The 133900-nt window shown below is 33.1% G+C and overlaps 4 protein-coding genes, 1 long non-coding RNA gene and 3 pseudogenes across 5 annotated transcripts in view; 3 read left to right on the top strand and 5 right to left on the bottom strand.

Moving 5' to 3' along the window:
* The first annotated feature begins 22107 nt into the window (after positions 1-22107).
* Positions 22108-69433, top strand: LOC114751209 (receptor-like protein EIX2). The gene is made up of 4 exons (XM_028939873.1): positions 22108-22490; positions 46714-47656; positions 67874-69383; positions 69416-69433. Exons 1-4 carry the CDS (start codon positions 22202-22204, stop codon positions 69431-69433), a joined length of 2760 nt encoding a protein of 919 aa, XP_028795706.1. The 5' UTR covers positions 22108-22201.
* Positions 69434-71389: 1956 nt separating this feature from the next.
* Positions 71390-76665, bottom strand: LOC114751218 (benzyl alcohol O-benzoyltransferase-like; annotated as a pseudogene).
* Positions 76666-89971: 13306 nt separating this feature from the next.
* LOC114751207 (pentatricopeptide repeat-containing protein At1g09220, mitochondrial-like) lies at positions 89972-91289 on the bottom strand (annotated as a pseudogene).
* Positions 91290-91418: 129 nt separating this feature from the next.
* LOC114751206 (receptor-like protein EIX2) lies at positions 91419-98809 on the top strand. Its single transcript, XM_028939872.1, has 3 exons — positions 91419-91479; positions 97340-98280; positions 98771-98809. Exons 1-3 carry the CDS (start codon positions 91419-91421, stop codon positions 98807-98809), a joined length of 1041 nt encoding a protein of 346 aa, XP_028795705.1.
* Positions 98810-99852: 1043 nt separating this feature from the next.
* LOC114751220 (uncharacterized) lies at positions 99853-100937 on the top strand. Its single transcript, XR_003740722.1, has 2 exons — positions 99853-100280; positions 100633-100937. It is a non-coding gene; the product is annotated as an uncharacterized LOC114751220 (long non-coding RNA).
* Positions 100938-101505: 568 nt separating this feature from the next.
* On the bottom strand, positions 101506-102302 carry LOC114751205 (benzyl alcohol O-benzoyltransferase-like). Its single transcript, XM_028939871.1, has 2 exons — positions 101835-102302; positions 101506-101766 (listed from the first exon to the last, which is right to left on the bottom strand). Exons 1-2 carry the CDS (start codon positions 102300-102302, stop codon positions 101506-101508), a joined length of 729 nt encoding a protein of 242 aa, XP_028795704.1.
* Positions 102303-116528: 14226 nt separating this feature from the next.
* LOC114751204 (nuclear intron maturase 2, mitochondrial-like) lies at positions 116529-118738 on the bottom strand (annotated as a pseudogene).
* Positions 118739-133495: 14757 nt separating this feature from the next.
* LOC114751203 (nuclear intron maturase 2, mitochondrial-like) overlaps positions 133496-133900 on the bottom strand; it is a 1807-nt gene continuing 1402 nt past the window's right edge. Inside the window, exon 4 of the mRNA XM_028939870.1 lies at positions 133496-133900. This exon is cut by the window's right edge and continues 11 nt beyond it. Coding sequence (XP_028795703.1) covers positions 133496-133900 — 405 coding nt within the window.

Raw genomic sequence — 133900 nt, 5'->3', positions numbered from 1 at the left:
GTCGCTTTGGGGTTACTCTAAAAATTAACTGAATTAATGCAATATAGTGCAAAACTCGGGTCGTTTCACTTTGAGGAGCCGAAAACGAAATTAAATCCTAGTAAATGAATGCAAGTAACCTAAACTATAAAAAGAGAATTTTGATTTTGAAAAGCTGTTAATTAAATACTACGAATCAAATTGAAATTAAAATACTTTTTTTTGTTTTTATATAAAAGTGATTAAAATGAATGGAGATTAAAGAAATGAAAATGAGACACACAAATAACACTGATAAAAATCAATCCTCCAATTCAACAATGCAGGCAATCATCACTCTAAAAGATGTGGGAGTTAAAAACAATGAATTAAGAATTATAATTAAGCTTTTGATCCAACAACCGAGCCACCTCGAGTTGCCACAAAATATTTTCCTAAAATCCCAACTTACTAACTGCAACCAGAATAGTAAAATGGGATTAAGGATGCTAAAAACCAATGCTTAATTAGAACTCTTAAATCCAAAATAACATAATTAAAGCTAGCAAGAGACTATATGATCCAAAATTCTAAGCCACCTTAGAAAATCACAATATATTAATTTCAAAATCAATACAAATGTCATAACCACAACATTATAATTGAGATCAAAACTATAAACAGCCCAATGTCAAATACTAAGCAATAATTCAGTCACAATAATCCCCAAATATAATCAGATTAAGCAATACAATTATCCCAACAATCAGAAAAACTATCCTAAGACCTAGGAATTGTTAAACAATTATTGAGTAAGAAATTAAAATAACTAGAACTCCCCCTTGAAATCCAAGCTCCTGCCATTATTGTTGAATTGGAGAATCAGAGGATCTCAGCCACGGTTTGCCATCAAGTTTGCTGCCACCAGCAATTCACCGTATCCAGCCATGAAGAATATCGAAGGAAGAGTGGAGAAAACCGTCAGCTCCCCTGGTCTGCTCGCTTGCGTCTCCCTTCTCCTCTGTTCGGCGTGCTCTGCTCTTCCGTTTCGCGTCTTGCTCTGCGGCGTGTTCTCTGGTCCTTTCTCCGGCTACGCCCAGGAGAAGAAGAAGATGAAGCCGCCGGTGATGATGGACTGGACCGATGGGAGGACCTCTCTGTTCGTTCCAGGTCCGTGTGCGCCGTCCAGCTCCTCCTCTGTTTTCTTTTCTTCGCGCAGCTCCAGCCTCCCTTTCGTTCGCGTCGCGTGTGTGTGTGTTCCACTTCGGCGTCTTCGGCCAGCTGATGATGATTATTAGGTTGGGGCAAAACGTTGCGTTTTGCCCCCAACTTAATATTATATATATTTTTTTCTTTTAATTTTTTTTTCTTCTTTTATTTTTATTTTTATTTTTATTTTTGAATCTTCCAAGAACCTGCAAGCAAAATTCAAGGATAAGGTAGCATTAATTGTCCTTAAAAATCAATTAATCATAATTAAATCAAAACATGACAATTTTGCCCCTATAAAATAATAATTCAAAATAAAACAAAATAAATCAATTAAGGCAAAAAGGAACCAATTAAGCTGACAAAACTCATATAAAAGATACCAAAACATATAAAAATAATTGAGTTTGTCAACTCCCCCACACTTAGCCTTTTGCACTCCTGGGCAAAACTTCATTAAAGAAGAATTCAATAAAGAGACTCAATGCAAGCAAACATAAAACTAACTAAGCATGAATGTGCAATTAACTCAAGCAACCTTTATTCTTCATTAATCAACAATCATAGAATACTTCAATGCAAAGAAATTAACACAAGAAATATAGCTGGATAAAAGAAGAGAAAGATAATAGAGCTCACATAGGGTACAAGTGTTTCACTCATCTCTCAAATGGGAAAAATTTCACTCAATCCACCTAGATTAGCACCTACCATAAGCTTGTAGAAATTCTAATATCTCCACCACTAACATACCTTAGACTTATGATCAAGGGGACTTGAAGGGTTGTAATGTCGAAAAACAAGGCCAAATGAATAAATGGACTAACAAGTGAAATGCATGAGTAACAAAGTATCAACTCAAAGTGAGCTAAAGTACAATCATGAAACAACACCAATGTGCAGATTTTAACCTTTTGAGATAGAAATCCTTGCTCTTCAAACCACCATGGAATGTCTTATTTCAAATTTATTCTTTTGTTGCAACTTATTTTCTCTCCTTTTTTTTTTATAACTTTCTTTCTTTGGCTTTTTCTAAACATTTTCTTCTCTTTCTTGCCTTTTTTCTATTTCTATTTCTTTTCTTCTTTTTTTTTTTGGCATCCAAACCCAAGAAGGCAAAGATATAGACATTAATGATGTACTTTTCAAAATGAAAAACCAAATGTAACTCTTGCAAAACACTTGCTAAAAAAAAAGTTAATGGAATGAAAGTGAAGGCTCAAAGGGGTGAACAAAGGTTAAATGAAGTGGTTTGTGTTTGGGTAAAGGTTTAGAAATGAATGCCCCTATCATCTTCACAAATCTAGGTATTAATACAGCTTTGAAAAAGAATCTAGACAAGTTCTAGAGGCTAACCAAAACTAGGTGAAAATCACACAAGATGAGAAAGAATATATGTCTCAACAATCCTTCCATCAAGGCTTTCTCCAAGATGTTTCCTCCTTAAGAATCAAGCTATGAAACAAGGTTAATAACACTGCACCAAGAGTATTCTACTATGCTAATCAACTAAGAACAGAAATCACTCAAATCAAATGCAATCAAACTCAGCCGTGCAATATTCACAAGCATTGTGCAAAAGGATTTTAAAAGAGATGCCCAAGGATTACAAAAGTCAAGAGTCAACAACAGAGAGAACAACAACTCGCCCATACAGCAGTGCAAAACACTGAGGCGAATGAAAACAGGAGGACAGAGAAACTAGGAGCAAAATTCCCAAGCAAGAATCACTCTCAAATCATGCAATGTAATTCAGAAATCAACCAATAAGGCAAAGAAGAGAGCAATTATAGCAGCAATACTTAGGAAATAGGTGCAAATCCAAAGGCAGAATTTTTTTTTTTTCAAGAGAAAGCTCAACAACTCAACAACAATCCCTCCCCCACACTTGATCAATACATTGTCCTCAATGTTAATATAATGTGAAATGAAAATAGACAAGTATAAATCAAGTGATCAGAAGAGATGGCAGAATCAAGAGGAAACAAAACAAACAACTACTAAACAGAAATAAACAGCTACAACTACAACTACTGGAAAAGTTCCCTCTCCCACACTTACTCCTAACTATCTCAGCAAATAGATATCACCAGCAATACAACAGAAAGTAAAAGAGTAGGGTGGAAGGGAACAACCGGGTGATCAGGGGGGTCTTTGACTGAAGTTGAACTGCCTTAATTGTCGCTTTGGGGTTACTCCAAAAATTAACCGAATTAATGCAATATAGTGCAAAACTCGGGTCGTTTCACTTTGAGGAGCCGAAAACGAAATTAAACCCTAGTAAATAAATGCAAGTAACCTAAACTATAAAAAGAGATTTTTGATTTTGAAAAGCTGTTAATTAAATACTACGAATCAAATTGAAATTAAAATACTTTTTTTTTTGTTATTTTCTTTTATATAAAAGATGATTGAAATAACTGAAGATGAAAGAAATGAAAATGAGACACACAAATAACACTGATAAAAGTCAATCCTCCAATTCAACAACGCAGGCAATCATCACTCTAAAAGATGTGGGAGTTAAAAACAATGAATTAAGAATTATGATTAAACTTTTGATCCAACAACCGAGCCACCTCGAGTTGCCACAAAATATTTTCCTAAAATCCCAACTTACTAACTGCAACCAGAATAGTAAAATGGGATTAAGGATGCTAAAAACCAATGCTTAATTAGAACTCTTAAACCCAAAATAACAGAATTAAAGCTAGCAAGAGACTATATGATCCAAAATTCTAAGCCACCTTAGAAAATCACAATATATTAACTCCAAAATCAACATAAATGTCATAACCACAACATCATAATTGAAATCAAAGCTCTAAACAGCCCAATGTCAAATGCTAAACAATAATCCAGTCACAATAATCCCCAAATATAATCAGATTAAGCAATACAATTATCCCAACAATTAGAAAAACTATCCTAAGACCTAGGAATTGTTAAACAATTATTGAGTAGGAAATTAAAGTAACTTAAACTCCCTTTGATGATCCAAGCTCCTGCCATTATTGTTGAATTAGAGGATCTCAGAGCTCTAGCCACGCATAGCCATGAAAAATGCCACAATCAATCCTCTTTTGCGGTCAGCCATGGAAAAATACTGTTCACGCCGTCAGCTCCCTGCTTCGTCGCCGTCGAGCTCGTGTGCGTGTTTTTATTTCAGCGACGCTTGCGTCCTCTGCTCCTCCGTTCGGCCTCGCTCTGTTTCGTATTTGCCGGCGTTCAGCTCCTCGGTTTCGTTCTCTCCCGTTCGGCTTCGGTTCGCTCTCAGCCGCCGTCTGCGTGTGTGTGTTCCGTTCTCAGCCGCGCCCCGCTCTGTTCCTTTCGGCGTGTTTGTTCGGCGCTCTCTCCCGCTGCGTGCTGATGATGATTAATATTAGGAATATTAGGTTGGGGCAAAACGTTGCGTTTTGCCCCCAACTTATTATATTTTTTTTTTTCTTTTAATTTATTTTATTTTTCTTTTTTTTCTTTTTTTCTTTTTATTTTTTTATTTTTGAATCTTCCAAGAACCTGCAAGCAAAATTTAAGGATAAGGTAGCATTAATTGTCTTTAAAAATCAATTAATCATAATTAAATCAAAACATGACAATTTTGCCCCTATAAAATAATAATTCAAAATAAAACAAAATAAATCAATTAAGGCAAAAAGGGACCAATTAAGCTGACAAAACTCATATAAAAGATACCAAAATATATAAAAATAATTGAGTTTGTCAACTCCCCCACACTTAGCCTTTTGCACTCCTGGGCAAAACATCATTAAAGAAGAATCCAATAGAGACACTCAATGCAAGCAAACATAAAACTAACTAAGCATGAATGTGCAATTAACTCAAGCAACCTATATTCTTAGTTAATCAACAATCATAGAATACTTTAGTGCAAAGAAATTAACACAAGAAACATAGCAAGATAAAGGAAAAGAAACATAATAGAGCTCACATAGGGTACAAGTATTTCACTCATCTCTCAAATGGGAAAAATTTCACTCAATCCACCTAGATTAGCACCTACCATAAGCTTGTAGAAATTCTAATATCTCCACCGCTAACATACCTTAGACTCATGATCAAGGGGACTTGAAGGGTTGTAATGTTGGAAAGCAAGGTCAAATGAATGAAATGAACTAGCAACTGAAATGCATGAGTAATAAAGTATCAACTCAAAGTGAGCTTAAGTACAATCATAAAAGAACACCAAAGTGCAGATTTGAAACTTTTGAGACAGAAATCCTTGCTCTTCAAACCACCATGGAATGCCTTATTTCAAATTTATTCTTTTGTTGCAACTTATTTTCTCTCCTTTTTTTTTTTATAACTTTCTTTTTTTGGCTTTTTCTAAACATTTTCTTCTCTTTTTTGCCTTTTTCTATTTCTATTTCTTTTTTTTTTCTTTTGGCATCCAAACCCACGAAGGCAAAGATATAGACATTATGACGTACTTTTCAAAATGAAAAATAAGATAACTCATGCAAAACACCTGTTGAAAAGCAATGAATAGAATGAAAGTGAAGGCTCAAAGGGGTGAACAAAGGTTACATGAAGTGGTTTGTGTTTGGGTAAAGGTTTAGAAATGAATGCCCCTATCATCTTCACAAATTTAGGTATTAATGCAGCTTTGAAAAAGAATCTAGACAAGTTCTAGAGGTTAACCAAAACTAGGTGAAAATCACACAAGATGAGAAAGAATACATGGCTCAAAAATCCTTCCATCAAGGCTTTCTCCAAGATGTTTCCTCCTTAATGATTAAGCTATGAAACAAGGTTAATAACATTGCACTAAAGCCATTCTACTATGCTAATCAACTAAGAACAGAAATCACTCAAATCAAATGCAATCAAACTCAGCCGTACGATATTCGCAAGCATTGTGCAAAAAGATTTGAAAGAGATGCCCAAAGATTACAAAAGTCAAGTCAGCAATAGAGAGAACATCAAATAGCCCATACAGCAGTGCAAAACACTGAGGCGAATGAAAATAGGAGGACACAGAAATTAGCAGCAAAATTCCCAAGCAAGAATCACTCTCAAATCATGCGATGCAATTCAGAAATCAACCAATAAGGCAAAGAAGAGAGCAATTATAGCAGCAATACTTAGGAAACAGAAGCAAATCCAAAATTTTTTTTTTTTTAAAAGAAAGCTCAACAATTCAACAACAATCCCTCCCCCACACTTGATCAATACATTGTCCTCAATGTTAAGATAATGTGAAATGAAAATAGACAAGTATAAATCAAGTGATCAGAAGAGATGGCAAAATCAAGAGGAAACAAAACAAACAACTACTAAACAGAAATAAACAACTACAACTACAACTACTGGAAAAGTTCCCTCCCCCACACTTACTCCTAACTATCTCAGCAAATAGATATCACCAGCAATACAACAGAAAGTAAAAGAGTAGGGTGGAAGGGAACAACCGGGTGATCAGGGAGGTCTTTGATTCTCATGGTAGTGCTTCAGTAGATGGCCGTTGACTTGTGAAGTTATACCGGTCTCCTCATCTACGAGCTCTACCGTGCCAAAGGGATATACTTTAGTAACTCTAAACGGACCTTCCCACTTGGTGACAAACTTCCGGGCATCAACTTCAACCGGGCTTTAAACTTTAGAACCTTGTCACCTTCATAAAACTGCTTCCTCAGAATCTGTTTGTCATGAATCATTTTCAGTTTGTCTTTGTAGATTCTGGCATTGTCGTAGGATTCAAGTCTCATTTCTTCAAGTTCCTGGAGTTGCATCTTCCGATTGACAAGTGAAGATTCGAGATCTGCATCACATGCCTTGATTGCCCAATAAGATTTGTGCTCGATCTCCATAGGTAGATGGCAAGCCTTGCCATAGAGCAACCGGAAGGGGGACATGCCTATAGGGGTCTTGTAGGCAGTCCTGTAAGCCCAAAGAGCTTCCTCAAGCCTTTCACTCCAGTCCTTACGGGATGGTTTCACAATCTTCTCAAGTATTCGTTTCACTTCCCGGTTAGAGACTTCAGCTAACCCATTCGTCTGAGGGTGATAAGGAGTGGCCAGCTTGTGATTGACTCCATGTTTAGCCAATAGAGACTTGATGGTCCTGTTGCAGAAGTGTGTTCCTTGGTCACTGATGATTGCTCTTGGAATGCCATACCTGCAAAAGATATGAGAACGTAAAAACTTGGCAACAGTAGAAGCATCATCTTTCCTAGTTGGCACTGCCTCTACCCATCGAGACACATAATCTACTGCAAGTAATATGTATGAAAATCCAAAAGACGAAGGGAAGGGACCCATAAAATCCATGCCCCACACATCAAAGATTTCACAAAAATGCATAGGTCTTAGAGGCATCTCATGCTTCCTACCCAAACTCCCAAACCTCTGACACTTATCACAAGACTTGCAGAAAGAATAAGCATCCTTAAATAGAGAAGGCCAATAAAAACCACACTCTAAAACCCTCCTAGCAGTCCTATTAGCACTAAAATGCCCCCCACAAGATAAAGAATGTGCAAAGGTAAGGATAGAGTGGATCTCATTATTTGGAACACAGCGTCTGATGATCTGGTCACTGCATTGCTTCCACAGGATTGGAGCATCCCAGATATAGTATCTTGCCTCCCTCTTCAGCTTATCAATCTGAAATTTAGACATAGAAGGAGGTATAAGGTCAGTGACAAGATAATTAACTATATTAGAGTACCAAGGCTCATGAACAGCCAAGGCAAAAAGTGCAGAATCAGGAAATGAGTCAATAACAAGATCAGAAGAGTCAACTCCCTGTGTGCCTTCAGGTAACCGACTAAGGTGGTCAGCTACATGATTCTCCGCTCCAGCTCGATCTCTAATCTCGATATCAAACTCCTGTAGCAGCAAAGCCCATCTCAGCAGTCTAGGTTTAGACTGAGGCTTCTTAAATAGGTATCGAACCGCTGCATGATCTGTAAAGACAACCACTCGAGAGTTTATAAGATACTGTCTAAACTTATCCAAAGCAAAAATAATAGCAAACAGTTCCTTCTCCGTAGTGGTATAATTCACTTGAGCGGAATCAAGCGTCTTGGAGGCATATGCGATGACTCTAGACTGTTTCTCCTCCTTCTGTCCAAGCATGGCACCTACTGCAAAGTTAGAAGCATCACAAGATAACTCAAAATGTAAATTCCAGTTAGGTGCAGTGAGAATAGGAGGTGAAACAAGCATAGATTTCAAAGTGTCAAAAGCATGTCTACACTTATCATCAAATTTAAATTCAGTATCCTTTTTCAATAAGGTAGAAAGAGGCAGAGCAACTTTACTAAAATCCTTAATAAAGCGCCGATAGAAACCTGCATGCCCTAAGAAAGACCTCAAATCTTTTAAACAAGTAGGATAAGGAAGGGATGAAATAACTTCAATTTTGGCCCTATCAACCTCAATCCCCTTTTGGGAGATGAGGTGACCTAAGACTATCCCTCTATCAACCATGAAATGACACTTTTCAAAGTTCAAAACCAATTTCTTATCAATACACCTCTCAAGAGCCTGTTCTAGGCTATTCAAGCACTCATCAAAACTCTCACCATAAACAGTGAAGTCATCCATAAAAACTTCCATGTTTTGCTCTAGAAGATCACTAAATATCGCCATCATGCACCTTTGAAAGGTGCCTGGAGCGTTACACAACCCAAATGGCATCCTTCGATAAGCAAAGGTACCAAAAGGGCATGTGAAGGTAGTCTTGTCCTGATCTTCAGGAGCGATAGGTACCTGAAAATAGCCAGAAAAACCGTCAAGAAAACAATAGTGAGACTTTCCTGAAATTCTTTCCAACATCTGATCTATAAAAGGTAATGGAAAGTGGTCCTTTCTCGTAGCATCATTCAACTTCCTATAGTCTATACACACTCTCCAAGCATTTTGAACCCTAGTTGGAATCAGTTCATCATTTTCATTTCTCACTACTGTGATACCGCTCTTCTTTGGTACTACTTGTACCGGACTTACCCACTCACTGTCTGATATGGGATAGATGATCCCAGCACTCAACAACTTTGAGACTTCCTTCTTAACCACATCCAGAATAAGAGGATTCAGTCTCCTCTGTGGTTGCCTAACTGGCTTGGACCCTTCATTCAAAAGGATCCTGTGTGTGCAAACTGATGGATTAATCCCTGGAATATCCCCTAAAGACCATCCTATAGCCCCTTTATGACTCTTTAATACAGAAATCAAGTCTTTCTTCTTCAGAACTACTCAAAGAACTGGAAATAATAACAGGCAATTTAGAATCAGCAGCAAGAAAGACATATTTCAAATTAGAGGGAGGGGTTTCAGTTCTAAATCAGGAGGTTGCACAACAGAAGGAACTAATTCCTTTATGTCAAGTGCATTCAATGCAAGTGGCATGTCCATATGGCTTAGGGAAGGAGATATAAGCTCATCATGATGTGTATGTCCTCCACTTCCCAACTCAGTGCCATTCTTGGATGACCTACAAAAAGAAGGATCGGTATCAATTTTATCAACAGAAACATCAAGTAAATCACAAGAAAGAGTGGGATTAGAAGTGACTAAGTCAGTAGCAAGCTTGTTGCTAGCCTCTTCTAATGTTCCAGCACCACTCAAAGGGGGAGCTACCGGTGTAGCTTGTGTAACAACTCCTTTATCATCAGTACCTGCAGAATCAACAAACTCGCCTTTCTCAAGGCTATCATCAAGTGTAATGTTCAAGGCAGAATCACAGTTAAGACAAGATGATGCATCAAAATCATGAGAGATGGAAAGGAGGTGATCAACTTCTAAACAGTTAACACACACCACGTCACCATAACATGAGCAAAAAGAAGAAGAATGAGGGGTAGATAAACAAGTAAATGCATCATCATGCTCAACAATCTCACCATACCAGTCATGTTCATGCATCTCAGATTCATGCAAATCATCAACATCATTAACAGCACAATCAATCAAATTAACACCCAAGTAAGAGCAATCTGCATAACCTTGACTCATAGCATCAGAAATGTTGAAGGTAATCTGTTGGTCCCCAAAGCCCATGGTAATGACCCCGTCTTTCACATTAATTATGGTTTGGGCTGTTCTAAGAAAAGGTCTTCCTAGAATCAAAGTGCTATCGGCTTTAATCTCATCAGTCATATCTAGCACATAAAAGTCAGCTGGGAACACAAGACCCTTCACTTGCACAAGAACGTCCTCAAGAAAGCCCTTAGGATGTCTCACAGTCCTATCAGCTAGACCTAGCACAACACTGGTGTCTTTCAAGGCATGAATACCCAAACTCTCATAGACAGAGGTAGGCATAACATTTATGGCTGCACCTAAGTCTAGTAAGGCATGTGAAATGTTTGTTTTGCCTATGGTACAAGGAATAGTGTAGGAACCCGGGTCTTTACACTTAATAGGTAGCTGTGGCTTGAAGATAGCACTAACACTAGACCCCAGTTGGATTCTCTCACTATGCCTATACTTCCTCTTGTTTGTACATAGATCTTTTAGAAACTTAGCACACTTAGGCATCTTTTTAATCAAATCAAGTAATGGCACATTAACCTCAAGTTTGCTAAACATTTCAAAGAGCTCATCATTATCTTTCTTTTCAACAACTTTCTTACTCATGAGATATGAATGAGGAAAAGGCAAGTCAGAAATATTTACCTCATCACCTTTGGAAGATGATCCTTTCTCTATTGGCTCTTTGGATTGAATGGAGGTCTCTTGAGTGGCCTTGGGAATGTCTTGAGTGGTTTTAGAAGGAGGAGACTCAACTTCTATCTCTTCATCAACCGGTTCTTCACCCTCTTCATCATCTTTGAATTGCACTGTCTTAGCACCAATTTCCTTACCGCTTCTCAATGTAATTGCATTCAAAGATTTAGGATTTATCACCGTGTTGGAAGGCATTGAACCACTAGCCTTAGCTTGCTGTTCACTCACACCATTTGACAACTTAGTGACATAAGAAGTCAAATTAGAGGTTCTAGTTTCCCATTGCTCCATCCTATTCTCTAGGGCTGCAAATCTAGCTTCAGATTTAGCTTCAGACTTAGATATGTGCTCAGTCATTAGCCTCAATGCCCTTGAGTATTCGAGAGAACCGCTCATCATCCTTAACTGTGATTGCTGTGGGGTAGACATGGCTCTAGAAGATTCTCCTTGTAACCCTCCATAGTAAGATTGCCCTTGAGGAACCATACCCCCTTGAAACCCCTCTTGAACCTGCCTATTGTCACCTCCTCCCCATCGGAAATTTGGATGAGCTTTCCATCCTTCATTATATGTGTTTGAGTATGGGTTCCATTGCTTAGATTGATTGGCCCTTCCTTGATACATGGCAGAAACTTCCTCATATCTATGAGGGCAAGCAGCAGAGATGTGCATAACAGAATTACAATGCTCACAACTAGGTGCAGTCATCTCCATGGAATTAGGAGTCCGAGTGTCAACAGGGGGAGTGTGAGATGCAAGCTTATTCAACTGTGTAGTCAAAGCAGCAATCTGAGAAGTGAATGTGTCCAATTGAGGAATGTGGACTGAAGAAGGATTGGCATGCATTGCATTGATATTTTTAGACTCCCTGATGCTATACTGTTGATGGTTCAATGCCATTTTCTTGATAAGTTCCCATGCCTCCTCAGCAGTTAAATCAATGAGAGAACCCCCAGAAGCAGCATCCAACATCCCCTTATCTTGGGTCTTAAGTCCATCATAAAAGTATTGGACTAACTGCTCATCTGGAATCTGATGGTGTGGACATCTAGAAAGCAAGTCCTGAAAACGGTTCCAGTAGTCATAAAGTGACTCATCATAATCTTGCTTTGCAGAGTAGATCTCTTTTCTCAATGTAGAAGTCCGGGAAGCAGGGAAATACTTCTCCAAGAATGCTTTTCTGAGGTTGTTCCAGTTATGGTAGGCATCTGCCATATAACTAGGCAAGCTCATGTACCATTCTCGCGCTTTGCCCTCCAGAGACAAGTGGATACCTTCCAAAGAACCTCATCCAGATTAGCCCCAACCGGCTTCATGCTAGCACATACCATAGAGAGAGATTTCAGATGTTTGTACGGGTCCTCACCTGTCAAACCATAAAATTTAGGCAAATTATTAAGCAGTGGACCTTTAATCTCAAAATTAACATCAACATTAGGGCATGCAACATTAAAAGGATCATAATTTGCATCAGAAGTAGTGGCTTCCCTAATAGTTCTTCTTCTAGGGTTATCTCCATTATTCTCTCCTACTCTGTCATGCTCCCCATTATGTCCATTGCCCCCTCTCTCATTACCACCATTGTTGTTACCATTAGGATTATTAACTGTTTCCATTATGTCACCTAAGTCAACCACCAAATCTAGATCAGTTAAATTGTCTAGTTCAACCTCACTAGTCCTTTCTACCCTTGAGTCTTGTCTAACTTCTCTTAAAGAACTTTGAAGCTCAAGATTGGAAGGAACTAGGGTTTTAGACCTACCCTTTCTTGGCATAAACAATCAATCAACCAGAAGTAATTAAGCAAAAGAAAACAGATGAATGCAATGCAATGAATGAAAATGAAGATATTTAGTTGTATTTTTGAAATTTTTTTTTATGCAAAGGAAAAAGAAAAAAAAAATGCTATGAAAAATCAAAAGAAACAAATGCAAACTACTAAAGAAAATGCAAAAACTAACAAAAATGAAATCTAAAAAGGCTCAACAAATGAACCCCAATCAAGGCTACTTGACACTTAATTACTAGGGAACCAATTTCTTGGCTCCCCGGCAACGGCGCCACTTGAAGTTAACTGCCCTTAATTGTCGCTTTGGGGTTACTCCAAAAATTAACCGAATTAATGCAATATAGTGCAAAACTCGGGTCGTTTCACTTTGAGGAGCCGAAAACGAAATTAAATCCTAGTAAATGAATGCAAGTAACCTAAACTATAAAAAGAGAATTTTGATTTTGAAAAGCTGTTAATTAAATACTACGAATCAAATTGAAATTAAAATACTTTTTTTTTTGTTTTTATATAAAAGTGATTAAAATGAATGGAGATTAAAGAAATGAAAATGAGACACACAAATAACACTGATAAAAATCAATCTTCCAATTCAACAATGCAGGCAATCATCACTCTAAAAGATGTGGGAGTTAAAAACAATGAATTAAGAATTATAATTAAGCTTTTGATCCAACAACCGAGCCACTTCGAGTTGCCACAAAATATTTTCCTAAAATCCCAACTTACTAACTGCAACCAGAATAGTAAAATGGGATTAAGGATGCTAAAAACCAATGCTTAATTAGAACTCTTAAATCCAAAATAACATAATTAAAGCTAGCAAGAGACTATATGATCCAAAATTCTAAGCCACCTTAGAAAATCACAATATATTAATTCCAAAATCAATACAAATGTCATAACCACAACATTATAATTGAGATCAAAACTATAAACAGCCCAATGTCAAATACTAAGCAATAATTCAGTCACAATAATCCCCAAATATAATCAGATTAAGCAATACAATTATCCCAACAATCAGAAAAACTATCCTAAGACCTAGGAATTGTTAAACAATTATTGAGTAAGAAATTAAAGTAACTAGAACTCCCCCTTGAAATCCAAGCTCCTGCCATTATTGTTGAATTGGAGAATCAGAGGATCTCAGCCACGGTTTGCCATCAAGTTTGCTACCACCAGCAATTCACCGTATCCAGCCATGAAGAATATCGAAGGAAGAGTGGAGAAAACCGTCAGCTCCCCTGGTCTGCTCGCTTGCGTCTCCCTTCTCCTCTGTTCGGCGTGCTCTGCTCTTCCGTTTTGCGTCTTGCTCTGCGGCATGTTCTCTGGTCCTTTCTCCGGCCGCGCCCAGGAGAAGAAGAAGATGAAGCCGCCGGTGATGATGGACTGGACCGATGGAAGGACCTCTCTGTTCGTTCCAGGTCCGTGTGCGCCGTCCAGCTCCTCCTCTGTTTTCTTTTCTTCGCGCAGCTCCAGCCTCCCTTTCGTTCGGCGTCGCGTGTGTGTGTGTTCCACTTCGGCGTCTTCTGCCAGCTGATGATGATTATTAGGTTGGGGCAAAACGCAACTTAATATTATATATATTTTTTTCTTTTAATTTTTTTTCTTCTTTTATTTTGATTTTGATTTTTATTTTTGAATCTTCCAAGAACCTGCAAGCAAAATTCAAGGATAAGGTAGCATTAATTGTCCTTAAAAATCAATTAATCATAATTAAATCAAAACATGACAATTTTGCCCCTATAAAATAATAATTCAAAATAAAACAAAATAAATCAATTAAGGCAAAAAGGAACCAATTAAGCTGACAAAACTCATATAAAAGATACCAAAACATATAAAAATAATTGAGTTTGTCAAAGACACGTCTGGGGATATTTGAACCCATTTGTGTCACCAAATAGCATTATAACATCATTTTTTTAATTAATATAGACAATTTAAAGACTCACAGACCCTTCACACACAGACGCCCACTCCTACTTGGCAACATGAGATATAATAACACTACCATATTTAAATGATTCAAGAGTTCACACAGAAACTTATGAATTTTTCTTGTTAATTAATTAGCGATTAATTAAATTTAATTAAATTACAACCAAAAGGGAAAAAAAATGAAAACTACGACATTATATCCACACTCAGCGGAGTGGAAAACTTGTATATTATTTTACAACTTTTAACATCATATATTTGCTGCACAACTTACGTGGATGGCGAAGAAGACCTCCTTTTAGGCTCCGAACTATCAGTGAGATGCCACTCTGAAAAATCAATTACATTAAAAGCTATTCTATATAATAAACTCAAGATAATGGACTCATCATGGCTATGGGTCTTATAATTAACTAGGGAACAATTGCGCACACAAATAACGATGGTTCAACTCACAAAGATAATAGATTAAACATTTTTGTGCCAGAATCAAATTTATTTTATTTCTAGCACATATTTACATGCCTTACTAGATTCTGCAGGCATATAATTTTTTTATTTAATACAATGAATATATAACCTTGATTCTTCCTTCTTGAATAATTTTGTTGTCATTATGCACAATTTTTGGTATTAAATTAAGTATAAAATTACTTTTCGAAATACGATACAAATAAAAATAATAAATTCAAACAAATAGGGCTAATAACTTTGCTTCTAGTTGATATCATCTTTAAATAAGAGTTAGTAGAATTTGTTTTGATTCTAAATATAATATCAATTCATTTAATGTCCTAAATTCATAATGTTTTTCAAATTGTCTCTATTGAATACATATTAAGAAGATTTTCTGTCGAGGTGGTAGTCCCCAATACAAACGAACTTTTAAGAAAATCAACATGCTTTTTACAAATATCAAAAAAAAAATTTCTTAATGAATTTGTAAATTAGTTTCTTTAACTTTTTTGTTTAGGACTGTGAGGAAATATCATATATAAATATTTTCGTTTTTGTTTTGATAGAACTCGTGCATTATTTTTTTAGGAGAGGAAGAGCAACAACGAATAGCGTCATTCAAACCTCAGAAGCTATGAATTAAGTGAAAAATTTATATTCTTTCAGGCAATATAAAAAATTTTAAACAGGGATTTTCAACTTTTTTTTCCAAAAAAAAGTCCTAGTTAGGATACTGAAACAAATTATAATTTATCTTTTTTTTTTGTTACAAAAAAATTTAAATGAGTTGGGTTTTAGGGTTCACTAAAGTCAGAGCATGCTTCCAGACTCTGAGAAGTGAGAATGCTTATAAAAGTATTTACAGATCACTCACTAATAATATCTTCATATCAGTAGTAGGATTTAAACTCACGACTATATGAGTCTTGAGCTGCCTTCTTGCTAATTAGATTAATTCTTGTTGGTTAATTATAATGTACCCAAAAGAAAAGATATGCCCTAACGTTTTTATTTTTGCCGAAGAAGAGTTTTGGTCCATCCATTATGAATGAATGTAGAGGCCATAATTAGGCCTCCCAAAGTACTCGTCATAAAAGGCGGGTGCTTTAGACCTGGTGTCATTTTTTATTCCCACTTGCACATAAATTCATGCCCCTTCCCTTAGTTCTTCTTGTACTTTCATAAAGTGTACTTCCTGTAACGTTTTCACGTTGGGAAAATTAAGTACCGTTTTTTTCATAGCTATGAATTAAAATTTCCAACTACATAATCATCAATGATCTTTTTCACAAATGATGGTGACGGTCAGGATAAACTCATGGAGTGCCAATTACGTCGTGGGAAATTAATGACACAAGTCAGTCATGCATGCCACGACAGCCTCTTATTTCTTCTTTTCTAGTCACCTTTCATGATCAGAATGCCTCAATCGAGAGTAATTGTAGTATCTATATCTTGACGTGTAGAATAAAATGTAGAAGAGTTAAACGAGATTTTTTTCTTCCTTTTTTTTTTTATTTGACCTTCAATTCAAACGAGCTCGGTACACACATATTCCTCAACCAATCAAAATGATGCATGGTATATTAATTTCAATGAAATTGAAAGAAATTCAGAACTGACTTATATTTTAATATATTGATATTCTGGTCGGGCCAATCACATATCAGTATGAGTGTATGACCCATATGGTGTTATCACCCAAACTCTAGTTAATTAATAAATTAATTGATATTAAGATTATCCCATCATCACTTGTTGGAGTTTATTTTGAAGTTAGTCTCATTCCCCAGCATTTTAATTATGTTGCAAGCCACACACACACACACACACACACACACACATCCCAGTTCCCCTTCATCACATTATTGTTTCAACCTTGAGTTTCAACCAAAAACAGTTTAATGTAGAGACTTGAAGTATGGATCAGAGGAAAATATATTCGAAAACAAATAAAATTTATTAATATAGTTCTGTTATATTTTTCGGACACCTACTCCTATCATACTTCAAAATATATCAGTCCTTGCGTGTAGAAGCTTTTTTTCTTTTTCTTCTTTTTTTTTGAACTTGAAGTCAATGGAGTTGGGGGGATGTGTGTGTGTCGCGCGCGCGCCCCCCAACCAATCAAACAAATCCACGGTATCTATAAAAAGAAAAACCAGGAATGATATAACATATGCCTACTATTCTAATTCTGATCAATCAAAGCTAGTTCATCTGTTCATGCTATGAACAAGCTACTAATTAATGCAACACAATCATAGATATTTTTCTTGTATTTTGATAAAAAGATATCTAATTGGTTATATATATTTATGTTTTTTAATTTAATTTGGAGTGGTTTTTTCACTTAATTAACTGGCTTAGGGGATCCGAAATCAGATCAATATGCGTCGTAGCACTCCCACACCTTAAATAAGTGGTTAGATAGATGAATCAGACGTTTGATGCGTAATCCTTGTGAATGGAGCACAGTTAGTTGGAAGGGATTTGTCTATTACCTTAAAATAATTAGCTTTTAATGCCCCTCGTGTTTCACCATAATAAATAAATAATGATATATTCCCTTTAGTCCATAATATAAGTCATTTTACCTAATTCATCAATGTTAAAAAAGGTTAATTAATTATTTAATTGTGTTTTAAATAATTTTTTTCAATTTTGTTCATGTTAAGTAAAGCTGTGAAAAAGAGTTAAAAATACAATGAGTTATATTTAAGTATTAATTGTAGAGACAAAATTAATAAATAAGTATTAATTATTCTTCAAGTGACTTGTATTTTGAACCAAGTCATCCTTATGGAAGTGACTTATATTAATTATAGACTGGAGGAAGTATATGAATGAATAATTTGAAGTTTTATTGAAGGCGAGAGACTCATTGATAAATTAATATTAGTTTCAATAAATTAAAGGGAATTCAATGCAATCTATCTTTTATATACCCAAACTTGATTGGTATGTATATTCATCTATTGAAAAAGAATAAAGCAAAGGAGATGAACCTTCTCATACGGCATAAATATATATTCATCTTTTTATTATTATTATTATTATTTTCTTTTTTAATTATTATATCTTTTTTTTATTTTTTATTTTTATTTTTAAATCTCTCAAAAACCTGCAACCAAAATTCAGGAATAAGGTAGCATTAATTGTTCTTGAAGATCAATCAATCACAATTACGATAAATTTACTCCTATTATGCACTAATTCAAGGTAAAGCATTCTAATATGAATTATACTTAAATAATGCAATTAAGGACCAATACAAAAACCCACTAAAAAGAGATAAAAACATAGGTTTGTCACCCAAACTTGATTGGTATATATATTCATCTATTGAAAAAGAAGAAAACAAAGGAGATGAACCTTCTCATACGGCATAAATAAAAATTTCCAACCACGTAATTGTTAATGATAATTTCCACAAATGATGTTGATTGTCAGTGTTGCTAAATTGGAGAAGTATTGCTTACGTAATTAGAAATTTATCACATAACTCAGTCATACATGCCCCGACAATATCTTATTTCTACTTTTTAAGGCACCTTTCATGACCATAATGCCTCCCATGAAATTGATTGATGTTAACCATTGATTAATTCTATTACCACTACTGCAATATCTATGTCTTTACGTGTAGAATATTCTATAGAAGAGTCAAACGAGTTTTTATTCTTTTTAATTTTTATTTATTTTGACCTTCAAGTCAATGGAGCTCGTGATTTGTATCTTCTTCAACCAATATATACGTGGTATCCAATAAAAGATAAGGTGGGAATTATATTAATACATATTAATCTATTCTGTGAAATTAACCTTTTAAGTTTTAATTCAATTATAACTTGCACGTATGAAAAGTTGGAAAAGCCACAGTCCCTCCGCTGCTCCCTTGTATTAATATTAATGACACAAAGTTAAAAGAAATTAATCGTGATTTATATTTTATAAATAGATTTTGATTCACGTTTGATCGGTATATTCATCTATTGAGGAAGAACAAAGGAGAAAAACCTTCTCACACGGTATGAACAAAAATTTCGAAACACATCATTGTCAATGATAGTGATGGTAATAATAAATTCGATTGTCACTTGTATTACTAGAAATAAATGGCACAAGTCAGTTATGCATGGCCCGACAACTTCTTATTTATACTTTTTCTAAACATTTTTCATGACCAAAATACCAGAAATGAGGATGATTGATGTTAACCATTAATTAATTTTAAGTTATAAATTAATGAATTATTTCAAATAAACTTTAATCAGTTGGTTCAAACAATTTGCCTTCTCAATAAGAATTAAGACTGATCAAATTAAGAGGATGGTGACTCAAGTATGTATAAATATTATCGTGCAAGCAAAGAGAGGTTAAAAAAGTTAAGCTGAAAGGAAGTAAAACAATAAAAAGCCGTTAATGAACGATGCTTGGTTGCATGCTTTTCAGGAATGGAAAGCAAGTTGAGATCTTAAAATCGAGACTTAAGCCACGCTATTTCGAATTTTCTAAAATTACTTATAGATTTTCAATGTTCACCAAGAAATAAAGGGGTTATCAAATGAAGAGTAATCCATTAATTATAGTAGGGAGTGAGATTTTTAAGTATCCTGGAAATCCAAAAAGGATTAAAGTGGTTCCAAAAAAAAAATCTCTAATGCTCGAGAGAGACTGCACGTATTAAGAGGATTTTCATGGATGAGTAATTTTAATGCAAATAGTTCAAGATGATATTTTAAAAAAATCAATACATTTTTTATAAATAACTAATTTTTTTAATTCATGTAACTTAATTAGGGAAAATGAAGGAAAAATATCTGCTCAATTTTAAAAAGATAAATATGTTATGCTAACTACTCTTATAAAATTTTTTTGAGTATTTGATACTTTCCTAATGATTTTGAGTCAAAATATGTTAAAATCACATATTTATTATTTTAAAATTTAATACTGATTTTGCCATTTTATATATTACAGACAAAAGAGTCATTATTTAAGGCACCGCCTTGCCCTTAGCTCGTTCATATCACATCTTCCTCTACCAAACTGACACATGTTAGCTACAAAAAGATAAGGTAGGAATTTACTCTGACTCTGACAAGTCAAAGCCGTGTTTGTCCATAGATATAGTTAATTCACTTTGTGTCATAATTTATAATTTATTTTAAAAAAATTTATTAATTACACATATCAAGATTTTATTAAAAGATAGTTATAATGCATGCGCTTGGTAATGACATTTTTAAAAAAAATCAATATATATTTATTTCAAATAACTAATTTAATCAATATTTTTAAATTAGTTATCTAATTTTTATATTATTGGGAGGAAGCACTAATAAATTAACGCAACATACTCATTTTTTTACAATATTTTGATATCTAAGTGTTCAATTAGAAGAGATTAGCCTTAATGGTTACGGCCAGGGGAGCATGGTCCTCGTATTTCACGAGAATAAACAAATAACGATATATGTTGATGATCAATTTAAGTTTTATATTTTGAAGGCATGAGACTGATATAAATAAAATTAATACTAATTTCAGTAATACTATAAAAATTCGGCGTCATTTATAGTCTCATATATATAAATGAAATTAATATTAATTTCAATAATATTAAAAGGAATTCGGCGTCATTTATAGTCTCATATAAATATAATTAATACTAAGTTCAGTAATATTAAATTCGGCGTCATTTATATTTTGATTCAAGATTGATTGGGATATTCAAAAATGGTTAAAGAGATGAACCTTTTCATATGACATGAATGAAAATTTGCGATCACAAAAATTTCGTAGAAAATGGTGATGGTGATGGTAAATTTGAGGAGTGTCAGATATATTATTAAAAATTAATGATACAAGAAAACATTAATAGAAGCAATTGCTGATTCATTACAAGTATTATTAACAATACTTTTTCATAACTAATACATATATCTAAAAAATAAAAATAGGAAATTGTTTTAGAAAATTAGGGAAGGTTTTGAGAGAATATTGATGTTCTGTGATATTTTTCGGACATCTACTCTACACACACACACATATATATTCTTCGACCAATCAAACTGAGACAATATGCGTATCAATTAGATGATTGGTTCCTAATCATTGTGAATGGAGAAAATTTAGCTGAAGAGATTTGTTTATTATATTACCCAAAAGAGATGAGCTTTTACTGCTAATGAAATATGCTCCTCGTATTTCACCAGAATAAATAAATAAAAAATGATATATGTGGGTGAATAATTTAAAATGCTACTGAAGGCATTAGACTCAGATAATTAACATTTACTTCAAAAAAATTAAAAGAAATTTGGCATGATTTGTATTTTATACGTAGATCTTGGTTCAAGTTTGATCCATGTATTCATCTATAGAAGAATGAAAAAGGAGACGAACCTTCTCACAGCATCAACAAAAATTTCCAACCACATAATCGTCAATGATAATTTCCTCAAATGATGGTGATGTTGATGAGTGCGTCACTTACGTTGTTAAAAATTAATGACACAAATCAATCATACATGCAACGACAACCATTTCTTTCTATTATTTTTAGACACCTCTCATGACCAGAATGCCTCAAATGAGAGTTATTAATTAATGTTAACTATTGATTGATTAATTTGAAGTTATAAATTAAATAATTATTTCAAATCAACTTTCATCAGCTGATGCGAACAATTTGTTTTATTGATAGAAAATTTAGACGAATCAAATTAATTAAATGATAAGAATGTTTTTAACATCAATTGTTTTTACTTTAAATAAAAATTTTATAGTCCTTTTTCATGAACCAAAAATCTTCCTCTATTGAGTTACTAATATTTATCACGCTAGTTGACGCCAATATTTCTACGTTGTAAAATAAAATTATTTGAAAACTTTGGTGAACCGCTTGTGTATAAATGACCCAAGGATCACTCACTTCACATCCACAAGACGCCTACCCTATTCTTACTATATCCAATTGAAAAGAATCCTAGGCATGTTCAACTCTAAGTTCAATTTCTTTTGGCTTGTTGGAGTTTTATGTCGCTTTTGGTGTGCAGGGTGTTCCAATATAAACATCAGTTGCGCAGAGACAGATAAGGAAGCTCTTCTCAAATTAAAACATGGTTTCGTTGATGTGTCCGGCATGTTGTCTACCTGGAAAAGTGAAGTTGATTGCTGTGAGTGGAGTAGAGTATCATGCAATAATTTGACTGGTCATGTTATCAAGCTCGAACTTCAAGCTCAGTGGAGTGAATTTGGCGAAGGATTGGGAGGTAATATCGATTCCTCATTATGTGATTTGCAGCATCTAACTTACTTGAATCTCAATGACAACAATTTCGAAGGGACCAAAATTCCAGAATGCATTGGCTCACTTCGTCAACTAAGAGAGTTAAGTATTTGGAGTGCTTCAATTGGTGGCACTATTCCTCCTGGGCTGCAAAATCTATCCCGTTTGCAAACTCTTGACCTTAGCTCTAATGACTTGATTGTGAAAGATCCTGAGTGGGTTTTTCACCTTTCTTCTTTGAGATCTCTTGCCCTCTCAGGCGTCAATCTAAGTCAAGCTGTTGATTGGCAATCATCATTATCCAAAGCTCCTCATCTATGTGAGATTCACTTGGGTGATTGTGCTCTTATGTCTCATGTCAATCCTACTTCATTTGTCCACGCTAACTCTTCCAGTTCCCTCAGAGTCCTGGATCTTCAGAAAATTATTTAGACTCTTCAATCCTATCCTGGTTGTCTAACGTTAGCAAGGTCTTAACAGATGTTGATCTCAGTTATAACGCTTTGGAACATATTTTTCCAAATACTTTTTCAAATATGAATTCTCTTGAATCTTTGTCTCTTTCTTGTAATTCTTTGCGACATATTTCTTCAGATGCTTTCCTAAACACCACTTCTGTTGAATTTCTTGATCTTCAAGTCAATGAACTTGAGAACAGCATCCTAAAATCCATCTCGAATTTGTGTAGACTGAAAAAATTACTGTTGTCCAACAACAATTTTTCAGGTCAATTAAGTGATTGGATACCACAGTTAAGGTGCGCTCAAAATAGTATAAAGGACTTGTTTTTAAATGACAATCCTTTTAGTAGCGGACCATTTCCCGATTTTTCAAGATTTTCAAATCTGGTGACCTTAGATCTTGTGAACACTGGTCTTCATGGGCCATTACCGGTGTTTGCTGGATTTATATCGTTGGCGAGCTTATATGTGTCTAACAATAGGCTAAATGGAAGTATTCATCCAAGTGCGTTTGGACAAGTTCCAAACCTTGTTTACTTGGATCTTTCTTCAAATAGGTTGAATGGGAATATTCATCCAAGTGTCTTTGGACAAGTTCCAAACCTTGTCCAACTGAATCTTTCTTCAAACAGGTTGAATTCTGTCATTAATGAAACACATCTTTCAACTCTCTCTAACTTGAGGTATTTAGATGTGTCACAGAATATGGTTTTTTTCAACTTCAGTTCGCATTTTGTGCCACCTTTTCAATTGAAATTGTTTACAGCAGCATCGTGTAATTTTGGACCCCACTTTCCCAGCTGGTTAAAGTATCAAAGGGAGCTTCAGTTGTTGGACATTTCTGATGCGTCAATTTCAGATTCGATTCCTCAATGGCTTTGGCTATCTCCTTTACAACAATTGAATCTTTCCCACAACAAACTTTATGGGGAGCTGCCAAAACCAATCTTGAAAATGGACAAATATGCAATGGATTTGAGTTTTAACAATCTATCTGGTCCCCTACCATATTTCCCACCAAATGCAACAATAGCGTTGCTTCTCTCAAATAATATGTTTTCAGGAACCATATCTTTCATCTGTGCAACTCATCAAGCAAGCTTATATCATCTTGACATTTCAAGCAATTTTTTGTCGGGAAGACTTCCTGATTGCTGGGGGCAACTTCCTTCATTGGAGGTTCTAAGATTGGAAAACAATCATTTCTACAGGGCAATACCAAATTCAGTTGGTACTTTGAACAATCTTAAAAGTATCCATCTGAATAACAATAACCTCTCTGGGAAATTGCCAGCTTTCATGAATTCTTCGTACTTGTTGTTCATTGATTTTTGGACAGAACAATTTGGCTGGAAAATTGCCATCATGGATAGGGCAGTACTTGCACAATTTGATTGGTCTACGTTTGCAAGCAAACAATCTTTACGGAAGCATTCCTTCAAATTTATGTAATTTGCCATTTCTTCAAATCTTAGATCTCTCAAGAAATAATATAACGGGAAATATACCTCATTGCTTTGGTAATTTGAGTGCTATGTCAAATATAACATCTATGAGCGAAGTCATTGCATACGATGCTTCTTATTTCTTTGCTGTATCATCAATTATGGACACTGCAACATTGTCATGGAAAGGATAATATGTTGAGTACAGTAAGAACCTTCGATTCATGAAAACCATTGATCTCTCTTGCAATCACTTAACAGGAGAAATCCCAAGTAGCATAGCTGCACTTGTGGCATTGGTTTCCCTAAACTTGTCTAGAAACCATTTGAAAGGTTCCATTCTTGTGAACATGGGTCAAATGAAAAGGTTGGAATCACTTGATTTATCATACAACTCTCTTTCTGGTGAAATTCCTATCAGCTTCTCAAGTTTGAGTTTTCTCAGTGTGCTGAACTTGGCCTTCAACAATTTATCAGGAAAAATTCCAACTAGCACCCAACTTCAATCCTTTAGTGCCTTCGATTATATAGGAAACCAGGGGCTTTGTGGCCCTCCACTTACAGAGAGATGTCCAAGAGATGGGAGTTCAGATCTGAATCCCAATCCACGTGACATTGATGTAGATGGAGGTGATAATCTCATAAGCTTTGGGTTTTATGTGAGCATGGCTCTTGGCTTCATTACTGGATTTTGGGGAGTTTGTGGGACTTTAATTCTCAAGAAGTCTTGGCAACATTCCTTTTTTCACTTCTTCGAAAACATGTATGACTGGATTTATGTTCAAGTTGCTATTTTGAAGGCAAAGATAAAGAGAAGATTCCAAGGGTAATAGGTAAACATTTTTTTTTTGCAATATAATTGTGATACCCTAATAATAAGATTCATCCACTGGAATATTGTTGTGCATTGCAATATATGATCAATCTTGAGAAACTATTTACTATGTGATAAGTTCAAAATTTTTATATATTTTTGTTCAAAAAAATTTCTTAATGTTACTTTTGTTTCTCTCAATCTCATGAATATACAACTACTATATAACGCAACCCTTGATGCTAATTGAAGAGTATGCACATTGTCATAATATATTAGTGAATTGCTGTTACCATGTGACACATGTGAATTATATCTGAGCCCATATATACTTTGTATAATTTAAGAATATGTGATGACTTTGCTTGATCACGTAGATGGTTGGAGAAAGTTGCAGAAATAATCATCTTGTTGGCGAGGTTTTGACTATTTTGGGATGCTAAATTACGAGCGAGCAAGACTGGATCTGCTCCATCTTCTATGTTACTTTCTTGTTTTGTTCATATTTCTATCTCTTTATGTTTCGATGTAAGATGAAAGCTAGGTCACTTGTTAGCCGTTGCAATGTTCCCTGATCCATATTGAGTGAGATGTTCTGTGAATCACTGCAGAGTTTAGTGTTAAAAGAGCAATTTCATCATGTACGGTTCTATTTCTTGGCAAAGAAAAAGTATGGTTTCTTTTAACCATTACGTTCATTGCATAATACAATTATTCACTAACATCCATTAATGGGTCAAACTACTTTCAAAGATATTGGATTAAACAACAAAGGTAGTAGCCATTATGGGACAAACTTTTATATTTTCTTCTTTTCACAAGTTGTTGACGTCAGAGGGCGTCATCCCCAAGCATATTAGATGACCAAATTGACCATACACAGAAGCAATAATGTCTCTATGATGCAGGACGGGGAGGTGAATGGGAGAAAAGAGGAAAAGAGAAGGGGAAGAGAGAGAATAGAGGAAAGAGAACAGCAAGAAAGAAAGGACAAATCAGACAGAAAAAGGGTGAAGAGAACTCAGAGGAGGAGAAACTCAATAATATATTTATTCAAATCATAAGGCGTACAAAGCAAATGAGTTGATGTTCTATTTATAAGTCTCAACCTAACTCTAGAAATTAAATGCGTAATATTCTAGAAATCTTAAAATTAAATGACAATGATAATTGATAATAAAAGATAGCAATCAAAATTAAAACCCTATTTCTAATAATGATAAATATATGAAATATAAAAAATCCTAATTAGTCATTATTCCATATCCCATCACTCCGATTACCAGCAACCAAAATAGTTCAAGCTGATCAAAAGTATGTGTCTGGTTCAATCATCATCCCAACAACCACCAGTCACAGAATCAGATTGGGATTTCTGGTCAACTTTAGTCTAACATAACTAGCAACGATTTCACTAGAAAATTATGGTTTGCTAAACAAAACTCTCATATTAATAAAGGCACTTTCTACTACCGTACTCCATAGGTATACTACTGCAGAACAGCTTCAATGCATTACAACGGACATCACCATAAACAAACATGAACATACATACGACGTACATGCACATACATATACATACACATACACATACATATATATATATAAACACAATAAAAATGCAAATACTTGACGGCATTTTTGCATGCATCTACGCATTAACCATCAATGGCAGATTGGTCAACATTGTTAAGAATAAGATCCAACTCTTTGGCAAATTTCTTCATGCTTTCTGGTGGAAGGCAAACAGTTATGATTCTTCCTTCCTCACATTTGCTATTTGTATATCCAATGTATAAAGTGAATCCTTGAAAAGTGCCAAGTCCACTCAAAACAGGACCAGCATACACAGCCTTTGCCCCGCCCAAAATCAACATCTTTAAATCCAAGATGAGAAAAATCTGCAATAATAAACGACCTCACTGTTGTGAAACTGGGTTGTCCTCTACTCACCAAGAAATCAGCCACAGAGTGAAAATACTGGCCATTCACTACATCCTTTGCTTCTCTACCCAACTCCAAACCATACTCTAACGGACTCTCACACAGTTTTCCGGTGGTTGAAACCGCCGTCGGAAGCACCACGGCGTTCCTATAATACCCTTTTGGTAACAGAGGGTTGAATATATCACGTCCCATGCGTGCATTAGCCAGGAACATGAGACGAACATCGTCTTGTGAGTCTAGGTCTAAAGCTTTTGTACGACAATACCAGAGACAAGCCGTGACAAGGTCGAATGAGATTGATTGGGTTAGGTGGTTGGGGAGTAATCTACGGAGGGATGAGACTTCGGAGGGTCCGAAGAACACCGATGAACAATGTTGGTAGAGGGAATAGGATCACCGGCCACTTCATCGTACTCATGATGGGTGCATGTAATGTTTGGTGGGTCTCTTGCGTTTAGAAGCTCTCTGTTCCAGACTGGGAGAATCGAAGGTTGGGTTGCACCTTTGGCTATTTCGGCGAGGGCTTTCATGAATTGTGCAATACCAGGTCCATCGCTCATACTGTGATTCATGCGAAGACCAAAGATGAAGCCACCACACTTGACAAGTTACCTATAATTTATGAAGATGGATCATGTCATTAAAGATTTTAAATCTGAACCGTTCAAATGAGATATAGACGATTCAGATCTGATGAGCTTCTGAGATGAGCACCGAAATTGGTTCCATAGTAGAGAGATGGTGAAGAGATAATCTCTGTGGGTCGCACCAATTTTTATTTAGCAATTTCTCTGTCCAAGAATTAATTTCTCTCCCTTCCCCCCATTTTCACTTCCAAATATACCCTTTTTATCGTCCACCGAAGCATGACACGTTTTTGTTCAACTTAAAAACTCTACAGTTTTGTCTTTTTGACAAAGCTGTACAGTTAATTTTAATTATATCTACAGCCGGTTTTGGGGCACTGTACACTTGGGGTTTCTTAATATATTATTATCTCCGATATTTAATATAATAAATAATTTGATATTTAATTTAGTTTTAAATATAAATTTTAATCTACTATGTTTCTCATTTAAGACTAACGATTTTAAAATTAAAGGACTAAAAATATACTTTTTGAAGTTAAAAAACCATACTAAAACCTTATATAAAAATAAAAAAACTAAATGCATACTTTAACCTAATATAAAAGTCAGTATATAAAATTATTGATCCATGCAAATTTAAAAACTTTGATAGATATAATTAAAATAATAAACATGGGATTGGGTTTGAATGTAGTTGCAATATATATTATACGTATATTATTTATTTCAATTGATATAACTAATAAAGGTAAATAAATTTACTAGACGAAATACTACATCTGATCTTTAGTAACAACTTCTCTGTTATACTAAGTGTAAAATTAAAAAAAAATATTTTAATGTACTAAATGTATTTAAAAATATATTTTAGAATGCAAAAGATAAAATTTTGTTCTATACTTAGATTCATTAGATGTATTTCTCTAGTAAAATTAAAATGCATGGCTTTTCTAATATGAAAAATTGATAGGAATATAATTTGGAAATTCTGTTAAACTAAGCAAATTAACTTACTTTTTTTAGGAGCAAATTAACTTACTTTTTAACTGCAAAGCTTTCAAGCAAAGGGAAACGGTACCGTGTTTCGATGGAAGAGAAAGATGGGCATTGTTGGAAGTGAAAGTCAGATGAAGAGAGAGAAATAAATTGATGGAGAGAGATGGTTAAATACTACCGGTCGTAATTATAAGAGCTAGTTGATTAATTTAAAGAAATTAAAGAAGTAAATTAAGTTAGTTATTTGTCTTAAATAGGTGTTATTTTTTCTAAAATATCCTTGCTAATCAAGTGTATTGGCTAGAATTACCATTATTAGAAGGACTACTTTTAAAAAAAATATATAAATATGAAAGACAAAGTGGATTGGAGTCTTATATTTTTGATCAAAATAAAAGTCAAACAAGTTGTTATATTAAGGATTGAAAATAGTATAAAAATTTGTGGGACCCACTGGTTAATATTTCGAGGAGCCATGTAAGAATGAAGTTATATGAGCTGGCTCTCTTTTATTGCATAGACCACAAATAATGTGGTGCGGCGGGTTCACACAAGAACTTCTCCATATTAGTATTGCAAAATTCCCTCTCTGATACACGCACTGCTTCTCATCATAGATATAACGTCTACTTGAAGATTTTAGCTTGATTCTAATTAAATATCAGGTCACATTTGTTCTTGTCAACCATATATTAAAATTTTCTTTTCTATAATATATCCTATTTATTGAACTATATATTTTTTTAATCTCTGCGCATTAAATTTTAGTAACTAAATAGTAGAGTCATATTTGAAGAAATGTCACAAATTCTCTATATCATAAATTACAAATAACTAATTAAGGGAAAATGGCCAAAAGAAAAAATACTCGTTGGATTTCAAAATGACAAATAGTTGGTGCTAACTATTCTTGTAATAACTTTTACATGTCAGAATATGTTAAAGTCACCTATTTATTATTTTAAAATTTAACAGGTATTTTTTAATCATTGTTCTAATTAGTTAAGAATTAAGTTGATCTTATATTTAGAATGGTAAGGATGGGATGAGGAGAAAAAGAAGAGAAATATGATAAGAAGAGAGGATAAAAATCTCTCGTAAGGAGATTTGCTTTAATTCTAAATGTAATATTTCAATTCATTTTGTTTCTCAAGTTTATACTTTTTACCTAAACTCTCTTTATTGATTATACGTATTAACGGACTTTTCATATTAAGCAAGTGGTTTCCGATCCAAATGACAAAATAAGTAAAATGAAATATTTTATGAAAAAGAAATATTTTATGAAAAAGCAACACATTTTCTTAATTTATACAAATTAATTAATTCTCTAAAGACAGGAGAGTATATACTTTAGCAAAAAAAAAAAAAAACGGAGAGAGAGATGAATGTGAGAACTGAATGAGCAAGATGGGGCAGTAAAGGTTTCTATCTGAACCTGGGGGATAGTAAAGAAGATCTTGGAAGCATGGAAATGGAGGATGAAGATCATCACCAGACTGTTGAAGGGTGACATCAGCATCAGCCTCAATGAACATAACGCCTTCCCCATTACAATCCACCAAAAGTTTGCGACCTTCACCTTCTCTGAGTCTTCCTGCAAATGGATAGTAAAACACAAGTGTCTGAAAGAAGCTCCACTTCCTGAGAAGTAGGCTTCGGGGAGCAATACGCTTCGGTTGGCACCTCCTCACGGTGAAGACAAGACTAGAAGGGGCTTGTAGCTCCGCCATTAATAAGTTCTCAAAATCAAAGTGGGGAATTTGAGAGAAGATCGAGACATAGACGATAAGTGTGTTTAGTATTAGGATATTGATACTTCGTTTGGAGGGTGTTTACGGATTTATATACTTGCTGGTTTTACGTGTCCTGTTAAAAGAAAAAGCATTTTGTGAGAAAGATCTATGTCAATTCTTTTTTTTAATTATATGATACTCATGGAATGAAAACTCAATCCAGATTAGGCAGTCAAACTAATAAACCAATTTCTTAGTTGGAAGGATTAAATTTCATTTTTTTTTCCCTCTCTCTTTGTTAAAGTTAAAACGACATCGTTTGAAAAAAACATGTCACATTTGTGCTTTATTAACTCTTTTGTTGAATTGTATAAGATCTATGCATGGATGCTCCATTTGTTTGTGAATTATTAATGTCTTTTTATTTAAATATTACAAGATTCTCATTACTACTGTGATTCCTTTCATTTAAAGTTTTGAACGGATAATTTAGACCCAGTCTCGTCTTATCCAATCCCTTTCCTTCAAAAGCCACCAATGCTTATCTTGACATTGTCTTTCCTATTTCTGCTGCTTCTATGTGCAACACTTGAGAGCAACATTTGCTCCTATTTATTGTAATTCCTCCATTCATTATTTATTTATTTAAGGAAGTAGTGAGAATCTGAACGGTGGGAATCTGAGAGTAAAATAGAATATTATGTCATTTGCATACTATTGTACCAACTATTCTTTTCAAGCTTCCCCTGTTTCGGTAATAGAAAAACAGAGTAGACTAAAAGTGTTCATTAGCAACACAAAGGCTGTCTTCAAGAATCGATTATAGATTTCTCAGAATCTTTACTATATATATAATTTTATAATATATGACCGCAGAATCTCTGTAATTTTCATCGAATCATTATATGCATATAATGAGAGTTATCCCTTTGGCAACTGGCAAGAAGCGGGTCAAGTAATAGAGGTTCCAAACAAAGTCAAGCTGATCAGTGGAGAAGATCTTTAAGATGTTCGCTGCTTCTTAGGAGAAGTATTTAACGGTGTTAATACTTATTTAATGGCAGGGATCAACGGTTCAAACTGTAAAAAGTTAAAGGATCCAATAAAATAAAATAAAAAAAAAGCTCAAGACCTAATTCAAAATTGAGGAAAACTACATATATATATATTGATGGCTAGTGTATCCCATTTTCCAAACGGATCTTCTCATTTGATGCTATTATTTTTATGAGTTAATGACATTATTAGTCTTTATAGTTTGATTGAATTTTGATTTTGATCCCCATAGTTTTAAATCATCAGTTTTGGTTTCTATAGTTTCATAACCTTTTGGTAATTTAACAAACGGTCTCCATATTTTTAATAGGTTATGGTTTCTGTCCTCTATACTTAAAATCGGATCAAATCCTTGTGAAACTATAAAGATCAAAACCACCTATTTGAAACTATAAAAACTAAAACCAAAATTAAATAAAGCTATAAGGATCATCAGTGATATTCATTCTATTTTTTTAATGGATTACCTTTGCAGCAGTTTATATGGGACAGGTGGTATATATACAGGTTGTAATGTCTTTCTCGTTCAATGTTTTTGTGCTGCTAATTTATGTTGGGTTTTTAAAAAATGAAAATTTTTTCTTCACGAAGATTAAATCTTCAGGTTATCTGCATTAATTCATTCAATTGAACCGTTCTAATTCTGATTTGAAGCATATGTTATATAACAGGATATCCTCTCTGTGCCCGCTTCTTTTTCGGATGTCACAAATTGAATAACACAACCAACATTTTTTTATAGGCTTTTTAATTCTCATTCTTGTTCACTTTCTATATCTGTCTTGTATCATGATATTTTTATTATAATATGATTTTGTCTTTTATAAAGAAAAAACCAACTTGGCTGCGAGGAACATTACATGTAGAGAGAAAGGGAGAGGGAGGGAGGGAGAGACGGCTTTTCTAACTTCAATAATGGAGATTGGAGAGTCAAACCATTGAAAATCTCACTTGTAAATTAGGCATTTCAAAAAGTAACTAATGTAAAGGAACTGACATAAAATATCACTCTATTAATGTGTGTGTGTGTAACCCTGATTTTAAATGTAGGGCTTAGATAATTGATTTACATTGATTAAGAAAAATAGTTAATTTATTTATTTGTAAAAGGCATATTAGTTTTGCTCAAAAAAAAAAAGGCATATTAGTTTTTGTAAAATACATCTCCTTCAAGTTGGCCAAAAAAAAATGCATCTCCTTCAAAGCTATCGTTATTGATAGGACAAATTAAATTAAATGTCTGCAATTAGTAGAGGTAGTCAGTGAAAAAAAAAACAATTAACAAATATGGGAAACATAAGGGATTAAATTTTATGCTTAAGATCAAAATAAAACAGAGTCAATCAAATCGCTTCTTTGTTTAGAATGGAGAGAGTATAAAACTAGTTCGAGCCGAGTTAACTACAAGAATTGTGGAAAACTTTTGAAAAAGAAAAAGAATTGTGGAAAACTAGCATAATTTTTGGATAGCATGACTTTTTCTTTTCTTTTCTTTTTTCCGGCCGCCAATGACTTTTCAAATATTATATGTAAATTTGTGTACACATGTGTGTGTCAATTTATAATAAAATAAATTACGTTATTTATAAGTTATGATAGCATAGTTTATTTTTCAGATTTTATATAAAAATACATGAAACACATTTGGATGTTCAAAAGATAGGCGTAAGTAGGAGGCTGTTGTGCTATTTTAAGTTATAGTTGACGTCACTTACAAGTTACAAATATGAATAGTTGGATATTTAAAAAAAACTATCATTTTCTCCCAAATTAATTTATTTAACAATACTAATTTTATAAGAAGGGAGAATTACAATGGAATCCTAATGAAATAAAATAATTATTAGTAAATCTCAATGACAAGTAATTGATTGTTACTCGTTATCATGAAATTTATTATTGTAAACTACTCTATTGTTATTAAAACTTTTTAGTAATTATATTCTTTACTCAGAACTTCATAACAATTGTACTTTTTATAAAGATAAATAATAGGAGAAAAGAAAATGCATCATGGATGAACCATCTAAACAACTCGCAAAATTATATGCTCTGGCTCTCATTGGAGTAACTCATTTGTCAGTCGGTTCTTATGTATTCTGTGCCTGTTTGTTTCTACAACTATCATTATATTAATATGGAACATAATTAAAATTCTTGAAAAAATATTAATCACAAGTCATAGCAAGATAATTTATTTTAGTTATTTTACTTTTGGGGATTTTGTATCGAACACGACAAAGGCATATTTTGTTCTTCACTAAAAAAAATATGAAGAAAAAGTTTTCATTCTCCCCAATTTGATCATCATCTTCGGATAAACATGCATAAAACACGGAAACATCTGCAAAAACACTCATTTGTCCTCTCCTTTATTTTATGGCTTGTTTGTTTATGCAACAATCAATATGTGCGTGTGCGTGTGTGTATATATATGACCATATTTATATCAAGTTTCTTATATTTATTATGTCAAGTTCTCCAATAACGTATAGACATATATGTCCTACTTTTAAAATATTATCATTTAATTATAAACTCACATAAAAAAACATAACATTAAGTCAACATAATAGATATAAAGAACTTAACATACATATTTTTCATATATACATGTATATGTATAGTTGATGATAAAATATACCAACCTTAGATAAATTAAGAAAATCAAATAAACTTGTTAGTTATTAAAAAAAAACACAATCTTTCTAAATTACTCCCACAAGACAACACACACATATATATATATTAATTTATGAAAATTAATTTGGGAAAAATGATGAACACGGGAAATAAAGTAAATTATGATTTTATATTTAGGACTAAATCCAACCACAACTAATTTTTATATTAAGAATTGAAAATAGTATTAGTTATAAATAATAACAATATAATTAAGTTTATTTATTGTTTGGCCCATCAAACTCATCTTTCATTAAAAAAAAAAAAATGAAGACAAGTTGTCATTCCCACCAACTTCAATCAGCAACTTGATCTTCAGCCGACAATTAATAAACGTGTGCATGAGAACCATCAAAACGAGTTTTTTTTTTTTGGGGGGGGGGGGGGGGAGACTACATAGATACACTCACCATCAAATGATACAATACTACCTCTAATCTTTAATATAAGAGCTAGTTGACTAATTTGAGTAGATTAAAAAAGTTTGTTAAGTTAGTTATTTGTAATAAATATGTGTCATCTTTCTTATAATGTCCTTGCTAATCAGTGTATTAATCAGAACTATTATTTAATGGAACATTTAACATGTGCAACTATTATAAGAACTACTTTGAAAAAAATAAATAAATATGAAAGACAAAATAAATTGAGGTCTTGTATTTGGGATTAAATTGTATGTCAAACTAACTCTTATAATAATGACCGGAGGTTGTAGATAGCCTATTTGTTATTTACATATTCAGTTCCTCTTTGCTTCTACATAAGTTACTACCAAAGTAAGTTGTCATTTGTTTTTTCCTCTGTGTCAGTGCTCATAAAACTTACTACTCTTGATCATAAATATAAGAACTACTTAAGTAATTTAGATAAATTAAAAAATTTAGTTAAATGAGTTATCTTTAAGAAGTACGAGTTAATTTTCCTAAAGTATACTTTTAATCATAACTATCATTAATATATGTAATCAATAAGAATACTTTAAAGAATGAATTATAAATTTAAGAGACAACGAAATAAAATCTTATATTTAAAACAATATCAAATCATTACCTTTTTTTTGCCTAAAAATCAAATCATTCGCCTAACTTTTATATTAAAGGCTGGAAATAGTATTTCTTGTCTTAAATATAAGATCTAGTCTGTAACTATAAACTAAATCTTATATTTAAGACAGAAAGCATCAACTTTATGGACTTGGAATGCAACATGTTGGCCAATAGTAATCCCATATGCGGCGAGAGGCTACCTCAGCAGTTCTAAAAAGCTGATGCATACTAACACATTGATTACAAGTTGCTACATTAAACTCGTGGCTTCTCTACAGAGCTTACACTATCAGTCATCATTACAACTTGTATCTGAAGTCACGACAATATATATCAACACAAAAGTTAGGCGAATAATTTGACCAATGGTTTAATCTTCTACGCTCTTAGGTCTCAATATCATATTCGAAACTATTAATTACATTATTCAACATGCAGCGTGCTGCTGTGGTTAAGACACTAGAAAAGAACTTTACAAATGCACTGATAATTAGCATATATGGACTAGGCTAGACATAGCTTGAAAACTTCTACCTTCAAAGAAGTGTCAAATTTTCTGCCATTTGAGACTCCAAAATTTCTTGAAATATTCTTTTGGAGAAAAAAAAAAGGACGTGTTATAGATTACTAAATAAAAACTACAGAATTACAAAACCATTATTTGTGACATCCGTGCTTCATCAATACTTTCATCAGTATCTTCCTCTTTTTTGCTTACGTCAATATGTTCGCCCTGGTCGGAGCCTTCCAGCAATTGCTGCTTGGTTTTTGTAATGCTTTCGTCACTCTGTATTAAGAAAACCTGATCTACCAAGAAAGAACTTCTTTTGTAATTCCAAACAAGCATAGAAATGTAATCCTGAGGTGAAACAAGGCCTTGTTCCTTCATGGAACTCCTTTGTTCCTCCAAAGTCTTTGGATCCTCAAATTTTATATATTCTAGCAATGCCTTTTCATGGTCAGCCTGGAAATGGAGTGTAGTCCGTCTCAGGCACAAGAGACATCCTAGTATATTGGAGGCCATCAATTGATTCAACAAGACCCATCCTCAGCAAATTATGGCACTCAGGAGACTGGCCTTCTTTCTCCTTTAACGGACGGCTCAAATTTCGAGAACCAATCTTGTATACTTTTGCTCGTGAACAGAGCTTGTATTTGGCAGCATATAACTTTGCAATAGAACCTCGTACTATGTAAGAGCAAAAGTTAACAACCTTTTTCCTATTGTCTGCAAACCTGTACCATTCAACCATGGTTGACAAAAACTTGTTTATTTGGGCATTGGTATGAGCTTGAGTGGCATGAAACATTCTAAAACAAGGCTGTGGATCTGGGTCTCTATCTCCCATGAGAAAGTTCAACTTTCTGAATTGCTTAATGCATTGCTTTAAACTTGCGGTGACTAATAAAAGGGTTCCTACGCCCTTTTCACTGATGATTTTGCCACCTGTAGCAGTGTATCGAAGGATTGGATAGACCACCCTCCTGCATAATACATGATCAAGAACATTATACCTTTAGTGATATGTTCTATAGGGAGGCTCTCATTATCAAGCTTGAGCATATGCTTCTGATCGCAAAACTCAATCAATTGCTTTCTCAGTGTGGCAGCATCCGCTCTTGGACCCCGAACACCAATTAAGATATGCCCTCCGTAACGTATATAATCCATCTTCCGGGTTTTATCAGGTCCACTTGTGGGCACAAATTCTGGCCAGGATGTGTTTCCTTGCTCTGCTTCACTTTCAGATCTCTGCTACTTCAGGTCATTTTTAGTTGACAATGAAGAAAAGCATAGAGAAGATCCGCAGTTCTCACTTGCAATTGAACCATAGCTCTTCAACCGAGGATGACATCACAGAAAATAGGAATGAAAGAGATTAGATATTAAACTTCCAATAAAGCGAATTGGAACTCATGAATTAAATTTGTGGCTGGCTTTGAAAGAAAGGTAAAACCAGACGTTAGAAATCAGAAATTCAAATGGCAAAATTCAGAAGCTCAAAATGTCAAAACAGAGCACTACTCCGTCACATACATTAAAATAATGTATATTGACGTATATGATTTATCCAAACTGAGATATGTTTCATAAATGTGGAAGGCATTAATTAATTAAAGAAAAAAACACAAGAAACGGAGATTTTAAGTTAGAAACAACTCAGAATTTAGCTTTAAGCAAAACCTTGTCAAGATCCCAGGAAGTAATGGAAGATCTGGAGTTAAAGTAAATATTGGAATGCTTGTGAGTCCAGGAAGCACTCATATGCCAAAGCCCCAGGTACCACTGTCGGACATACATTAAGACACCAAACTGCTTTGGGTAGGCTATGAAGTTAGATTCATACGCGGGAACTTCGTAAATAGTTTCTGTTTTTGTGTTCCTAAAATCAGACAGAAGTCTTTTACGCAGAAGCCACCGAGGTTTGGAAGGTGGAGCACAAACACATTTGAAAATTCGTAAATGACAATTCCAAACAACCATTTTATATGCTCTAGACAGTTAAAAACCCGAAGGGAACAAAACAAATATCGTAATGTGCATTATCACAATTTGATGCCTTAAGCATATTCTGAATATCTTTTATAGCGAAATTGCGTGTCTGTTTTAAATAGAAATGTTATAGCATTTAGAATAAACTGTAGCCAGGAAGTTTAAAAGCAGTTCTCATATCCATTACTTTTCTTAACCTCTCAGCATCTCCAAACCTTCCAACACCAGCAAAAATATTGGACATAAGAACATAATCCCCAAAATATTCTCTCCCCACCTCCAGTATTCTCCTCATCACCCTCTGACTAATTTCAACATTTCCATGAAAATTGCAAGCACCTAGAAGTGTCCGCCAAATCACGACATTGGCAACCTCAGGAGGTACCTACAAAGCAATATTTTCAGCTTCCTCCAACCTGCCTGCCCTTCCAAGCATATCTAATAGACAGCCATAGTGCTTGATATCTGGCAGAAGCTGACAATCATTAGCCATTTTATGGAAAAACTTGAGCCCCTCCTCCACCAATCCTCCATGACTACACGTGTTTAAAACACTCAAAAACGTCACATGATTTGGCTTGATCCCAGCCTTTTCCATGGTTTCAAAATACTCTACGGCCTCTCTTCCCAGACCATGCATTGCAAAACCTGGGATCACTGATGTCCATGATACCAAATTTTTCTTGTAAGCAGATATCTCCTGAAAGAATCTGCTTGCACTTGCTATGCATCCACATTTTGCATAAGATTATATCAGTGAATTCATAATGCGTATATCAGAGGCACTGAAGCCTCTCTTTTCCGCATAGCCATGGACTGATTGACAAATCACAATGAACCCAAGATTTGAAATGGCTGGGAAAATGGTCAGAAGAGTCACTTCAGTTGGTCTTATGTTATCTCAAATAACCATTTCCCTAAACGTAGTCAATGCTTTACTAGGCTTATTCATGCGTGTGAATCCATCCATAATAATTGTGCAGGAGAAAAACACTCCGAACTGGCATTTTATAAAATAATGACAAGGCAAGGTCAAACTCACCGCATTTAATCAGACCAGTAATGTAAACACAGTTTTTCCCCCCCCCCCCCTTTTCCAGGCATTCGGTCGAGCACTTGCGCCGCTTCGATTAAGAGACCCCACGTTGAGTACACCTGAAGTAAAGCAGTTTGTACATATAAGTGAAAGTGAAAACCCACTTTGAATATGACAGAATGAATCTGCATTCCAAGGTGAACGCAGTTTGAATTGGCGCAGGCATGACAGAGGAAGGCATGAGTATAGCTGTCAAAGGAACAATAAGTCAGAAATGCATGGCAGTTTAGGGAAGATATACCAAACCTAACAGCTTCTTCAAGAAAGAGGCCAAGAGAGTAACAGCGAATCAGAGTGTTGAAGAGAAGCAAACAGGAAGAGGCGCAATAAAAAGGGTATAGAAGCATCCCAGAGGTGATGATATGACAGTGGCCCTGCTGGGCAGCTTGGTGGTTTGATGCGTCTTTGAGTGACCAACTGCTGCGGATGCGTGGCTCGGGAATGGCAGGAAGACATACTGAATTCAGAGGAAGGATGGCGTTGAAGAATTTGGAGAGATATGGCTAATAAACAAGTGGACACAGGGTTCCTCCCCTTCAAATTTGACAGAGGAAAGAATGGTCACAAAGACTCAGTGTAACATGGCTGTTTGGTAAACATTTTTTTTTTTTTACTCCTATATAATTGTTACACCATGATAATAAGATTCATCCGCTGGATTATTGTTGTGCATTGCAATATATGATCAATCTGGAGAAACTATTTATAATGTTGATGAGTTCAAAGGTTTCAAAATTTTTTATTCAAAAAAAATTTCTTAAAGTTACATTTGTTTATCTCAATCTGGTGAATACACAACTAATATAATGCAACCCTGCAAACTAGTTGCGGAAATTCTCATCTTGTTGGCGAGTTTTGACTATTGGGATGGTGAATTGCAAGACTGGATCTGCTCTTCTATATATGTTACTTTCGTTTTTGTTTAGATTTCTTTCTCTTTATGCTTCTGTGTAAGATGAAAGCTAGGTCACCAGCTAGCTGTTGTAAGTTCCCTAATTCAAAATATATTCAATATTATATATGTTTACTTGTTAATGATTTTAATTTGTTTCTTTTACTTCTTGTTTGACGAATGTTTGGTAAGGAACTAACAGTGGGGGTTATAACATCATTTTTTTAATTAATACAGACAATTTAAAGACCCGCACACCCTTCACACACAGACGCCCACTCCTACTTGGCAACATAAGATATAGAATCGAGACATAAGCTCTTGGTAGCATTGTAGCGTCTAAAGGGCAACTTTCAAGGATGATCATATATTGGGCTGTATATAATAACACTACCATATTTAAATGATTCAAGAGTTCACGCACAAACTTATGAATTTTTCTTGTTACTTAATTAGTGATTAATTAAATTTAATTAAACTACAACCAAAAGAGGAAAAAAAAAAAAATGAAAACCACGACATTATATCCCCCCTCAGCGGACTGGAACACTTGTATATTATTTTTCAACTTTTAACATCATATATTTCCTGCACAACTTAGGTGGATGGCGAAGAAGACCTTCTTCTGGGGGCCGATATCATTGAGATACCACTCTGAAAAATCAATTACATTAAAAGCTATTCCATTTAATAAACTCAAGATAATGGACTTATCATGGCTATGGGTCTTATAATTAACTATGGAACAATTGCCCACACAAATAATGATGGTTCAACTTACAAAGATAATAGATTAAACATTTTTGTGCCAGAATCAAATTTATTTTATTTCTAGCACATATTTACATGTCTCACTAGATTCTGCAGGCATATAATTTTTTTATTTAATACAATAACTATATAACTTTGCTTCTTTCTTCTTGAATAATTTTTTGTCATTCTGTGCAATTTTTTATATTAAATTAAGTATAAAATTACTTTTCAAAATACGATAGAAATATTAATAATAAATTCAAACAAAACAGGGCTAATAACTTTGCTTCTAGTTGATATCATCTTTAAATAAGAGTTAGTAGAATTTGTTTTGCCCGATTCTAAATATAATATCAATTCATTTAATATCCTAAATTCATAATTTTTTTAAATTCTCTCTATTAATTATACATATTAAGAAGGTTTTCTGTCAAGGTGGTAATCCCCAATACAAAGGAAATTTTAAGAAAATCAAAATGCTTTTTTACAAATAACTAAACAAATTTCTTAATGAATTTGTAAATTAGTTTTTTTAACTTTTATGTTTAGGACTGTCAAAAAATATCATATATATATTTTTTATAGAACTAGTGTATTATTTTTTTTTAGGAGAGAAAGAGCAACAATGGATAGCGTCATTCAAACATCAGAAGCTATCAGGACAGATCAACTACCAGACCATACAAAAAAAGCAATACTGTCTCTAATAAGTGAACACAATAACAAAGAAATGAGTTTGGGTGGTGATGAACATTTCAAGTGAGTTTGGGTGGTGATGAACATTTCAAGTTTATCAGATTTAGAGGTCCAAATTTATTTTTTTATTTTTATTTTGTAAAGCAATGATTTTAAGGGGTATAAAGTTTAGAATAAAAATAATCCTTTAACTATTTTTTTAAAAAATAATTATTTATTTACAAATAAATAATTAAAATGCCTAAATCTAGATCATCCACATTATATCTGTACAATCCAGATCCAATGAGCCTAGGTGCTTATCACCCTCAAAAAACCTGCAACAATAAATCATCTAAAACTGTTGTGAAACAGACGTCCTCTACTCACAATCGTCTACGATCTAAACCGGACGATTAATTCGGGGATAAAGGGAATTAAGAAGAACCTTCTCATATACTGCATAAACTGACCATAACAATGCTTCTCCCCCCCCCCCCCAATACACACACACATTTATTCAAGGAGAAAAAGGGATGTTCCCCTTTGATTTTTAAAAAATCCTTACTCCTAATTTTCTGACGGAAAAAAGAATGAAGAAGAAAAACTATTGAGCGTCATTTCCATATTGTTAGACATTTGGAAAGTCATGGAAGGATTTTTCCAACGCATGTTATTCTAATCCTCATTAGTCAAAGCCGTGTTCGGGAAGTTTGAAACTTTGCAAAATTATTAATTGGAGGGACCAGAGGCAAGGTGTCACCTGAATTTTTATATCATTTTTCTAAATTTTAACTGGAAGTTTTTTTTCAAAGTTTAACAATGAAGTTAGCAATTCTTATATTTTACTTTCAATAAATTATATGCTTGTATCTATTTAACATATCTTATAACTTGATATCAAATAAATTTTAAGCAATTTGAATTCTGAAAAATATTTGTATACTAGCAGAAATTATTACATGTATTACTAACAGCATTCTTATAAGTAATACGTGTATTTGAAAAAAAAAATTATTAATATAGGCTAGTATTTTTATGGTAGTAATACCTACTCATTACTGTGTCTATGTCTTTAGGGGTAGAACAAAATAGAAGAGTCAAATGAGCTTTTTTCTTTTTGTTTTTTTTCGACCTTTAAGTCAAACGAGCTATCTTCCTCAACCAATCAATCTGATACACACAAATTAATGCGACACAATCTCATATATATTTTGATTCCTGTAAACCTCGTGAATGAAGCAAATTTACTTGGAAGAGATTTGCCTATTACCCAAAAGAGATTAGCTTACTGATAATGAAGTATGATCCTCGTATTTCACTAGAATTAAAAAAAAAAAATGATATATGCAGATGGTTAATTTCAGGTTTATTAAAGACATGAGACTCAGATCAATAAAATTAATTTTAATTACAATAAAATTAAAAGAAACTCAGCGTGATTTACATTTTATAAGCAATAGGTCTATTGACGAAGGAAAAAGGAGTCGAACCTTCTCACACTTCATGAACAAGAATTTCCAACCACATCATCCTGGATAATAATAATTTCCACAAATGATGGTGACGGTGATAATAAATTTAAGGAGTGTCACCTACGTTGTTAGAAATTAATCACACAAATATGTTATTCATGCCACAACAGCCTCTTATTTCTACTTTCCTAGACACCATTCATGACCAGAACGCCTTAAATGAGAATGATTGATGTTAACGATTGATTGATTTTAAGTTAGAAGATAATATTATTTCAAATAATCTTTCATCAATTGGTTCAAACAAGGAAGAAGAAGAAAGGAAATGAACCTTCTCACACGGCGTGAATAAAAATTTACAACTGCATAATCCTGAATGATAATTTTCACAAATGATGGTGACAATGATGTGGTAAATTCAAGGAGTGTTGAAACATCCGTCCTTTTACCCCATTTAATACCAAGAAAATCATAAATTAAGCCCAAAGATTAAAAATTTATATTTTAATTCTCTGGTTTAATGGTAATTCCAGATTTTTTTTGTCTAACTTTAAAAATTCATAACTAATTATAGCAAAATTGTATTGAGGTGGTTTAAGTTGTAGATAGGTTGTACATAATTGAAGAATAGTTACATCGTACTCCCTCGGTCCCCTTTTATATAGAAATTGAAAGTTTTTTCTCCAAAATACCTTTATTTATGCGTGGAGAGAGAGAATAAAAAGAGAATAAGAAAATTATTATAATGAGAGGTATAAAAGAGAGAGCATGTGTGATGAAGAGAGATGATAGTTTGGAAAATGAGATAATAAATATATTAAGTATTAAAATAAGTGATTAATGGGGATAAAATAGGAAATTTGTTCCAAAAATTTAAGACAACTTGCAAATACTACTTATATTTATGGACAAGTTGGAGATGGTAGTTATTACTTGTAAAAAGGCGACAGTGGGAGTATTTGCTTAAATGAGTTGTACTCGGTTCCGTAAACAAATTTCACAGACTTCTAGGTGATAAAATACTTCCAATAGATACTTCTCAGCAAATTTTCCATATTTATAACCCCATTCGTCAATATTATTCTGTTTATATCCTCATCATCACTTGCTTAAGTTTATTTTGAAGTTAATTTCATTCCCCAGCATTTCAATTACTTTGCAAGCCATAGCCCAGTTCCCATTTATCATATTATTGTTTGGATTGGAAAAATTGCAAAAGAATACATTGAAAATAGAAAAATTATGAAAAGGGATCCTGTTACAACATTAATATTGGTTTTGATAACAATTGATAAGCAAATGATAATTTTTGTCAGCAGTTCCCCGCATGTAAGTTTTCAATTTTCAAGCTCTTTTTTGGTGATTTTTGTTATTGTTTCGACCCTGAATTTCAACAACAAACAATTTAATGGCCAACATATTGCAAAACAATATGAGTTATGGATGAGAGGGAAATATTGTTTTATGATCCAAACTGGACAATTAATCCAGGGGATAAACGAAGAACCTTCTCACATGGTACGTTGACTGACGATAAAAATGTTTTTTTTTTAAAGATATAAATATATACATCTATTGAAGGAGAAAAAGGGACGTCCCTCTTCTCATGCGGCCTAGATAACAAAATCCAAACTCATAATTTTTCAAAAGATAAAAATTAAAAGAAGAAGAAAAACAGTAGTTGATATTGCCATTTCCGGTGTTAGAAATCTGGAAACTCATGGAAAGTTTTTCCAACGCATGTTATCCTAATCCTGCAGATTAGTCAAAGCCGTGTTCAGGGAGTTTGAAACGTGACGTTGCACAATTATTGATGGGACCTAATGAAATGTATCACATGAATTTTTACATTACATCCACGGCTTAATATAAAACACAGTTGATTAATTACTTAATTATATTATATATTACATAATCTTTCTAAAATATTTATATGTATTATTATATTAAATATCAGTTTACGAGTCAGACAAATTATTTTAAAAAAATAATAAATATAAATACTTTAAAGTAATTTATTTAATATCTTCAAATTAGTCAATTAGGTTTTATATTTAGGATTTATTATCATTTTTCTGAGTCTTTTAGGTCAAACGAGCTCGGAATATGTATCTTCCTCAACCAATCAAACTGACATTAATGCCCCTGATTCTAATTCTGATCAGTCAAAGCCGTGTTTATGTGGGGTCCATAAAATTAAAGGAGTTCATATCCTTCTTATACGGCATGAACAAAAATTTTCAACCATATAATCATCAATAATAATGTCCATAAATGAGATTTTAAAAAACCAACACATGTTTATTCTAATTTTAAATAATTAATTTAACTATATTTGTAATATTTTTAAATTAGCTATCTAACTTTTATATTATTGGGAGGAAGCACTACTAAATTAACGCAACATAATCATATATATATATATATATATATCTTATATTTTGATATCTAACTGTTCAATTAGAAGCCTTAATGGTTACGGTTAGTGGAGTATGGTCTTCGTATTTCATGAGGATAAACAAATGATGATACATGGGGATGATCAATTTAAGTTTTAGATTTTGAAGGCATGAGACTGATATAAATAAAATTAATATTAATTTCAATAATATTAAAAGGAATTCGGCGTCATTTACAGTATCATATAAATAAAATTAATATTAATTTTAGTAATATTAAATTCGGCGTCATTTATATTTTGATTCAGGCTTGATTGGGATATTCATCCATGAAATGGATAAAGAGATGAGCCTTTTCATATGACATGAACGAAAATTTGCGATCACAAAAAATTTCGTAGAAAATGGTGATTGTGGTGATAAAATCGAGGAGTGTCACTTATATTATTAAATTAACGATACAAGTCAGTCATACATGTTACAACAATTTCTTATTTCTATTTTTCTGGACGCCCTTTATTGCCCTAATACCTCAATTGAGAGTGATTGATGTAAACTATTGATTAATTTTAAGTTAGAAATTAATAAGTATTTCAAATAAACTTTTATGAGTTGGTTCAAACAATTTTCCATTCCAAGAGAAAACTTAACTGATCAAATTATTTAAATGATAAGAATGTTTTTAACTTAACCTCAAATAAAATTTAAGCAACTTGAATTGTCCAAAAAAAAAATTAATAGAAGAAATTACTGATTCATTACAAGTATTATTAACAACATTTTTATGAGTAATACATATATCTAAAAAAATTAATAAAAATAGGAAATTGATTTAGAAAATTAGGGAAGGTTTTGGGAGAATATTGACGTTCTGTGATATTTTTCGGACATCTACTCTACTCAAACTATCAAATGAGACAATATGTGTATCAATTGGATGATTGATTCCTAATCATTGTGAATGGAGAAAACGTAGTTGAAGAGATTTGTTTATTACCCAAAAGAGATTAGCTTTTACTGCTAGTGAAATATAAATTAAATAATTATTTCAAATAAATTTTCATCAGCTGATTCAAACAATTTGGTTTCTTAATAAAATTTAGACTAATCAAATTAATTAAATGATAAGAATGTTTTTAATAACATCAGTTGTTTTTTCTTTAAATAAAAATTTTATGGTCCTTTTTCATGAACGAAAAATCTTCATCTATGGAATTATTAATTTTTATCACATTGATGAGAATAATTCTTCCGTCTGTCATAAAATTTTTTTAAAAACATGGTGAATTGTTTGCTTATAAATGGCCCTAGGATCATTAACTCCAAATCCACAAGGCGTCTTCCCTGTTCTTACTATATCCAAATGAAAAGAATCCCAAGCATGTTCATCATCATGTTCAGCTCTAAGTTCAATTGCTTTTGGCTTGTTGGAGCTTTATGTCTCTTTTGGTGTGCAGGATGTTCCAATATAAACATCAGTTGCGCAGAGACAGATAAGGAAGCTCTTCTCAAATTAAAACATGGTTTCGTTGATGAGTTCGGCATGTTATCCACCTGGAAAAGTGAAGCTGATTGCTGTGAGTGGAGTGGAGTATCATGCAGTAATTTGACCGGTCATGTAATCGAGCTGGCTCTTGCTGGAAAGGAATTGAGAGGTAGTATCGATTCCTCATTATGTGATTTGCAGCATCTAACTTACTTGAATCTCTATGGAAACAATTTCGAAGGGAGCAAAATTCCAGAATGCATTGGCTTACTTGGTCAACTGAAAGAGTTAATTATTGTTTCAATTGGTGGCACTATCCCTCGTGGACTGCAAAATCTATCCAGTTTGCAAACTCTGCGCCTTGGCTCTACTGGTTTGATTGGGAAAGATCTTGAGTGGATTTCTCACCTTTCTTCGTTGAGATCTCTTGACCTTTCAAACGTCAATCTAAGTCAAGCTGTTGATTGGCAATCATCATTATCCAAAGCTCCTCATCTGTCTGAGGTTTTCTTGGACAATTGTGCTCTTATATTTCATCATGTCAGTCCTGCCTCTTTTGTCCATACAAACTCTTCCACGTCCCTCAAAGTCCTTTCTCTTGCAGATAATAATTTAGACTCTTCAATTCTACCGTGGTTGTCTAACGTTAGCAACGTCTTAACAGATCTTGATCTTAGCGATACCGCTTTGGAACATATTTTTCCAAATGCTTTGAATATAAATTCCCTTCAAGTTCTGTATCTTCACTTTAATCCTTTGCAACTTGGTCCCAAAGCTTTTTCAAATATGATTTCTCTTCAATCTTTATCTCTTTCTCAAAGTCCTTTGCGACGTATTCCGTCCGATGCCTTCACAAATACCACATCTCTTGAATTTCTGGATCTTCAAGAGAATAAACTTGAGGATAGCATGGTAAAATCCATCCAAAATTTGTGCAGATTGAAAACGTTACGGTTGTCCTATAACAGTTTTTCAGATCAATTAAGTGATTGGATACCACAGTTAAGGTGCGCTCAAAATAGTATAGAGGAGTTGCGTTTAAGTCACAATCCTTTTAGTAGTGGACCATTTCCCGATTTTTCAAGATTTTCAAATCTGGAGATTTTAGATCTTGAGAACACTAGTCTTCATGGGTCAATTCCACAATCATTTGGGCACTTACCTCACCTTTTCGAATTGTCTTTGAATGGTAACAATTTAACAGGGCCATTGCCGACGTTTGTTGGACTTGCATCGTTGGAGTACTTAGATCTGTCTAACAATAGGTTGAATTCTGTCATTAATGAAACACATCTTTCAACTCTCTCTGAATTGAGAGTTTTAGATGTGTCACAAAATATGATTTTTTTCAACTTCAGTTCGCATTGGGTGCCGCCTTTTCAATTGCATGGATTTCTTGCAGCATCATGTAATTTTGGACCCCACTTTCCTAGCTGGTTAAAGTATCAAAGGGAGCTTCGGCGGTTGGACATTTCTTATGCGTCAATTTCAGATTCAATTCCTCAATGGCTTTGGCCATCTTCTTTACAATACTTGAATCTTTCCCATAACAAACTTCATGGGGAGTTGCCAAAATTAGTCATGAAAATTGAACGTGGTATTTTGGATTTGAGTTTCAACAATCTGTCCGGTCCCCTGCCATATTTCCCACCAAATGCAACAATGGCCTTGCTTCTCTCAAACAATATGTTTTCAGGAAACTTATCTTTCATCTGTGCAACTCTTCAAGAAAATTTAGATTATCTTGACATTTCAAGCAACTTTTTGTCAGGAAAACTTCCTGATTGCTGGGGACAACTTCCTTCCTTGAGGGTTCTGAGATTGGAAAACAATCATTTCTACGGGGCAATACCAAATTCAGTTGGTACTTTGAACGATCTTGAAAGTATCCATCTGAATAACAATAACCTCTCTGGGAATTTGTCAGCTCTGATGAATTCTTCAGACTTGCTGTTCATTGATTTCGGACAGAATAATTTGACTGGAAAATTGCCATCATGGATTGGGCAGTACTTGCACAATTTGATTGGCTTACGTTTGCAAGCAAATAGGCTTCACGGAAGCATTCCTACAAATTTATGTAATTTGCCACATCTTCAAATCTTAGATCTCTCAAAAAATAACTTGACAGGAAATATACCTCATTGTTTTGGTAATTTGAATGCTATGTCAAATACGACATCTGTGAGCCCAGAAATTTCTTATCCAGTTGCTGAATCATCTGGCGAATTTTTAATTGTTGGATCATCCTTCACGGACACAGCAACATTGGCATGGAAAGGACAATCTGTTGAGTACGATAAGAATCTTCGATTCATGAAAACCATTGATCTCTCATGCAATCACTTAACAGGAAAAATCCCAAGTAGCATAGCTGCACTTGTGGCATTGACTTCCCTAAACTTGTCTAGAAATCATTTGAAAGGATCCATTCCTATGAACACGGGTCAAATGGAAATGTTGGAATCACTTGATTTGTCATACAACTCTCTTTCTGGTGAAATTCCAATCAGCCTCTCAAGTTTGAGTTTTTTGAGTGTGTTGAACTTGGCCTTCAACAATTTATCAGGAAAAATTCCAACCGGCACCCAACTTCAATCCTTCAATGCCTCCGATTATATAGGAAACCGGGGGCTTTGTGGCCCGCCACTTACAAAAAGATGTCCAGGAGATGGAGGTTTGGATCAAAATCCCAATCCAAGTAACAATGATGCAGATGGAGATGATAATCTCATAAGCTTTGGGTTTTATGTGAGCATGACTCTTGGCTTCATTATTGGATTTTGGGGAGTTTGTGGGACTTTAATTCTCAATAAGTCATGGCGGCATTCCTTTTTTCACTTCTTCGAAAACATGTATGACTGGATTTATGTTCAAGTTGCTATTTTGAAGGCAAAGATAAAGAGAAAATTCCAAGAAGACTAACAGGTAACCTTTGTTTTTCTTATATAATTATGATACCCTGATAATAAGATTCATTTGCTGGGTTACTGTTGTGCATTATCAATCTGGAGAAACTATTTAGAATGGTGGTAAGTTTAACGCTCTTACATATTTTTCTTCAAAAAAAAATTCTTCGTTACATTTGTTTCTCTCTTTCTCACGTGAATACACAACTAATATAATGCAACCCTCCAAGCTAGTTGCAGAAGTTCTCATATTGTTGGCGAGATTTCGACTACGGGGATGGTGAATTACAAGACTGGATCTGCTCTCCTATATTTGTTACTTTCTTGTTTGTTTAGATTTCTCCGTCTTTATGTTTCCGTACGTGAAAGCTAGGTCGCCACCCAGCTGTTGTAAGTTCCCTAATCCAGAATACATTCAGAATTATATTTGTTTACTTATTAATGATTTCAACTTGTTTTATTTTACTTCTAGTTAGACCAATGTTTGGTAAGGAACAGTGGGGTTACGGAAAGTCTTGAAATGAGAGGAACGATAAGTACATGTTTCTTAGTAGAAGTTAATATGAACTCATAAGAGACCTTCATTTTTCACACTCCAAAAATGATCAATTGTACAACATACACAGCTTCTTCTTCTGCTCCTCAAGATGAATTATATGAATCTCCCTTCTTCGTGCACCAAAATTATCTTTTTTTCTGAATTAAAAAGACAAGATAAAATCTTTAGAAATTACAACCAAAAGGAGTCTCAGTTGTATTGATAGAAATTAATGACACAAATAGACCACAGCACGCACAGCCTCGTATTTATACTTTTCTAGACACTTTTTGTGATTAGAATGTTTCAAATGAAATTAAAGTGATTGATGCTAACAATTGATTAATTTTATGTGCTGAGTTAGAGAATCATTACCGTAATGTACATGTAAACTAGCGCGAGCTCACACTGCAACTTTCAGCTTCGCATGTAAATATAATATTGACGATGAAACAAGATTGAGAAACAAGAATTGAAGGGGTCATCCGCAAATTGAACACTATTAATTCAGGGAATAAAAGAAGAACCTTCTCACATGGTACATAGACTGACGACGACAAGGGACGTTCCTCTTCTCATGCGGCGTAGATAACAAAATCCAAACTCATAATTTTTCGAAAGATAAAAATTAAAAGAAGAAGAAAAACAGTTGATTGCCATTTCCAGTGTTAGAAATCTGCAAAGTCATGGAAAGTTTTTCCAACTCGTATTATCCTAATCCTGCAGATTAGTCAAAGCCGTGTTCAGGAAGTTTGTAACGTTGCAAAATTATTGATGGAATCTAATGCAATGTATCACATGAATTTTTATATTACATCCACGACTTAATATAAAACACAATTAATTAAATACTTAATTATAACATATACTACATAAATTTGCTGAAATATTTATGTGTATTATTAGATTAAATATTAGTTTATAAGTCAGACATTAGTTTTAAAAAAATAAATATAAATACTTCAAAGTAACTTATTCAACTTCTTTAATCTCTTAAAATTAGTCAATTAGATTTTATATTAAGGATTTAGTATCATTTTCCTAAATTCTAAGTCTTTTTGCGTTTTTGACTTTTAAGTCAAACGAGCTCCGAATACATGTCTTCCTCGACCGATCAAACTGATATTAATGCCCGTTATTCTAATTCTGCCCAGTCAAGGCCGTTTATGGGGGTCCATAAAATTAAAGGAGTTTATATCCTTCTCATATGGCATGAGCAAAAAATTTCGAATTTCGACCATATAATCATCAATAATATTGTCCATAAATGATGGTGATGTGATGATAAATTTAAGGAGTGTCACTTACGTTTTCAAATTTTCATACTGCTAGAAATCTCGAAAGTCATGGAAAGATTTTTCCAATATCTTCATAAATAATGATATAGGTGAATGATTAATTTAAGTTTTATTGAAGGCACAAGACTTTGATAGATAAAGCTAATACTAATTTCAATAACATTAAAAGAAATTCAGTGTGCTTTATATTTTATTCACGAACCTTGGTTCAAGCTTGATGGGTATATTCATCTCCTGAGGAAGGAGAAGAAAAAGGAAATCAACCTTCTTATACGCTATGAAAAAAAATTTCCAAGTACATAATCATCAATGATCTTTTCTCACAAATGATGGTGACGATAATGATAAATCCATGGAGTGTCAATTACATTGTGGGAAATTAATGGCACAAGTCAGTCATGGATGCCACGAAAGCTTCTTATTTCTACTTTTCTAAACACGTTTCATGATCAGAATGCCTCAAATGAGAGTAATTGTACACACATATTTTAATATATCTTGACGTGTAGAATAAAACGTAGAAGAGTTAAACGAGCTTTTTTTTCTTCTTATTTTTTTGTTTGACCTTCAATTCAAACGAGCTCGGTACACACATATTCCTCAACCAATCAAAATGATGCATGGTATATTAATTTCAATGAAATTGAAAGAAATTCAGAAGTGATGACTTATATTTTAATATATTGATATTCAGGTCGGGCCAGTCACACATCAATATGACCCATATGGTGCTATCAACCCGCCTCTAGTTTATTAATAAATTGATATTAAGATTATCCCATCATCACTTGTTGGAGTTTATTTTGAAGTTAGTCTCATTCCCCAGCATTTTAATTATTTTGCAAGCCACACACACACACACACGCATATCCCAGTTCCCCGTTCATCATATTATTGTTTCAACCCTGAGTTTCAGAGGAATTAGACGTTTGATGCGTAATCCGTGTGAATGGAGCACATTTAGCTGGAAGAGATTTGTCTATTACCTAAAAATGATTAGCTTTTAATGCCCCTCGTCTTTCACCACAATAAATAAATAATGATATACTCCCTCAGTATAAGTCATTTTAACTAATTCGTCAATATGAAAAAATGATAATTAATTCATTAAATGGGTTTCAAATAAAATTCTTTTTAGTTTTGTTCATATTAAATAAGGCTGTGAAAGAGAGATAAAAATATAATGAGTTATATTTAAGCATTAATTGTAGGGACAAAATTAATAAATACTCCCTCCGTCCCTTATTATAAGATCATATTTTTTGAATAGGTTTGTCTCTTTTTATAAGATCCCTTTTGAATTTGTCTAAACATTTAATGCACTATTACCTATTTTACCCCTAGTTTAATACATTTAATACTTTTTCTTTTTTCATTTATTTCATTATTAATCTCTCACATCTACCCATTTATATATAGGGGTATATTTGAAAAAAATTATATTTACTACATATTAACTGCTCTTAACTAATTTTAACTATTTTCTTAAACCGCGTAATTTAGTTAAAAGAATCTTATAATAAGGGACGGAGCAATAAGTGTTAATTACTCTTCAAGTGACTTATATTTTGGACTAAACAATTCTTCCAGAATATTATGGACGGAAGGGAATATATGAGTGAATAATTTGAAGTTTTATTGAAGGCAAGAGACTCATTGATAAATTAATATTAGTTTCAATAAATTAAAGAGAATTCAATGTAATCTATATTTTATATGCCCAAGCTTGACTGGTACATATATTCATCTATTGAAGAAGAAAACAAAGGAGATGAGCCTTCTCGATCATATGGCATAAATAAAAATTTCCAACCACGTAATTGTTAATGATAATTTTCACAAATGATGTTGATTGTCAGTGTTGCTAAATTCGAGAACTATTACTTACGTTATTAGAAATTTATCATACAAATCAGTCATACATGGCACGACAATCTTTTATTTCTATTTTTTAAGACACCTTTCATGACCATAAAGCCTCACATGAAATTGATTGATGTTAATCATTTATGAATTCTATTACTACTACTGCAGTATTTATGAAAAATCAATTATATTAAAAGCTATTCTATTTAATAAACTCAAGATAATGGACTCATCGTGGCTATGGGTCATATAATAAACTATGGAACAATTGCCCACACAAATAATGATGGTTCAACTTACAAAGATAATAGATTAAACATTTTTGTGCCAGAATCAAATTTATTTTATTTCGAGCACATATTTACTTGCCTCACTAGATTCTGCCGGCATATAATTTTTTTTTATTTAATACAATAAATGTGTAACTTTGCTTCTTCCTTTTTGAGTAATTTTTTGTCATTATGCGCAATTTTTTCGTACTAAATTAAGTATAAAATCACTTTTCAAAATATGATACAAATATCAATAATAAATTCAAACAAACAGGGCTAATAAGTTTGCTTCTAGTTGATATCATCTTTAAATAAGAGTTAGTAGAATTTGTTTTGATTATAAATATAATATCAATTAATTTAATGTCCAAAATTCATAATTTTTTTAAAAATTCTTTCTATTAATTATACATATTAAGAAGGTTTTCTGTTAAGGTAGTAGTCCCCAATACAAAGGAAATTTTAAGAAAATCAACATGCTTTTTTCACAAATAACTAAACAAAATTTCCTAATGAATTTGTAAATTAGTTTTTTTTTTTTACTTTTATGTTTAGGACTGTGAGGAAATATCATATATATATATATATATATATTTCTTTTTTGTAATAGAACTCGTGTATTATTATTATTATTATTATTATTATTATTATTATTAAGGAGAGAGAGAGCAACAACGAATAGCGTCATTCAAACATCAGAAGCTATCAGCACAGATCAACTACCAGACCATACACAAAGGAATGAGTTTGGGTGATGATGAACATTCCAAGCTTATCAGATTTAGAGGTGCAAATTTAATTTTTTATTTTTATTTTGCAAAACAATCATTTTAACGGGTATAAAGTTTAAAACAAAAATAATCCCTTAACTATTTTTTTAAAAATAATTTTTATTTAAAAATAAATAATTAAAATACCTAAATCTAGACCATCCATATTATATCTGTACAATTCAGATCTAATTAGTCTAGGTGCTTATGACCCTCGAAAAGCCTACAACAATAAATCATCTAAAACTGTTATGAAACAGTCGTCCTCTACTCACAATCGTCTATGATCTAAACCGGACGATTAATTCAGGGGATAAAGGAATTAAGAAGAACCTTCTCATATACTACATAAACTGACCATAACAATGCTTCCCCCCCCCCCCCAAAAAAACATACAGACACACGCACACACGCACATATATTCAAGGAGAAAAAGGGACATTCCACTTTGATTTCTAAAAAATCCTTACTCCTAATTTTCCGACGGAAAAAAAGAATGAAGAAGAAACACTATTAAGCGTCATTTCCATATTGTTAGAAATTTGGAAAGTCATGGGAGGATTTTTCCAACGCATGTTATTCTAATCCTGATTAGTCAAAGCCGTGTTCAGGAAGTTTGAAACTTTGCAAAATTATTAATTGGAGGGACCGGATGTAAGGTGTTACCTGAATTTTTATATCATTTTTCTAAATTTTAAGTGGAAGTTTTTTTCAAGGTTTAACAATGAAACTAGCAATTCTAATATTTTACTTTCAATAAATTATATGCTTGTATCTATTTAACATATCTTATAACTTGGTATCAAATAAATTTTAAGCAATTTGAATTCTTGAAAAAAAATAGTATACTAGCAGAAATTATTACATGTATTATTAACAGTATTTTTATAAGTAATACATATATTTGAAAAAAATAAAATTTATTAATATAGTCTAGTATTTTTATGGCAGTAATAATACCGGCTCATTACCGTGTCCATGTCTTTACGGGCAGAACATAAATAGAAGAGTCAAATGAGCTTTTTTCTTTTTGTTTTTTGTTTTTGACCTTTAGTCAAACGAGCTCTCTTCCTCAACCAATCAAACTGATATATAAATTAATGCAACACAATCTCATATACATTTTCTTCTATTTTGATATCTATTAAATGTTTGATTCCCACAAACCTTGTGAATGAAGCAAATTTACAGGGAAGAGATTTGCCTATTACCCAAAAGAGATCAGCTTACTGATAATGAAGTATGATCCTCGTATTTCACTAGAATAAAAAAAAAAATAATATATGCGGATGACTAATTTCAGTTTTATCGAAGGCATGAGACTGAGATCAATAAAATTAATTTTAGCTACAATAAAATTAGAAGAATCTCAGCGTGATTTACATTTAATTTTATAAGCAATAGGTCTATTGACGAAGGAAAAAGGAGTCGAACCTTCTCACACTTCATGAACAAGAATTTCCAACCACATCATCCTCGATAATAATAATTTCCACAAATGATGGTGACGGTGATAATAAATTTAAGGAGTGTCACTTACGTTGTTAGAAATTAATCACACAAATATGTTATTCATGCCACAACAGCCTCTTATTTCTACTTTCTAGACACCATTCATGACCAAAATGCTTTAAATGAGAATGATTGATGTTAACGATTGATTGATATTAAGTTAGAAGATGATATTATTTCAAATAATCTTTCATCAATTGGTTCCAAAGAAGGAAGAAGAAGAAATGAAATGAACCTTCTCACACGGAGTGAATAAAAATTTACAACTGCATAGTCCTCAATGATATTTTTCACAAATGATGGTAACAATGATGTGGTAAATTCAAGGAGTATTGAAACATCCGTCTTTTTATCCCATTTAGTATGTATTCAGAAGTGTTAAGGTTCAAGCAAATCATAAATTAAGCCCATAGATTAAAAATTTATATTTAAATTCTCAGGTTACTATTTATTTAATAATTCCAGATTTTTGATCTAACTTTAAAAATTCTTAACCAAGTATAAAAAAAATCATTTTGAGGTGGTTTAAGTTGTAGATAGGTTGTACATAATTGAAGAATAGTTATGTTGTACTCCCTCCGTCCCTTTTTATAAGCAACCTTGGACTCCTTTATGTATATCAAAAAGTTAGTTAAAGAAAATAAATGGGTAGAAATTGAAATTTTTTTTCCTCCAAAATACCCTTATATATGGGTGGCGAGAGAGAGAGTATAAAAAAAGAATAAGAAAATTATTATAATAAAGAGAGTTATAAAAGAGAGAGAATGTGTGATGGAGAGAGATAATGTTTGGAAAATAAGATAATAAATATATTGAGTATTAAAATAAATAATTGATGGGGGTAAAATAGAAAATTTGCTACAAAAACTGATGACAATTTGCAAATATTGCTTAATGCTTATATTTATGGACAAGGGAGAAATGGTGGTTGTTGCTTATAAAAAGGGATGGAAAGAGTATTCGCGAAAATGAGTTGTCCTCGGTTCCTTAAACAAAATTCACGTACTTCTAGGTAATAAAATACTTCCAATAGACACTTCGCGGCAAATTTTCTATATTTATAACCCCATTCGTCAATATTATCATGGTTATCTCACCATCATCACCTGCTCAAGTTTATTTTGAAGTTAATTTCATTCCCCAGCATTTCAATTACTTTGCAAGCCATAGCCCAGTTCCCATTTATCATATTATTGTGTGGAAAAATAGCAAAAAAAGACATTGAAAATAGAAAAATTGTAAAAAAGGACCCTGTTACAACATTAATATTGGTTTTGACAACAATTGATAAGTAAATGACAACAATTTTTGTGAAGAGGTTCTGTATGCAAGTTTTCAATTTTCAAGGTCTTTTTTTTGTTGTTGTGATTTTCTCTTATTGTTTCAACCCTGAATTTCGACAACAAACAATTTAATGGCCAACATATCGCAAAACTATATGAGTTACGGATGAGAGGGAAATATTGTTTTATGATCTAAACTGGACAATTAATTCAGGGGATAAACGACGAACCTTCTCACATGGTACATAGACTGACGATAAAAATTTCTTCTTTAAGATATAAATATATACATCTATTGAAGGAGAAAAAGGGACGTTCCTCTTCTCATGTGGCCTAGATAACAAAATCCGAACTCTTAATCTTTCTGAAATATTTATATGTATTATTATATTAAATATAAGTTTATAAGTCAGACAAATTAGTTTGAAAAAATTAATAAATATAATTTATTTAATCTCTTCAAATTACTCAATTATGTTTTATATTAAGGATTTAGTATTATTTTTCTGAGTCTTTTTGGTTTTTTTACCTTTAAGTCAAACGAGCTCGGAATATATATCTTCCTCAACCAATCAAACTGACATTAATGCCTCTTATTCTAATTCTGATCAGTCAAAGCCGTGTTTATGGGGTCCATAAATGATGGTGATATGATGATCAATTCAAGGAGTGTCATTTACGTTTTCAAATTTCCATATTGTTAGAAATCTCGAAATTCATGGAAGGATTTTCCCAATATCTTCAAAAATAATGATATATGTGAATGATTAATTTAAGTTTTATTGAAGGCACAAGACTTTGCTAGGTAAAACTAATACTAATTTCAATAACATTAAAAGAAATTCAGCGTCCTTTATATTTTACAATGAAGAAGATTGATGGGTGTATTCATCTAATGAGGAAGAAGGAGAAGAAAAAGGGAAATCAACCTTCTTATGCGCTATGAATTAAAATTTCCAACTACATAATCATCAATGATCTCTTTCACAAATGACGGTGACGGTCAGGATAAACTCATGGAGTGCCAATTACGTCGTGGGAAATTAACGACACAAGTCAGTCCTGCATGCCACGACAGCCTCTTATTTCTTCTTTTCTAGTCACCTTTCATGATCAGAATGCCTAAACTGAGAGTAATTATAGTATCTATATCTTGACGTGTAGAATAAAATGTAGAAGCGTTAAACGAGCTTTTTTTTTTTTTTTTTGACCTTCAATTCAAACGAGCTCGGTACCCACATATTCCTCAACCAATCAAAAAGATGCATGGTATATTAATTTCAATGAAATTGAAAGAAATTCAGAAGCGACTTATATTTTAATATATTGATATTCTGGTCGGGCCAATCACATATCAGTATGACCCATATGGTATTATCACCCAAACTCTAGTTAATTAATAAATTAATTGATATTAAGATTATCCCATCATCACTTGTTGGAGTTTATTTTGAAGTTAGTCTCATTCCCCAGCATTTTAATTATGTTGCCAGCCATACACACACACACACACACACACACACACACACATCCTAGTTCCCCTTCATCATATTATTGTTTCAACCGTGAGTTTCAACCAAAAACAGTTTAATGTAGAGACTTGAAGTATGGATCAGAGGAAAATGTATTCGAAAACAAATAAAATTTATTAATATAGTTGTGTTATATTTTTCGGACACCTACTCTAATCATACTTCAAAATATATCTATGTCCTTGCGTGTAGAAACTTTTTTTTTTCTTTTTCTTGTTTTTTTTTTGAACTTGAAGTCAATGGAGTTCGGGGGATATGTGTGTGTGCGCGCCGCAACCAATCAAACAAATCCACAGTATCTATAAAAAGAAAAGCCAACACTACTACAGAATAAGGAATACTTGACGCTAAATACTTAACGGTTATAACAAAAAAACCTTCAAATATAGTATGTCAGGAGAAAACTTGACGGTTTTAATAGGAACCGTCAAGTTTCATTCGATAATACTTGACGGTTTTTAAAAACAGTCAAGTTTTCTATAATAATACTTAATATAACCATCAAGTATTGTTAAGTAAACTTGACGGTTTCTCTTTAAACCGTCAAGTTTTATAATACTTGACAGTTTTTCATTATAACCGTCAAATATTATTTTAAAATACTTGATGATTATAAAGAAAAACCGTCAAGTATTATGTTTTAAAACTCCCTGCAGGAATTATATAATATATGCCTACTATTCTGATTCTGATCAATCAAAGCTAGTTCATGCTATTAGCAAGCTACTAATTAATGCAAATAAAAAGATATCTAATTGGATATATATATTTATGTTTTTAATTTAATTTGGAGTGTTTTTTTCCACTTAATTAACTGGTGTACGGGATCCGAAATCAGATCAATATGCGTCGTAGCACTCCCACACTTTAGATAAGTGGTTAGATAGATGAATTAGACATTTGATGCGTAATCCTTGTGAATGGAACACATTTAGTTGGAAGGGATTGGTCTATTACCTTAAAATGATTAGCTCTTAATGCTCCTCGTGTTTCACCACAATAAATAAATGATGATATACTCCCTTTGGTCCACAATATAAGTCATTTTAACTAATTCATCAATATTAAAAACTGTTAATTAATTCATTAATTGTGTTTTAAATAAATTTTCTTTTTCAATTTTGTTCATGTTAATCAAAGCTGTGAAAAAGATTTAAAAATACAATGAGTTATATTTAAGTATTAATTGTAGGGACAAAATTAATAAACAAGTATTAACTATTCTGCAAGTGACTTATATTTTGAACCAACTCATCCTTTTAGAAGTGACTTATATTATAGACTGGAGGGAGTATATGAATGAATAATTTGAAGTTTTATTGAAGGCGAGAGACTCATTGATAAATTAATATTAGTTTCAATAAATTAAAGGGAATTCAACGTAATCTATATTATACATGCGCAAGCTTAATTGGTATATATATTCATCTATTGAAAAAGAAGAAAACAAAGGAGATGAACCTTCTCGTACGGCATAAATAAAAATTTCCATCCACGTAATTGTTAGGGGAAATGGCAAATAAAGACCCTTGAAAATATAAAATGGCAATTTGGGTACTTCAATTCATAAAATTGCCATCAGAGACCGGGTCCTAGATTGCAATTATGAAATGAAGCCCAAATGACTAAAATGCCCTTCCTTTTCTCTTTCTTCCAGCACCTCATTTCTTTCTCTTTCCTTCTTCTCTTCCTCTCTCTCTTTGTCCTACTCTCCCTCTCTGGAAACGTAAATTTCTGACTTCCTTTCTCTCTCTCTCTCCCCCCTCTTTCTTCTCTTTCCTTCTTCTACTCTCCTTCGATTTCATTCTTTTTCTCTAGAACCGTGACGTTCTTCTATGTTTTTCCCAACCCATTAATTTGCAATGGGAAAAATGAAAACATGTTAACCGTGTAGCTTCCATATTTAATTTTCTGCAAAACATGTAATGCTAATAGCCTAATATAGTACTCTTCATATAAAAGCTCTCATTCTCCATAATCTCTCTTTATTCTACAACCTCATCTCCTACTGATATACTCGAATTAACAACTGTTACCTCCTTTCATTGTAAAAAACTGGTTGTTGTCAAAGAATTCTGGAAATTATCATTTACGAAGAGAAATGTAAACTTGTATAAAAACCTTATCAGAAGTGATAAGTTCACTATGACAAATGATAAGCTGAGTATGATAAATAACAAGTTCTCATAAGGTTTTCATACAATTTCAAATTTCTCTGTTAAAATGACTAAATTTTCATATTGATTTATGAAATGACAAGTTTACTATGGTAGATGACAAGTTGAGTTTGACAAATGACAAGTTCCCATAAGGTTTTCATACAATTTCAAATTTCTCTGTTAAAATGACTAAATTTTCATATTGATTTATGAAATGACAAGTTTACTATGGCAGATGACAAGTTGAGTTTGACAAATGACAAGTTCACATAAGGTTTTCATACAATTTCAAATTTCTCTATTAAAATGACTGAATTTTCATATTGATTTACGAAGTGAAAAGTTTACTATGACAAATAACAAGTTGAATATGACAAATGATAAGTTCCCATAAGAATTTCATACAATTTTAAATTTCTCTATTGAAATGACTGAATTTTCACATTGATTTATAAAGTGACAAGTTAACTATGACAAATGACAAGTTGAATTTGGCAAATGACAAGTTTCCATAAGGTTTTTATGCAATTTCAAATTTCTCTATCAAAATGACAGAATTTTCACGTTGATTTACGAAGTGACAAATTTACTATGGCAAATAACAAATTGAGTTTGGCAAATGACAAGTTCCCATAAGATTTTCATACAATTTCAAATTTCTCCATTAAAATGATTGAATTTCTACATTGATTTACGAAGTGACAAGTTTACTATGGCAAATAACAAGTTGAGTTTGGCAAATGACAAGTCCCCATAAGGTTTTCATATAATTTCAAAAAAATGAATGAATTTTCACATTGATTTATGAAGTGACAAGTTTACTATGGCAAATAACAAGTTGAGTATAACAAATGACAAGTTCCTATGAGATTTTCATACAATTTCAAATTTCTTCGTTAAAATGACTGAATTTTCATATTGACTTATGAAGTGACAAGGTTACTATGGCAAATGATAAGTTGAGTTTGGCAAATGACAAGTTCCATCAGGTTTTCACACAATTTCAAATTTCTCTGTCAAAATGACTGAATTTTACATTGATTTACGAAGTAACGAGTTTACTATGACAAATGACAAATTGAGTATAGCAAATAACAAGTTCCCATAAGGTTTCATACAATTTCAAATTTATCTGTTGAAATTAAAATTTGCAGATTTCTGACAGCAACTACTTCTGATAAGCAGTAAATGACAAGTTTAGTAAGATTAATGACAAGTTCAGTGAGTTGAACCCCTTGTACAAGGAAACTAATTACGAGCTACACCTCATGCAATCTTGAGTCTTACATTCCATCATAAAGTTGACTTCCCTTCCTCATTCACATGCAATGAATCATCCAAGCTTTCATTCTTTAAGGAGGAGTAGATTATGAACTTGTCACCATCAAATTGAAATGTATTTCCTAATCTAACCATAGTTCTTAAAGAATTTCTTGACACCTTGTTCCATTTGGAAGAATTGTCCTGTATGCAAGACAAAATCCAATATGATCTTGGTATGTTTTCTGGGTATGTAAACACATAAAAGTTCAAACTATATATAAAAAGACACATACACATTAAAATAGCCTTTGACTTTCTCCATGAAATTGATAAATTGACTAATGAAAGTTAATCATGAATTTTCATTTCTTGATTTCCTCCATAACTGTTCTGATATATCCAAGGTGAAAAGATGAATCAAATAATGTTGCAGATTTGGTACTTAGTTCAAGCAGGGGCAGAATATCACACTCTGTAAGCATTACACATAATCTTAAACAAGCATAAAACAATGCTCCAACATGCTTTGCTACACTGTTCCTTCTCTCTCCGAGACAAGGAATAATAATTTCAAAGTAGATTTTCTATTCAAAATCCAACAAACCATCGCAATATTATTTTGTTACAAGAGATAATAGTACAAGCTGAAACTTTACCAAATATTCTAAGGTACAGATCCTTCTTCACTGCACCAGGTTTGTGGCTATGGAAGGTGGAAATGGAGATAGGGTTTTGAGCTATGGTGGAAGAATCAGAACATAGCATCGCCTTTCTCTCCCTCTAAATTCTGAAGTGAGAGACGTGGCTGAGGTGAGGACTAGAGTGCTATGCTTTGAGCTTGATTCAGTAGCAGTAAAGAGAAGGACGAAGAGAGAGAGAAAGAGAAGAAAGAAAAAGAGGGAGGGGATGAGACGGAAGGAAGAGAAAGGGAATGACATTTTTGACTTTTCTCCTGCATTTCATAATTGCAATTTAGGACCCGGTCTCTGATAGCTATTTTGTGAATTGAGGTACCCAAATTGCCATTTTATATTTTCAAAGGTCTTTATTTGCCATTTCCCCTAATTGTTAATGATAATTTCCACAAATGATGTTAATTGTTAAATTACTTACGCAATTAGAAATTTATCGCATAACTCAGTCATACATGCCACGACAATATTTTATTTCTACTTTTTAAGACGCCTTTCATGACCATAATGCCTCACATGAAATTGATTGATGTTAACCATTGATTAATTCTATTACCACTACTGCAATATCTATGTCTTTGCGTGTAGAATATTCTATAGAAGAGCCAAACGAGTCTTTATTCTTTTTAATTTTTATTTATTTTGACCTTCAAGTCAATGGAGCTCCTGATATGTATCTTCTTCAACCAATTTATACGTGGTATCTAAGAAAAGATAAGGTGGGAATTATGTTAATACATATTAATCTATTTTGTTTTTAGTTTAAGAGAAAAATTAACCTTTTAAGTTTTAATTCAATTATGACTTGCACGTATGAAAAGTTGGAAAAGCCACAGTCCCTCCGCTGTTGCCTTGTATTAATATTAACTACACAAAGTTAAAAGAAATTAATCGTGATTTATATTTTATACACAGATTTTGATTCACGTTTGATCGGTATATTCATCTATTGAGGAAGAAGATTGCCACTTGCATTACTAGAAATAAATGGCACAAGTCAGTTATGCATGCCCCGACAACTTCTTATTTATACTTTTTTCTAAACATTTTTCATGACCAAAATACCAGAAATGAGAATGATTGATGTTAACCATTAATTAATTTTAAGTTATAAATTAATGAATTATTTCAAATAAACTTTAATCAGTTGGTTCAAAGAATTTGCCTTCTTAATAAGAATTAAGACTGATCATAAGAGGATGGTGACTAAAGTATGTATAAATATTATCGTGCAAGCAAAGAGAGGTTAAAAAGAATAAAAAGCCGTTAATGAACGATGCTCGGTTGCATGCTTTTCAGGAATGGAAAGCAAGTTGAGATCTTAAAATAGAGACTTAAGCCACGCTATTTCGAATTTTCTAAAATTACTTATAGATTTTCAATGCTCACCAAGAAATAAAGGGGTTATCAAATGAAGAGTAATCCATTAATTATAGTAGGGAGTGAGATTTTTAAGTATCCTGGAAATACAAAAAGGATTAACGTGGTTTTAAAAAAAAATCTCTAATGCTCGAGAGAGATTGTACATATTAAAAGGATTTTCATTTATGGGTAATTTTAATGCAAATAGTTAAAGATGATATTTTAAAAATAATAATACATTTTTTATAAATAACTAATTTTTTTAATTTATGTAACTTAATTAGGAAAAATAAAGGAAAAATATCTGTTAAATTTTAAAATGATAAATATGTCATGCTAACTACTCTTATAAAAAATTTGAGTATTTGACTACTTTTCTAATGTTTTTGAGTCAAAATATGTTAAAATCACATATTTATTATTTTAAAATTTAATAGTGATTTTGCCATTTTATATGGTACAGACAAAAGAGTCATTATTTAAGGCACCGCCTTGCCCTTACCTCGTTCATATCACATCTTCCTCAATCAAACTGACGCACGTTAGCTATAAAAAGATAAGGTAGGAATTTACTCTGACTCTGATAAGTCCAAGCCGTGTTTGTCCATCAATATAGTTAACTCCCTTTGTGTCATAATTTAAATTTATTTTAAACAAATTTATTAATTACACATATCAAGATGTTATTAAAAGATAATTATAATGCATGCGCTTGGTAATGACATTTTAAAAAAATCAATATATATTTATTTCAAATAATTAATTTAACCAATATTTTTAAATTAGTTATCTAATTTTTATATTATTTATATTATTGGGAGGAAGCACTAATAAATTAACGCAACATACTCTTTTTTTTTTCATATTTTGATATCTAACTGTTCAATTACAAGAGAATAGCCTTAATGGTTACGGTCAGTGGAGTGTGGTCCTCGTATTTCACGAGAATAAACAAATAACGATATATGTGGATGATCAATTTAAGTTTTATATTTTGACGGCATGAGACTGATATAAATAAAATTAATACTAATTTCAATAATATTGAAAAAAAATTCGGTGTCATTTATAGTCTCATATATATAAATGAAATTAATATTAATTTCAATAATATTAAAAGGAATTCGGCGTCATTTATAGTCTCATATAAATATAATTAATACTAAGTTCAGAATATTAAATTCGGCGTCATTTATATTTTGATTCAAGCTTGATTGGCATATTCAAGCTTGAAACGGTTAAAGAGATGAACCTTTTCATATGACATGAATGAAAATTTGCGATCACAAAAATTTCGTAGAAAACGGTCAGATATATTATTAAAAATTAATGATACAAGTTAGTCATGAATGTTACAGCAACTTCTTATTTCTGTTTTCTGGACGCCCTTTATTACCCTAATACCTCGAATGAGAGTGATTGATATTAATATTGATTAATTTTAAGTTAGAAATTAAATAATTATTTCAAATGAACTTTTATCAAACGATTTTCCATTTTAAGAGAAAACTTAACTGATCAAATTAATTAAATGATGAGAATTTTTTTAACCTAACCTCAAATGAAATTTAAGCAATTTGAATTCTGAAAGAAAAAATAATAGAAGCAATTGCTGATTCATTACAAGTATTATTAACAATATTTTTATAATTAATACATATATCTAAAAAAATAAAAATAGGAAATTGTTTTAGAAAATTAGGGAAGGTTTTGAGAGAATATTGATGTTCTGTGACATTTTTCGGACGTCTACTTGATGGATTATAACAATATTTTTATAAGTAATACATATATTCACACACATATATTCTTCAACCAATCAAAATGAGACAATATGGTATCAATTAGATGATTGGTTCTTAATATAATTGTGAATGGAGAAAATTTAGCTGAAGAGATTTGTTTATTATATTACCCAAAAGAGATTAGCTTTTACTGCTGGTAAAATATGCTCCTCGTATTTCACCAGAATAAATAAATAATGATATATGTGGATGAATAATTTAAAATTTTACTGAAGGCATTAGACTCAGATAATTAATATTAACTTCAATAAAATTAAAAGAAATTTGGCGTGATTTGTGCTTTATACGTAGATCTTGGTTCAAGTCTGATCCATATATTCATCTATTGAAGAACGAAAAAGGAGACGAACCTTCTCACAGCATGAACAAAAATTTCCAACCACATAATCGTCAATGGTAATTTCCTCAAATGATAGTGATGTTGATGAGTGTGCCACTGACGTTGTTAAAGATTAATGACACAAATCAATCGTTCATGCAACGACAACCTTTTCTACGTATTATTTTTAGAGACCTTTCATGACCAGAATGCCTCATATGAGAGTTATTAATGTTAACTATTGATGAATTAATTTGAGGTTATAAATTAAACAATCATTTCAGATAAAATTTCATCAGCTGATTCAGATAATTTGCTTTCTGAATAGAAAATTTAGACTAATCAAATTAATTAAATGATAAGAATGTTTTAAACATCAATTGTTTTTACTTTAAATAAAAATTATAGTCCTTTTTCATGAACCAAAAATCTTCCTCTACTGAGTTATTAATATTTATCACGTTAGTTGACGCCAATATTTCTACATTCTAAAATAAAATTATTTGAAAACTTTCGTGAACCGCTTGTGTATAAATGACCCATGGATCACTCACTTCACATCCACAAGACGCCTCCCCTGTTCTTACCATATCCAAATGAAAAGAATCCTAGGCATGTTCAGCTCTAAGTTCAATTTCTTTTGGCTTGTTGGAGTTTTATGTCTCTTTTGGTGTGCAGGATGTTCCAATATAAACATCAGTTGCGCAGAGACGGATAAGGAAGCTCTTCTCAAATTAAAACATGGTTTCGTTGATGAGTTCGGCATGTTATCCACCTGGAAAAGTGAAGCTGATTGCTGTGAGTGGAGTGGAGTATCATGCAGTAATTTGACCGGTCATGTAATCGAGCTTGGTCTTAGTTCCTTGGGAGGTAATATTGATTCCTCATTATGTGATTTGCAGCATCTAGCTTACTTGAATCTCAATTACAGCGATTTCGAAGGGAGCAAAATTCCAGAATGCATTGGTTCACTTGGTCAAGTAAGAGAGTTAAGTATTTTTGATGCTTCAATTGGTGGCACTATTCCTCGTGGACTGCAGAATCTATCCAGTTTGGAATATCTCGACCTTCACTCTAATGATTTGATTGTGAAAGATCTTGAGTGGATTTTTCACCTTTCTTCTTTGAGATCTCTTGACCTTTCAAACGTCAATCTAAGTCAAGCTGTTGATTGGCAATCATCATTATCCAAAGCTCCTCATCTGTCTAAGATTTACTTGGTAGATTGTGCTCTTACATCTCATCATGTCAATCCTGCTTCTTTTGTCCGCACAAACTCTTCCGCTTCCCTCAAAGTCCTTTCTCTTGCAGCAAATAATTTAGACTCTTCAATACTACCCTGGTTGTCTAACGTTAGCAACGTCTTAACAAATCTTGATCTCGGTGATAACGCTTTGGAACATATTTTTCCAAATACTTTTTCAAATATGAATTCTCTTGAATCTTTATCTCTTTCTGGTAATTCTTTGCGACATATTCCTTCAGATGCTTTCCAAAACACCACTTCTCTTGAATTCTGTTCTTGAGGGAACAAACTTGAGAACAGCATGCTAAAATCCATCCCAATTTGTGCCGACTGAAATCGTTGTGGTTGTCCTACAACAATTTTTCAGGTCAATTAAGTGATTGGATACCACAGTTAAGGTGCGCTCAAAATAGTATAGAGGACTTGGGGTTAAGTGACAATCCTTTTAGTAGCGGACCATTTCCCAATTTTTCAAGATTTTCAAATCTGGTGAGTTTAGATCTTGAGAACACTAGTCTTCATGGGTCAATTCCACAATCATTTGGGCACTTATCTCACCTTTCCGAATTGTACTTGAGTTATAACAATTTAACAGGGCCATTGCCGGTGTTTGCCGGATTTATATCATTGACGTACTTAGATCTGTCCAACAATAGGTTGAATTCTGTCATTAATGAAACACATCTTTCAACTCTCTCTAACTTGACAGTTTTAGATGTGTCACAAAATATGATTTTTTTCAACTTCAGTTCGCATTGGGTGCCACCTTTTCAATTGCAAGAATTTCGTGCAACATCATGTAATTTTGGTCCCCACTTTCCCTGCTGGTTAAAGTATCAAAGGGAGCTTAAAAGGTTGGACATTTCGCATGCGTCAATTTCAGATTCAATTCCTCAATGGCTTTGGCAATCTTCTTTACAATACTTGAATCTTTCCCATAACAAACTTTATGGGGAGTTGCCAAAATCACTCTTGAAAATTGACAATATTATTTTGGATTTGAGTTTCAACAATCTCTCCGGTCCCCTACCATATTTACCACCAAACGCAACAATGGCGTTGCTTCTCTCAAACAATATGTTTGCAGGAACCTTATCTTTCATCTGTGCAACTCTTCAAGCAGGTTTATATCATCTTGACATTTCAAGCAACTTTTTGTCGGGAAAACTTCCTGATTGTTGGGGACAACTTCCTTTCTTGAGGGTTCTGAGATTGGAAAACAATCATTTCTCTGGACCAATACCAAATTCAGTTGGTACTTTGAACTATCTTGAAAGTATCCATCTGAATAGCAATAACCTCTATGGGAATTTGCCACCTTTGATGAATTCTTCGTCCTTGTTGTTCATTGATTTTGGACAGAATAATTTGACTGGAAAATTGCCATCATGGATAGGGCTGTACTTGCATAATTTGATTGGCTTACGTTTGCAAGCAAATAAGCTTTACGGAAGCATTCCTACAAATTTATGTAATTTGCCATATCTTCAAATCTTAGATCTCTCAAAAAATAATTTAACAGGAAATATACCTCACTGCCTTGGTAATTTGAATGCAATGTCAAATATGACATCTACGAGCCAAGAAATTACTAATGTCATTCCTGAAGGTCTTACTAGATCATCATTCACAGACACGGCAATGTTGGCATGGAAAGGAGAATATGTTGAGTACAGTAAGAATCTTCGATTCATGAAAACCATTGATCTCTCCTGCAATCACTTAACAGGAGAAATCCCAAGTAGCATAACTGCACTTGTGGCGTTGGTTTCCCTAAACTTGTCTAGAAATCATTTGAAAGGATCCATTCCTATCGACATGGGTCAAATGCAAAGGTTGGAATCACTTGATTTGTCATACAACTCTCTTTCTGGTGAAATTCCAATCAGCTTCTCAAGTTTGAGTTTTCTTAGTGTGTTGAACTTGGCCTTCAACAATTTATCAGGGAAAATTCCAACCGGCACCCAACTTCAATCCTTCAATGGCTCCGGTTATATAGGAAACCTTGGGCTCTGTGGCCCCCCACTGACAGAGAGATGTCCAGGAGATGGGAGTTCAGATCTGAATCCCAATCCATGTGACATTGATGCAGATGGAGATGATAATCTCATAAGCTTTGGGTTTTATGGGAGCATGGCTCTTGGCTTCATTATTGGGTTTTGGGGAGTTTGTGGGACTTTAATTCTCAAAAAGTCTAGGCGGCATTCTTTTTTTAACTTTTTCAAAAACATGTACGATTGGATTTATGTTCAAGTTGCTATTTTGAAAGCGAAGATAAAGAGAAGATCCCAACACTAACAGGTAAACATTTTTTTACAACTACATAATTGTGATTCCTTGATAATAAGAGTCATTCGCTGGATTATTGTTGTGCATTGTAATAATATATGATCAATCTTGAGAAACTCTTTGCTAAGATGATAAGTTCAAAGTTTTGTACATATTTTTATTCCAAATTTTTTTTCTTAATGTTACATTTATTACTCTCAATCTCATGTGAATATACAATACAATGTAATAAATCCTCGAAGCTAGTTGTCAGAGTATGCACATTGTAATAAATTAGTGAATTGTTGTTAGCATGTGACACGTGAATTATATCTAACCCTATATATACTTCGTTTAATTTAAGAAGATGTGATGACTTTGCTTGATTATGTAGATGGTTGGAGAAAGTTGCAGAAATAATCATCTTGTTGGCGAGATTTCGACTATTTTGTGGTGATGAATTACAAGTGACCAAGACCAGATCCGCTCGATCTTCTAGGTTACTTTCTTGTTTTGTTTATATTTCATTCTCTTTATGTTTCAGTGTAAAACTCCCTAATCCATATTGAGTGAGATGTTTTGTAAATCACTGCAGTGTTTAATTAGTGTTAAATGAGCAATTTTATCATCTGTGGTTTTATTTGTTGGCAAAGAAACAGTTAGGTTCTATTTTCTTCACTTTCAACCATCACGTTCATTAAGTAATACAATTATCCACTAACATCCATACTTTGAAAGATAATGGATCAAACAACAAAGGTAGTAGCCATAATGGGACAAATTTTTAAAGCCTTACTTGGTCACATGTTTTCTTCTTTTTACAAGTTGTTGACGTCAGAGGGTTTCATCCCCAAGCATATATAGATGACCAAACTGACCATGCACATAAGCGATAATGTCTCTGATTACCAGCATCCAAACTGGTTCAAGATCAAAAGTATGCGTCTAGTTCAATTTGGTCCAATCACATTGGGATTTCTGGTAAACTTACGATCTAACATAATTAGCACTTCACTGGAAAATTATGGTTTGCTAAACAAAACTCTGATATTAATGAACGCACTTCCACTACCGTACCCCATGGTATACTACTGCAGATCAGCTTCAGTGCATCACAACGGACATCATCATAAAAAACATGAACATACATAAGACGTGCATACATGTTCATATACATATACATATATGTATAAACACAATAACAATGCAAATACTTGATGGCATTTTTGCATGCATCTACGCATTAACCATCAATGGAAGATTGGTCAACACTGTTAAGCAAGAGATCCAATTCTTTGGCAAAATTTCTCTATGCTTTCTGGTGGCAAGCAAACAGGTATGATTCTTCCTTCCTCACCTTTACTATTCGTATATCCAACGTGGAAAGTGAATCCTTGAAATGTGCCAGGTTTGCTCAAAGCAGGACCAGCAAACACAGCCTTGCCCTACCCAAAATCAACATCTTTAAATCCAAGACGTGACAAAACTGCAACAATAAACGACCTCCCTGTTGTGAAAATGGATCATCCTCTACTCACCAACAGATCAGCCACAGAGTGAAAATACTCACCATTCACTACATCCTTTGCTTTTCTAACCAACTCCAAACCATATTCTAACGGACTCTCACACAGTTTTCCAGAGGTCTAAACCGCCGTCGAAAACACCACGGCATTCCCATAATACCCTTTTGGTAATGGAGGGTTGAATCTATTACGTCCCATGCGTGCATTAGCCAAGAACATGAGACGAACATCGTCTTATGGGTCTAGTTCTAAAGCTTTTGTACGACAACACCAGAGACAAGCTGTGACGAGGTCAAATGAGGTTGATTGGGTTAGGTGGGTTGGGAGTAATCTACAAAGGGATGAGACTATGGAAGGTCCGTGTAACGATCTAAATTGTAATATCTCAGCAAAATGGAATAACAAGTTTGTATTTAAGATTCAATCCAGTTTGTAACAATTACAGGCATCTGAAAATACATTGAAAGAACACTGTAAAATGAATTAACAGGGAAATAGAGGGAGGAAGAAGAAGAGTCACAGAGAGAAGATTCTCGAAGAATGGGACCAGAGAAAAGATCATCTAAATCATCCACACCCTATTCTCATTTCGCATCTCCCTTAATATAGTGTAACCACCTCTACACCACTCACTCCCACATTTGCAACTTCCTTATGATAAACACATTCCCTTTTCCATTTTCTTAACACGTGGCCTTTCTTATGAATATCCTCATACTGAGTCGTTACATTTCCTCCCCCTTAACAATGACCTTGTCCTTAAGGTCGCAAGATATTATGCTATGCGTGCAAAGTAAAACGAGAATGATGTCCTGTTCATCCAATTTAAAAGTTACAGCATTGCACCATGATTGAGAGAAAATCTTGGCAATTGTCAGAGGAATCACTTGCTGGATGTCATGTGGCAGAGCTTCGATAATGGCAATAAAAGAGGCAAGGATTAGGAACTCGAATAACTCCAGTCCATGGATGGTCAATCGTGACAAGTTATGCAGAGTGAGTCCTATCTCCACTTTGAAACTCCTTGTAATTGAGAACCAATGTCCTTGCGGGAAAATTGAATCAATAGGGACGGCACTTGCTTCAAAGAACTCAAACCAAGAAGTCACATCTTTTTTTCTTTCAGTCATCTGGTCAAGCACCTTATGCTCATACTTAATACTGCTATGGGTCATACAATACCCGACACATAAAGTAAATGCACACTCATTTATCAATGTTATTGAAGGAGAAGCACAGGGAAAACTACTATTCCAGCATGAAAATGGATCATATGCACTAGCTTCCTTTGAAGACCAATTACCCTTAGCATCTCCAGGATCAAACCCCAAAATATAAAATAGTAACAGCATTGCAATACGAACACATGGAAGGAAAATTTTGGAGTAACAAAAAGACGAACAGCTTGTGCGCATCTTGGAACCATTATGATAGCAATCATCAATGGTGGGTCGCCAATCAGAGTGCATAACATAGACAATGAAGGCATAGAGAGATAAGACCTGAACCGTCATGTTACTGCCAAAGCTAAAATTGTAGTTGTCACCAAATTTATGAGCCAGGAGCTTTAATGGGTAGCCACTAATATATAGGGAAGGTGCAGAGAAGCTATTAAGAATCTGTCGCATGACCTCTAATATCTCCCGAATCAAATGAGTGCAATACCAGGATCAAAACCCAATCCCCGAACAGTGCTCCGATTGTGAATCGACCCGTGACAACCAAAGAGGATGAAAACAATAGAGACAAGCGACTTATTATGAGTCTAAACCTCGAATTTCATGGTTGTAAAAGACATGCCACTAAAGAAATCAGCGAACCCACCTGTTAAGGTTTGAAGGTTGATGAAAAAATCAAGCTCCAAAATCCCATTATATTCTTGGATGTTAGATGTCTTCGATCCATGGATGAAAAATGAATCCCGCGCTTGACCTCTAACAGCAAACTCCTGACGGAGACTGCCTAGCGAATTTGCGGCGAGGAGGTCATCGATTACCGCAGCAAGTTCTGGTAGCCTTTCAAGAGAGTTGCCAGTTTCCCCCATCCATAGACGATTGGAGCATTGGAGTCCAACAGTAAAAAAAATAACCTGTATTAGGCTTCATCTTCATGGGCTACGTTAACACAAATATTAATGCCATGTTTGGTATGATGGAATTGGAAGGTATGGAAATGGAAATGGAATTGATTTTCATCAAGATGTTTGTTTGGTATGATGGAATTGGAAAATTTGCCAATTCCATTTCCGCCAAAAGTGGTGGAATTGGCCTCCACCCTCACGCCCCAAGATTTGTAATTCTATCTCTCTAATTTCGTTTTTACCCTCCTTAACCAGATGCAACTATGCAAGCGAAAGTCCGAAGGCCTTCAAGCTTATCGCCAGCGACTACCCACCTTTGCTCCAACGACCTTCAAGCTCATCACCGGCGACTACCGACCTTTGTTCCGACAGCCTGAAGGCGATAGCGACGACTACCTCTTAGAAGTCTTTATCCTTTAACCCAAACTCTGTTCGCCTAATCTTCAAACTAAGCTCTGATTTTATAGTTTCAAATCTGACAAAATGGACAAAACCATTGAAAAATTAACCTTTGAAAACATGGGTCATCAATTCTAAAGAAATCGTTTTTTCCGAAGCTCGATCAATTTTTGCATCTATGAAGAAAAATGATTTTTACTTCTTTGGTTGAAGTTCCATCAACTTTTGCATATTAGAAGAACCATGATTTTTGCTTCTACATGTGCGTTTCTTTTTCCTGGTGATAATCGATGCTTGTAGATTGATTATTTACGCCACATTGTTGATGATGTTGGGCAAAGACTTCTCGATGTTAGATTCAGGTGGCGGAGGAGGTGCTTTTTCTTTTTTTAATTCTTGAGGGTGTTTTAGTATTTACACATTTTAATATATATTTTAATTAAAATTTAAATTCGATTTCCATACTTATACCAAACATGTTTTCAAACCTCATCTCCATCTCCATTTTCATATCTATCTCCATCTTCGTTTCGAGTGATTGTCCAAACCATGGTTTGGGAAAAAATTACCCAAACACCTATCAATTTTTCAAAACCATGGTTTTATGACAAAACCATGGTTTGCCTATCAAAACCAAGGTTTTGTAATAAGCTAAAAATTTTTGCTTTTTGAGTGGTTCTTCCCCCACCCCCTACGTATGGTTTTTTTTTTGTTGAAAATAATTATTTAGTTTTCTAAAAACATAATCTTATATTTTATAATTATATATACACATATCAAAAATTACCGCATCTTGTTTTTAATATAAGACCTCATTTGATTTTTATTTGGTCCTAAATATAAAACCTCAATCTACTTTATTTCTCATATTTGTCTATCGTTTTTTAAGTTATAACCAATAAACTTGATTAATAGGGATATTGTAAGAAAGGCAACACCTATTTATTACAAATAACTAACTTAACTTATTTTTTTAATTTATTCAAATTAGTCAACTAAGTCTTACATTTACAACTGGATATGGTAATTAATATATGTTTTTATACATTGTTTATTATGTTGGCAAAAAAAATTAATAAATTTATTATTTCGGTTTTTAATGTAGGACCTAATTGGAGATTTAATATTGGTCTTAAATGTAAGATTATTGTTCCAGTCATTAATGTAAAACCTAATTAGAGAGTTAATATATAGACAAGGTCTTAATACCTTCATCAATAGATCTTCATTTCACATGGCTCGGCTTTGTGACTCCATAAGAGATCAAATTATTCACTATATACAAGAATAATCATGTTCCTTTTATTTTCTCTTTTCTTTTTAGATAATGTAATGTGTTGTTAAAAAAAACTACTTGAACAAATATATTTTGTTGCAACCTCTATTATTAAGACAATTAATATGAAATTTTTTTGTGTGGTTATTTAATTTTGTGAAAAAAAAATATGGGATTTCATCTTTAAAATTTTTAAGAAATATTTTTGGCAAAGTAAATCATTTTCCTAAAAACATATTTAATTATTTTATTAATATATATACACTTTAATTTTTTATTAATTATATTATTTATGTCTTATTTATTATGTTGCCAAAATATATATTATTAAAAAATTTATTACTTCAAATAAACATATATTATGAAATATATCTTACATGTAATTATCATTTAAACTTATGTCCTTTTTAGTAATTTCTACATATCAAAAAGCACTTCTGACAACAATTATCCAAACACTCTCACTTTATCAGAATCACTTTTTCAGAAAATCTATTCTTTCAGAATCTATTCTCCAAAAGCTATTCTCTAAACCATGATTTTATCTCATCCAAACACCCCCTCAGTTTCCATCAAAATCAATTCCATGGTACCAAATGGGCCCTAAGTAATAATAGCTTTAAGAAATACTGAACCCGTGACCTGAGAGGCCCAACCTCCATGGATCATATTGGTATTGCAAAATTCTCTCTCTCACACACACTGCTTTTTATCATAAATATAATGTCTACTTGAAGATTTTAGCTTGAGTCTAATTAAATATAAGGTCGCATTTGTTCATGTCAACCATATGTTAAAATTTTCTTTTCTATAGTATATCCTATTTATTGAACTTTTTTTTTTTTTATCTCTGCGTATTATTTGGTAATTAAATAATAGAGTCATATTTGAAGATATGTCACAAATTCTCTATATCATAAATTACAAATAACTAATTAAGAGAAAATGACAAAAAAAAAAATACTTGTTGGATTTCAAAATGACAAATAGCCGGCGCAAACTATTCTTGTAATAATTTTTGCGTGTCAGAATATGTTAAAATCACTTGTTTATCATTTTGAAATTCAACAGGTATTTTTTTCCTAATTAGTTAAGACTTAAGTGGATCTTATATTTAGAATGGTAAGAAGAAAAAGAAGAGAAAAATGATAAGAAGAGAGGATCCATATCTCTAGTGGGGGGATTTGCTTTAATTCTAAATGTAATATTTCAATCCACTTCGTTTCTTAAATTTATAATTTTTGCCTAAACTCTCTTTATTGATGACACATATTAAAGGGCTTTTCATAGTAAGAAAGTGGTTTTCCAATCCAAATGATAAAATAAATAAAATGGAATATTTTATGAAAAACCAACACACATTTTCTTAATCTAGACAAATTAATTAATTCTCTAAGGACAGGAGAGAGTATATACTTTAGCAAACAAAAAAAAAAAAACAGAAAGAGAAGCGAATGTGGGACCTGAATGAGCAAGATGGGGCAGTAAAGAAGATCTTGGAAGCATGGAAATGGAGGATGAAGATCATCACCAAACTGTTGAAGGGTGACATCAGCATCAGCCTCAATGAACATGACCGCCTTCTCCATTACAATCCACCATAAGTTTGCGACCTTCACCTTCCTTGAGTCTTCCTGCAAATGGATTGTAAAACACAAGTGTCTGAGCCAATGCTTCTCTGATGACTTTTACTGGATCCTTTCCTGCCATGGAAGTTTCAGAACGATGAAAGTGTATGAATGGACTTTGGGCTCGTAAACCAGCTTGGTCATCTACGTCTGAAAGAAGCTTCACTTCCAAAGGAGTAGGCTTCGCCGGAGCTATAAACTCCGGTTGGCACTTCCTCACGGTGAAGACAAGATTAGAAGGAGCTCGTAGCGCCGCCATTAATGAGTTCTCAAAATCAAAGTGGGGAATTTGAGAGAAGATCGAGATATAGACCATAAGTGTGTTTAGTATATCAAAGTGTTTACGGATTTATATACTAGCTGGTTATACGTGTCCTGTTAAAGGAAAAAGCATTTTGTAAGAAAGGTCTATGTCAATTGTATTTTTTTTAAAAAAATTATATGATACTCATGGAATGAAAACTCAATCCAGATTAGGCAGTCAAGCGAATAAACCAATTTCTTAGTTGGAAGGATTAAGTTTCATTTTCTCTCTCTCTTTGTTAACGTTAAAATGACATCATTTTGAGTTTGAAAAAACATGTCACATTTGTGCTCTATTAACTCTATTTTGTTGAATTGTATAAGATCTATGCACGGATGCTCCATTCTTTTGTGGATTATTAATGTCTGTTTATTTAAATATTATTCTGTTCTATATTATATATATGTGTACATTTTAAATAACTTATCTTAATTATAATTAGATTGACCCAGATTTAACTATGGTTAAACAACCAAATCTTTAAACCAAACAAATCCAATTTTCATTTTGCCTTCACCAAATTAAACTTGTCAATTGGGACGGCTCCATGTCCCCATAAAGCTTGGGCATATAATTAAAAAAAGCGAAAGGATAAAAAGAAAAAAAATACGAAAAAGGAAAGAAGCCATGAGGACTCATGATATGAAACGACAAATTTACTTGATCCATGCGAATCTGGAAATTGAGTGATTCCTTGTTCCTGGATATAGGAGCATCCATGACAAGACTGGTTACAAGTTATAGCCAAATTACCCCTTGACCCAAAAAAATTAAAAAAAATTAATTAATTACACCAATTGCGATGCATTATTTAGTTGATAATATTTCGAAAATTAATGATTCAAAACAGATATACTTATATCGGGTGGCTGGTTAAGCAGTTGTTTTTGTTAAAAACAAAATGAGTTTTTTTCTTCTTTTCTTTTTGGGTAAAAGCAAGTTGTATTACTCAAGAGAAACAGAAGCAACACGTGGTATGCAAAATAAGCAACTTGGCTTTTGCCCTCTGTCATACACTTAGCATATTCTAACTAAGAATTGCAAGTCAAGAAAGATCAACAATCTTTTTTTGAAAGCAAACCAAAGGTTTATATTGAAGAAGGTTAGATTGAAATACAGAAGTAAAAGAAAATAAACATAGATTACATAACATAAAAATCTAGCTGAGCAAAAGAAACTGGATGGGGAAAAAGCTTTGTATCATGTGAAAGATATATCATGCTTTAAGATCAACTAATTAAGCCCAAGTTCTCAATAAATCATTGGGATAATTAATTTGAAAATCCTTATAGTTTTCTTCAATTTTAAATTAGGTCCCTCAGCATTTTTTTCATTTTACCGGTCCGTTAACTTTCTGTTGGTCCCTGCTGTTAAATAAGCATTAACACTGTTAAATACTTCCGTTAAGAAGCACTAAGCGTCTGAAATATCTTCTCCAATGATGAGCTTGACCTCGTTTGAACCTCTGTTGCTGTCGCACTCTGCAATGTAGCCACCGAAAACTTCATCCATTTATGAGATTATTTGGTATTTTGCATGCCAAACAACACGAATTTAGGGGGGCGGGGGAGAGCAAAGGGAAGTGAAAGCTAGATGCAATTTGGACTCAGTCTCGTCTTATCCAATCCCTTTCCTTTAAAAGCCACCAATGCTTATCTTGACATTGCCTCTCCTATTTCTTCCGCTTCTATGTGCAACACTTGAGAGCAACATTTGCTCCTATTTATTTTAATTCCTCCATTCGTTATTTATTTATTTAAGGAAGCAGTGAGAATCTGAACGGTCGGAATCTGAGAGTAAAATAGAATATTATGCCATTTGCATACTATCGTACCAACCATTCTCTTCAAGCTTCCCCTGTTTTGGTAATAGAAAAACAGAGTACTATTGCAAGCCCCCATGCCTTCAAGAATCGATTATAGATTTCTCAGAATCTTCGCTATATATGCATATATAACGGTGTCATCATCGAATCATATATATGCATATAACGAGAGTTATCCCTTTGGCAAGAAGCGGGTCAAGCAATAGAGGTTCCAAACAAAGTTGAGCTGGTCAGCAGAGTAGATGTTTAAGACGTTCGGTGCTTCTTAAGGGAAGTATTTGATGGTGTTAATACTTATTTAACGGCAGGCATTAACGGTTCAAACTGTAGAAAGTTATTTAATAGTTTAACAAATGTTCTCTATATCTTTAATGCGTAATGGTTTCTGTCCCTTATACTTAAAATCAGGTCAAATGCTCGTGAAATTATAAAGATCAAAACCAATGATTTGAAACTATAAAAACCAAAACCAAAATTAGATAAAGCTATAAGGATCAACAATGATATTAATTCTATCTTTTTAATGGATTACCTTTGCAGCAGTTTATATGGTATAATTCATTCAATTGAATCGTTCTAATTCTGATTTGGAGCATATGTTATATAATAGGATATCCTCTCAATTACGGCTTCTTTTTCGGATGTCACAATTTGAATAACACAACCAACATTTTTTTATAGGCTTTTTAATTCTCATTCTTGTTCACTTTCTATATCTGTTTTGTGTTATGATATTTTTATTATAATATATTTTGTCTTCTACAAAGAAAAGACCAACTTGGCTGCGAGGAACATTACAAGTAGAGAGAAGGGGAGAGGGAGGGAGGGAGGGAGAGATGGCTTTTCTAACTTCAATTAGGGGTGTTCAAATTGTCCCGTCCCGGTCCCGATAACTTTGGGGCGGGACGGGACGGGACAAAACAATACCGGGACGGGACAAAATGTACCTTGGGACGGGACGGGACACGGGACGGGGTCGTCCCGTCCCGGGGTATATATTATAAAAAAAAATTGCAATTTTCAATTTATCCGGTCCTCCCTTCGTCTCCTAAGTCCTGAGCCCTAAATTTCTAGTAGTTCATACTCATTACTCATAGAGGTTCAGTTCATACTAGCCATACGCCGCGCCTCGTCTTGCCGCTCTCGCCCCTTAGAATCTCTCAGTCCAACTGAGTCTTTGCTTCCGCTGGCTTCAGAAATCAGAGCTGCTGAAATCTGTCTCTTCCGTCGTTCTGCGACCGAAGGTCTGCTCACTCCTTTCCCGACTCTCGCGCACAAGGAGATAGCTGAAGCCAAAGCCACATTTGGATCTTGAATCTAGACCACCGTCTCGCTAGCGTTCTTCGTCAGATTTTTTATCTTGCGCCCGCACTCTATAGTCTGTACTGAACTCTCCCGTGACCTCGACGGCTTCGGCGCCTCTGCCTTAGGCACGCCTCTTCCTCGTCGTTCCTTCCCCGCGGCTGCGCTCTGTTACTCCTGCGATCCCGACTCTCGCACACATGATAGTGACCACCGTAGAGCTCGCGTGCCCGACTGCCCTCTCTTTCTCGGATTTTTTGCACTCTGAGTCTCTGACGCTGGTGAGTACTCTCCCGCCTCTTCTTCTTTGAGTCTCCACTAATTCTCTGCCATTGACAATCACTGAAAAGTATAAAATTACCCATGATTGCATAATCCTGGAGCTGACTGAAAAATTGCATCGCCCTGAATTAAAATTCTCGCCATGTCTCTCCCTGCGCCAGCTCTGTAGTGCCCGTGGTGCCGTGCCTTTGCTGTGAAGTGTGAACACACCCTGAATCAATTCATCTGCGAGGTAACTGTCTCTGCTATTTTTTTTTTAAAATTTTGGACAACTTTGCTGTGATTCTGTGAAGTGTGGTTTGACTGGCTGTGGGGATATATATTGAATTCGAACTGAGGATATATTGTCATTTAATGGAAGTGTCATCCATGCATGATTCGAATTGAGCTTAGTTAAATGATATATATTGTATTTGATGTCAGATTGTTGTCTGTGTTGTGAGGATATATATTGAATTCGAACTGGGGATATTGATTACTGATTAGTTAGTTAGCAATTTCAGTTGTAAATTATTTGTGCTTTTTTTTTCTATTTATGCAGAAAAGAAGTTTAATTTATTTTAAAGATGTTGAATGCACAAACTAGTCAAGAAGATTATAGTGAAAATGAAAGTAGAACTATAGAAACACCTGTTAATGAAAAGGAAAAAGACACTGGTTTGACAAGTATTGAGGGTGAGGAAGGAGATGAACCAAGAGGAAAGAGACAGAAATCTGCGGTTTGGGATCATTTTGACAAGCTTCCTTTAAGCCAGACAAATGGGCAACTTCGAGCAAAGTGCAAGTATTGTCCAACAACAATTGCTTGTCACTCTTCATATGGGACAAGTGGATTAAAAAAACATATAGAGAGGTGTGTCTTAAATCCAAACCGAATTAATAAGAAGACACAATCTTTGTTGTCAAGCTCTCAATTAGGTTCTTCTAAAACATTGAGTCATCATGTATCTAATCAAGAAGAATGTAGAAAAGGTGTTGCATTATTTGTTATATTGGATGAAATGCCTTTTCGAGTTGTGGAAGGTGATGGGTTTAAAGAAATGATGACTAGGATAGAACCCCATTTTCAAGTCCCATCAAGAGCGACTGTCACTAGAGATTGTTTGGGTTTGTATCTTGAAGAAGCGAGGAAGTTGAAAATGTATTTTAAAAGAACCAAAGTTCGTGTTTGCCTCACTACAGATACATGGACTTCTTGTCAGAATTCTAACTTTATGTGCTTGACTGCTCACTGGATTGATGAGGAATGGATATATCAAAAGAGAATCTTGAATTTTTGTGTAGTTGAAAATCATAGGGGTGATACAATTGCATCAGAAATAGAGAAATATTTATTAGCTTGGGGCATTGAGAAAGTGTTTACTATCACAGTTGATAATGCGTCTTCAAATGATAATGCAGTGGCAAAATTAAAAGATGTTTTGAGCCATTGGAATGGTTTGGTATGTAATGGGGACTTCTTGCACTTGAGGTGTTGTGCACATATTTTGAATTTAATTGTTTGTGATGGTGTGAAGGACATGCACAAATCTATTGAAGCCATTCGCAATGCCATTAAATATGTGAGGTCTTCTCCAGGAAGGTTGCTTAAATTCAAAGAGCTTGTTGAGAAAATGAAAATTGACTCTAAGAGCCTCCTAACCATGGATTGTCCAACTAGGTGGAATTCAACTTACATCATGTTGGAGAATGCTATTAAATTCAGTAGCGTCTTTGAAAGAATGGAGAAAGAGGATAATGATTACACAAACTATTTTGTGGAGAAAACATTAATTGGTCCTCCTGATGCTTCCAATTGGAAAGATGCTAAAGAATTTGTTGTCTTTTTAAAAGTGTTCTATGACATCACTTTGCAATTTTCAGGATCACTTTATGTTACCTCAAATGTATGCTTTCAACATATAGCTGATGTGTTTGTTATCTTGCATACAAGGGCAAATAATCCTAATTTTCTGGTGTCTGATATGGCTAAGAGGATGAAAGTTAAGTATGAAAAGTATTGGGGAAAGTTGGAGAATCTCAATCCTTTGTTGGTAATAGCAATGGTTCTTGACCCTAGGTATAAAATGAAGTTTTTGAAGCTTGCTTTTCATGAGATGTTCCCTGATTCTACACAACGGAAGCCATGACAAATAGAGTCACAAATGCCTTGTATTGTTTGTATGACTTCTATTTAAGTGGGCATGAAACAAACACATCTGAATCTCAAAATCAAAGTCAGACACAAGCATCAAGTGAACCTGCTGGCTTAAGTCAACTTTAGATGGCAATGTTGGAATCTAGGCCTCTACTGCAACTATTTGTTGCCCAAAACGAGGTTGAAGTTGAAACAGATAAATATGCAGAAGTGGAGAGGTATTTTCAAGCTGAGTTAGTTGATGTTCTTCATCCTAACTTTGATATTTTGGCATGGTGGAAAGTAAATAGTTCTAAATACAAAATCCTTTCATTGATTGCACGTGATGTCTTGGCCATGCCTGTATCCACTGTATCTTCAGAATCTGCATTTAGTACGGGAGGTCGTGTCATTGATGAATTCAGAAGTTCCCTATCATCAAATATTGCTGAGGCACTAATTTGTGCACAGAATTGGTTATCTCCATCTACATCAAAAGTAAAGGGATTTGATATTGATAACTTCAATGATACTGATATTGGTAATTTTTATTTTTTATTTTATTTAATTTATTTTTTCAGTTTTGTTTAAATACTTTATAACACTAAGGCACTAACAAATTGTTCTTTTTATGGTGTTTTTTTTTTGCAGAAGAGCAATTAACAGCTTCAATTTCAAATCTCTTGGAAAGTTAAATTGCTTTGTAGTTGGCTCATGGTTAGTTGTTTTGATTTACCTTTAATGTCATGGATTGAAATTTTTATATTATTATGTCTTGCTTGTTTTGGTTTGAACTGATTGTGTTATGATTGTCTTAAAAATGAATTATGGTGGATTGTTCTGCTTGGATTGCAGATTTATTATTGTGTTCTTGATTGCTAAAAAGTGATTCAAAATATTAAAGACCTTGAGAATGCAAGACTTGCATTGCTTGCCTTGTTTCTTACTTATTAGCGTCAATTTTTTCTCCCTGTTACATATTAACATCAAATGAATACATGCATTAAGTTTTTATGCTTCTCATGTCCCCTCAACTACAGCACATGAATTAAGATAGGATCGATGGTATATATGGTCATTGAATGGATATTAATTCATATTTTGTAAATCAAGTATATGTTAGTATATCTCTTTTAATGAGTTTAATTTTCTTTACATGTTAATAATTATATTTTTAGGAAAAAAATAAATTGACATACTTATTTGCTTGATATTTGTGCCATTTCAAAATGGATAAGATGAAAAAGGGCAAAACATGAACGTGTGTGTGTTGTAAGAAAGTTTGATATCATCAATCAAGTGTACTGTCTAGAGATAGCAATCATAGAGTGAAGACAAGTACTGGTTTGGCGTTTTGTATTCGGATGATACGAACACATCCAAGAATCATGCAATATATATATAAGTCCTCCATATGTATGTGTGTGTTCTCAACTGCTATATAATTTAACAGATCTTTCTATTATTAATGTAGGAGAATGTGCTTCAGTGGCGACTCCATGACCTTCAGGAACAAAAAAAAAAAAAGAATGGTGGCCTGCAGGATTTTTAATGTTACAGTTTATAGAGGTGCAGGATTAATTTCAGATGCTGTTGGTGTTTTCAATATAATATCAGTGAAGCTGAACTTTGATTGTGAACTGTAACGAGGCATAAATTTAACAATGATAAGACATGTGCATTTTGTTGTAATTCTCATTAAACGGACGGTTGCATGGTATGTTAATTTGAGTACGGTGTTTTTCATTAATTAGGTAGTCTTTGATTTAATTTCTGTAATATATAAAGAGTGACTGCAGTCTGCAGAGGAGTTTTTGTTAAAAAAGCAAAGCAAAGGCCCAAAATTAACTTGAATTTACGGTTGCTCCAAAAAAAAAAAAAGAAAGCATCAGGCCCAATTCAGAAAAAGTCCAGAACTGAAATTTTAGGGGGCAAAAAAAAAATGGGACGAAAAAAAAAGAAGAGGAAAGCAATCTCAAGCCCAATTCAAAAAAGGTCCAGAACTGAAATTTAGGAGGCAAAAAAAAATAGAACAAAAAAAAAGAGAAAAACATTAGGCCCAATTCAAAAAAGGTCCAGAATTGATTGGGGGCAAAAAAAAAAGAGACGGGACGGGACGGGACACAGGACAAAAATCCCGTCCCGTTCCTGTTCACCGGGACGGGACCGGGACGGGCCTGTCCCGGTCCCGTCTCGTCCCGTGAACACCCCTAACTTTAATAATGGAGATTGGAGAGTCAAACCATTGAAAATCTCACTTGTAAAGTAGGCATTTCAAAAAGTAAATAAAATAAAGGAATTGACATAAAATATCATTCTATTAATATATATATTTATATATATCCCTGATTTTAAAAGTAGGGGATAGATAATTGATTTACATCAATTAAGAAATATAGTTAAGTTATTTATATGTAAAAAAGGGATATTAGTTTTTGTAAAATACACCTCCTTCAGGTTGGCAAAGAAAAAAAAAAAGCCCGTCAAAACTATTAGCAGAGGTAGTCTGTGAAAAAAAAATTAACAAATATGGAAGACATAAGGGATTAAATTTTACGCTTAAGATCAAAATAAAACAAAGTCCATCAAATCGCTCCTCTGTCTAGAATGGAAAGAGTATAAAACTAGTTCGAGCCAAGTTAACTATAAGAATTGTGGAAAACTTTTGGGGAAAAAAACAGAATTGTGAAAAACTAGCATTATTTTTGGATAGCATGACTTTTTCTGTTTTTTTTCCCCCGGCCGCCAAAGACTTTTCAAATATTATATGTAAATATGTGTATGCAAGTGTGTGTTAACTTATAATAAAATAAATTACGTTATCTATAAGTTATGATAGCATAGCTTATCTTTTAGATTTTATATAAAAATACATGAAACACATTTTGATGTTAAAAAGATATGCAGAGTTATCCTAGGCGTAAGTAGGAGGCCGTTGTGCTATTTAAGTTAGAGTTGATGTCACTTACAAGTTACAAATATGAATAGCCGGATATATTTTTTTTAAAAAAAAACTATTATTTTCTCCCAAACAAGTGACAAATATGAATAGCCGGATATTTTTTTTTAAAAAAAAACTATCATTTTCTCCCAAATTAATTTATTTAACAACACTAATTTTATAAGAACAAAGAATTACAATGAAATCCTAATAAAAGAAAATAATTACTAGTAGATCTCAATGACAAGTGAGTAATTGTCATTCATTCTCATGAAATTTATTATTATAAGCTGCTCTGTTGTCATTAAAATTTTTTAGTAATTACGTTCTTTATTTAGAATTTCATAGCAATTGTACTTTTTATGAAGATAGATATTTTGTACCTGTTTGTTTCTACAACTATCATTATATTAATATGGAATATAATTAAAATTCTTGAAAAAAATTATTAATCGCAGGTCATAGCAAGATAATTTATTTTTTTTATTTTACTTTTGGAGATTTTGTATCAAACACGGCAAAGGCATATTTCGTTCTTCACTAAAAAAAAAATATGAAGAAAAATTTTCCATCTCCCCAACTTGATCATCAACTTTGGATAACCACGCACCTTGCAAAAACACTCATTTGTCCTTTCTTTTATTTTATGACTTGTTTGTTTACGGAACAATCAATATGTGTGTGTATATATATGATCATACTTACAACAAATTTTTTATATTTATTATGTCAAATTCTCTAATTATATATAGACATGTGTCCTATTTTTGAAATATTATCATTTAATTATAAACTTAAATAAAATATATATATATATATATCACTTGGTTGACATAATAGACATAAAAAACTCAACCTACATATTTTTCATATATATATAGTTTATGATAAAATATACCAACCTTAGATAAATTAAGAAAATCAAATAAATTTGTTAGTTATAAAAAAAATAACACAATCTTGCTAAAATACTCCTACAAAACAATACATATATATTAATTTATAAATTAGGAAAATTAATTTGAAAAAAATGATAAATATGAGAAATAAAGTAAATTATGATTTTTATATTTATGACTAAATCCAACCACAAGCACCTTTCATTTTAAGAACTAAAAATAATATTAATTATAAATAATAACAATGTAATTAAGTTTATTTATTTGTTAGACCCACCAGACTCATTGTTCATAAAAAAATGGAGACAAGTTATCATTCTCACCAACTTCAATCAGCAACTTGATATTCAGCGGACTACTGATAAACGTGTGCATGAGAACCGTCAAAACGAGTTGAAAAGAAAAATACTACATAAATACACTCACCATCAAATAATAAAATACTACCTCCAATCTTTAATATAAGAGCTAGTTAACTAATTTGAGTAGGTTAAAAAAGTTTATTAAGTTAGTTATTTGTAATAAATAGGTGTTATCTAATCTTATATATTAGTTAGAACTATCATTTAATGAAATTTTTAACATGTGCACTATTACAAGGGCTACTTTAAAAAATAAATAAATAAATATGAGAGATAAAGTGAATTGGAGTCTTATATTTAGAACCAAATTAAATATCAAACTAACTCTTATAATAAGGACTGAAGGTAGTAAATAGCCCATTTATCATTTACATATTCGTTTCCTCTTCGTCTCTGCAAAAATTATTACCAAAATAAGTCATCATTTGTTATTTCCTCTGTGTCATGCTCACAAAACTCATTGCTTTTAATCATAAATGTAAGAACTACTTAACTAATTTAGATAAATTAAAAATTTAGTTAAATTAGTTATCTTTAAGAAGTATGGGCTAATTTTTCTAAAGTATCATTTTAATCATAACTACCATTAATATAATAGGAATACTTTAAAGAATAAATTATAAATTTAAGAGACAGTGAAATAAAATCTTATATTTAAAACTAAATCAAATCATTACCTTTTTTTTTGGCTTGAAAATCAAATCATTATCTAACTCTTATATTAAGGACCGCAAACAATATTTAAAAAAGATATGTTGGATGCATCTGGTGCCAAAAGGAGAATAAAAGTTCACCAAAAATTCCTAGGCTATCAGATGAAATAAAAATGCATATTCTGGATGTTCTTCAGCATTCTGATGTTTTCCACAGTATAATCACATAGTAATTCTTATATTTGCATGTATAATTGAATATTTGAATCCAGCTCCGATATGATAAATACTACTTCTAATCTTAAATATAAGATCTAATTTGTAACTATAAACGAGATCTTATATTTAAGACAGAAAGTATCAACATCATGGACTTGGAAGGCAACATGTTGGCCACTTTTAAGAGGCACCTACTAATAGCAATACCATATGTGGCAAGAGGCTACCTCAAGATGCTCAGCAATTTCTGAAAGCTGATGCATACTGACACATTGATCACTAGTTGCTGCATTAAACTCATGCCTTCTCTAGAGAGCTTACCCTATCAATTATCATTACAACTTGTATCTCAAGTCACGACAATATATACCAACACAAAGGTTAGGCAAATAATTTGACCAATGGTTTAATCTTCTACGCTCTTAGCTTTCAATATCATTTCCAAGGCTATTAATTACATTATTCAACATGCAGTGTGCTGCTGTAGTTAAGACACTAGAAAGGAACTCTACAAATGCACTGATAATCATCATATATGGACCATAGTTTGAAAACTTTACCTTAAAAAAAAAAAAAAAGCAGTGTCAAATTTTCTGCCATTTGAGACTCAAAATTTCTTGAAACATTCTTTTTTTGGGGGGGGGGGGGGGACGTGTTATAGATAACTAAATAAAAATTACAGAGTTACAAAACCATTTGTTACATCTTACAAAACCATTTGTGACATCCGTGCTTCATCGATCCTTTCATCAGTATCTTCCTCTTCTTTGCTTACGTCAATATGTTTGCCCTGGTCGGAGCCTTCCAGCAATTGCCCATTGCTTTTTGTAATGCTTTCGTCTCTCTGTATTAAGGAAACCTGATCTACCAAGAAAGAACTTCTTTTGTAAATTCCAAACAAGCATAGAAATGTAATCCTGAGGTGAAACAAGGCCTTGTTCCTTCATGGAATTCCTTTGTTCCTCCAAAATCTTCGGATCCTCAAGTTTTATATATTCTAGCAATGCCTTTTCATGGTCAGGTATCCAATTACCTGGAAATGGAGTGTAGTCCGTCTCAGGCACAAGAGACATCCTAGTATGTTGGAGGCCATCAATTGATTCAACAAGACCCATCCTCAGCAAATTATGGTACTCAGGAGACTGGCCTTCTTTCTCCTTGAACGGACGGCTCAAATTTCGAGAACCAATCTTGTATACTTTTGCTCGTGAACGGAGCTTGTATTTGGCAGCATATAACTTTGCAATAGAACCTCGTACTATGTAATTGCTATTGTCTGTAAACCTGTACCATTCAACCATGGTTGACAAAAACTTGTTTATTTGAGCATTGGTATGAACTTGAGTGGCATGAAACACTCCAAAACAAGGCTGTGGATCTGGGTCTCTATCTCCCTTGACAAAGTTCAACTTTCTGAATTGCTTAATGCATTGCTTTAAACTTGTGGTGACTAATAAAAGGGTTCCTACACCGTTTTCACTGATGATTTTGCCACCAGTAGCAGTGTATCGAAGGGTTGGATAGACCACCCTCCTGCATAATACATGATCAAGAACATTATACCTTTAGTGATATTTCTATAGGGAGGCTCTCATTATCAAGCTTAAGCATATGCTTCTGATCGCAAAACTCAATCAATTGCTTTCTCAGTGTTGCAGCATCCGCTCTTGGACCACGAACACCAATTAAGATATGCCCTCCGTAACGTATATAATCCTTCTTCCGGGTTTTATCAGGTCCCCTTGTGGGCACAAATTCTGGCCAGGATGTGTTTCCTTGCTCTGCTTCACTTTTAGATCTCTGCTACTTCAGGTCATTTTTAGTTTACAATGAAGAGAAGCATAGAGAAGATCCGCAGTTCTCACTTGCAATTGAACCATAGCTCTTCAACTGAGGATGACATCACAGAAAATAGGAATGGAAGAGATTAGATATTAAACTCCCAATAAAGGGAATTGGAACTCATGAATTAAATTTGTGGTTGGCTTTGAAAGAAAGGTAAAACCAGACGGTAGAAATCAGAAATTCAAATGGCAAAATTCAGAAGCTCAAAATGTCAAAACAGAGCACTACTCCATCACATACATTAAAATAATGTATATTGACGTATATGATTTATCCAAACTGAGATATGTTTCGTAAATGTGGAAGGCATTAATTAATTAAAGAAAAACACAAGAAACGGAGATTTTAAGTTAGAAACAACTCAGAATTTGGCTTTCAGCAAAACCTTGTCAAGATCCCAGGAAGGAATGGAAGATCTAGAGTTAAAATAACTATTGGAATGCTTGTGAGTCCAGGAAGCACTCATATGCCAAAGCCCCAGGCATCACTGTCGGACATACATTAGACACCAAGCTGCTTTGGATAGGCTATCAAGTTAGATTCATACGTGGGAACTTCGTAAATAGTTTCTATTCTTGTATTCCTAAAATCAGACAAAAGTCTTTCATGCAGAAGCCACCAAGGTTTGGAAGGTGGAGCACAAACACATTTGAAAATTCGTAAATGAAAATTCCAAACAACCTTTTTATATGCTCTAGACAGTTAAAAACCCGAAGGAAACAAAACAAATACAGTAATGTGCATTACCACAATTTGATGCCTTAAGCATATTCTGAATATCTTTTATAGCGAAATTGCCTGTCTGTTTTAAATAGAAATGTTATAGCATTTAGAATAAACTGTAGGCAGGAAGTTTAAAAGCAGTTCTCATATCCATTACTTTTCTTAACCTCTCAGCATCTCCAAACCTTCCAACACCAGCAAAAATATTGGACATAAGAATATAATCCCCAGAATACTCTCTCTCCATCTCCAGTATTCCCCTCATCACCCTCTGACTAATTTCAACATTTCCATGCAAATTGCGAGCACGTAGAAGTGTCCGCCAAATCACGACATTGGCAACCTCAGGAGGTACCTGCAAAGCAATATTTTCAGCTTCCTCCAACCTGCCTGCCCTTCCAAGCATATCTATTAGACAGCCATAGTGCTTGATATCTGGCAGAAGCAGAAGCTGAAGATCATTAGCCATTTTATGGAAAAACTTGAGCCCCTCCTCCACCAATCCTCCATGACTACACGCGTTTAAAACACTCAAAAACGTCATATGATTTGGCTTGATCCCAGCCTTTTCCATGGTTTCAAAATACTCTACAGCCTCTCTTCCCAGACCATGCATTGCAAAACCTGAGATCGCTGATGTCCATGATACCAAATTTTTCTTGTAAGCAGATATCTCCTGAAAGAATCTGCTTGCACTTGCTATGCATCCACATTTTGCATAAGATTATATCAGTGAATTCATAATGCGTATATCAGAGGCATTGAAGCCTCTCTTTCCGCATGGCCATGGACTGATTGACAAATCACAATGAACCCAAGATTTGAAATGGCTGGGAAAATGGTCAGAAGAGTCACTTCAGTTGGTCTTATGCTATCTCAAATAACCATTTCCCTAAACGTAGTCAATGATTTACTAGGCTTATTCATGCGTGTGAATCCATCCATAATAATTGTCCAGGAGAAAACACTCCGAACTGGCATTTTATAAAATATGACAAGGCAAGGTCAAACTCACCGCATTTAATCAAGCCAGTAATGTAAACACAGTATTTTTTTTTTCCAGGCATTCTGTCGAACACTTGCGCCGCTTCGATTAAGAGACCCCAGGTTGAGTACATATGACGTAAAGCAGTTTGTACATATAAGTGAAAGTGAAAACCCACTTTGAATATGACAGAATGAATCCGCATTCCAAGGTGAACGCAGTTTGAATTGGCACAGGCATGACAGAGGAAGGAATAAGTATAGCTGTCAAAGGAACAATAAGTCAGAAATGCATGGCAGTTTAGGGAAGATATACCAAACCTAACAGCTTCTTCAGGAAAGAGGCCAAGAGAGTAACAGCGAATCAGAGTGTCGAAGAGAAGCAAACAGGAAGAGGCGCAATAAAAAAGGGTATAGAAGCATCCCAGAGTTGATGACATGACAGTGGCCCTGCTGGGGAGCTTGGTGGTTTGATGGGTCTTTGAGTAGAAGAGAGACCAACTGCTCGGGGATGGCAGGAAGACATACTGAATTCAGAGGAAGGATGGCGTTGAAGAATTTGGAGAGACATGGCTACTAAACAAGTGGACACAGGGTTCCTCCCCTTCAAATTTGACAGAGGAAAGAATGGTCACAAAGACTCAGTGTAACATGGCCGTTTGGTAAACATTTTTTTTTTTAAACTACTATATAATTGTTACACCATGATAATAAGATTCATCCGCTGGATTATTGTTGTGCATTGCAATACGTGATCAATCTGGAGAAACTATTTATAATGTTGATAAGTTCAAAGGTTTCAAAATTTTTTATGCAAAAAAAATTTCTTAAAGTTACATTTGTTTATCTCAATCTCGTGAATACACAACTAATATAATGCAACCCTGCAAGCTACTTGCAGAAATTCTCATCTTGCTGGCGAGTTTTAACTATTGGGATGGTGAATTACAAGACTGGATCTGCTCTTCTATATATGTCACTTTCGTTTTTGTTTAGACTTCTTTCTCTTTATGCTTCTGTGTAAGATGAAAGCTAGGTCACCAGCTAGCTGTTGTAAGTTCCCTAATTCAAAATATATTCAATATTATATATGTTTACTTGTTAATGATTTTAATTTGTTTCTTTTAGTTCTTGTTTGACGAATGTTTGGTAAGGAACTAACAGTGGGGTTATAACATCATTTTTTTAATTAATATAGACAATTTAAAGACCCACACACCCTTCACACGCAGACGCACACTCCTTCTTGGCAACATAAGATATAGAATCGAGACAAAAGCTCCTGGTAGCATTGGAGCGTCTAAAGGGCAACTTTCAAGGATGATCATATCTTGGGCTGTATATAATAACACTACCACATTTAAATGATTCAAGAGTTCACACACAAAGTTATGAATTTTTCTTGTTAATTAATTAGTGATTAATTAAATTAAATTAATTAAAAAAATTGCCCACGCAAATAATGATGGTTCAACTTACAAAGATAATAGATTAAACATTTTTGTGCCAGAATCAAATTTATTTTATTTCTAGCTCATATTTACTTGCCTCAGTAGATTCTGCGGGCATATAATTTTTTTTACTTAATACAATAATTCCCAGTTCCCCTTCATCATATTATTGTTTCAACCGAGAGTTTCAACCAAAAACAGTTTAATGTAGAGACTTGAAGTATGGATCAGAGGAAAATATGTTCGAAAACAAATAAAATTTATTAATATAGTTGTGTTATATTTTTCGGACCCCCTACTCTCATCATACTTCAAAATATATCTATGTCCTTGCGTGTAGAAGCATTTTTCCTTTTTCTTCTTCTTCTTCTTCTTTTTTTTTTTTTTTGAACTTGAAGTCAATGGAGTTCGGGGGATGTATGTATGCATGCCCCAACCAATCAAACAAATACACGGTATCTATAAAAAGAAAAGCCAGGAATTATATAATATATGCCTACTATTCTATTTCTGATCAATCAAAGCTAGTTCATGCTATGAACAAGCTACTAATTATACATATTTTTCTTGTATTTTGATAAAAAAGATATCTAATTGGTTATATATGTATTTATGTTTTTTAATTTAATTTGGAGTGTGTTTTTCACTTAATTAACTGGCTTAGGGGATCCGAAATCAGATCAATATGCGTCGTAGCACTCCCACACCTTAAATAAGTGGCTAGATAGATGAATTAGACGTTTGATGCGTAATCCTTGTGAATGGAGCACATTTAGTTGGAATGGATTTGTCTATTACCTTAAAATGATTAGTTGTAATGCCCCTCCTGTTTCACCACAATAAATAGATAATGATGTATTCCCTTTGGTCCACAATATAAGTCATTTTAACTATTTCGTCAATATTAAAAAATGTTAATTAATTCATTAGTTGTGTTTTAAATAATTTTTTTTTCAATTTTGTTTGTTAAATAAACCTGTGGAAGAGAGTTAAAAATACAATGAGTTATATTTAAGTATTAATTGTAGGGACAAAATTAATAAATAAGTATTAATTACTCTTTAAGTGACTCATATTTTAAACCAAGTAATCCTTCTAGAAGTGACTTATATTGTAGATCAGAGGGAGTACATGAATGAATAATTTGAAGTTTTATTGAAGGCGAGAGAGTCATTGATAAATTAATAGTTTGAATAAATTAAAGGGAATTCAATGTAATCTATCTTTTATATGCCCAAGCTTAATTGGTATATATATTCATCTATTGAAAAAGAAGAAAACAAAGGAGATGAACCTTCTCATACGGCATAAATAAAAATTTCCATCCACGTAATTGTTAATGATAATTTCCACAAATGATGTTGATTGTCAGTGTTGCTAAATTCGAGAAGTATTACTTACGTAATTAGAAATTTATCGCACAACTCAGTCATACATGCCACGACAATCTTTTATTTCTACTTTTTAAGACGCCTTTCATGACCATAATGCCTCACATGGAATTGATTGATGTTAACCATTTATTAATTCTATTACCACTACTGCAATATCTATGTCTTTACGTGTAGAATATTCTATAGAAGAGCCAAACGAGTCTTTATTCTTTTTAATTTTTATTTATTTTGACCTTCAAGTCAATGGAGCTCCTGATATGTATCTTCTTCAACCAATTTATACGTGGTATCTAAGAAAAGATAAGGTCGGAATTATGTTAATACATATTAGTCTATTTTGTTTTTAGTTTAAGAGAAAAATTAACCTTTTAAGTTTTAATTCAATTATGACTTACACGTATGAAAAGTTGGAAAAGCCACAGTCCCTCCGCTGTTGCCTTGTATTAATATTAACTACACAAAGTTAAAAGAAATTAATCGTGATTTATATTTTATACATAGATTTTGATTCACGTTTGATCGGTATATTCATCTATTGAACAAAGGAGAAAAACCTTCTCACACGGTATGAACAAAAATTTGCAAGCACATCATTGTCAAGGATAGTGATGGTAATAATAAATTCGATTGCCACTCGCATTACTAGAAATAAATGGCACAAGTCAGTTATGCATGCCCCGACAACTTCTTATTTATACTTTTCTAAACATTTTTCATGACCAAAATGCCAGAAATGAGAATGATTGATATTAACCATTAATTAATTTTAAGTTATAAATTAATGAATTATTTCAAATAAACTTTAATCAGTTGGTTTAAACAATTTGCCTTCTTAATAAGAATTAAGACTGATCAAATTAACAGGATTGTGACTTAAGTATGTATAAATATTATCGTGCAAGCAAAGAGAGGTTAAGAAGAATAAAAAGCCGTTAATGAACGATGCTCGGTTGCATGCTTTTCAGGAATGGAAAGCAAGTTGAGATCTTAAAATAGAGACTTAAGCCACGCTATTTCGAATTTTCTAAAATTACTTATAGATTTTCAATGCTCCCCAAGAAATAAAGGGGTTATCAAATGAAGAGTAATCCATTAATTATAGTAGGGAGTGAGATTTTTAAGTATCCTGGAAATACAAAAAGGATTAAAGTGGTTTAAAAAAAAATCTCTAATGCTCGAGAGAGATTGTACATATTAAAAGGATTTTCAGTTATGGCTAATTTTAATGCAACTAGTTAAAGATGATATTTTTAAAAAATAATACATTTTTTATAAATAACTAATTTTTTTAATTTATGTAACTTAATTAGGAAAAATAAAGGAAAAATATCTGTTAAATTTTAAAATGATAAATATGTCATGCTAACTACTCTTATAAAAAAATTTGAGTATTTGACTACTTTTCTAATGATTTTGAGTCAAAATATGTTAAAATCACATATTTATTATTTTAAAATTTAATAGTGATTTTGCCATTTTATATGGTACAGACAAAAGAGTCATTATTTAAGGCACCGCCTTGCCCTTACCAATCAAACTGACGCACGTTAGCTATAAAAAGATAAGGTAGGAATTTACTCTGACTCTGATAATTCCCTTTGTGTCATAATTTATAATTTATTTTAAACAAATTTATTAATTACACATATCAAGATTTTATTAAAAGATAATTATAATGCATGCGCTTGGTAATGACATTTTAAAAAAATCAATATATATTTATTTCAAATAATTAATTTAACCAATATTTTTAAATTAGTTATCTAATTTTTATATTATTTATATTATTGGGAGGAAGCACTAATAAATTAACGCAACATACTCATTTTTTTCTTTCACATTTTGATATCTAACTGTTCAATTAGAAGAGAATAGCCTTAATGGTTACGGTCAGTGGAGTATGGTCCTCGTATTTCACGAGAATAAACAAATAACGATATATGTGGATGATCAATTTAAGTTTTATATTTTGAGGGAATGAGACTGATATAAATAAAATTAATACTAATTTCAATAATATTAAAAAAAAATTCGGTGTCATTTATAGTCTCATATATATAAATGAAAGTAATATTAATTTCAATAATATTAAAAGGAATTCGGCGTCATTTATAGTCTCATATAAATGTAATTAATACTAAGTTCAGAATATTAAATTCGGCGTCATTTATATTTTGATTCAAGCTTGATTGGCATATTCAAGCTTGAAACGGTTAAAGAGATGAACCTTTTCATATGACATGAATGAAAATTTGCGATCACAAAAATTTCGTAGAAAACGGTCAGATATATTATTAAAAATTAATGATACAAGTTAGTCATGAATGTTACAGCAACTTCTTATTTCTGTTTTTCTGGACGCCCTTTGTTACCCTAATACCTCAAATGAGAGTGATTGATATTAACTATTGATTAATTTTAAGTTAGAAATTAAATAATTATTTCAAATGAACTTTTATCAAACGAGTTTCCATTTTAAGAGAAAACTTAACTGATCAAATTAATTATAAAAAAAATAAAAATAGGAAAATTTTTTAGAAAATTAGGGAAGGTTTTGAGAGAATATTGATGTTCTGTGATGTTTTTCGGACATCTACTTGATGAATTATAACAATATTTTTATACGTAATACATATATTCACACACATATATTCTTCAACCAATCAAAATGAGACAATATGCGTGTCAATTAGATGATTGGTTCTTAATAATTGTGAATGGAGAAAATTTAGCTGAAGAGATTTGTTTATTATATTACCCAAAAGAGATTAGCTTTTACTGCTGGTAAAATATGCTCCTCGTATTTCACCAGAATAAATAAATAATGATATATGTGGATGGATAATTTAAAATTCTACTGAAGGCATTAGACTCAGATAATTAATATTAACTTCAATAAAATTAAAAGAAATTTGGCGTGATTTGTGCTTTATACGTAGATCTTGGTTCAAGTCTGATCCATATGTTCATCTATTGAAGAACGAAAAAGGAGACGAACCTTCTCACAGCATGAACAAAAATTTCCAACCACATAATCGTCAATGGTAATTTCCTCAAATGATAGTGATGTTGATGAGTGTGCCACTGACGTTGTTAAAGATTAATGACACAAATCAATCGTTCATGCAACGACAACCTTTTCTCCGTATTATTTTTAGAGACCTTTCATGACCAGAATGCCTCATATGAGAGTTATTAATGTTAACTATTGATGAATTAATTTGAGGTTATAAATTAAACAATCATTTCAAATAAAATTTCATTAGCTGATTCAGATAATTTGCTTTCTGAGTAGAAAATTTAGACTAATCAAATTAATTAAATGATAAGAATGTTTTAAACATCAATTTTTTTTACTTTAAATAAAAATTATAGTCCTTTTTCATGAACCAAAAATCTTCCTCTACTGAGTTATTAATATTTATCACGTTAGTTGACGCCAATATTTCTACATTCTAAAATAAAATTATTTGAAAACTTTCGTGAACCGCTTGTGTATAAATGACCCATGGATCACTCACTTCACATCCACAAGACGCCTCCCCTGTTCTTACCATATCCAAATGAAAAGAATCCTAGGCATGTTCAGCTCTAAGTTCAATTTCTTTTGGCTTGTTGGAGTTTTATGTCTCTTTTGGTGTGCAGGATGTTCCAATGTAAACATCAGTTGCGCAGAGACAGATAAGGAAGCTCTTCTCAAATTAAAACATGGTTTCGTTGATGAGTTCGGCATGTTATCCACCTGGAAAAGTGAAGCTGATTGCTGTGAGTGGAGTGGAGTATCATGCAGTAATTTGACTGGTCACGTTATCGAGCTCGATCTTGCTCGATTGAGAGGTAATATTGATTCCTCATTATGTGATTTGCGGCATCTAACTTACTTGGATCTCGATGAAAACGATTTCGAAGGGAGCAATATTCCAGAATGCATTGGCTTACTTGGTCAACTAAGAGGGTTGAGTATTTCGTATGCTTCAATTGGTGGCACTATTCCTCGTGGACTGCAGAATCTATCCAGTTTGGAATATCTCCACCTTGGCTATAATGATTTGATTGTGAAAGATCTTGAGTGGATTTCTCACCTTTCTTCTTTGAGATCTCTTTCCCTCTCAGGCGTTAATCTGAGTCAAGCTGTTGATTGGCAATCATCATTATCCAAAGCTCCTCATCTGTCTGAGATTTACTTGGACAGTTGTGCTCTTATATTTCATCATGTCAATCCTGCCTCTTTTGTCCATACAAACTCTTCCGCATCCCTCAAAGTCCTTTCTCTTTCAGGAAATAATTTAGACTCTTCAATTCTACCGTGGTTGTCTAACGTTAGCAACGTCTTAACAGAGCTTGATCTCTCTTATAACGCTTTGGAACATATTTTTCCAAATGCTCTGAATATAAATTCCCTTCAAGTTCTAGATCTTGGTTCAAATCCTTTGCAACTTGGTCCCAAAGCTTTTTCAAATATGATTTCTCTTCAATCTTTATATCTTTCTCAAAGTTCTTTGCGACGTATTCCGTCCGATGCCTTCACAAATACCACGTCTCTTGAATTTCTAGATCTTCAAGGGAATAAACTTGAGGATAGCATGGTAAAATCCATCCAAAATTTGTGCATATTGAAAACGTTATGGTTGTCCTATAACAGTTTTTCAGATCAATTAAGTAATTGGATACCACAGTTAAGGTGCGCTCAAAATAGTATAGAGGAGTTGGTTTTAAGTGACAATCCTTTTAGTGGCGGACCATTTCCCAATTTTTCAAGATTTTCAAATCTAGAGATTTTAGATCTTGAGAACACTAATCTTCATGGGTCAATTCCACAATCATTTGGGCACTTATCTCACCTTTCCGGATTGTATTTGAGTCATAACAATTTAACAGGGCCATTGCCGGTGTTTGCCGGATTTATATCGTTGACGTACTTAGATCTGTCCAACAATAGGTTGAATTCTGTCATTAATGAAACACATCTTTCAACTCTCTCTAACTTGACAGTTTTAGATGCGTCACAAAATATGATTTTTTTCAACTTCAGTTCGCATTGGGTGCCACCTTTTCAATTGCGAGAATTTCATGCAGCATCGTGTAATTTTGGTCCCCACTTTCCCTGCTGGTTAAAGTATCAAAGGGAGCTTAACAGGTTGGACATTTCGCATGCGTCAATTTCAGATTCAATTCCTCAATGGCTTTGGCAATCTTCTTTACAATACTTGAATCTTTCCCATAACAAACTTTATGGGGAGTTGCCAAAATCACTCTTGAAAATTGACAATCTTATTTTGGATTTGAGTTTCAACAATCTCTCCGGTCCCCTACCATATTTCCCACCAAATGCAACAAGGGCGTTGGTTCTCTCAAACAATATGCTTGCAGGAACCTTATCTGTCATTTGTGCAACTCTTCAAGCAGGTTTATATCATCTTGACATTTCAAGCAATTTTTTGTCGGGAAAACTTCCTGATTGTTGGGGCCAACTTCCTTCCTTGGATGTTCTAAGATTGGAAAACAATCATTTCTCTGGACCAATACCAAACTCAGTTGGTACTTTGAACTATCTTGAAAGTATCCATCTGAATAGCAATAACCTCTCTGGGAATTTGCCAGCTTTGATGAATTCTTCGGCCTTGCTGTTCATTGATTTTGGACAGAATAATTTGACTGGAAAAATGCCATCATGGATAGGACAGTACTGCCACAATTTGATCGGCTTACGTTTGCAAGCAAATAGGCTTCACGGAAGCATTCCTACAAATTTATGTAATTTGCCACATCTTCAAATCTTAGATCTCTCAAAAAATAATTTAACAGGAAATATACCTCATTGCTTTGGTAATTTGAATGCTATGTCAAATATGACATCTGTGAGCCAAGAAATTTCTTATTATGTTTTTGGAAACCATTCTGAATCATCATTCATGGACACAGCAATGTTGTCATGGAAAGGAGCATATGTTGAGTACAGTAAGAATCTTCGATTCATGAAAACCATTGATCTCTCATGCAATGACTTAATAGGAGAAATCCCAAGTAGCATAGCTGCACTTGTGGCATTGGCTTCCCTGAACTTGTCCAGAAATCATTTGAAAGGATGCATTCCTATCAACATGGGTCAAATGGAAAGGCTGGAATCACTTGATTTGTCATACAACTCTCTTTTGGTGAAATTCCAATCAGCTTCTCAAATTTGAGTTTTCTCAGTATGTTGAACTTGGCCTTCAACAATTTATCAGGAAAAATTCCAACGGGCACCCAACTTCAATCCTTCAATGCCTCCGGTTATATAGGAAACCAGGGGCTTTGTGGCATGCCACTTACAGAGAGATGTCCAGAAGATGGGAATTCAAATCTGAATCCCAATAATGCACGTGACATTGATGCAGATGGAGATGATAATCTCATAAGCTTTGGGTTTTATGCTAGCATGGCTCTTGGCTTCATTACTGGGTTTTGGGGAGTTTGTGGGACTTTAATTCTCAAAAAGTCTTGGCGGCATTCCTTTTTCCACTTCTTTGAAAACACGTACAACTGGATTTATGTTCAAGTTGCTATTTTGAAGGCAAAGATAAAGAGAAGATTCCAACACTAATAGGTAAACATTTTTCTTACAATACAATTGTGATACCCAGATAATCAGATTATTCATTTGCTAGATTGTTGTTGTGAATTGCAACATATCATCAATCTAGAGAAACTGTTTACTATGATGATAAGTTCAAAATTTTTACGTATTTTTATTCAAAAAAATTTCTTAATGTTACGTTTGTTACTCTCAATCTCATGTGAATATAAATATAATGTAGGCCCTAAGGCTGGTTGAAGAGCATGCGCGTTGCAATAAATTAGTGAATTGTTGTTAGCATGTGACACATGTGAATTGTATCTAAGCCTATATATACTTGTTATAATTTAAGAATATGTGACAACTTTGCTTGATTACATAGATGGTTGGAGAAAGTTGCAGAAATAATCATCCTGCTGGCGAGGTTTCGACTACATTTGGGAATGGGATGGTGTATTACAAGCGAGCACGACTGGATCTGCTCTTCTATTTTACTTTCTTGTTTTGTCTGTATTTCTTTCTCTTTATGTAAGATGAAAGCCAGGTCACTTGTCAGCCGCTGCAAAGTTCCCTAATCCGTGTTGAGAGTGTTCTGTAATCAATGCAGTGTTAGTGTTAAATTAGAAATTTCATCATCTGTAGTTCTGTTTTTTGGCAAAGAAAAAGTATGGCTCCTTTTAACCATTATGTTCATTACATAATACAATTATCCACTAACATCCACTACTTTCAGAGATAATGGATCAAACCATAAAGGTAGCAGCCATTATGGTACAAAATTTTATTAAAGCCTTAATTGGTCACATATTTTCTTCTTTTCCTTAGTTGGTGACACCGGAGGGCTTCATCCCCAAGCATATATTAGGTGACCAAACTGACCATACACAAGCAATAATGTCTCTGATTACCGGCAACCAAAATGGTTCAAGCTGATCAAAAGTATGTGTCTGGCTCAATCATCATCCCATATCATCCACCAGTCCCAGAATCAGATTGGGATTTCTAGTAAACTTCAATCTAACTTAGCAACAATTTCACTGGAAAATTATGGTTTGCTAAACAAAACTCTCATATTAATAAAGGCACCTCCACTACCGTACCCCATGGTATGCTACTGCAGAACAGCCTCAATGCATTACAACGGACATCATCATAAACAAACATGAACATACATACGACATGCGCGCGCGCACACACACACACAAACACAATAACTATGCAAATACTTGACGGCATTTTTGCATGCATCTACGCATTAACCATCAATGGCAGATTGGTCAGCATTGTTAAGCAAGAGATCCAACTCTTTGGCAAATTTCTCCATGGTTTCTGGTGGCAAGCAAAGAGGTATGATTCTTCCTTCCTCACCTTTACTATTCGTATATCCAACGTAGAAAGTGAATCCTTGAAATGTGCCAAGTCCACTCAAAGCAGGACCAGCATACATAGCCTGGCCCCACCCAAAATCAACATCTTTAAATCCAAGACGAGAAAAATCTGCAACAATAAACAACCTCTGCTCACCAACAGATCAACCACAGAGTGAAAATACTCGCCATTCACTACATCCTTTGCTTTTCTAACCAACTCCAAACCATACTCTAACGGACTCTCACACAGTTTTCCGGTAGTCAAAAACGCCGTTGGAAACACCACGGCGTTCCCATAATACCCTTTTGGTAATGGAGGGTTGAATCTATCACGTCCCATACGTGCATTAGCCAGGAACATGAGACGAACATCGTCTTGTGGGTCTAGTTCTAAAGCTTTTGTACAACAATACCAGAGACAAGCCGTGACGAGCTTGAATGAGGTTGATTGGGTTAGGTGGTTGGGAAGTAATCTACGGAAGGATGAGACTTCGGAGGGTCCGAAGAAGAAAGACCGATGAACAAAGTTGGTGGAGGGAACAGGGTTGCCGACCACTTCATCGTACTCATGATGGGTGAGTGCAATGTTTGGTGGGTCTCTTCCGCTTAGAAGATCTTTGTTCCAGGCTGGCAGAATCGAAGGTTGGGTTGCACCTTTAGCTATTTCGGCGAGGGCTTTCATGAATTGTGCAAATCATGCGAAGGCCAAAGATGAAGCTACCACACTTGAGACGTGTTACCTATAATTCATGAAGATGGATCATATTAGCGGCGAGTAACCTCTCCATTGCATATCCTCCCCATTACGCCGCCATTTAATTTAAATGGTATCGTTTGCTTATTTTAAAAGAAGAATTGGCAGCTTTCTTTCCCAGTCCCGTTTCGTGTGCATCCCAGATTTGGCAAACTGATATCGGGTGATCATCCAAAAATCACCCAGGACAAAGGTGATGAAACATGTAAGAGGCCAGCAAAAGTATAAATATAAAATGAAATGATTCTTTCTTTTCCTGGTTAAATGATCGTAAGAAACAACCTGCCAAAAAACTCAAAGGATTGCATACAAACTATAAAACAGAGGTATATAACGAACGAAGAGGCAACCAACAAACACAAGTGGTGAACCAGTGAGCAACTTCTTCGATGATTTCTTTTCACATATGACTTGCGAAATTTTTTGGAGACAAAACCCAGAATTTCTTGCTCAGCTGCAAAAAAAGGAGAGGCCGAAACAAATTTGGGATGGATGCCAAACGGGATTGGAAAAGAAAGCTGCCATTTTTCTCCAAAAAAAAAAAAAAGGAAACGAGGCCGTTTCAATTAAATGAAGGCGCAATGGAGAGGTTCTGCGCTGTCATGCTAGTATAGCAAAATTCTCTCTCTCACACGCACTGCTTCTTATCATAAATATAACGTCTACTTGAAGATTTTAGCCTGATTCTAATTAAATATAAGGTCACATTTGTTCTTGTCAACCATATATTAAAATTTTCTTTTCCATAATATATCCTATTTATTGAACAATATTATTTTATCTTTGCGTATTAAATTTTAGTAATTAAATAGTAGAGTCATATTTGAATAAATGTCACAAATTCTCTATATCATAAATTACAAATAACTAGGGAAAATGACAAAAAAAATACCCATTAGATTTCAAAATGACAAATAGTTGATGCTAACTATTCTTGTAATAATTTTTATACGTCAGAATTTGTTAAAATCACGTATTTATCGTTTTGAAATTCAACATGCATTTTTTCTCATTTTTCTAATTAGTTAAGACTTAAGTTGATCTTATATTTAGAATGGTAAGGATGGGATGAGGAGAAAAAGAAGAGAAAAATGATAAGAAGAGAGGATCCAAATCTCTAGTAGGGGGATTTGCTTTAATTTTAAATGTAATATTTCAATCTACGTTATTTCTCAAATTTATAATTTTTGCCTAAACTCTCTCTATTGATTGCACATATGATGCTATCAAATATTAAGACGCATCGCAAGTGTACGGGCTATAAAAATAGATAGTGGTAATTCAAGGTCGATCCCTCAGAGAACTTAGTTAACAGTGATTAGGCAATAAAAATCATCTTTTTGTTTAAGTTGAGAAAATCAAGATTTAATGAAATCAAGTGAAAAGAAATTAAAGCAAAATAAAACCAAGCTTTCTAAATTAATTAGGACAAGTATTTAAAAGAACAACCTAGAGTTACTAATCTATTGTTTGCTCTTTAGATTTTATCCCCACTGAATTAATCATACTTAAACTCAATTCGTTAATCTAGAGTCTTAATAATTAAAAGTACTTGTCGGTCCACTTATAACTCTACCTCAATTAATTATGTAATCTGTCATACAATTGTATATGGTACAATTTAGTCCAATTTCAGTCTAATTTGATTATATGAAGCCTCTAGGTATATGTCTATCCTAGGTGCAAATTAGATTAAATCCAATTCTACATTACTTAATCTCATGGTCTATTTAAGATTCTCTTTGTCAAGTTCAATCCTAAATTTCCAAAACAAACTCAATGGTGGCCGAACACTAAGCAAGTTATAATTAAAAACAAGATTAAGTAAACTGAATTAAATAGAAGTATAACTAAACAGCAGGAATAATCTCTAAATCACAGACAATTTCTTAGTTCCTCTAGGTTGTAAAACAAAATTAGCTACGCATGACTTGCAATTCCAATTCAGCAACAATAATTCCAGATTAAAAATTCATGATTGAAATTAAAGGAGAAAGGAATGAGAAAACTGAAAGCACAAAACGCAGCTCTGGTCCAGCCGTTGGAGTGAAGACTGTCATTGAACTCTTCCTCCTCAGCTCTGATGTCTGCGACAGCGTCCCTCTAGTCCAGAACCAGCACGGCGCCTTTCAGGTGAAGGAGATGATCCACAGCTCTTCCTTGCTTGTCTCCGTCGAGCTCCAGCAAAAGAATGGTATACTCCCCTTCTTCCACAACAGTTCGGCGCCGTCCTCTGTTCCTCTAACGAGAACCAGCCACTTCACTCATTCGGCGGCCTCTCCTTTCAAAACAGAACCCTTCTCTCCTTCAGTCCAAACGGTGCGTCTTGATCAATCCCCCAGTCCTCTTGTGCAGCACGTGCAAGCTGAAGGAAGGAAGAAAAATAAAATAAAACAAATAAAAAGGAAAGGCTAAAAATAAAAGAAAAGGAAAGGAAATAAACTTTAAGAAATTTAAATAAAATAAGATAAAATCAACTGAATCCTAAACTTAATATTAATTATTTTAATTTATTTCAAATTAAGATATTTATAATAAAATCCCCCAAATAATACTCAAAATCAAATCTTCCAATTAACTCTTAGAAATCTTCTAAAATGCATTAATAAATCTCTAAAAATCACTCAAAATATTCTTTAAATATATTAAAAAATAAAGAGTTATCAAATTCCCCCCACACTTCCTCAAATCTTGTCCTCAAGATTTTTATTTATAAACAACTAAGAAAAACCAAAGAAACACAATTTAAAAGCAAACATCACCAAGTTAGAAACAATTCAAACTATCAAGAATTAAGTCTTCAAAGAACTCTTTTCCATCTTCCAACAATACAGGTAGCAAGACAATTAACTTGGTAAAGATAAATTACAATAGAAGCTCCCTTACTAGTCAAATATTTACGCTCATCTCTCATAACAATTAAGGGCTTGTGTTTCACTCAATTCCATTTATTGCAACCTATCTACTATAGGCTTGTTTATCATCTCAATCTCCACTATATTATCCAATTGCACACACAAATCAAAAGGACTTCTCAAGGGTTGTAATGAATAAGGTAGGATAATGAAATGAAAAATGATAAATGGAGAAAAATTTTAATAAGTGCTAAGCTTTTCAATAAAAATCACAAGAAGAATAAAGGAATTTTAAGAAACCAAACTCATATGCTCTTTTTCTTTTCTTTTTTTTTTTCCTGTTTTCATACTTTTTTTTTTTTTTGCGTATGATGATTTTTTTTTAACTATCATATTTTTCCTTTCTTCTTTCTCTTTCTTTTTTGTTTTTCTTTTTTCATCTATACTTTTTTTCCCAATCTTTTTTTCTTTCTTTCTTCTTTCTACTCTTCTTTTCAATCATCCTTTCATATTATGTCTTTTTTTTTCCTTTCTATTTCTCTTCTCTTTTCCTATTTACACACAAAATCACAAAGCATTGACCAATTTCTTTTTTTTTTTCCTTTCAATTCCTTCACTCTTCCCAAAAAGTATTATATAGCACTTACTAAAGTAATGAAATTGAAAGAAAAATTACATCTTCTCAAACAAAAGGCTATCTAAACCATGCAATTTTCTTTAAAGAAAAGGTTACGGCTCAAAGGGGTAAATCAAAAGATTAATGTAAATGGGATGGACATTTGGCCAAAATGGGAATGAAAATGAATGCCTAAATCATCTTTATGCATGCAAAAGGAAATTTTAAGCCTCAAAAGAGATTCAAGACAAGTTCTAGAGATAAAATCACAATAAATGTACTCTGTCAAAAGAAATAAACATTTAGGCTCAAACTCTTAGAGGTTTTTTTTTTTCCTCCTTTACTAAAGTCATTTACCAAAACCAAGTTCTCTGCCAATTTACTAACATTCTTAGAAGATAGAACCAAATGCTCATCAACCCCAATCTTTTCAAATTCAAATCAAAACCAACTTAAGCAATATTCACAATCAAAAACCAAACTTTCAAAGAAACAAAATTTTTATGTTCAAAATTTTCCTAAAAGTTTTTTTAAACTATTCACAAAACAAAGAAATTTTCATATATTTACCCCAAAACCAAAATCTTGAGGACAAGCTTGTGAAAAATCAATGATTTTGTCTCACCCCCACATTTAAATGACACATTGTCCTCAATGTGTAAATACACATCAAAGAGTGAAAGAAGCGAGGAGAAAAAAATGAAACCAGTCAAACTACCACTCCCTTAAAAGATGGGAACAAAATCAAAGCAGTGGAAGAAAAACAGCAATCCACTAAAAATCATGACAGTTTCGACCATATCCAAGTGCAAGGAAAATCATAAATTCCAAGAGTTCAAAAAATAAGCAAACAGACAAGTGCAACCAGTAGAAACCGTAATCAACATCAAACATCAATCACATGTGAATCCACATTATAACTAGCACTTAGTTCCCAGTAGCAGACAATCAATCATATATCAAGCTAATAAGATAAAAGTGGAAGGAGGCTCCCTCTTTTGTTTGTGATCTACACTTTCTGAATTGCTCTTGACCTTTGTAACTCAAATGAATCACATCATCAAGGGGATACTAAAGTCCTACAAAATGAAAGCAAACATCAAAACAACTCAAGCAAAAAAAAACAAAGAAAAGTAACTACCAAAACCTTGGGTTGCCTCGTAAAAGCACTAAGTTTATAGTCTTTAGCCAGACTATGTCAGCAAATCAAGGAGGTTGAGATAAACAATACCAATATCTCTCTGGAGATGATATAGAAGTGGTCCAAGAGCTCTCAATTTGTGCAAAGTAAGCATCCTCCACGTCTTTTTCTTAACTCTAGTCGGTTGAAAGGGCTCTTGACTAGCAAAGGAAATTGATTCAACTCAATTGAGCTCATTTATCACAACAACCCTTGCACATTGTTTCTTTTCTTTAGAATTCTTCATTGCTTTGTCCATGTTGAATTTAATTTGCTCATCACCAAGCCACAGAATCACTTCTCCTTTCTCAACATCTGCTACAGCTCTAGCTGTAGCCAAGAATGGTCGCCCAACAATCAGTGGAATCTCTTTATCCTCTCCAATATCCAGCACAATGATAAAGGAATCAACTTTCACCAAGACATCTTTGATAATGCCATATGGATAAGAGAGACTTCTGTTAGCTAGTTGGAAAGTAACAGTGGTAGGATTGACTTCCCCTAATTGCAACTTCTTGAAAACAAACAAGGGCATCAGATTTACAGCAGAACCCAAAATCACATAGAGCATGACATTCAAATTTGTCACCCATCAAACATGGAATAGTAAAGGAACCAGGATCCTTACACTTAAAAGGAACATTAGGCTTAATGACACTAGTGATCTCTTTGGTCAATGCTACAAGATCCTATCATACACTTGTTCTAACTAAGAATTGCAGGTCATCAAGAAAGATCAACAATTTTTTTTTAAAAGAAAACCAAGAGATTTATATTGAAAAAGGTTAGATTGAAATACAGAAGTAAAAGAAAATAAACATAGATTGCATAACATAAAAATCAAGCTGAGCAAAAGAAAACTGGATGGAGAAAAAGCTTTGCATCATTTGAAAGATATATCACGCTTTAAGAAAGATCAACTAATTAAGCCCAAGTTCTCAATAAATTATTGGAATAATTAATTTGGAAGTCAATATAATTCTTTTCAATTTTGAATTAGGTTCTGAGCTTTTTTATTTTCCTTTTTATTGGGTCTTTTAACTTTTTACCGATAGATCCGTTGGTCCCTGCTGTTAAATAAGCATTAACACTGGTAAATACATGGAGAATGGGCTTTGAAACCAAAATGACTGCTTTTTAAATGCCCAGCCAATTCAATTTGGATTCCTGACGCCGTCACCAACACTTCAAGATTTTAAATATCATCCCTTCCACATGTTTTGTTCTTTTTCAAAAACAAAAATTACAAGATTCTCATTTCTACTGTGATTCCTTTCATTTAAAGTTTTGAACGGAAATTTAGACTCAGTCTCGTCTTATCCAATCCCTTTCCTTCAAAAGCCACCAATGCTTATCTTGACATTGTCTCTCCTATTTCTTCCGCCTCTATGTGCAACACTTGAGAGCAACATTTGCTTCTATTTATTTTAATTCCTCCATTCGTTATTTATTTATTTATTTAAGGAAGCAGTGAGAATCTGAACGGTGGGAATCTGAGAGTAAAATAGGATATTATGCCATTTGCATACTATTGTACCAACCATTCTTTTCAAGCTTCCCCTGTTTTGGTAATAGAAAAACAGAGTAGACTAAAAGTGTTCATTAGCAGCACAAAGGTTACGACTAATGATCTAGAGTACTATTGCAATCCCCCATACCTTCAAGAATCGATTATAAATTTCTCAGAATCTTCACTATATATATATTTTTATAATATACGACCACAGAATCTCTGTAATTTTCATCGAATCATTATATGCATATAACAAGAGTTATCCCTTTGGCAAGAAGCGGGTCAAGCAATAGAGGTTCCAAACAAAGTCGAGCTGGTCAGTAGAGCAGATGTTTAAGACGTTTGGTGCTTCTTACGAGAAGTACTTAACCGTGTTAATACTTATTTAGCGGTAAGGGATCAACGGTTCAAACTGTAGAAAGTTAAAGGATCCCATAAAAAGAAAACAAAGCTCAAGGACCTAATTGAAAATTGAGGAAAACTATATATATCAACTAGGGTATCACATTTTCCAAACGGATCTTCTCATTTGATGCTATTATTTTTATGAGTTAATGCCATTATTAGTCTTTATAGTTTGATCAAATTTTGATTTTGATCCCTATAATTTTAATCGTTAGTTTTGGTTTCTATAGTTTCATAACTTTTTGGTCTAGGTTTAACAAATGGTCTCTATATTTTTAATGAGTTATGGTTTATGTCCCTCGTACTTAAAATCAGATCAAATCCTTATGATGAAACTATAAAGATTAAAACCAACGATTTGAAGTTATAAAAACCAAAACCAAAATTGAATAAAGCTATAAGGATCAACAATGATATTAATTCTTTTTTTTTTTAATAGATTACCTTTGCAGCAGTTTATATGGAACAGGTGGTATATACACAGGTTGTAATTTATGTTGGGTTTTAAAAAAATGAATTTTGTTTCTTTACGAAGATTAAATCTAGAGGTTATCTGCATTAATTCATTCAATTGAATCGTTCTAATTCTAATTTGAAGCAAATGTTATATAATAGGATATCCTCTCAATGCCGGCTTCTTTTTCGGATGTCACAATTTGAACAACACAACCAGTATTTTTTTATAGGCTTTTAATTCTCATTCTTGTTCACTTTCTATATCTGTATTGTATCATGATATTTTTATTATAATATGATTTTGTCTTTTACGAAGAAAAAACCAACTTGGCTGCGAGGAACATTACAAGTAGAGAGAAGGGGAGAGGGGGGCAGGGAGGGAGAGATGACTTTCCTAACTTCAATAATGGAGATTGGAGAGGCAAACCATTGAAAATCTGACTTGTAAATTAGGCATTTCAAAAAGTAAATAATATAAAGGAACTGACATAAAATATCATTTACTAATATATATATCCCTGATTTTAAATGTAGAGGATAGATAATTGATTTACATCGATTAAGAAAAATAGTTAAATTATTTATATGTAAAAAAGGTATATTAGTTTTTGTAAAATAAATCTCCTTCAAGTTGGCCCAAAAAAAAAAGGTCTCCTTCAAAACTATCGTTATTGATAGCACAAATTAAATTAAATGTGTGCAATTAGTAGAGGTAGTCTGTGGACAAAAAAAAAAATATGGGAGTTATGGAATTAAATTATATAATAGCTCCTCTACTTAGAATGGAGAGAGTATAAAACTAGTTTGAGCCGAGTTAATTATAAGAACTGTAGGAAAACTTTTGGGGGAAAAAATAAGAATTGTGAAAAACTAGCATAATTCTTGGATAGCATGACATTTCTTTTTTCCTGCCGCCAAAGACTTTTCAAATATTATATGTAAACGTGTCTATGCATGTGTGTGTTAATTTATAATAAAATAAATTACGTTATTTATAAGTTATGACAGCATAGTTTATTTTTTAGATTTAATATAAAAATACATGAAACACATTTAGATGTTAAAAAGATATGCAGAGTTATCCTAGGCGTAAGTAGGAGGCCATTGTGCTATTTTAAGTTATAATTGATGTCACTTACAAGCTACAAATTAAATATGAATAGTTGGATATTTAAAAAAAACTATCATTTTCTTCCAAATTAATTTATTTAACAACACTAATTTTATAGGAAAGGAGAATTATAATAAAATCCTAATAAAAAATAATTACTAGTAAATTCTAATGACAAGTGAGCAATTGTCATTCACTATCATGAAAATTATCATTGTAAGCTGCTCTATTGTTATTAAAACTTTTTAGTAATTATGTTCCTTACTTAAGATTTCGCTTTTTATAAAGATAGATAGTAGGAGAAAAGAAAATGCATTATGGATCAACCACCTAAATAACTTGCAAAATTATATGCTGTGGCTCTCATTGGAATAACTCATTTGTCAGTCGGTTCTACAACTATCATTATATTAATATGGAATATGGTTAAAATTCTTGAAAAAAAATATTACTCACAAGTCATAGCAAGATTATTTATTTTATTTATTTTACTTTTGGAGATTTTGTATCAAACACGACAAAGGCATATTTTCTTCTTCACTAAAAAAAATATGAAGAAAAATTTTCATTCTCACAACTTGATCATCGTCTTCGGATAAACATGGATAAAACACGGAAACATCTTGCAAAAACACTCATTTGTCCTTTCTTTTATTTTATGGCTTGTTTGTTTATGCAACTATATCAATATGTGTGTATACATAATCATACTTACATCAAGTTTCTTATATTTATTATGCCAAGTTCTTAATAAACATATATCCTATTTTTAAAATATTATCATTTAATTATAAACTCACATAAAAAAATAGAGTAAAATACTCTAACGACCCCTCAGTTTTACCTTAATTACATAGACATCCTCTTTATTTTGAAAACCCATATAGACCTCCCTTAAAATTAAAATACAGGTTACACTAACCTTCCTTATATAACTGATATTTCATTTTCATCTATCCAAATTGTTAGTTAACCGTTAATTGTAACTTTTTAAGCTTTTTTTTTTTACCAAAATACCCGTCTTTATCATAAGAATTAATTAAACACTTATATTCCTTAAAAAACTATGCAACCAAGATATGCTTTTAATACATGAATTTTCAAACTTTTTAATATATTATAAAATTTATTAATTTTGAATTTATTGTAAAATTTTATAATTTTAATTTTTCATCATATTTTAAATTTCTTTATTTTATTTTTTAAATGGTTAAAAATATATATCAAGCACATATTTTTACTCACTATATAGTATAAACTATGTAAGTTTGATAGATTGTTAAAATATGATGAAAAATTAAAATTATAAAATTAAGCACATTTTTTCTACAAACATTAAGCAAACATTTTTTAAACACATTTTTTCTACAAACATTTATAAACACATTAAGTTTAGATTGAAAACATTAAGCAAATAACTATTTACAAAAATAAGAAAATAAAAATAAGGAAAATAAAATAAAATATAGTTTAATATAAATTTTGGGGATTGATTAGAATGGGGTAAAATAGTAAATAAAATTTTTTAATTGACAATTATGTTTTTCAAATCTTTTGAGAATATTCTTAACGGTGTTAACATATTGGACTAAACTGTATGTTTTCAAAATAAAGAGAAAGTTTGTGTAATTAAGGTATAACTGAAGGGTAGTCAATGTATTTTACTCAAAAAAATATAACACTTGGTCAACATAATAGATATAAAGAAGTTAACCTACATATTTTTCATATATACATATATATAGTTTATGATAAAATATACCAACCTTAGATAAATTAAGAAAATCAAATAAATTTGTTAGTTATTAAAAAAAAAGAAAGTATATACATATATATAAATATATATTAATTTATAAATACGAAAAAGGAAAGAAGCCATAAGGACTTATGATATGAAACGACAAATTTACTTGCTCTATGCGAATCTGGAAATTGAGTGATTCCTTGTTCCGGACATAGGGGCATCCATGACAAGACTGGTTATAAGTTATCGCCAAATTACCCCTTGACCCAAAAAACAAATTGATTACACCAATTGCGATGCATTATTTAGTTGATAATATTCCGAAAATTAATGATTCAAAACAGATATACCTATATCGGGTGGCCGGTAAAGCAGTTGTTTTCGTTAAAAACAAAACAAGGTGCGAAAAGAAGGGGCTGGTTTTCTAACTTTTTCTTTCCCCTTAAAATGAGTTTTCTTCTTTTTTTCTTTTTGAGTAAAAGCAAGTTGTACTACTCAAAAGAAACAGAATCAACACGTGGTATACAAAATAAGCAACTTGACTTTTGCTCCCTGTCATACACTTGTTCTAACTAAGAATTGCAGGTCATCAAGAAAGATCAACAATTTTTTTCAAAAGAAAACCAAGAGATTTATATTGAAAAAGGTTAGATTGAAATACAGCAGTAAAAGAAAATAACAAAGATTACATAACATAAAAATCTAGCTGAGCAAAAGAAACTGGATGGAGAAAAAGCTTTGTATCATTTGAAGGATATATCATGCTTTAAGAGAGATCAACTAATTAAGCCCAACTTGTCAATAAATTATTAGGAAAATTAATTTGAAAGTCCTTATATTTTTTTTTTAATTTTGAATTAGGTCCCTGAGCTTTTTTTTTTTTATTGGGTCCTTTAACTTTTCACCTATAGATCCATTGATCCTTGCTATTAAATAAGCATTAACACTGTTCAATACTTTTGTTAAGAAGCACTGAGCGTTTGAAATATCTCCTCCAATGACTAGCTTGACCTTGTTTGGAGCCTATGTTGCTGTCGCACTCTGTAACGTAGCCACCGAAAACTGTCATCCATTTATAAGATTATTTGGTATTTTGTGTGCCAAACAACAAGAATTTACAAAATAATAATAATAATAGTAATGGGAGACATAAGCGATTAAATTTTATGCTTAAGATCAAAATAAAACAAAATCCATCAAATAGCTCCTCTATTTAGAATGGAGAGTGTATAAAACTAGTTCAAGCCAAGTTAATTATAAGAATTGTGGAAAACTTTTGGGGAAAAAAAGAATTGTGAAAAACTAGCATAATTTTTGGATAGCATGACTTCTTCTGTTTTTTTTTTTTGGGCCGCCAAAGACTTTTCAAATATTATATGTAAATGTGTCTATGCATGTGTGTGTTAATTTATGATAGCATAGTTTATTTTTTAGATATCATATAAAAATACATGAAACACATTTAGATGTTAAAAAGATATTCAGAGCTATCCTAGGTGTAAGTAGGAGGCAATTGTTTTAAGTTATAGTTGCTGTCACTTACAAGTTACAAATATGAATAGTTGGATATTTAAAAAAACTATCATTTTCTCCCAAATTAATTTATTTAACAACACTAATTTATAAAAAGGGAGAATTTAAAATGGAATCCTAAAGAAAGAAAATAATTACAAGTAAATCCCAATAACAAGTGAGAAATTGTCATTTACTGTCATGAAATTTATCATTGGAGGCTGCTTTGATGTGATTGAAACTTTTTAGTAATTGTGTTTCTTACTTAGAACTTCATAGCAATTTTACTTTTTATAAAGAGAGATAGTAGGAGAAAAGAAAATGCATCATGGATGAACCGCCTAAACAACTTGTAAAATTATATGCTCTGTCTCTCACTGGAATAACTCATTTGTTCTTACATATTTTGTGCCTGTTTGTTTCTACAACTATCATTATATTAATATGGAATATAATTAAAATTCTTGAAAAAAATATTAATCACAAGTCATAGCAAGATAATTTATTTTATTTATTTTACTTTTGGAGATTTTGTATCCAACACGACAAGGGCATATTTTGTTCTTCACTAGAAAAAAAAATGAAGAAAAATTTTCATTCTCACCAACTTGATCATCGTCTTCGGATAAACATGCATAAAACACGGAAACATCTTGCAAAAACACTCATTTGTCCTCTCTTTTATTTGATCGCTTGTTCGTTTATGCAACAATCAGTGTGTGTATATGGTCATACTTACATCAAGTTTTTTATATTTAGTATATTAAGTTTTCCAATCACATATAGACATGTGTCCTATTTTTGAAATATTATCGTTTGATTATAAACTCATAAAAAAATATAATACTTGGCCGGCATAATAGATATGAAGAACTTAACCTACATATTTTTCATATATACATAGAGATATATATATATATATATAGTTTATGATAAAATGTACCAATCTTAGACAAATTAAGAAAATCAAATAAATTTGTTAGTTATAAAAAAAAATAGCACAATCTTTCTAAAATACTCTACAAGACAATACATACATATATATTAATTTATAAATTACGTAAATTAACTTAAGAAAAATGATAAATATGATAAATAAAGTAAATTATGATTTTATATTTAGGACTAAATCCAACCACAATTAACTTTTATATTAAGAATTGGAAATAGGATTACTTATAAAAAATAACAATGTAATTAAGTTTATTTATTTACTTGTTAGACCCACCAAACTCATTGTTCATAAAAAAAATGAAGACAAGTTGTCATTCTGACCAACTTCAATCAGCAACTTGATCTTCAGCGGACTATTGATAAACATGTGCATGAGAACCATCAAAACAAGTCGAAAAAAAAAATATATTACATAAATACACTCACCATCAAATAATGAAATACAACTTCCAATCCTTAATATAAGAGCTAGTTAACTAATTTAAGTAGATTTACAAAGTTTATTAAGTTAGTTATTTACAATAAATAGGTGTTATCTAATCTTGTTTATTAGTTAGAACTACCATTTATTAGAACCTTTAACATATACAAGTATTATAAGGACTACTTTAAAAATAAATAAATAAATATGAGAGACAGTGAATTGGGATTTTAAATTTGGGATCAAATTAAATATCCAACTAACTTTTATAATAAAAACTGAAGGTAGTAAATAGCCCATTTGTCATTTACATATTCAGTTCCTCTTTGTTTCTACGTAAGTTATTACCAAAATAAGTCATGCATCATTTGTTGTTTCCTTTGTGTCATGCTCATAAAACTTACTGCTTTTGATCATAAATATAAGAATTACTTAATTAATTTAGATAAATTAAAAATTTAGTTAAATTAGTTATCTTTAAGAAGTATGGGCTAATTTTTCCAAAGTATCCTTTTAATCATAACTGCCATTAATATGTGTAATTAATAGGAATACTTTAGAGAATGAATTATAAATTTAAGAGAGGTGAAATAAAATCTTATATTTAAAACTAAAGGCTGAAAGATCACCAAAAGTTCTTGGGCTATCAGATGAAAGAAAAATGCATATTCCGCACGTTATTCGGCATTCCAATGTTTTCCTCAGTATGATCACATAATAATTCTTACATTTGCATGTATAATTGAATATTTGAATCTCGCTTCACTATGATAAATACTTCTTCTAGTCTTAAATATAAGATCTAGACTGTAACTATAAACTAGATCTTATATTTAAGATAGAAAGCATCAACATCATGGACTTGGAATGCAACATGTTTTGCCACTTTTAAGAGGCACCTACTAATGGTAATCCCATATGTGGCAAGAGGCTACTTCAAGATGCTCAGCAATTTCTGAAAGCTGATGCATACTGACACATTGATCACTAGTTGCTACATTAAACTCGTGGCTTCTCTAGAGAGCTTACCCTATCAATTATCATTACAACTTGTATCTCAAGTCACGACGATAGATACCAACACAGAGGTTAGGCAAATAATTTGGCCAGTGGTTTAATCTTCTACGCTCTTAGCTCTCAATATCATATTCAAGACTATTAATTACATTATTCAACATGCAGCGTGCTGCTGTAGTTAAGACACTAGAAAATAACTTTACAAATGCACTGATAATCATCATATATGGACCAGGCTAGACATAGTTTGAAAACTTTACCTTCAAAGCAGTGTCAAATTTTCTGCCATTTGAGACTCCAAAATTTTTGAAACATTCTTTTGGGAAAAAAATGAGGACATGTTATAGATTACTAAATAAAAATTACAGGATTACAAAACCATTTGTGACACCCGTGCTTCATCAATCCTTTCATCAGTATCTTCCTCTCCTTTGCTTACGTCACTATGTTTGCCCTGGTCGGAGCCTTCCAGCAATTGCTGATTGCTTTTTGTAATGCTTTCGTCACTCTGTATTAACGAAACCTGATCTACCAAGAAAGAACTTCTTTTGTAATTCCAAACAAGCATAGAAATGTAATCCTGAGGTGAAACAAGGCCTTGTTCCTTCATGGAACTCCTTTGTTCCTCCAATATCTTTGGATCCTCAAGTTTTATATATTCTAGCAATGCCTTTTCATGGTTCGGTATCCAATTACCTGGAAATGGAGTGTAGTCTGTCTCAGGCACAAGAGACATCCTAGTATATTGGAGGCCATCAATTGATTCAACAAGACCCATCCTCAGCAAACTATGGTACTCAGGAGACTGGCCTTTTATCTCATTTAACGGACAGCTGAAATTTCAGAAACCAATCTTATATACTTTTGCTTGGGAACGAAGCTTGTATTTAGCAGCATATAGCTGTGCAATAGAACCACGTACTATGTAAGAGCAAAAGTTAACAACTTTTTTCCTATTGTCTGCAAACCTGTACCATTCAACCATGGTTGACAAAACTTGTTCATTTGAGCATTGGTATGAGCTTGAGTGGGCATGAAACATTCTAAAACAAGGCTGTGGATCTGGGTCTCTATCTCCCTTCAGAAAGTTCAACTTTCTGAATTGCTTAATGCATTGCTTTAAACTTGTGGTGACTGATAAAAGGGTTCCTACACCGTTTTCACAGATGATTTTGCCGCTAGTAGCAGTGTATCAAAGGGTTGGATAGACCACCCTCCTGCATAATACATGATCAAGAAACATTATACCTTTAGTTATATGTTCTATAGGGAGGCTCTCGTTATCAAGCTTAAGCATATACTTTTGATCGCAAAACGCAATCAATTGCTTTCTTAGTGTTGCAGCATCTGCTCTTGGACGCGAACACCAATTAAGATATGCCCTCCGCAACGTATATAATCCATCTTCCAGGTTTTATCAGGTCCACTTGTGAGCACAAATTCTGGCCAGGATGTGTTTCCTTGCTCTACTTCACTTTCGGGATTGTTCCATATGACATCACTCTTTGATGGACGATAGAACTCCTTGATCTTCCCTTCCATCCAGCGGTCCAACTTATCGAAGCAAATGTTGGCCAACAGAGGACTAAGAATTCCACAATGCCCCCCAATTTTGAATTTTCTCTGCCTCCTCAGGGGCAAATCCAAAAAATGTTTCCAACCAATAGGGATCAGGCTTGGGCTCATCCTCTGCTAGAACCCTTTTCTTCTGGTACTTCCTCTTTTCTCCCCATCATCAACTGTACGGGTGATGACTAGCGTTGTCAATGCTGCTTTCACTAGGTCGATAATCTTTTTGTCCCTCATATCTCTCATTAAAGCATTTATCACTAACCCTACCTTCATTCCAATCAAAATTGTACTCAAATCACCCTTTATATCCCACAAATAGCCTGCAAAATTCCTCCTAATTACCCTCAGGACTGTGTGCGCATTCCTTCCTGGTCCATATGCAAATGACTTCTGTGAAAATCGAGCTTCATAAATTAGCTCCAAAATCATAAGCAGAACTTCCTGAACTATTTTATCTTGAAATGGCGCTGGCTGTGTAGTAGTCAAAATTGCTTTAATCTTTCTCTTTGACAAGGACGGATAATCAGTCTTATCCTTACGAGATTTTATAAAGAAGTCCAACCGAGCTCCCCATTTGAACCTATTATCAAGAACAGCATTTGTAAGAGCCAACAAGTCTTCCAGAGCCGACCTTTGCAGAACACTACGAGAGAGATAAGCACCTGTCTCATCAGCACAAACCTTCTGGTAAGCCAATACCCACAATTCGAACCGACGAAGATATGAGGTCAAGTTAGTGACAACCCTATTAGGCTCACGGTAATTCTCAATCCACATTTGACAACAAACTGAAACCCAATCCTCCTTCATCAAAGTGGAGGGATCATCAGGATCTGGTGCATGTGGGCGCATTGGAGTAAAGGAGGGCGATCGATAGTTGGCAAAAGCAACGGCTACATGATTTCTGCAACTAGGTTGAGAAAATATCCAAGTGGAGTTGCCAAGTGTCCGTAAAATATTGGAATTTGAGATAAATTGGTGACTAAAGATGGCTAGTCGTCGATGCATCTTGCTTTTACAAGATCTCAGCTACTTCAGATCATTTTTAGTTTACAATGAAGAAAAGCATAGAGAAGATCCGCAGTTCTCACTTGCAATTGAACCATAGCCCTTCAACTGAGGATGACATCACAGAAAATAGGAATGAAAGAGATTAGATATTAAACTTCAAATAAAGGGAACTGGAACTCATGAATTAAATTTGTGGCTGGCTTTGAAAGAAAGGTAAAACCAGACGGTAGAAATCAGAAATTCAAATGGCAAAATTCAAAAGCTCAAAATGTCAAAACAGAACACTACTCTGTCATATACATTAAAATCATGTATATTGACGTATATGATTTATCCAAACTGAGATATGTTTCATAAATGTGGAAGGTATTAATTAATTAAAGAAAAAGAACAAGATACGGAGATTTTAAGTGAGAAACAACTCAAACCTACTTCTACATGAGTGACAAAATTTAATACAGGGAGCGGCAATAGGGTTAAGCTTGGGTGAGAAGGCACTCCGAAGACTCTGTCCCAACCATTTCCATGGCTTCCCCATAATGGGGGGCAAATTTTCCCCATCCCTATTCCATGCAAGCAAGACGGAACTAACAGAATGGCCAGAAGGAAGCAAATGAATTACAAAATTTATGCAATCATCCCATATATTAGGGAAAGCATAATGATAACTATGAACTACACATTCCAAAAACACAATCAAAGTTCTTTCTTTTATTTGGTCAAAGCCTTTGACAAGAACATTAGTACGCTACAATAGTGCAGTGTTGCACACACATGCTTTTATTTGGATAGGAACGATATGATATTTTTAAATTTATATTTAAATATTTGGTCCTTTTAAATAATGTTAATTTTTATGATCCTTTCTCATAAAATCATTCCCTATTAGTCCTTCTCTCTAGTTCTCCCAAAAATATTATATGATATAATAAAGACTTAGAATTTACAATGACTTTCAATTAATCCTTTATCAAATGGAAAAAAAAAAAAAAGACTTTCGATGTGCAATTAATTAATTCGTGGTCCGTTGGTGTCATCAAATAGCATTATACTGTCTAAACAGCAATTTTCAAACAATAATAATTCGGGCTACAAAACTCGGATCAAAATGATTCTAGACTCCAATTCCACAGAAAAGGCTATAATAGGTTATTATGTGTGTGTGTGTGAGAGAGAGAGAGAGAGAGAGAGCTACAGCTTTGACATCACACAAAATTATAATCATATGAGAAATTAAGTTATGTTTCCGGGACCCGGACGACAAAATTTACAGTTAAACACAAAGTAATTGTCACTGTACTCCCTTCATTCCTTTTTATAAGGCATGATCAACCAAATCACATTCATAAAAAAAATTGGTTAAAATTAGTTAGAAGCAATAAATATACAAAAAATGTAATTTATTTTTTTAAAAATTCCCTTATTTATGAAAATTGTGGGTGGGAGAGAGAATGAGTGAAAAAAGTGAGGAAAAAAGGATGAGAGACACATGTAATTAATTAAAAGTAAATATGGAAAAAAAAAACATGTTAAAACATCTTCAAAGTAACTCTTATAAAAAGAAACATGCCGTTTTGAAGAAGCGTCTCTTATAAATAGCAATAGAGGTAGTATGTTTTCAGTAGTCAATTACCATCGGCTTTCTTCTTCTTCTTCTTCTTATTATTATTATTATTATTATTATTAGCCAGATTGTCTAAATCTGAGCCGATAGCCATATAAAAATATGAATTTTATTATTTAATTTATATCAATTACCTCAACGTTTTGTTTCTTTGAATGTCTTTTCAATTCATATATAATAATTGTTAATATTTGGCAATGAAATAGTGACAATAAAATAAGATCCAGGCTAGAATTAACGATGGCTTTTAATAAATCCCCCTCGAAGAAAAAGAGAAAAAATTGAGGCATAATCAAGAATCAACATTAGTTAAGTCTTGGGGAAGGGGTCAGTTTCTAACAATATGTAATTCAATTATTGATGAGATTTCTCTTATAATTTTATAAAGGATTTTTTTTCAACTAAAAGTGGTAATGAAAATATTAAAATGGATTATTTAAACCAATATGTACAACCATAAATATAAATAATTGTAAAAAATTTTAAAAGCTATAATTTATTACCACCTCTAGTCTTTAATATACCAGCTAATTTGGAGGATTGAGTTTAATCCTGAATATAATACCTTAATCCTTTTTGTACCCTCGTACTTTTCCTTTTTTTTTTTTAAGCTATCCTTATTGATTACAAAATAACGTTAAGGGAGTTTGCATCAAGAGGTAATTTTAATGCAAATGATTGAAGAAGTTATTTTAAAAAATTAACTAATATTTATTTTTAACAAATAACTAATTTATCTATTTTTTTAATTTATTAAAATTAATTAAATAAATTTTATATTAAGAATTAGAGGTAATATTTCTTCGATTTTGAGCCGCATAGCATCAACCTCCTGCTCAATGTGCAAGACCCAATCCATGAGAGTCCGAGTCAGAGATGTTATACGTGAAAGTGCCAAAAGAAAAAGGAAAAAAAAGAAAAAAAGAAAAAGAAAGAGCCAATGTATATGCTTGAGAAAGATATACCAATTTCTTCCCTTTACTTTTGATTCGTAGGGCCTGCCAAATGGGAGTAGGTAATTTATAGTACATATAAGAGCTAGTTTGATATTTAATTTAGTCTTAATGAGATTTTAATTTACTTTATCTATCTTTTTTTTTGTACTTATTAAATATTCTATCAAATGGTAGTTTTAGTTAATATAAGTGGTTAACAAGAGTATTTTAGAAAAGATAACATATGTTTATTACAAATAACTAATTTAACAAATATTTTTAATCTACTCAAATTAGTTAATTAACTCTTGTATTAAGTATGGGAAGTAGTATGAGATTTCATCTATCTAAACTTTCTCATATACAAAATAATTAAAGAAAAATCAGTGGGGCTATCAAATAAAGGCTAAATCAATAATACAATACAGCAGTGTCCACCTAGGTGGATTCACTAATTGACAAGCCTACCTATCGGAGTTCCTAAAGTAATTAAGTGATAGTTACAAATTAATTAACAGTAGTTCCTATTGAAATAGGCCTGTCCCAGTCTTATCTCGATGAACAGGGATGGGACAGAAAATTTGTTTCATGTCTTGTCCCATCCTATCTCGGTGTTGTCCCAGTCTTAGTCCGAACGAGACGGGACCAGGACGTCCCTCTTATTTTGTTAAAATATTTTTTACCTTGTGGTTGAACTTATTCCAATGAATTTTTTTTTTTTACTGTTTTTAGTCCTGAAAGCATTAATTTATTTTCTGCTTTATTTATTTGGGGCTAGCTCTTATGAACAAAAACCCAAATACATATAATCAGTTTTTTGTTTTTGCCAGACAAATAAATGTAATCTGTAAAAAGAACAATATAAAAGCCAAAACGTAACCAGTAAACTAATTCAAATAAATCTGTAAGTCTTAACAAAATAAGTGTAACATCGCAAAATTTTTGACCAGAAAAAGCAAAAAAAAAAAAACGAAGAAAAAAATTTATTTAAAGTTATTTAAAACCTAAATGAAAATGGGGAAAATTATAGGAAATTAACTTTGAGGTCTTGTAAATTTTATGGAAAAGTCCCTTCTCCAAAAATGGCTTAAATGATTTTAAAGTTAATTTTTAGAGTAGAAATGACTTATTTTCTTAGAAAATTTAAAGAAAAATAGTTAGAGGTTTAGTTTTGAGATAAAAATTTTAGGATAATTATTGTATGAAGTAAAGAAACTAATTGAGGTATAAAATCCTTAAAATAGATTGAGGATTAATTTCTAAAATTAAGAATTATTTTCTTAAAAAATTCAAGAAAAATAGTTAGGGTTGAATTTTGACCCAAAATTTTTAAAGAAACTATTTTATGGGTCCAAGAAGCTAATAGATAATATAAATTCATATAAAATATTATGGATTAATTTCTGAGTTTATCTTATATTTTAGAAAAATAGAGAAAGGGATGAAATTGGGAATAAGGGAAGGAAATGAAGGGACAGTGGCCATTTAGCTTCACCACTTCCCTCTTACGTGCCATTCCCCTTTCTTATCATTCGATGAACATAACATCTTCCCCATTACAATCCACCATAAGTTTGCCACCTTCACCTTCTCTAAGTCCTCCTGCAAATGGATAGTAAAACACAAGTGTCTGAGCCACTGCTTCTCTGATGACTTTTACTGGATCCTTCCCTGCCATGGAAGGTTCAGAACGATAAAAGTGTATGAATGGAGTTTGGGCTTGTTAAGACTAAGCCCAATAATATAAGGCCCAATAGTATAAAGTCCATAAGTGTAAAGTCCAACAAGCTAGTAACACTTTAGCATATATTCTAGACTATTCTTTTGTACAGCCTTTACAGTGTATACGTGTCAGTGTATTGTAAATTCTAGGGTTCCTCACCCTACCTATTTAATGAATGTAAAAGGCAGAGCACTGTGCGCCTCTCTTAAGAAATAATTTCCCTTCTGTAAAATTTATCTTGGTATCAGAGCCTGTATAAGGCAAACAGCCATGACGAATCCCAATGACACACCTACCTCACAGTCATCCATAAACACGAGTGAAACCTCCTCTGTGTCTGCATCATTACTGGCCAAATTTTCTGAGAAAAACAACTCTCTTTCACAAAGTTGTTCTGTCAAGCTGGACAGAACAAATTATCCTGTTTGGGTTCTTCATGTTTTACCCATTATCAAGGGCCACAAGCTAGAGGGTTATATCAATGGGACAAAGAAGTGTCCTGCTCAGTTCATTACTGAAGGAAATGCCACCAAGCTTAATCCTGAGTTTGAAGAATGGGAAGCCGTCGACCAGCTACTGTTTGGCTGGCTTCTAAACACAATGACACTAGAAATCTCATCTGAAATGACTAGTGTGTCAACATCTGCTGGCCTATGGGTTGCTGCTAAACAAACGGCTGGAGCACGAACTAAATCAAGACTTTTAATGCTGAGATCTGAGTTGCAGCGAACAAGGAAAGGTGCTATGAGGATGAGCGAATATCTGTCCAAGATGAAGAGTCTAGCTGATCAACTCTCTATTGCTGGGAGTCCTCTTCCACTTCCAGATCTTATTATCCAGGCTCTAGCAGGCCTTGATGCTGAGTACAACCCTATTGTGGTTCAGTTGTCCCACCAAGCTGAAGAACTCAGCTGGCTTGATATGCAGACTTCTCTTTACACCTATGAGAGTCGAATGGATCAGCTTAATCAGTTTTCTCAGCTTTCTATCAACACAAACCTGATCAACTATGCTAGAACAGAAGAGTACAACTCAAGAAATACCTGGCGTGGAGCTCGTGCAACTCGCGGAAGAAGAGGTCGTGGAAGAAGTGGCAACCGCTCACGTGGACGCTAGAGCAATAGTTATGAGAATGGGCCACTGAAGTGCCAGCTGTGTGAAAAGGTTGGACATTCTGTGGAACACTGTTTCTACCGATTTGACAAATCATTCAGCAAGCCTGGAACCAGAAAGGATGAAGGAAACAGAGGCTCAAACTCATTCTCTAATTTTGACAGTGCCTATTGGGCAACTCCTGAGACCGTGAATGATGATGCTTGGTATTTGAACAGCGGTGCAACCAGTCATGTCACCAAGGATCTTGCCAAACTTGATGACCCAATTGCTCCTTCTGGTAAGATGAATATAGTAGTTGGTGATGGTTACAAATTGAGAGTTAAAAAAATAGGCTCTTCTACTATTCAGAATGCTTCTCATAAGAAGGTTAAACTGAAAAGTGTTCTTTATACTCCTGAGATTAAGAAAAATCTCCTAAGTGTCTACAAAGTAGCTTATGACAATGATGCTAATGTGATATTTAATGCAAATGGTGTTTATGTGAAGGATCAGGCAACAGGGGAAACAATGCTGCAGGGAAAACCGAGTAATGGTGGTATGTTCAGAATTTCCAGTCAGAAACAAGATAGTAGTACAGCTCTAGCCTTTACTACAGACAAAGAAGCTGACAGTTCAGCACTAAGAACTAATAGTTTTAGTAGGAATTTTTGGCATTGTAGACTTGGTCATCCAAGTAATAGGATTTTGAATCAGCTCATCAGTGAATGTAATCTGAAAGTTAATCCCAGTAATGATAATGAGCATCTTTTTTGTGAATCTTGCAAATATGGTAAATCACATTCTTTACCTTTTAAGGTTTCACATTCACGAGCCTCAAAACCTCTAGAATTAATTCACACAGATCTTTGGGGGCCAGCACCGATTGTTTCAATGAATGGCTATAAGTACTATATTCTATTTCTTGATGATTATAGTAGATATTCATGGATTTTTCCTCTAAAGTCAAAAGATGAGGCTCTGCAAGCTTTTGTTCAGTTCAAAAACTATGCTGAAAAACAGTTTGAAGGTAGCATTAAAATAGTGCAAAGTGATTGGGGTGGAGAATATAGGGCTTTTGCTAAAACCTTACAAGATTCTGGAATACATTTTCGGCACTCTTGCCCACATACTTCTCCACAAAATGGCAGGGCTGAAAGAAAACATAGACACATTGTGGAAACTGGTTTGACCTTACTTGCTCAAGCAAAAATGCCATTATTTTATTGGTGGGAGGCTTTTCACACAGCCACTGTGCTTATTAACAGGCTTCCTACTCCTGTTTTAGGTGGTGGCTCACCCTATCTTAGACTATTTTGCAAAGTTCCTGATTATGAGAATCTGAAAATATTTGGTACAGCATGTTTTCCTTGTCTCAGGCCATTTAACGACCACAAACTCCAATTCAGAACTACAAAGTGTGTTTTTATTGGTTACAGCAATTCACATAAAGGCTACAAGTGTCTGAATTCAAATGGGAGGATATATATCTCTCGTCATGTGGTTTTTAATGAGCATGATTTTCCTTTTGCAACAGGTTTCATGAATAAACAGAAAGTACCTGAGGAGTTGATACATCCAAGGGAATTTTTCAGTTCCCCACTTTCATCTCTGCCTAAGGAGTGCCCTGTTCAGAACTCATCCACTCCCAGATCAAATGTTCAAATTTCTGAACCGTCTGCTCTTCCAATTCCAGCTTCTCCTGATCATGCTTCTGCTGAACCTGCACAATCGAAATCTGTTGAGCAAGATCTCTCTAGTTCAGTGAATGAACAACAACTCTCTCAATCTTTAGAGAGTCCTAGCCCTCAAGGTCTACCATCCACTCAAGAGACAGCAATTGTTCCAACACAACATCATATGATAACAAGAAGCAAAGTGGGTATTCATAAACCTAAACATCCTTTTGTGGGAACAGCTACTACAGATATTTCACTTGTTGAACCTACAAACATAAAAGAAGCCTTACAGTCTCAACATTGGATGAAAGCTATGCGAGATGAATATGGTGCACTCATCAGAAATAATACTTGGAGATTAGTTCCCTATCAAGGCAATAGAAAAGTGGTAGATTGCAAGTGGGTATTCAAAGTTAAGACAAGTGTAGATGGCTCAATTTTGAAGCCTAAGGCAAGACTAGTTGCCAAAGGTTTTCAACAAAGTCATGGAGTTGACTTCCATGAGACTTTCAGTCCTGTTTTGAAGACCTCTACATTGAGATTTGTACTAACTTTAGCCGTGTCTTTTGGCTGGCCAATCAAACAGCTAGACATCAATAATGCCTTCTTGAATGGTGATTTAGAGGAACAAGTCTTGATGAAACAACCAGAAGGGTTCGAATCAATCAAGTTCCCTAATTATGTGTGCTTACTGAATAAAGCTCTATATGGATTGAAACAAGCCCCAAGGGCTTGGTTTGACAAACTGCGATCTACCTTACTTAGCTGGGGATTTACTAACTCCAGGTCCGATACTTCACTATTTTTCATTAGAGGAAAGAGGTTTGTTCTCTTTGTACTCATATATGTTGATGATATTGTTGTGACTGGAAATTCTACTGCAATCATGGAGATGTTTATTAAACAACTCAACACTGACTTTGCACTTAAGGATCTCGGACATCTACATCATTTCTTAGGAATTGAAGCCTACAGAGATGTTACTGGCCTCTATCTCAAACAGGAACGCTACATCCTGAACATGCTAGACAAGTTTGGCATGACAAATTGTTCTTCTGTTCCTACACCCATGGTGGTCAATCGAAATTACTCTAAAGATGAAGGGACACCTCTAAAGAATCCTACGGTATACAGAAAAGCAATTGGAGCTCTGCAATACCTAAATAATACTAGACCGGACATCATATTTGCTGTGAACAATTAAGCCAATTTCTTTCAGCTCCCACAGAGGTTCACTGGCAAGCACTTAAAAGAATCTTTCGTTACCTTAAAGGAACCACCAATCTGGCTCTTCATGTTCGTCCTAGCATGCATCTTAATCTTCAAGGTTTCTCAGATGCAGATTGGGCCGTCTGTCCTGATGACCGCCGTTCAATTGGAGGTTACTGTGTGTTTCTTGGAGACACACTAATCTCTTGGTCAGCGAAAAAGCAGAATGTAGTCTATCGTTCCAGTGCTGAGTCTGAATACAGAGCATTAGCAAACCTTGCTGCAGAATTAGCTTGGCTTCAATCCCTAATTGGAGAGTTGGGAGTCGAATTCAGAACTCCACCAGTTGCTTGGTGCGACGATCTTAGTGCTTCAGCTTTAGCATCTAATCCGGTCTATCATGCACGCTCTAAACATATTGAGCTTGATGTTCATTTCTTGCGAGACCGGGTTCTTGACAGGAAGCTTTCAGTGCGTTATGTTCCCTCTTCAGACCAGCTCGCTGATTGCTTCACGAAGGCCTTGTCTCACTCCAAGTTTTGGGCCTTCAGGAACAAACTAGGGCTTGTCATTTCACCTAGCCCTAGTTTGAGGGGGAATGTTAAGACTAAGCCCAATAATATAAGGCCCAATGGTATAAAGTCCATAAGTGTAAAGTCCAACAAGCTAGTAACACTTTAGCATATATTCTAGACTATTCTTTTGTACAGCCTTTACAGTGTATACGTGTCAGTGTATTGTAAATTCTAGGGTTCCTCACCCTACCTATTTAATGAATGTAAAAGGCAGAGCACTGTGCGCCTCTCTTAAGAAATAATTTCCCTTCTGTAAAATTTATCTGGGCTCGTAAACCAGCTTGGTCATCTATGTCCGAAAGAAGCTTCACTTCCTGAGGAGTAGGCTTCGCCGGAGCTATAATCCCCTGTTGGCACCTCCTCACGGTGAAGACAAGATTAGAAGGAGCTTGTAGCGCCGCCATTAATAAGTTCTCAAAATCAAAGTGGGGAATTTGAGAGAAGACCGAGATATAGACCATAAGTGTGTTTAGTATTAGGAGATTGATACTTCATTGGGAGGGGGTTTACGGATTTATATACTAGCTGGTTTTACGTGTCCTGTTAAAGGAAAAAGCATTTTGTAAGAAAGGTCTATGTCAATTGTTTTTTTTTTTTAATTATATGATTCTCATGGAATGAAAACTCAATCCAGATTAGGCAGTCAAGCTAATAAACCAATTTCTTAGTTGGAAGGATTAAATTTCATTTTTTTCCCTCTCTTTGTTAACGTTAAAATGACATCATTTTGAGTTTGAAAAAACATGTCACATTTGTGCGCTATTAACTCTATTTTGTTGAATTGTATAAGATCTATGCATGGATGCTCCATTTGTTTGTGGATTATTAATGTCTGTTTATTTAAATATTGTTCTTTTCTATATTATATATATTTGTACATTTTGAATAACTTATCTTAATTATAATTAGATTGACCCAGATTTAACTATGGTTAAACAACCAACTCTTTAAACCAAACAAATCCAATTTTCATTTTGCCTTCACCAAATTAAACTTGTCAATTGGGACGGTTCCATGTCCCCATAAAGCTTGGGCATATAATTAAAAAAAGCGAAAGGATAAAAAAAAAAAAAATACGAAAAAGGAAAGAAGCCATGAGGACTTATGATATGAAACGACAAATTTACTTGATCCATGCGAATCTGGAAATTGAGTGATTCCTTGTTACTGGATATAGGAGCATCCATGACAAGACTGGTTACAAGTTATAGCCAAATTACCCCTTGACGCAAAAAAATTTAAAAAAAAATAATTAATTACACCAATTGCGATGCATTATTTAGTTGATAATATTTCGAAAATTAATGATTCAAAACAGATATACTTATATCGGGTGGCTGGTTAAGCAGATGTTTTAGTTAAAAACAAAATGAGTTTTTTTCTTCTTTTCTTTTTGGGTAAAAGCAAGTTGTATTACTCAAAAGAAACAGAAGCAACACGTGGTATGCAAAATAAGCAACTTGGCTTTTGCCCTCTGTCATACACTTAGCATATTCTAACTAAGAATTGCAAGTCAAGAAAGATCAACAATCTTTTTGTGAAAGAAAACCAAAACATTTATATTGAAGAAGGTTAGATTGAAATACAGAAGTAAAAGAAAATAAACATAGATTACATAACATAAAAATCTAGCTGAGCAAAAGAAACTGGATGGAGAAAAAGCTTTGTATCATGTGAAAGATAGATCATGCTTTAAGATCAACTAATTAAGCCCCAGTTCTCAATAAATCATGGGGATAATTAATTTGAAAATCCTTATAGTTTTCTTCAATTTTAAATTAGGTCCCTGCATTTTTTTGGGGGGGGGGAGGGGAGAGCAAAGGCAAGTGAAAGCTAGATGCAATTTGGACTCAGTCTCGTCTTATCCAATCCCTTTCCTTCAAAAGCCACCAATGCTTATCTTGACATTGTCTCTCCTATTTCTTCCGCTTCTATGTGCAACACTTGAGAGCAACATTTGCTCCTATTTATTTTAATTCCTCCATTCGTTATTTATTTATTTAAGGAAGCAGTGAGAATCTGAACGGTGGGAATCTGAGAGTAAAATAGAATATTATGCCATTTGCATACTATTGTACCAACCATTCTCTTTAAGCTTCCCCTGTTTTGGTAATAGAAAAACAGAGTACTATCGCAACCCCCCATGCCTTCGAGAATTGATTATAGATTTCTCAGAATCTTCACTATATATGCATATATAATTTTGTCATCATCGAATCATATATATGCATTAATTCATTCAATTGAACCGTTCTAATTCTGGTTTGAAGCATATGTTATATAATAGAATATCCTCTGAGTGCCGGCTTCTTTTTTCGGATGTCACAATTTGAACAACACAACCACATTTTTTTATAGGCTTTTAATTCTCATTCTTGTTCACTTTCTATATCTGTTTGTGTTATGATATTTTTATTATAATATATTTTGTCTTCTATAAAGAAAAAAACAACTTTGCTGCGAGGACCATTACAAGTAGAGAGAAGGGGAGAGGGAGCGAGGGAGAGATGGCTTTTCTAACTTCAATAATGGAGATTCGAGAGTCAAACCATTGAAAATCTCACTTGTGAATTAGGCATTTCAAAGACTAAATAAAATAAAGGAATTGACATAAAATATCATTCTATTAATATATATATATATATATATTTATATGTATCCCTGATTTTAAAAGTAGGGGATAGATAATTGATTTACATCAATTAAGAAATATAGTTAAGTTATTTATATGTAAAAAAGGGATATTAGTTTTTGTAAAATACATCTCCTTCAGGTTGGCAAAAAAAAAAAAAAAAAAAACCCTTTCAAAACTATTAGTAGAGGTAGTCTGTGAAAAAAAAAAAATAACAAATATGGGAGACAAAAGGGATTAAATTTTACGCTTAAGATCAAAATAAAACAAAGTCCATCAAATCGCTCCTCTGTTTAGAATGGAGAGAGTATAAAACTAGTTCGAGCCGAGTTAACTATAAAAATTGTGAAAAACTTTTGGGGAAAAAAACAGAATTGTGAAAAATTAGCATTATTTTTGGATAGCATGACTTTTTCTGTTTTTTTTTTTTCCGGCCGCCAAAGACTTTTCAAATATTATATGTAAATATGTGTATGCACGTGTGTGTTAACTTAAAATAAAATAAATTACGTTATTTATAAGTTATGATAGCATAGTTTATCTTTTAGATTTTATATAAAAATACATGAAACACATTTTGATGTTAGAAAGATATGCAGAGTTATCCTAGGCGTAAGTAGGAGGCCGTTGTGCTATTTAAGCTGGAGTTGATGTCACTTACAAAGTTACAAATATGAATAGGAGGATTTTTTTTTTAAAAAAAAAAACTATCATTTTCTCCCAAATTAATTTATTTAACAACACTAATTTTATAAGAACAGAGAATTACAATGAAATCCTAATAAAAGAAAATAATTACTAGTAAATCTCAATGACAAGTGATTAATTGTCATTCATTATCGTGAAATTTATTATTATAAGCTGCTCTGCTGTTATTAAAACTTTTTAATAATTATGTTCTTTACTTAGGATTTCATAGCAATTGTACTTTTTATGAAGATAGATATTTTGTACCTGTTTGTTTCTACAACTATCATTATATTAATAATATGGAATATAATTAAAATTCTTGAAAAAAATTATTAATCACAGGTCATAGCAAGATAATTTATTTTACTTATTTTACTTTTGGAGATTTTGTATCAAACACGGCAAAGGCATATTTCGTTCTTCACTAAAAAAAATATGAAGAAAAATTTTCCATCTCCCCAACTTGATCATCAACTTGGGATAACCACGCACCTTGCAAGAGCACTCATTTGTCCTTTCTTTTATTTTATGACTTGTTTGTTTACGCAACAATCAATATGTGTGTGTGTATATATGATCATAGTTACAACAAATTTTTTATATTTATTATGTCAAATTCTCTAATTATGTATAGACATGTGTCCTATTTTTGAAACATTATCATTTAATTATAAACTTAAATACAATGTGTGTGTGTGTATATATATCACTTGGTTGACATAATAGACATAAAAAACTCAACCTACATATTTTTCATATATATATATATATATAGTTTATGATCAAATATACCAACCTTAGATAAATTAAAAAATCAAATAAATTTGTTAATTATAAAAAAAATAACACAATCTTGCTAAAATACTCCTACAAAACAATACATATATATATTAATTTATAAATTAGGAAAATTAATTTGGAAAAAATGATAAATATGAGAAATAAAGTAACTTATGATTTTATATTTAGGACTAAATCCAACCACAAGCAACTTTTATGTTAAGAATTAAAAATAGTATTAATTATAAATAATAACAATGTAATTAAGTTTATTTATTTGTTAGACCCATCAGACCCATTGTTCTTAAAAAAAAGAAGACAAGCTGTCATTCTCACCAACTTCAATCAGCAACTTGATCTTCAGCGGACTACTAATAAACGTGTGCATGAGAACCATCAAAACAAGTTGGGGGGAAAAAAAACTACATAAATACACTTACCATCAAATAATAAAATATTATCTCTAATTTTTAATATAAGAGCTAGTTGACTAATTTGAGTAGATTAAGAAAGATTATTAAGTTAATTATTTGTAATAAATATGTGTTATCTAATCTTGTGTGTTAGTCAGAACTACCATTTAATGAAATCTTTAACATGTGTAATTATTATAAGGACTATTTTGAAAAAAATAAATAGATATAAGAGACAAAGTGAATTAGTGTCTTATATTTAGGATCAAATTAAGTATCAAACTAACTCTTATAATAAGGACTGGAGGAAGTAAATAGCCCATTTGTCATTTCCATATTCAGTTCCTCTTCATTTCCATAAAAATTATTACCAAAATAAGTCGTCATTTATTGTTTCCTCTATGTCATGCTCATAAAACTTACTACTTTTGATCATAAATATAAAAATTACTTAACTAATTTAAATAAATTAAAAGTTTAGTTAAATTAGTTATATTTAAGAAGTATGGGCTAATTTTCCTAAAGAGTCCTTTTAATCAAAACTACTATTAATATGTGTAATAAATAGGAATACTTTAGAGAATAAATTATAAATTTAAAAGACATTGAAATAAAATCTTACATTTAAAACCAAATCAAATCATTATCCTTTTTTTGCCTGAAAATCAAATCATTACCTAACTCTTATATTAAGTACCAAAGATAATATTTAAAAAAGATATGTTGGATGCATACGGTGGGAAAGGAGACTGAAAGTTCACCAAAAGTTCTTGGGCTATCAGATGAAAGAAAAATGCATATGCTACACGTTATACTGCATTCCAATGTTTTCCACAGAATAATCACATAGCAATTCTTATATTTGCATGTATAATTGAATATTTGAATCAAGCTTTAATATGATAAATACTACTTCTGGTCTTAAATATAACATCTAATATGTAATTATAAACTAAATCTTATATTTAAGACAGAAAGCATCAACATCATGGACTTGGAATGCAACATGTTGGCGAGAGGCTACCTCAAGATGCTCAGCAATTTCTAAAAGCTGATGCATACTGACGCATTGATCACCAGTTGCTGCATTTAACTCGTGGCTTCTCTAGGGAGCTTACACTATCAATTATCATTACAACTTGTATCTCAAGTCACGACAATATATACCAACAAAAAGGTTAGGCAAATAATTTGACCAATGGTTTAATCTTCTACGCTCATAGCTCTCAATATCATATTCAAGTCTATTAATTACAGAATTACAAAACCATTTGTGACATCCGTTCTTCATCAATCCTTTCATCAGGATCTTCCTCTTCTTTGCTTACGTCAATATGTTTGCCCTGGCCGGAGCCTTCCAGCAATTGCTGATTGCTTTATGTAATGCTTTCGTCACTCTGTATTAAGGAAACCTGATCTTACAAGAAAGAACTTCTTTTGTAATTCCAAACAAGCATAGAAATGAAACTCTTTGATGGATGTGTTTAACAGTGCTTGTGGGCACAAATTCTGGCCAGGATGTGTTCCCTTGCTCTGCTTCACTTTCAAGACTGTTCCATATGACATTACTCTTTGATGGACGATAAAACTCCTTGATCTTCCCTTCCATCCAGCGGTCCAACCCATCGAAGCAAATATTGGCCAACAGAGGACTAAGAATTCCACAATGCCCCCAATTTGGAATTTTCTCTGCCTTCTCAGGGGCAAATCCAAAAAACGTTTCCAACCAATAGGGATCAGGCTTGGGCTCATCCTCTGCTAGCACCCTTTTCTTCTGGAACTTCCTCTTCTTCTTCTTCTTTTTCTC

This window comes from Neltuma alba, unplaced genomic scaffold (assembly GCF_004799145.2).
Source record: "Neltuma alba isolate B1F8T4 unplaced genomic scaffold, ASM479914v2 tig00006815_pilon, whole genome shotgun sequence".
Taxonomy (NCBI): domain Eukaryota; kingdom Viridiplantae; phylum Streptophyta; class Magnoliopsida; order Fabales; family Fabaceae; genus Neltuma; species Neltuma alba.
Note: the sequence above shows the minus strand (reverse complement) of the source record. Positions and strands in the feature narration are given on the sequence as shown.

Excerpts from the sequence above, each read along its gene's own strand:
- LOC114751209 (XM_028939873.1), top strand. The coding sequence starts at position 22,202 with ATGTTGTCTACCTGGAAAAGTGAAGTTGATTGCTGTGAGTGGAGTAGA. Across the intron at positions 22,491-46,713 it reads AATTGGTGGCACTATTCCTC|GTGGACTGCAAAATCTATCC; the intron begins CTGGGCTGCAAA and ends GCACTATCCCTC. Across the intron at positions 47,657-67,873 it reads TTAGATCTGTCTAACAATAG|GTTGAATTCTGTCATTAATG; the intron begins GTTGAATTCTGT and ends GTCCAACAATAG.
- LOC114751206 (XM_028939872.1), top strand. The coding sequence starts at position 91,419 with ATGGCTACTAAACAAGTGGACACAGGGTTCCTCCCCTTCAAATTTGAC. Across the intron at positions 91,480-97,339 it reads ATTTGACAGAGGAAAGAATG|GATGTTCCAATGTAAACATC; the intron begins GTCACAAAGACT and ends TTTGGTGTGCAG. Across the intron at positions 98,281-98,770 it reads ATAAACTTGAGGATAGCATG|CATCGTGTAATTTTGGTCCC; the intron begins GTAAAATCCATC and ends AATTTCATGCAG.
- LOC114751205 (XM_028939871.1), bottom strand. The coding sequence starts at position 102,302 with ATGAAAGCCCTCGCCGAAATAGCTAAAGGTGCAACCCAACCTTCGATT. Across the intron at positions 101,767-101,834 it reads TAGAGTATGGTTTGGAGTTG|AGGTTGTTTATTGTTGCAGA; the intron begins GTTAGAAAAGCA and ends GTTGGTGAGCAG.